Raw genomic sequence first — 144,179 nt, 5'->3', positions numbered from 1 at the left:
TAACAGTGAATCCTATATTAAGTAGTCTGCATCACAAAATGCAATGGTCAAGATGTACAGACACAGAAAAATAGGTATGGTCTATTGTTATATCACTGAATTCTATTCGTCTATGCTGCTTCTTTTTTCTTAATTTACTCCTAGACACTCATCCTTATTCTTTTAACCATCATCTATTATACACTACATTTCCTTAAGGTCTGTACCTGGACCTCTGATATACTTTTGCATAATGCATCATCTGTCATAACAGAAGATTCAGTGTGCACAGCCATCTATTCTTTAAATGCTGCCTTTCATCTCTACCTCCAGGTTTAGCTTTCTCTCTCACTTTGATGACTGCCATTGACCTTTTAATCTGTAATCTGCATGACTTCTAGCGTTTTATACAGGTCATTACCCCCTTTTGACTTTCGGATGGGGCTGTACAATGACTTTTGTCATACAGCAGCTTTAATAGTAACTTTTCTCTAACTGATGTGCAGAAGCTTTTATAGTAACAGTTGTGAGACTTACACATTACTTTTTTATTGATATATATGTCATGCAACTGTCCTACGGAAATCATATAAAACATACTTTTTCTAAGGACAGTATGTCACTCAACAGGTACTATTATGGCTTGTTTGCACTAAAACACTGATCAAAGTTGACTAAAAATCATACTGATTACTTTTCTGAATCAAATGTCATTCATTGTTGGCCTTGGAAAGTTTTGGTCACCGTCTGTCACATTTCCTTGTGTCTAGAATAGGAGCAAGTAATCATCAGAAAATAGTCAGAAATCGACTTTATGATTATTTAAAGTAACTGTTGGCCAGCTTTACCATGTCAACAGGTTGTTGAGCACTGCTTAAAATGTTCTGCGAAATGTAATATATTAGCTTGTTTAGCATTTAAATTCAACCAGACATCATATTAAGTGATAGATTTTCAGGCTCCATGTGCAGTAGTGGTGAAGGTGATAGCCTGCCCCTCTTACCTCTGGGGCTGCAGTTTGGCCTGGGTAGGGTTAACTGTAACAGCCAGCCCACTAGAGGGAGGGGAAACTGAATGTTAGTGTCAAGTGCAGGAAGTGAGACAGTCAGTAGTGTGCAGTACTGCAGAAAACTAACAGGCTCTGTAAGGGCTGCTAGGGTAAACGTGGGCCTAGTATCCTGGACAGTGGATCGCCAGAGAATCCCTCCACAAGAGTCACCTTAGCCGGCCTGGGAACCTCGATAAAGTCCTCGGGGTCCTGGAGGCTCATTCTGCCTGCGAGGCTGTAGAAGAAGTCAGGACTCAAGCTCAAGGAGGTGGAGTGAATTGGGATCCAGATATACTGTCTTTGGTGAGGAAGAGTCTCTAGGGCTAGAGAGGAAAGCAACAGAGATGATTCACCTAGATCAGGAACCAGAGCTGAAGTTGTATCCGGTACCTGTGGGAAAGATGACAGCCCATTGGAACTTATGCTTTATACTAGCCTGTAAATACTTTAAATACTGCCGGTTACCAAGTAAAGTTCTGGTTGTTTTTATGAACTCTATGTCCTCTGAATTGATTGCTGCCCTGGTTCCAGAAGAGGAATTACTGGAGTGAGAAGAGGCCGGTTGGCCAGAAGTAAGTGGGAATCACCACATACACTGCAGCACACGAGAGCGAGGACACACTTTGTCTGTAGAGTGCCAAAGCAAGCATGGGCTACAGCTTGCCCACGACTACCTCGTTTGGGCACATTACACATGCATAAGTGTACTGTTACTGCATGTTCCATTTCCTCCAGATAAATTGTGCAATTATTGTGGTAACAGCTATCAGGGAAATTTGCATAATATCACAATTATCAGTTATTGATATTCAGCCTCAATACCAGTGCTTTTGTCTGGTCCTAGTTTATTTGCACATGTAGGAAAGTTGGAGTGTAAGGTCATCGGAATCTTGCCGAAAATAGCACATTTAGGGTGTAGTCAGACGGCCATATAAAACGGATGACGATCGCATCGCAATCCTCAGACTGACCAGCAGCTCTCCTGTCCCAAGCGTGACAGCATGTATTTCTATGCAGCTGTATCGCTTGGGTCAGGAGAGCCACCAGCAAGTTCGACTATTGCGATTCGATCATCATCCATGTCATACGGCTGTCTGACTGTGTCCTAAATGTGTTATCTGATCACTCTGAACTCAGTGGCCGGGAGTATGCATATCGCATAGTACTTGCGGTCACATGACCATCCACTCCTGGCGCAGAATCAGAGTATCCTTGCGATGTGTGGATTCACAAGTCTGCAGTCACACAGACTGACTGCAGACTTGTAGTTTAAGACCGAACAACCCCTTTAACACAGACAAACTCACTTGTGGTGCAAATAAACTTTACTCTAGATAGGGCACAAAGTCTAAAGGGGTATTCCCATCTCCAAGATCATTTTCGAATATGAATAAGGTGTAATAATATTAGCAAATACCTCCAATTAGAAATATAGTATAGTTCTTCTAATTCGATATGTTGCTTACCCCATGTGCAGGGCATTGCAATAGCTTAGGTATCCATGGTTATGACCACTAACAACTAACTAACTCACTATGAGTGGTTGTAACCATGGAAACCTAAGCTACTGTAATGCCCTGCACAATGGGTAAGCGACATAGCGAATTAGAAGAAGTATACTACATTTCTAATTGGAGGCATTTGCTAATATTATTATTATTAGATCTACTACATATTGGGATAGGATCTTGGAGATGGGAATACCCCTTTAACATTTACAGTTGAAGGCACTTAGCTTGACAGTTACAGTTTGTGGTATACTGCTTGGTGGTTACAGTCTATGGCACCCAGCTTAACAGTTACGATAAATCACGGCAACACAACTTGGTAACTCAGGCACCAGTGTGGAATGGGTACTGACTGACTCGCTAGTAACAAACTCAAGGGTTAAAAGGAAACTGGGAACAAGAACACTGGAAATGGCCTGTAGTTTCACAAATTCTATAGGCTGCTCACACCCAGGAGTTACCAACTTCACTCATATGGCCCAAGATGGTTTCCATAGTCGTCTCATTTACACTACTGAACAATGCACTGTCAGCACACTGCTCGATTGTCACTGACTTGCAGAGGCAGCATAACACAACATAATTTATTATATTTCTCCCTTCAAAATCCCTGCAATTAGCAAGATGGGACAACCCCTTTGAGCTCAAAGTCTCATTTTGCCTGAAAGTTACTTTTTATTCATTTTATTGTATTTTATATCATGTGTGAATTTGTTGATTTGGTTTAGCAATACAAAAAAATTACGGCTCAAAGAAAATAAATGTGATTCTAAAATGATTACTGGAACAGAACAGCAGGATTACATTACATGAAGCATAATTTCTTTTAAGTGATAGACCTAAGAGATGAGCATGCAACACTCTTGCCTGCAGCAAGTTTCTGAATTTTGCCAGAGATATGTTTGGAAACATTCCTATAGTCTGAACTTCACCTGACCTAGAAGACCCCTTTCAACTCCCTTGTTGACCTTTTGCTCTTCGAGACAACAGCTGTATGCAAGTCACACTGTACTTTTTTTAAAGACAAATAGAATAGACCTACAATTTTTCCTATGTGTGGTGACTGTCTGCAATATTATACCAATCTGCACTAATGTATATTAAAGCACTACTTTGGCCGGGGTTTTTTCAATTTCACTACTGGAGTGGTTTCACTAATGTATGTTCCCTGCCCCTAGTAATATACTCACCAGCAGGGCCGGCTCCAGGTTTTTCTGGGCCCCGGGCGAAAGAGTCTCAGTGGGCCCTTTTAACACATACACGATTCATGATGCACAGATACGGCGGAGAAATAAATATATAAATATATATATATATATAGTTATTTATTTATTTATTACACATGGCCCAGCCTGCCCCCTCATCCTTCACATACGCAGACATATGCGCGCGCACACACGGTACGCAGACATATGCACGCACACACGGTACGCAGACATATGCGTGCGCACACACGGTACGCAGACATATGCACGCACACACGGTACGCAGACATATGCACGCACACACGGTACGCAGACATATGCGTGTGCACACACAGTACGCAGACATATGCGTGCGCACACACGGTACGCAGACATATGCGTGCGCACACACGGTACGCAGACATATGCGTGCGCACACACGGTACGCAGACATATGCGCGCACACACACGTACGCAGACATATGTACACATACAGATATACACATAGATAAAACAGACGAATATATATACACAGTCATATACACTGACATTCACATACATGCACTCACACAGACCCATTACTAATATTTTTAATATGGGGATTGGGGAAGCCTCACTCACCTGTCCCCGGTCCAGTGTCCTGTCCAGCAGCTCCTCAGGTATGGGGCAGTGCAGGGCCCCCGGCGTGTCACAGACTTCATGGCCCTGGAACATCAGAGGGGCCCACTTGCGGTCGGGTCCGGGCCCCTCCCGCCCATCTGTGCAGGACCTCCGCTCCGACGGTGCTTGATTGCCGGCACTCCCCCAGACATGGCCGTGCGCTGTGCGGCTGTGTCTGCTAGTAATGACGCGGCAGGAGCGACACACAAGCACAATTAAAGGTGCAGTGCCGTCGACCCTGCCGTGTCATTACTAGCAGACACAGCCGCACAGCGCGCTGCCATGTCTGGGGGAAGTGCCGGCAATCAAGCAGCGCCTGCGTCCCTGAACAGGTGCCGAGGAAGCGGCCAGGGCCCCGACAGTGAGTGGGCGGGTGGGTGTGTGCGCCCGGCCCCGACAGTGAGTGGGCGGGTGGGTGTATGGGCCCGGCCCCGACAGTGAGTGGGCGGGTGGGTGTGTGGGCCCGGCCCCGACAGTGTGTGGGCCCGGCCCCGACAGTGAGTGGGCGGGTGGCTGTGTGGGCCCGGGCTCGACAGTGAGTGGGCGGCTGGGCCCCTCTGATTTTCCAGGGCCCCGGCACTTGCCCGGGTACGCCGGGTGCTGACGCCGGCCCTGCTCACCAGCCATATACCTCTGGTGTTGTCATGGCCGCTCCTCTTCTGCTAGTTGTGACCTGCCGGATCGCTCCAGTGTTTGCTTGGCAGACTGAAAGTCACTTCTCAATGTAAGTCTATGAGAGCCAGAATGAGGTTCTCATAGACTTAGGCCTCATTCACACGTCAGTATTTTTGCATCGGTATTTGTATGCCAAAACTAGAAGTGTCTTCAAAACACAGAACTGTATTGGAGACACATACTGTATGTGCTGCAATAAACATCCCTCTCCCTGTTTTTAAAAGTTAGGAGGTATGAATTTTTTGTGTGTGATGGGTACTGTTGGAGCAAAAGGTGTAGGGAATTTATTTTAGGAATATCATAATTTGTGGAGGGGGGCATTGGGGGCATCATATGTTATAAAGGGGTATTGTAGTAGGTGAAAACCCTAATGGGCTTCATTAGGGGCCCAGCTACTGTGTATGTGCTGTAATACAAGTCTTCTCTTACTCTTCTCTTCCTCTTTCTAAGGGTATGTGCCCACGATCAGGAGCCACTGCGGCCCCGACGCTGCAGAATAGCCGCACCACTTCCGCCCTCATTATACAAATGTGCGCATGTGGACTTTCCTCATTCATGCAAGTCTATGTGGAAAGTCCACATGCGGACCCGCAAGAGATATTGACAACGTGCGGTCCTGAAAGACGCGCCGCATGTCAGTTTCCGCGGGTGATCCGCCTCAGATGCAAGCATAGTGGACATGGGATTTCTAGAAGTCCCATCCACTGTGCTGTAACATCTGGACGCTGCAGGTTTGATGCTGCATAAACATGCAGCATCAAACCCGCAGCATTTCCTGATAGTGGGCACGTACCCTAAAAGTTGAGAGGTATGAGCCGACTCTTGACAAAGAGCGCTTGCCGCTCGAAACGTGTCAAAAGATGCCTGTATTCTCTTTTTTGTGAACACACAATTTTAATCTTCGCTTCATGTACCTTGGAAAATAAAATGCACTTTTTTGGACTCTGAGATGGATTTTTCTGCTTTCTTTATGAGCCGACCTTCTCCACCAAATTTTGGTGGGGAGGGTGGGGCAATTAGGACTTTTGCTATGGGGCTCTGTGATTTCTATGTACGCTCCTGACCACAATATGTGGTTGTTCGTCAGATACTCTTTTTTAATTGATCTATTTTAGATTCTTTGGACGGAAGCTAATGGTATTCTAAAATGTATATTACCAATATGTGACCAACCTTAATTTATTAAAGGAGTACCCAATTTGAAGTCATAATGATTTTCTAGAGAGCAGATATGCCCACTTATATTTTTGAGCTAAGAAGCCTGGGTTGGACTCAATTAAGAGTTTATAAATTACCTCTATTCTAGCTGCATTAAATGGAATCTTTCAGCAAGTTTTGCTATGTAAACTGAGGACAGCATGAGGTAGGGGTTAAAACACCGAATTCAATGATGTGTCACTTATCAGACTGTGTGCTATTGTTTAATTGCATTGAAGGTTTTATCAGTAGGACATTCTCATTGCTGGGACTAGCTGCCTTGTGACAAGTCACCTGACCATGCACCCTCCTCTGATAAGCAGCTCACTGTCAATAGACAATGTACACATAGAGTCTAGTGTGGGCGGGGGAAGCTTTCTGAGCTCGGCTGCATTCTACATCTAAGAATTCTGATTGTGTCAGAACTGCTGCATCCAATAAACTAAGTGATATATTGTTGAAATCAGGGTCTCTTTTCCTAAGTTATGCTGCTCTCAGATGAGGTAGCAAAAACCTGGTGACAGAGTCCCTTTAAATAATGTAAGCAGCAGTGTTCATAACACGTGCTATAGGTTATGTCACCATGTCTGTAGTAACAGCTTTATTTTACTACAAAAGTCACAGGCTTGTAAAGTGTTAAATCTATTGTGCATTCATCTCTGGAAGAGGGACAGTGAAGCATTGTTAATGCAGAACAGGATGTTTCATGGAGTTTGTTCTAGTCAATTGATGCGTTACACACAGAGTGAGAAATGGAGAAGGTCAGGAAGTTGAACACTTTGGCTGGGCTCTGCCTTGATGTGCAGTTAATGTGAGACTTCTAATTCAGGTGTTGTATCTTGTGAGTCATTGAAGTTTGTTCAAATCCCCGTCACATGTACTGTACTTTGTTGTGATATTTCAGTACCAATATAAACATGCAATGTATTAGCCCAGAATACAACAACTCCTATAGATCAGTAGCAGTTAACACAATCCTGTTATCAAAAGTATTAGGGTATATCATAGAATGTTAAAGTTGGAAGCAGGGCCGGCTCCAGGTTTTTCTGGGCCCCGGGCGAAAGAGTCTCAGTGGGCCCCTTTAATACATACCACGATTCATGATGCACAGATACCACAGAGAAATATATATATAGCACAATGCCGAAGATTTCACTTCTTACATTACATGAGCGATATCTATTGTAAGTTCCACAATAGCTCAGAAACCAGCGAATTGCTCCACACAGAATACTGGCCCCCATATAACACTCCATACGGAATACTGGCCCCCATATAACGCTTCATACGGAATACTGGCCCCCATATAAGGCTCCATACGGAATACTGGCCCCCATATAAGTCCCCATACGGAATACTTGCCCCCATATAAGGCCCCATACGGAATACTGGCCCCCATATAAGTCCCCATACGGAATACTTGCCCCCATATAAGGCCCCATACGGAATACTGGCCCCCATATAAGGCCCCATACGGAATACTGGCCCCATATAAGGCCCCATACGGAATACTGGCCCCCATATAAGGCTCCATACGGAATACTTGGCCCCCATATAAGGCTCCATACAGAATACTGGACTCCATATAAGGCTCCATACGGTATACTGGCCCCCATATAAGGCTCCATACAGAATACTGGCCTCCATATAAGGCTCCATACGGAATACTGGCCCCCATATAACGCTCCATACAGAATACTGGCCCCCATATAACTCTCCATACAGGATACTGGTCCCCTTATAAAGCTCCATACAGGATACTGGCCCCCATATAACGCTCCATACAGGATACTGGTCCCCTTATAAAGCTCCATACAGGATACTGGCCCCCATATAACGCTCCATACAGGATACTTGTCCCCTTATAACGCTCCATACAGGATACTGGCCCCCATATAATGCTGCATGCAGGCTGTTACCCCCCACATAATGCCCCATACAGGCTGCCCCCCCCCTTATAATGCTCCATGCAGGCTGTTACCCCCCACATAATGCCCCATACAGGCTCCCCCCCCCTTATAATGCTCTATGCAGGCTGTTCGCCCCACATAATGCACTATGCAGGCTGTCCCCCGCCCTTTATAATGCCCCATGCAGGCTGTCACCCCTCCTCTTTATAATGCCCCATGCAGGATGTACCCCCCCCTCTTTATAAGGCCCCATGCAGGATGTCACCCCCCCCCCTTTATAAGGGCCCATGCAGGATGTCACCCCCTCTCTTTATAATGCCCCATGCAGGATGTCACCCCCCTCTCTTTATAATGCCCCATGCAGGATGTCACCCCCTCTCTTTATAATGCCCCATGCAGGATGTCACCCCCTCTCTTTATAATGCCCCATGCAGGATGTCACCCCCTCTATTTATAATACCCCATGCAGGATGTACCCCCCTCTTTATAAGGCCTGATGCAGGATGTCACCCCCTCTCTCTATAATGCCCCATGCAGGATGTCATCCTCCCCCTCTCTTTATAATGCCCCATGCAGGATGTCACCCCTCCTTTCTTTATAATGCCCCATGCAAGATGTACCCCCCTCTTTATAATGCCCCATGCAGGATGTACCCCCCCTCTTTATAAGGCCCCATGCAGGCTGTCACCCCCTCTCTCTATAATGCCCCATGCAGGATGTCACCCCCTCTCTCTATAATGCCCCATGCAGGATGTCACCCCCTCTCTCTATAGTGCCCCATGCAGGATGTCACCCCCTCTCTCTATAATGCCCCATGCAGGATGTCACCCCCCCTCTCTTTATAATGCCCCATGCAGGATGTCACCCTCCCCCCTCTCTTTATAATGCCCCATGCAGGATGTCACCCCCCCTCTCTTTATAATGCCCCATGCAAGATGTCCCCCCCCCATATTATGCCCCATGCAAGATGTCACCCCCCCATATTATGCCCCATGCCTCCATACCTTAAAAGAAATAAAAAAATCAAATACTCACCTCCCTCCTCCTCACCTGCTGCTTGGGTCCGGACTCCAGCGTTGCCGGCGTCGTCCCGCTCTGCGCTCCCTGTGACGGCTCAGGGGAGCGCGCAGTGGAAAGATGTCACCGCACCCTCTGACCTGAGACGTCACAGGGAGCAAAAAGCAGGAAGACAGCGGATCTGCGGAGGCACGGGGAGAGGTAAGTATCCGGCTGCCGGGGCCCTGAGCAAGCGGCGGAGAAGGGCGGGCGCTGGCACCGCTCTCCTCCGCCCATAGCCCAGCGGGGTGCGCGACCGCCAGTGGGCCCCCCTGCCTGCTCAGGGCCCCGACACTTGCCTGGGTGTGCCGGGTGCTGACTCCGGCCCTGGTTGGAAGGGACCTCCAGGGTCATTGTGTCCAACCCGTTGCTCAATGCAGGATTCACTAAACCATCTCAGACAGATGTCTGTCCAGACTCTGAAGACTTCCATTGAAGAAGAGCTCACCATCTCAAGTGGCAGCCTGTTCCACTCATTGATCACCGTCACTGTCTAAAAGGTTTTCTAATATCTAATCTGTATCTTCTCCCTTTCAGTTTCCTTCCATTGCTTCTTGTGTTCCATGTGCAAATGAGAATAAGGATGATCCCCCTACACTGTAACATCTCTCCAGATATTTGTAGACAGCTATTAAGTCTCCTCTTAGCCTTTTTTTTGCAAGCTAAACATTCCAAGACCCTTTAACCTTTACGCGTAGGACATAGTTTACAGTCCGCTCACCTTCTAGTAGCTCTTCTCTGAACTCCAGTTTTTCAATGTCTTTTTAAAAATGTGATGCCAAGAATTGAACACAATTTTCCAGATGAGGTCAAACCAAGGAAGAGTAGAGGGGGATAATTACATCACGTGATCTAGACCCTATGCTTCTCTTAATACATCCCAGAACTGTGTTTGTCTTTTTTGCTACTGCTTCACACTATTGACTCATGTGCAGTCTGTGAACTATTAGTATATTCAAGTCTTTTTCATACGTGCTGTTGCTTAGTTCTATTCCTCCCATTCTGTAGATGTAATTTTAGTTTTTCTTGCCCATATGTAGAATCTTGCATTTCTCCCTGTTAAATGCTATTCTATTAGTCGCTGCCCATTGTTCAAGTTTATCTAGATCCTTCTGAATCCTTTGTCTATCTTCTCTAGTGTTAGCTATTCCCCCTAGCTTTGCATCGTCTGCAAATTTGATTAGTTTTTCTTCAGTTCCCTTATCTAGATCCTTTCTAAAACTGTTGAGCAACACTGGGGCCAGGACAGAGCCTTGTAGTACCCCACTTAAAACACTCTTCCAATTGGATGTGCAGCTATTTATTACCATTCTTTGACTACGATCACTGAGCCAGTAATGTATCCACCTAAACGTAGCCTTGTCAATCCCATACTTGGTCATTTTTTTCAATAAGGATAGTATGAGATATTTTATCAAATGTTTTGCTGAAGTCGAGATATACTATGTCTACCACATTTCCCTGATCCACCCAGTCAGTGATTCTATCATAGAAGGAAATTAGATTAGTCTGGCTTGACTTGTTTTCTACAAACCCATGCTTGCTCTGGTTAATTACTGTACTTACATACATGCTGTTTAATAATTTGTTCAAAGATATTTCCTGGTATAGAAGTAAGGCTCGCTGGCCTGTAATTTCCTGGCTCCATCTTCTTTTCTTTTTTTAAGATAAAGACAACACTTGCCCTTCTCCAATCTACTGGGACTTCTCCAGGATTTTTTAACCGGTTCAGGACCGCCCACTGTACATAAACGTCGGCGCTGCCCGGGCTCTGTGCAGCGCCGACGTTTAAAAACGGTGGGTGGTCCCGCAGCGCTCAGGACCCCCAGGGTCCTGCTAGCGCTGCGGTACTGGTTCAGAGCGATAGCTCTGACATGTGGCATCATGGGGACCTGAATGGATCAGGTCCCCATGATGTTAACCTGTTCCTATCTTCTAGATGCCGCGATCCATAGCGATCGTGGCATTTAAAAGATAGTGACAGCTGGTGGTCGGCGATCGGGACCCCCCACATACCTCAGGAGCGGCGGGGATCCCGGTGCTGTGACCTCTGACATCATCGAGACCTGATTGGCTCAGGACTCGATGATGTCAGCGTCACACCAGCCAATCAGAGAGATCACCAGGGAAGTTTGTTTTAGCAACAAACTTTCCCGGGCGATCTGCCTGATAAATACACTGTTTCTCCTCCGATCTCAGTGAGAGAGCAGAGGAGAAACAGTGTGACAAGAGCTGTGTCAGCCTTGCCACTGTGAAAGTAAAAAAAATAAATAAAAAGGAAAGTAAGAGTTAGGGTTAGTCAGTCCTGTCAGATCTATCAGTCAGTCAGTCCTGTCAGATCTATCAGTCAGTCAGTCCTGTCAGATCAGTCAGTCAGTCAGTCCTGTCAGGTCAGTCAGTCCTGTCAGATCAGTCCGGTCAGTCCAGTCCGGTCAGTCCAGTCCGGTCAGTACCGTCCGTTCAGTCCGGTCCGTTCAGTCCAGTCAAAAAATATAAAAATAAAATGGCCCGTCAGACTTATACCGCAGAAGAGGTGTATGCCCTGCTGTGTTCTGACACTGATGACAGCGCAATCTCAGATGGAGATATGGATTTTGAGGGCTTTAGTAGCGGCGACACTGAGAGCTCAGAAATGAGCAGTGATTCTGTTCCATCCTCAAGCCCAAGGACCAGTACAGCAATAGGGGCAAATAGCGCTACTGGAGAAACGTCTCCAAATCAGGGAACACTGCCCAGTACAAGCGCTGTCCCTGCTACTAGTGAATTGGCGCACCCCAGTGTACAAGGGGCTTTGCCACATGATCTAGCATTTCCCAGATGGGAGGCTTCGGATTCGGCTGCTCCATTCAGCCCTGATTTCAACGCCACTCCTGGTATAAATGTGGAGGTAGAAGATTTTGGACCAATTCATTTTTTTAATTTGTTTTTTACAGACAGCTTGCTAGAGCATATTGTCGTGCAAACAAATGTATATGCATCCCAATTCATAAGCCAGAATCCCCGATCTTACTATGCTAGGGCAAATTTATGGACACCAACTAATGTCCCGGAAATAAAAAAATTTTTAGGACTTACAATTGCCATGGGGCTTGTTAAAAAACCGAGCATTCGATCCTACTGGTCCAACCACCCTGTTCAAGCCACCCCTATGTTTTCAGTCATTCTGCCTAGGACCCGTTATGAAATGCGGTTTTGGCATTTTAACGACAATAGTCAATGCCTGCCCAGAAATGCCCCAGAACATGACAGGTTATATAAAATTAGACCCATCATTGAAAATTTGTCAGAAAAATTCTTAAGCCTCTACACCCCAACACAAAATATTTCTATAGATGAGTCCCTTGTAAAATTCAAAGGAAGACTGCACCTCAAGCAATTTATCCCATCTAAAAGGGCAAGGTTTGGAATAAAGCTCTATAAAATGTGCGAAAGTTCAACCGGATACACATCCGCTTTTCGCATATATGAGGGGAAAGACAGCCAACTAAACCCACCAGGATGCCCTACTTATCTGGGGACATCTGGAAAAATTGTTTGGGAGCTGATAAGTCCATTTTTTCAAAAAGGCTACAATCTATATGTGGACAATTATTACACCAGCATACCCCTATTTAAAAGTCTGGTTGAACACAACATCGGGGCTTGTGGGACCATCCGTAAAAACCGTCAGGGGTTTCCACAACCATTGGTCAACCAAAAGTTTCAAAAGGGGCAGTCAGGGTCTGTACGCAACGGAGAGCTGCTTGCCCTGAAATATAGGGATAAGAGGGATATTTTTGTCCTCAGCTCGATCCACACAGATGCCACAAGGGCCACTGTAGAACTAGGATCCACCACTCCGAAGCAAAAACCTGTGTCAGTTGCAGACCAGGTTCTACAGCCATACCAGGTATCAAGAAAGTCCTATACCTGGTATAAAAAGTTGGTTATTTATTTGTTTCAGGTGGCCACATACAATTCTTTTGTGTTGTACAAAAAAGCAGGAAATTCAGATCCTTTTCTTGATTATCAAGAAAAGGTAATTGAAAATCTTGTCTTTCAAAGTGTTAGCCCCGCTCATCCATTAGAATCTGAGGATGTGAAAAGACTCACTGAGCGACATTTTATTGCACTTATTCCAGCAACGGAAACAAGAAGGAACCCCCAGAAAAGATGTTGTGTATGTACTAAGAGAGGAATGAGGCGTGATACCCGCTACTATTGCCCACAATGCCCATCATTGCCAGCCTTATGCGTCACTGACTGCTTTAAAATCTACCACACAGAACCACGTTTTTAAACTGTAAAAATGTATCCCAATTTGTCATTCAAACATTTGGTTCATTTAGTGAATGACATATTCGAGTAGAGCTCACTTAATTTCCAGGGGGGGTTCTCCAGAATCTAAACCTTCCATTGCGTGCTTGTTTCTGGAAATCATCCATCGAGTTAAAATGGTCACTAAACCCATAGATGAATTCCCAGAGGGGTGTCATTTCCAAAATGGGGTCACTTCAGGGGGGATTCTTTAGCTCTGGTACTCTGAAAAGTGCCAGAACAGCATAATCCCCCCTGAAGTGACCCCATTATGGAAATGACACCTCTGTGGGAATTCATCTATGGGTTTAGTGACCATTTACCTATCTACTTATTTTCCCACCACTAGATTAATTTATACAGAGGAGTAGATTGTAAAATTCGGTCACTTGTTGTGGGTTTCCTCTGTTTAGGCACCTCAGGGGCTCTCCAAATGCAACATCGCGTCCGCTATCCATTCCAGTCAAATTTCCATTCCAAAAGTCAAATGGCGCTCCTTACCTTCCGAGCCATGCCGTGCGCCCAAACAGTGGCTTTGCACCACATATGGGGTATCAGCGTGCTCAGGAGAAATTGCACAACACATTTTGGGGTCCATTTTTTCTGGCTGCCCTTGTGAAAATTAAAAATTTGAGGCTAAAGTAGCAGTTTTGTGTTAAAAATGTGTTTTTTTATTTTCACCCTTCAACATTATAAAATTCTGTGAAGCCCCTGGGGGTTCAAGGTGCTCACCACACATCTAGATAAGTTCCTTGAGGGGTCTAGTTTCCAAAATGGGGTGACTTGTTGGGGGTTTCCTCTGTTTAGGCACCTCAGGGGCTCTCCAAATGCAACATGGCGTCCGCTATCGATTCCAGTCAAATTTCCATTCCAAAAGTCAAATGGCGCTCCTTACCTTCCGAGCCATGCCGTGCGCCCAAACAGTGGCTTTGCACCACATATGGGGTATCAGCGTGCTCAGGAGAAATTGCACAACACATTTTGGGGTCCATTTTTTCTGGCTGCCCTTGTGAAAATTAAAAATTTGAGGCTAAAGTAGCAGTTTTGTGTAAAAATGTGTTTTTTTATTTTCACCCTTCAACATTATAAAATTCTGTGAAGCCCCTGGGGGTTCAAGGTGCTCACCACACATCTAGATAAGTTCCTTGAGGGGTCTAGTTTCCAAAATGGGGTGACTTGTTGGGGGTTTCCTCTGTTTAGGCACCTCAGGGGCTCTCCAAATGCAATATGGCGTCCGCTATCGATTCCAGTCAAATTTCCATTCCAAAAGTCAAATGGCGCTCCTTACCTTCCGAGCCATGCCGTGCACCCAAACAGTGGCTTTGCACCACATATGGGGTATCAGCGTGCTCAGGAGAAATTGCACAACACATTTTGGGGTCCATTTTTTCTGGCTGCCCTTGTGAAAATTAAAAATTTGAGGCTAAAGTAGCAGTTTTGTGAAAAAAAGTTAAATGTTCATTGTTTTCTTCCACATTCCAAAAATTCCTGTGAAGCACCTGAAGGGTTAATAAACTTCTTGAATGTGGTTTTGAGCACCTTGAGGGGTGCAGTTTTTAGAATGGTATCACTTTTGGGTATTTTCTGTCATAAAGGCTCCTCAAAGTCACTTCAAATAAGATGTGGTCCCTAAAAAAATGTTTTTGTAAATTTTGTTGTAAAAATGAGAAATCGCTGGTCAACTTTTAACCCTTATAGCTTCCTAACAGAAAAAAATTTTGGTTCCAAAATTGTGCTGATGTGAAGTAGACATGTGGGAAATGTTATTCATTAACTATTTTGTGTGATATATCTCTCTGATTAAAGGGCATGAAAATTCAAAGTTTGAAAATTGCAAAATTTTCTACATTTTCGCCAAAGTTCCGATTTTTTCACAAATAAACGCAAGTGATATCGAAGAAATTTTACCACTATCATGAAGTACAATATGTCACAAAAAAACAATCTCAGAATCAGGGGGATCCGTTGAAGCGTTCCAGAGTAATTACCTCATAAAGTGACAGTGGTCAGAATTGAAAAAATTGGCCCGGTCACGAAGGCAAAAACAGGCTCTGGCGCGAAGTGGTTAAAGATTGTGCCTAGTGGTTCTGCAATTTACTCTGCTATCTCTTTCAGTACCCTAGGATGTAATTCATCTGGACCAGGGGATTTAAATTAATTTAAATTAAGACTTCCCTCATCATCTCTCTGTATATAGATAGTGTGGACTCTATTATTCCTTCAATAGTACAGTGAAGATCAGTTGATGTTACATTTGCTTTCTTGGAGAACAGATATGCAAAATAGTAATTTAAAAGTTCGGCCTTCTCAACATCATTTTTGACCACTTATCCTATAGCATCTTTGACTTTCTTTTGCTTTTGACATGCCCTCAAAATCCCTTTTTTATTGCTTTTGTTCACATGGCATAACACATGGCATATTGTTTGCAGAATTTTAGTGACTGTAAATATGTTCCACAAATCTAAGGATCGGTCCACATATGGCTGGTGCTGAGTCGTCATAATCCATATGACGATTAACAGAAACTATGGAAGCTGATGGAGGATCTGGTCTCATTATTTTCTATGGTAACATTCCTACCTGTTTGGCACGTCAGTTTTTGAGCCATAAGCGTTGGTGAGGTGGCCTAATCACAACATTTCATGTAACTTTAGGATCTGAGCTGGATGTAAATTATAAAAAAAGCCATATGGAAATGGATCTAATGGAAATCATTGGCTGCCTGTGACCTATTGTACTTCATCAGGTTAAAAAAAATGAGCCTGATCCAACAGATATATATGAAATCACCTATAATTTCTGCAGCATATACATGTATTTCTACAAGCCACATTCAGATGTATGGACCATTCACAGAAATTTTTATGTGTGACCATACCCTTAAATAAACTTCCATAGCTTATTTAAAAGCATGCCAATACATGCAGAGTTTCAAAAACATCTTCAATAAGCAAGGCTTTAATTTTCTAGGGAATTTACAGCTAAAACAGACATGAGCAAAAATGTAAGATTTTCAGATTATAAGGTAAGATTTACGGTTGTGTGCATTGCACAGAAAATGTATCCTAGGTTCTTCAGGATAATGACTGACAATTCTCAGTAATTTGGCAAACATAGTTACATGCAGTAATCACCTTTTAGCTGACAGTGTAATCATTGCACATTATACAGCAATCAAATAGAAAATCAAATAGAAAATAAGAAACAATAGGAAAATGCTCAAAAGGTGCAATTTCCAGCTATTAAGCTTTTTTAATCTTCAGTTACACTACTAAAAATCAGATAAAATGCTACAAATTTATTTACACTGATTTGAAATTTCTCAAATGCTCATTTATTTTTATGTTTTTTGGGAGGAATGAAATGATCATGGGGGAACAACTAAACCTGAGGGAAATTTGTAAGAATTTAGCACTGATTTCCAAATAGGGTAAATTTGCTAAAAACTTTTCAAAGCACTTAAATAGTGAGTTGTTTTTTTTCTCCGTAAATTTTCATATTTCATACAAGCAGTTTTTCAGTCCTTTGCATGGACCCAATCAGGCGTTCATTCATCGGTTGAAATGATGTTTTGAGCAGTGCAAAAGATCATCGTTTTCGGCAGTGCATCATCTTGGCAGCCTACGTGCACTAACAGATCTACTACAGATCGCACAGTGTGTTGTCTTCGGCTGGTAAACCTTTACTGATCGTCAGTTGTTTAATAGTCTGCTTACACAGGTATACGGAAGTAAACGCAGTGTGCGATCTTTAACAGATCGATCAATGCACACAGGCTACCATGGTTCTGGGTAGTGCGAGTCCTGCTTACAGGACAATGCACAACGCAAAACATCATTTCACCCAATAAATTAACGTTTTGCTCGTTCATTGGGTGATCAGTAGCCTGTTTAGACTGAAATATTATTGTGAAATTCTCCCTGGAAAAATAATGAGGTTCTTGCTGGTAAAGCCCAGTGAAAAATGGAAGTCCATTAGGTAAAAAAGAGCGAATAGATACTGTCCTGCTTCCACAGTTCCCCGCCGGTTGCTAAGGTCTCTTTGGTTCAGACTTTGGTCTGGATCTTCTGGCGCTGACTAGATCTCTTGTTGCTATGTTTAACCTGTCAATGACATGCATCATCGCTCACGTGACCACCAGGTTTTTTACAGCATTTTTCCTGTCTTCTCTTGCTAGCATTTTTATGTGGTAAAAAGACACCGCAACGAAATCTTGTATAGAAATATTAAGCACATTATGAACATTACATTATTGAGTTGTTTTTTTGTTGATGCATTTTATACCATACATTTTGAGTTTTCTTGTGGCATTTGGTGGCATCGTTTGATCAGCAGCTTTTTTGTTACAACGGCAACAAGCTGTATGTTTGATGCTCTTTAGCCAGTTTGTAGAATTTATTTCATATAGACCTGCATTGAATTTTTTCCTTTGGTAAAAAAAACTCGTGTTAATGTGTCTTGCATTTTTGAGTCGCATTTTTCACATTAAAGATCATTTGATTGTAATGGGGATTTTTACCCACTTCCTGATAGAGGGAATTTTCGTTTTCGAGCTTTTGTTTTTCCTACCCTTCTTGTAAGAATTATAACTTTATTATCTTTATGTCTACATTGCAAAATGAGGGATTGTTTTATTGCGACACGGGTTGTAGTTTTGAATTAAACCATTCATTTTTACCATATAATGAACTGAATAATTGGAAAAAAAGTTCCAAGTGCAGTGAAATGGTGAAAAAAAAGAAGTGACGCTATTGTTTTCGTTTATACTGTCGTCATTGTGCAAAAGAAACTGTCAGGTCAGACCTTTATTCAGCTGTTCCACTAATATGTTTATTGTTTTATGGAACTGCAAATATTGGAGCAAAATCAACTTATATTCAGCAGCACTTCACTGTATGCTAATGATCCAGGACTAGTACAGTGAGGTGTTAACACACTAACACTAGTCCAGGTTCAGTAGCTGCAGTCATGCCCCCTGGACATGATTGACACACCCTGCATTGCCCAAGTCTTCACATCTTGTGCTCTCCTATACGCAAATTAATTACTAGTCTCTGTGCTGTGTTGCCATTCACACCCTCCAATTCGTTATAAATCCCTGTCCTGTGACCGCTCTCCTACCCAATCCGTTATTAGTCCCTGTATTGTGTCCTCTCTCCCCTTCTTATTTCATTTTATGTCCCTGCATAGTGTTCTTTCTCCCACCCCTCAATTCATTACAAGTCCCTCCTTTTATGTCTTCTCCAACCCTCCAATTAATTTTAAGTCCCTGTCCTGTGTGATCATGCCCACCCCCCATTGATTATAAGTCCCTATATAGTATCCACACTCCCTCCCCCAATTCATTATAAGTCCCTGTATTGTATCCTGTCTCACATACCTCCATTCATTATAAACTCCTGTACTGTGCTACTCTCCCTCCTCCCCAATTTATTATAAGCCACAGTATTGTGTTGTCACAGACAGTACTGCCAGATAGCAGGCCAGTAGGACAGGCAGGAGAGGGGAGGTCAGAAAAGCCTTGTCAAAAACCAGGAAATCCAGAAATGTAGGCAGACTCGTCAGGCAAGAGGGTAATCAACAGTAAAGCCGAGGTCAGTTACAGGATGTTCACTAATAACAGAAGATACCAAGGAACCAGCAGCAAAGCTGATAAAGGTGGAACTGGCAGCCATGGACTGATTGCTGGAGGTTTAAATGGCAAGAAACCCTGCCCAAGGCTCCAGCAGAAAACTAATCGAAGTTAATTCCTGCAGTATCAGAACAAAAACAGAAAGTAGAAAGAACACCAGTCTGGCAGGGTTAGAATTTGGCTGAACAACGCTTAGAGGCAACTGTGGACTTAAAACGGTGCCGCCTAGTGTTCACACACAGATGTTACAAATGTCCTCTCTCCCACCCCCCAATTCATTATTTGCAGCTCCACTGCTGGCAATAGAAAGTAACAGTGGTCTCTCAGCTTCTGTCGCGACGCTTTTTCTATGACGTCATCATGTACGTCCTTTAGCACGTACCTGGCCAGAAGAGGATGGAAGCAGTACCAAGGAGGATTGTCTGCAGAGGTGATTCTATTTAAACAAAATGGAGGAGAGCACAGTGGGAGGATATGGGACGACACAATATAGGGACTTATAATGAATTGGGGATGGGGAGGCAGAGAGGATACAATTCAGAGATTCAGAGATTTACAATAAATTGAGGGGGGGGGACACCATACAGAGACCTATAATAAATTGTGGAGAGGAACATATTACAGTAATATAATGAATTGGGGGGGGAGAGAGGACACAATACAGTGACTTATAATGAGTTGGTGACTGAGAGAGAGGATGCAATGCAGGGACAAATAATGAATTGGGGAGAGGGGTGGAATTGTGGAAGGGAAGGGAGAGAGGACACAATACAGAGAATGTAATGAATTGGGGAGGTGGGTGGAAGAAATAACATAGGAATGGGCCTTATAATGAATTGGGGGTGGGAGAAAGGACACAAGACAGGGACTTAGAATGAGTTAAAGGGTGGGAGATACACAATACAGAGACTTATAATGAATTGAGAAGGGGGAGAGAGGACACAATTCAGGAGATTATAATAAATTGGTTGGAGAGAGGACACAGTGCAGAGACTTAGGAATTATTTCGGTACGTATCTTCTTTCAGTAGGAAGCTCTTTTTTTTTTGTTGGTAACATCTCTCTCACTCTTGCTGTGAGACAGTGTTCGAAGGGCATGATCACTAATTGGACAGGCTGCAATAGTCTTCTGAAGTCTTTCATACTTTTTGAGCCTTATGCAGATGTGCGCAAGGAGGATATAGGTAGAACACAAGAAGGAGATCCAGTGAGGCTTTGGTATAGGTGACTGTGGTGGAAGGGGAGAGCACAGCAACAAAATGGCTGCTAATTTATGGAGATATGACGCGCCCCCTGGGCCAGTGTTGTTGGGGATACCCGGAGCCGGATCAGATGGGGGTTGTAGTCTCTGAGTGACTGTGACCCGGTCCGTGCCCAGGGTGTCAAGCTCAGTGTGTGGCAGTCCTTATGATGTTACTAGATGTTCTTTTGTGTCGACTACGCCACCCGTTGATTTGCGGTCAATACGGCCGCCGCTGCAGCAGGGTCCACTGAGGCTGATGATGTGAGTGCAGCTTAGGTAGTATAACCCCCAACGGGAGGGGTATAGCCTCAGGGGGTCAGCCGTGGAGGATGGTGGTTGTGAAGGTGCAGCAAGGAGACTCAGAGGCATAAAATGCAGTTCCAGGGTTTTACTTACTGGTGTTGCTCGGGTCACTGTGTACAGCAGTGACCACCCAAGCCGTGCTGCGTCCACCAGGTCCTGGACTCGGTCAACTCCCAGGCAACTCCGGAGTGTGGTCCTGAGCTCCTTTCTGTCTCTCCCTTCTTCTGGCCGTTCCCACCAGGGATCCACCTAAGTCCGGCTCCCTCGGGCCTCTTGTTGGTCAAGCCTCCTCTGGGCTCCCTGACCCTATTCTTGGTCTGCCTTCCGGGTGGATTTATTGGATGATCGTGGCAGATCCTGCCCACGACCTCCGGTTCCTGGCTAAGGTGTGCTGTAGCCTCTGCCAGCTTGGGATCCGGTACCCTGTTGCCGACCCTTCACCCTATTAGCTCTCTTATGGGCTCTTGGGGTCCCCTCTGCGCCTCTGGGTCTCTCTCTCTTCTCCTCTGCTCTGCTTCTCAGGTTACACTCTGACAGACTGACGTCTCACAGACTGACAACTGACTGACTGACTGACCCTGATCTAAGATGGTTCCCACCTTATATACTCCCTCTATGTGTGAGCTCAGGTGACCAGCACCCAATGAGCTCCTAGCTTTACCCAGGCTGCTCCCCCTATCTGCCCCTACACTACTGGGATGTTCCACCCCCCTCCCACTCCAGCCAGGAACAGACACTGTCGTACCTGCACATTTCTCTAGTGGGAGTACCATCGGTCTGTTCCCCGGAAATGGGATGTGTGTAGTGCATGCAGCCTACTAGCTCAGTTCCACACTTCATCCTTACCCGGGAGTGGAATATCACACCTCTGGGTTGAGGTGCAATACCCCTGTAGCAGCCGAATCCTCAGGGTGCTACATTCCCCCCTGGTAAATCACAGCACGTCCTCGGGCTGTAAAATATAAACATCCAAAACATGCAATTTTTTTCATAACATAAACATATAAAACATATAAACATTATCAGCAGCATAAACTTTTTATATAAATAACATTCTTGTTTCTGGTTCCTCCGGTCACTGTGCAACTTGTGACCGGGTAAAGTGCGACAGTCTCTCTTGGAATAAAACAGTTCCCTATAAAACCAGTAGGGGGCGCCTTAGAAAGCGCAACTATATACAGGGGAATATGGCCGCTCTCAGTCCTCGGCCAGGTATTAGGAAAGGAATGACCGCTCTCAGTCCTCGGTCAGTGGGAATAGGGACACACGGGTTTCAGTTCAATCTGCTGGTCCCAACGGGGACTATATTTTAACTAGAACAGTTCTTATACCCTGACGGGTAACTATGTACAGTCTCTCTCTACCGTACTTCAACGACGGCGTCCTCCTGCTCCTTCTTTAGAATCTTCAGACCCGTCCGGGTCCTCTTGCTCCTCCTCACACCGCAGCTCCTCCTCCGTCAGGCGATGCACATGGAGGGCGTAGGGTCCTTTGGCACACTTGTGCCGGGTGAAGGTGACCTCGTCCCCTACATACAGGTCACGACCTCTGTGTCCCTCCGGCAGATGGCTTTCTACGTCTCTGCGGGTTACAAAGACGTCGCCGGGGGTCTGATGGTCTCTAATAAAGCCCCATCCGTGCTGCATATTGAATTTTATCACAGTCCCGGTGGCACGGGGACCATGAGCTGCACGGGGTTTCCTCCTGGTCCGGCTCTTCTGCTCCGCGCTCCTTATCTGTGCTTGCTGTTCCCGGACCCGCCTCTCTCTCCGCTCCCTCTCGAAGACCTCGAGCTGCTGGCGGCAGCACTCTGCACGCTCCGCTGCGGCCGCCCGAGTCTCCTGAGTGAACCCCATGAGGTCTTCTCCGGTGGGGTCCCACTCAAACTGTGCCTCCTCCAGCGGGGGCGAGGTCCTCTTTACAGGCTTCGGAGCCGGAATCAGGGGCTCGTCTAGGGGTCTCTCTTTCCGGAGTCGGGGATGGTGAAACTCCGGTGGCCATATAAAGGGCTGCCCATCCGGGCACGTATGCTGGGCAAATAGATTTTCACCCAGGTGCGGCACTCTAGATGTTGAGGGCGCGTTGATGGTAGTGGCGCCCGGGTCGACCAGGCCTTGCGACCAGGCTTGGGGCACCCTAAAGGCAAAGGGCACCGTAAGAACGGCGGCGCCCGTGGTTACTCGGCCCTGCGGCCAGGCCAGTGGCTCCGCGGAGGTAGGGGGCGCTGTTGGAATAGCGGCGCCCGGGGGTACTAGGCCTTGCGACCAGGCCGGTGGTATTTCCTGCTTTGCACGCTCGAGGTCGAGGCGTGTGACGTCACAGGGGTCGCGGCCGCGGTTTCCGGTTGAGGCCTAGTCGGCGGCGGTGACGATGCAGCGACGGGCACGGCAGGGGGAATTTCGGGCTCTGCGACGGGGAGCTGGGGCAGGCACGCGGTTTCCCGGCTCGGGGTAGAGACGTCCCCTTTACCTGCCTCCGTCCGTTCAGCTCCCTTCTCGGCGCCGTCTCCTGCCTTCATTCCTCCTGCGCCATCCTCAGAGGCGGTCTGTCTCCTCGTCTCAGGTGGCGTGCTCTGCTGACGGATTTCGGTCTGCTGGGCCATCTCTCGGCTCCACTCCGCCAACGTCTCCCGCTGCACCCGGGCCATCCTCCGTGCGAGGCCCTCCAGCGCGGTCTGTGCACACTCCCGGTCTCGGGGGAGCTGTGCTAGGATCTCCAGCAGGCTTTCTGGAGTGGCGACCTGCAACAGGCTCCTGACCACTGGGTCGGTGCTGCCTGACTCTCCCTCCATCTCCGGGTAGGCTCTCTCTGGACTCTCTTCCAGACGTCTTGTCTCCGGGTGCGCTCTCTCCAGACTGCTCCAAGCGACACCCATCTTTGTTCTCTTGTTCTGTCTCCGCCCACATCGAGGGTGGTCCCGGGGCAGCTTCAGTTCCAGGGGCAGTTCTCTTACGCTGATGGACACTTCCAGCATCACAGTCTCTGTTGGTGGGCGCGGTTTCCGCTTTTGGCGCCATTCCTTGACCTGGCCCACGATGGGAGGTGACCTCTTGCCACCCTCTGGCACGCCCATAATGGCGTCCGCTCTTCCAAGGCGGGAAATCTTCGGAAATGGCGGGAATCGTCTCCCAGTGGCGGGAAACTCCATGGATGGCGGGAAAAAGCTGCAAATGGCGGACAACCGGCGGGAAACGACCTGTGATGGGGTCCGTTGGCGGGGACCCTCCGGAACCGGCGGGAGACTTCTTTTTAAGGTAACGATGAACTTTTCTTCAGGCACGCAGTACCCGGTTGTTGCGGGCACGTTATCCTGCCGACTACGCCAAAGTTGACGCGCCCCCTGGGCCAGTGTTGTTGGGGATACCCGGAGCCGGATCAGATGGGGGTTGTAGTCTCCGAGTGGCTGTGACCCGGTCCGTTCCCAGGGTGTCAAGCTCAGTGTGTGGCAGTCCTTATGATGTTACTAGATGTTCTTTTGTGTCGACTACGCCACCCGTTGATTTGCGGTCAATACGGCCGCCGCTGCAGCAGGGTCCACTGAGGCTGATGATGTGAGTGCAGCTTAGGTAGTATAACCCCCAACGGGAGGGGTATAGCCTCAGGGGGTCAGCCGTGGAGGATGGTGGTTGTGAAGGTGCAGCAAGGAGACTCAGAGGCATAAAATGCAGTTCCAGGGTTTTACTTACTGGTGTTGCTCGGGTCACTGTGTACAGCAGTGACCACCCAAGCCGTGCTGCGTCCACCAGGTCCTGGACTCGGTCAACTCCCAGGCAACTCCGGAGTGTGGTCCTGAGCTCCTTTCTGTCTCTCCCTTCTTCTGGCCGTTCCCACCAGGGATCCACCTAAGTCCGGCTCCCTCGGGCCTCTTGTTGGTCAAGCCTCCTCTGGGCTCCCTGACCCTATTCTTGGTCTGCCTTCCGGGTGGATTTAGTGGGTGATCGTGGCAGATCCTGCCCACGACCTCTGGTTCCTGGCTAAGGTGTGCTGTAGCCTCTGCCAGCTTGGGATCCGGTACCCTGTTGCCGACCCTTCACCCTATTAGCTCTCTTATGGGCTCTTGGGGTCCCCTCTGCGCCTCTGGGTCTCTCTCTCTTCTCCTCTGCTCTGCTTCTCAGGTTACACTCTGACAGACTGACGTCTCACAGACTGACAACTGACTGACTGACTGACCCTGATCTAAGATGGTTCCCACCTTATATACTCCCTCTATGTGTGAGCTCAGGTGACCAGCACCCAATGAGCTCCTAGCTTTACCCAGGCTGCTCCCCCTATCTGCCCCTACACTACTGGGATGTTCCACCCCCCTCCCACTCCAGCCAGGAACAGACACTGTCGTACCTGCACATTTCTCTAGTGGGAGTACCATCGGTCTGTTCCCCGGAAATGGGATGTGTGTAGTGCATGCAGCCTACTAGCTCAGTTCCACACTCCATCCTTACCTGGGAGTGGAATATCACACCTCTGGGTTGAGGTGCAATACCCCTGTAGCAGCCGAATCCTCAGGGTGCTACAGATACATAGGCAGCAGCTACACCCGGGCAACACACATAGTCAAAGCTGCATGCCGATTATGTTTTTATATTGAATCTACCAAGTAGACGCAGCCAGGGGTAGCTGGGTCATTGCTTTATGTCAGCAGCTGCTCAAGGACTGAGAAAACTTCCATTGTATATACAGTAGAGGAACTGAAATCTTGTTCTGAATGTAGCTCAGACATTCTACTGTAGCAAGCAGATTGTGATCTGCCAGCATCAGTATACCACCCAATAAATCCTGCTGCTGTACGTACTTGCCCTTCTGAGCCTAAATGTAAAAATGGCCCAGCACACATGCAATATTTGTGACAGCTTTTGATGTAGTTTTTTTGGGCAAGAGCCAGAAGCAGAAGGGAATTTTTAAAAGAAAGACTATATTTCATTGTTATGTATCCATTCTGTTTGATTCAAAAAGTTACATTAACACCTTAACGCATAACCATGTACTGGTACGTCATTGTGGGTGTTACAGCGTGTAGAAAGCATTCTGGAGCTAAGCTCTCTCCATACATGGTAGATGTTGGTTGTGTTACATAGCCGGAACCTGTACCTTAACAGCAACAACCAGGGTTGAGCCTAAAAGTTGAGACATTTCAAGTACTTTGCTTTACTTTTCTTGTAAAAGAACTCTACTTTTCTTGTAAAATAAAGTCTCGTATAGTGCAAGCAAAATCAATATATTTATTTCTAGAGTCAAATAGTTTTTAATTAACAGAGCAGAACTGTACATTACTTATACATGCTTTCTCTTTGTATTGTTTTAGCTATTGACGAAGGCCACTTTAACACAGCAGTAGTTTGGTCAGTATTTGGTCAAAATATAGAATATTTGGATAGTCTAAATTCTGTTTTGGCTTGCGAATAATAAAGTAAAATACTGATTAAAAAAACAGTCCTGTAGTAGAAGTTCAATGGCTTATTCAGATGTCGATGATTTTTTTTTATGCAAAAAAAAGGAATATTTTCCATCAGTGTTTAGGATCTGATTTTCTTCAGTGTTTGGTCAGTGTGCCAGTGTTTGCCATCAGTTTCTTCAATTTTTTTGTGTATGAGAAGTTTTCTTAAGCTTCTCCTATCAAACAAACTGGAAAATCAGACAGTACATGGATGACGCATGGATTGCATCCAAATGTGTACGATTTTTTCACAGGCCACATAGGACTTTATTCATCAATGCTTTTATACCAGAATTCTGTTGTAAAAAGCGTTGATAAGTTGCAGTTCTTATCCATTTTTGCTTAGCTCTGAAAAAGTGGGCATGGCAAATCCCGTTAATCAAATTCATGATGTGCGGCGGCGTTCCTTACTCCACAAATCTTACTCCAGTCTCAGACTGGAATAAGATTTGTGGAGAGTAGCACACGCAGACACGTACCACTTCACATCTCGCCTGAGTCATTAAGAGGCGAATATTCGCCTGTTAATGAATAAGGCTCTTTGCATTCTGCCACATCCCCTGATCAAGACCGGTGTGTAAAACAGATAGAACCCATATGTTGAAAAACTGACATCTGAATGAGCTTATTATAAGCAGCAATTTTCAACATAATGGCTATTCAACAGTGAAATCCAACACACAACTCAAAGTGAAATTACATTGTTAATAATGTACTATTATAGTTAAATACAGGCCAAAAATATGTTCTTTATTACTATGTCACAGTGTGTGTAATATGTAGCAGCTCCCAGCTGATTTATTGCATAGATAGATAAAGCCCCCAGTGCATGTATTCCATTACACCTGGATGAATGAGCTGAAGAGTTTTAAGACTTTACCAGACTCTTCCACAGATGTGTTTTCTAGATCCTGACATTGATGAATTCAAAGGAAAGAATCTGTCTTGAGGCAAGTAGATTAATGGCAAAGCCTACTCTATAATGTACTTTGACATGATGGTCACAAGATAATACAAACTCTAATTCATAAATGCATACCTCCAGTTCTAGATGTAGTGCGCAGGTCGTCCTGCAGTGACCTGACTTTATTTGTTAAATGACAGACTCACAATCAGGAGCAGATGAATTGTTTTGCAATAATAGCCCTGCTTGGCCAAGCCTACTGAACAAACTAAATCTGTCACTCCGATAGAAAGTACTGACAGACAAATTTATCACCTTTCATGCATCCAAACAGCAACTCAATTTCCATTACTCCCACCGGCAGCATTGCTGACAGCCCAATACAATGCCGCGCCTGGAAGGTAAAGCTAATACATTGCTAACGCTTTCATTGCCATTGCTGATCATATGTAGTTTTTCGTTGTAGATTTCAATACAGTCTGGAAATTAAGTCCCATTATAATGTGATTAACATATTCAAGGGTAATAGCACTTTAAAACTTATTTTGTAAGATGCAGCCTTACTTATCATTCAGGTATGACCTAATAAAGATATCTTTAGCGTCTTGACACACAGTTTCAACATTGACAATAGGCATAACTTAAATATGCAAGGAAGTCTACATTTGTGTTCTAAATAATATAAAATTAATATTCATGCCACAGTTATTTTGCTAATGCCTTATAAAGATTTTCTTTGTCTAGGCTTGATTTTAGACACACCAGGGTTAAGAACGCAGCTAGCGTTCGAAACGCATTGATTTTTTATTGGTGTTTTTCCCCCTACCCTATACACATTTACGATTTTATAGTGTGATTACAAATAAAATAATGTTTTTTATTATTACCTCAATTTTGAAGCTGGATTGTTCCTTTCTTCTGACATGTCACATTTTTCTAAGGCTTGGCATATTTCTAAGAGGGATCATTCACAACCTCTTGTAATTAAAGACGAGTGGACCGATCCATGGAGGATTGAGTTCGAGGCAAATTTCCTGAAATCTGCGGTTTAACGCAAATTCAAACACTGAAATTCAATTCATGATTCTCAAAAAAAAATAATGAAACGTGCCAGGCACTATTACCCACATTGCTGCAACATCAGAGAGCTAATGTCTTTTTGCGTGGCTTTACGGGCTTAATGCCCTGCAGCTATGACATCATGTGGATTAATATACCTTGTACAGTGGTGGTCAGTACCTGGGCCACCACAGATCAGTGGTCACCAGTGGAGCAGAGTTTGTATAGCAGAGTCATTTTCCATCTCCAAAGTCACTGGGTTAAGCCTCTCCCTTCTTTAGTGTGAAAGCGCTTATGGTCAGCAGGGTCCTTTTTCTCCTGTAGCATGTAAGTTCTTATGGTCAGCAGGGTCCTTTTTCTCCTGTAGCGTGTAAGTTCTTATGGTCAGCAGGGTCCTTTTTCTCCTGTAGCATGTAAGTTCTTATGGTCAGCAGGGTCCTTTTTCTCCTGTAGCGTGTAAGTTCTTATGGTCAGTAGGGTCCTTTTTCTCCTGTAGCATGTAAGTTCTTATGGTCAGCAGGGTCCTTTTTCTCCTGTAGCATGTAAGTTCTTATGGTCAGCAGGGTCTACGATCTCTCTTGTAAAGTGTAACCTCTTATAGTCAACAGGGTTATCTCTCTCCTGTAGACTATAAACTCTTATGATCAGTGGTGTCCTCTCTGTCCATCTTCTGTAATGTATAAGCTCTTAGAGTAAGTGCGCACAATCACAATTTGTTTGCAGAAATCTCTGCGGCGTTTCTGCAAGGTTCTGCACCTCGACAGCAAAAATGCTGCGGAAAATCCGCAGCGTTTTTGATGCGTTTTCATGCGTTTTTTATGCGTTTTTGCCTGCGGATTTGCCATGCGTTTTTTCCAATACATTGTATAGGAAAAACGCACAAAAATGGACAAAGAAAGGACATGCTGCTTCTTTTAACGCACATGAAATTCTGTAAGGAAAAATCCTGATCATGTGCAGAGATCTTGCAAAATCTCAAAGAAAACGCTGGGATAAGGTTTGGAATGTGTTTTTGGAGCCAATTCTGCAAGGATTTACCTAATTAAAAACGCATAAAAAACGCATCGTGTGCACATACCCTTATAGTCAGCAAGGCCCTCTCGCACTCTCTCTCCTATAGAGTATAAGCTTTTATGGTCAGCGTGGTTTTTTCTCTCTCTCACTCGCCTCTGCCCCACATGTATTTTTTTTGCAATTTTAAGCTTTCCAGTATTGAGATTTATGCAAATTTATCCACCGCAAACCAATTTTTGGGGTGGAAAGTTTAGCAAAGCTGGCAAACTGAAATATCAAAAGTTCCTCTCATCTCTACTTCTCATAGGTTTTATTGATGCTTAGAATTCTTAAAAGTCTTGAGTACTTTTGTGTAAGTTGTGTAAAAGTAAAATTCAGTATTGTTATGCACTGCATTTATGAAGCCAGTAATTTGCACCGAAATTTTGGCACAATTTTGATGCATATTGTTGCATTTATGGTAATACCCTTTTCTCACCAAACCATGTCCCTTTTCTCTAGATTATAACCCTTACCGAGCAAAACCTAAATATATACTAAATATGGTGCACAACATGTAGAATATTTTCGGGGGGGGGGGCAAATTAGATCATAGTTCTTGCATATTTAGCTTAGACAATTGTGTAAGACTTTGAGGGGGGGATTGACCAGTGTGATTACACAGGGATAACAGAATTGTATTGAAGAACAAAGAAGCCAGAATGAAGCCATAGTTATGAATCCACTACTCCTTTTAGAAACACAATTTGTTAAAGGAAACCTGTCAGATGATTCATGCTGCCCAAACCAAGATTGGAAGCAGGTATATTGTTCCCTGAAATGCTCTCTTGTTTCAGAGAAAAATACCAGAGACCAGACTAGTCTGGTTTCACCCATGGCCAGCTCTTACCAGCTTTCTATTTCTCAACAGCATGGACCTTCATATAATTTAACTCTACCCAAAGCAGAATATTTTTCCTTAAATATGGTTCATTTAAGGAAGTCATATGGTATTGTCCTCTAATAATATAGCATGAGGCCTAAGCAATTTTCTTTTTCTGACCATAAAAAGAGGTCTAGAAGACCAGGGTCGATTTTTTTTTTGCTTCAAAACATGAGAGCAGGGATGTCAAACTCAAACACACAGAGGGCCAAAATGAAAAACTTGGACAAAGTCGCAAGCCAAACAGTGTACAGTATAATTGGCCCCACAACATCCTCCATACAGTATAATGGGCCCCACATAGTCCTCCATACAGTATAATGGGCCCCACATAGTACTCCATACAGTATAATGGGCCCCACATAGTCCTCCATACAGAATAATGGCCCCACATAGGGGTGGTGGTTCTGGTGTCGAGGGCCAAATAAAACCACTTTGCGGGGCAGATTTTGCCCACTGGCCGTAGTTTGCTTTAGAGAGACAAATTTCGACTACTTTTTTTGCTCATATAACAAACAGACCCAGATACGTCTGAAACAGTGGTGTACCGCCAATGGCGGCAGACCACGCCACTGCTATGGGGCCCATGGCCGGAGGGGGCCCATGAGCCGGGAGGGCCCCAAGCAGCGTGGGAACGAGGAGGATAGGTGAGTAGGAGGTTGCGGCGGCAGAGGAGCGGGTTGCGGCAGTGGAGGAGCGGGGCACACGCAGTAGCCCCTGCCGCAGCTACTACGTGTGCCCGCTGCTAAAGGGACATGAATATTCCCTCTTCTCCACTCCCATGGGCGTAGAGAAGAGGGAATATTCATTCTCTTCAGCAGTGGGCACAGAGGAGCGCTGAGCCGCGGCTCCTGTCAGTGCCCGCTGCTAAAGAGAAAGCATATTCACGCTTCTTCACGCCCATAGTCTCGGCATGGAGAGGAGTGAAAGTGCCGGCAGCAGCAGCAGCAGCTCACCTCGGCTTCTGAGAGCGCACGCAGCTCAAATGCCGACATGAGCTGCTGCAGACAGGACTCAGCGCTGGAGCAGAGGTGAGGAAGGAAGGTGAGTATAAGTGTTTATTGTTTTGTGTGCAGTGATTGGGGGGTGAGGGGGCCACACATACCAAAATACTTGGATTGAGGAGGCCACACATACCAGGAATGGGGGATTGAGGAGGCCACACATACCAGGATTTGGGGATTGAGGAGGCCACACATACCAGGATTTGGGGATTGAGGAGGCCACACTTACCAGGATTGGGGGATTGAGGAGGCCACACATACCAGGATTAGGGGATTGAGGAGGCCACACATACCAGGATTGGGGGATTGAGGAGGCCACACATACCAGGATTGGGTGATTGAGAAGGCCACACATACCAGGATTGGGGGATTGAGAAGGCCACACATACCAGGATTTGGGGATTGAGGAGGCCACACTTACCAGGATTGGGGGATTGAGGAGGCCACACTTACCAGGAATGGGGGATTAAGGAGGCCACACTTACCAGGGATTAGGGGATTGAGGAGGCCACACTTACCACGATTGGGGGATTGAGGAGGCCACACTTACCAGGGATTGGGGGATTGAGGAGGCCACACTTACCAGGATTTGGGGATTGAGGAGGCCACACATACCAGGATTTGAGGATTGAGGAGGCCACCCATACCAGGATTTGGGGATTGAGGAGGCCACACTTACCAGGATTGGGGGATTGAGGAGGCCACACATACCAGGATTGAGGGGTTGAGGAGGCCACACATACCGGGATTGAGGAGGCCACACATACCAGGATTGAGGGGTTGAGGAGGCCACACGTACCAGGATTGGGGGATTGAGGAGGCCACACATACCAGGATTGGGGGATTGAGGAGGCCACACATACCAGGATTTGGGGATTGAGGAGGCCACACCAGGATTAGGGGATTGAGGAGGCCACATATACCAGGATTGGGGGATTGAGGAGGCCACACATCCCAGGATTGAGGGATTGAGGAGGCTACACATACCAGGATTGGGGGATTAAGGAGGGCACACATACCAGGGATTGTGGGATTGAGGGGGCCACACATACCAGGGATTGGGGGATTGAGGAGGCTACACATACCAGGGATTGTGGGGGGCCACAGATACCAGGGATTGTGGGATTGAGGGGGCCACACATACCAGGATGGGAAATTTAGCTGCTGCTGCATTTCCCACCCTAGGCTTCTACTCAAGTCAATAGGTTTTCCCATTTTTATGTGGTAAAATTAGGGGCCTCGGCTTATATTCGGGTCAGTTTATTTAAAATATACGGTATTTTAAAATCAGTGAGTACGTGGTGCCCATAATACTGCAGGACTGTGGCGTGCATTATACTATATGGGGGCTGCATTTTACCCTATGGGGTGTGTAATATACTGTATGGAGGACTATGGGGAGTGCATTATATTTTATGGAGAACCATGGGAAGTTCATTATACTATATGGAGGATTATGGGGGGCGCATTATACTATATGGAGGATTATGGGGGCGCATTATACTATATGGAGGATTATGGGGGGAGCATTATACTATATGGAGGATTATGGGGGCGCATTATACTATATGGAAGATTATCGGTGGTGTATTATACTATATGGAAAGCTATGTTGGGCCATTATAATATTTGAGGGCTATGTGGGGGGCCATTACACTGTATGAAAGCAATTATACAGTGTGAAGGTTTGTGTGGGGTCCATTATACTGTTTGGAGGGCTGTGTGGGGGCCATTATACTGTTTGGAGGGCTGTGTGGGGGCCATGAGAGTGTATGGAGGGCTCTGTGGGGTTCACAGTTGGGGGATTATACTGCGTTAGGGTCACCATACTTTGCCGTGGGAGTTGAAGTGGGGTACAATAGGGTTATTAGACTGTGCATGTGGAGGAATGCACCATAGGGGTATCATACTGTTTGGGGGGCACTTTTGTTGGCATCATACTTTATGGGGCAATGAAAGAGGAATCTACGACTTCAGAAGGATGAACATTTCTATGTAAAGACTGGAAAGCTATGAGATCTGCTCTTCTGTGACACAGACAAATATTTATTTATTTTTTGTGGGGGGGACCCAATTAGAGCTTCTGCTATGAGGCCCCATGACTTCTATGTACGCCCCTGGTCTGAAACATGTTTTAATGGTCACTGTGACTTTAGACAATTTTATCTCATTTGATAAAGTTATATGTATGTTTATAGAAATATTTATTTCAATATTACATTTGTCTTTCCCTTGAAAAATGACTTCAAAGTGCAAGCCACTCCCTTCTTTCTAACTTACTGTGCACTGCCTATTGTCCTGTCATCCTTTTCTAGCAGCAGAGGAGCGGTGATAATAAATAATAATAGTCTTATTTATATAGCGCCAATATATTTGCAGCAATATACAACTGAGCAGGGACATGTGCAGACAATAAAGACATTACAAAGTAACACATAATTCAACAGTTAGAGTAGAAGTGGGGTACCTTCTCGCGAGTTTACAATCTATAAGGAAATCGGGGGAATAGGTAGAACGTCATTTATCGTCCAGCCTTCATTGTAATAAATAGGAGTTATGATATAAAGCTGCATGAGCCGGTCATCAGCCACTGTCTGTCTAAGTGCAGTTACAAAGTGCTATTGAGTGCAATGAACATGCGGAGACAGATGAATAAGAGGGATCAGATTCTGAGGAAAAAATAAAAGGGGGAGTAGGGTAGAGTTACAAGTTATGGATCACAAGAAGTCAGGAAGGGTGTTTATCTCTCTGCTTCTACTCTCCAGTCTGCCAATCTGAATGTAAGCATAAGGCTGTGTGCCCACTATGCGTTTTTTAAGTGTTTCCGCAGCGGCAATTACGCTGCAGAAATGCTTAAAAAATGCTTGTTCGAAGGCCTGCCATGTTCGCCAATGATAATCCACATGTGCTGTGCACATGCTGCGAAAATTTCCGCTGCGGATTATCGTTGCGGAAAAATCCGCAGCACTACCAATTATTTTGCGGAATCGCGGCGTTTTCGCCGCCATTGACTTGAATTGGAATGCATGTCATCCGCATCACTGCATCTGTACATGCGGATACCATGCGGTTCAATGTGCGGACGGTACCCGGGTTTGGAGAAGAGGAGACTCTCCTCCGGATCGGGATACCATAGAATCTGTAAAAAAAAGAATAAAATAAAAAATATACATTATATTTACCTTCTGATAGCCCCCGGTCTCCATAGCGATCCGTCTTGGCTTGCCAGCAGCTCGCGATGGTCTAAAAAGGACCTGCCATGACGTCATCTAGTCATGTGACGGGACACGCGACCGCTGACGTCGGAGGTCGCGTGACCCGTCACATGACTAAATGACGTCATGGCAGGTCCTTTTACTCCACCGCGAGCTGCCGGCAAGCCAAGACGGATCGCTAAAGATACCGGGGGCCATCAAAAGGTAAGTATAATATTTATTTTTTACTTTTGACCATTCTTTTACGGTCACAATATATAAATCCATGCCGGTTGCATAGATTTATACAGTGTGACCAAGTTGACAAGCACTTTCCAAGTGATGCTAAAATCGCTTGGAAAGCGCTTGTCAACCCACATGCGGAAATGCATGTGAAGAACGCTTCACATCCGCTTGTCCCTGGCAGGAAAAACGCATGTAAAATCCGCATGTACAATCCGCATGCGTTTTTTCTGCCAGGGAGATGCAGAAACGCTCAGGAAAAATCCAGAGCATTTCTGCATCGTGGGCACATAGCCTTACAGAGAGGGGGAATTTCCATTCAGACAGGCAAGCCATTTGACAAAGGAAGGAGTATTGCATTCTAGGAAGTGAGGAAAAGGACCTTACAGCATCTATAGTGTTTGATTAATGATGATAAAGACAAACAGCCCACTGTGGGATGGTTTTTACATTCTTTTGAGCAAAATGGTGTCAACTAAGCACCTTATGTTTTTAACATGTATTACAACTACTTATTTACTTTCTGCTGGGTATCTATTCATTGTTATTATTCTAGGTTTTGTCTGTAATGACTGCAGTGGGAATATGCATCTACACATTGCACTTATACCAACAGGTGTGCTGGCCCATGATTTTGGTCTTGTTTTAGTTTCTTGTACTTGGTTAATTTGGGGAAGGGGCTGTTCCAGTTTGGGCTATGTATCTTGTCTATTTAGCTTTCCACAAGCAGGACTAAAACTCAGCCAGGTCCACATCTTGCTCTGCCGCCCATCTATTTTGACAAATAGTGAGGTGAGTCACGACAGGTAGAGACCATCCTGAATGGGTACACTTGGAATGGCTTTTAAGCTCTTTTGATCAAAATGATGTCTGCTAAGTACTAAGTATGCTTTTTGCATGCATTACTATTACTTACAGTGCTGGCCAAAAGTATTGGCACCCCTGCAATTCTGTCAGATAATACTCAGTTTCTTCCTGAAAATGATTGCAATCACAAATTCTTTGGTATTATTCTCTTCATTTAATTTGTCTTCAATGAAAAAAACACAAAAAGAATTGTCCTAAAGCCAAATTGGATATAATTCTACACCAAACCTAAAAAAGGGGGTGGACAAAAGTATTGGCACCCTTTGAAAAATCATGTATTGCTTCTCTAATTCGTGTAATTAACAACACCTGTAACTTACCTGTGGCACCTAACAGGTGTTGGCAATAACTAAATCACACTTGCAGCCAGTTAACATGGATTAAAGTTGACTCAACCTCTGTCCTGTGTCCTTGTGTGTACCACATTGAGCATGGAGAAAAGAAAGAAGACCAAAGAACTGTCTGAGGACTTGAGAAACCAAATTGTGAGGAAGCATGAGCAATCTCAAGGCTACAAGTACATCTCCAAAGACCTGAATGTTCCTGTGTCTTCCGTGCGCAGTGTCATCAAGAAGTTTAAAGCCCATGGCACTGTGGCTAACCTCCCTAGATGTGGACGGAAAAGAAAAATTGACAAGAGATTTCAACGCAAGATTGTGCGGATGGTGGATAAAGAATCTCGACTAACATCCAAACAAGTTCAAGCTGCCCTGCAGTCCGAGGGTACAACAGTGTCAACCCGTACTATCCGTCGGCGCCTGAATGAAAATGGACTGTATAGTAGGATACCCAGGAAGACCCCACTTCTTACCCCGAGACATAAAAAAGCCAGGCTGTAGTTTGCCAAAACTTACCTGAGAAAGCCTAAAACGTTTTGGAAGAATGTTCTCTGGTAGATGAGACAAAAGTAGAGCTTTTTGGGAAAAAGCATCAACATAGAGTGTACAGGAAAAAAAAAGAGGCATTCAAAGAAAAGAACACGGTCCCTACAGTCAAACATGGCGGAGGTTCCCTGATATTTTGGGGTTGCTTTGCTGCCTCTGGCACTGGACTGCTTGACCGTGTGCATGGCATTATGAAGTCTGAAGACTACCAACAAATTTTGCAGCATAATGTAGGGCCCAGTGTGAGAAAGCTGGGTCTCGCTCAGAGGTCATGGGTCTTCCAGCAGAACAATGATCCAAAACACACTTCCAAAAGCACTATAAAATGGTTTTAGAGAAAGCACTGGAGACTTCTAAGGTGGCCAGCAATGAGTCCAGACCTGAATCCCATAGAACACCTGTGGAGAGATCTCAAAATGGCAGTTTGGAGAAGGCACCCTTCAAATATCAGGGACCTGGAGCAGTTTGCCAAAGAAGAATGGTCTACAATTCCAGCAGAGCATTGTAAGAAACTCATTGATGGTTAGCGGAAGCGGTTGTTCGCAGTTATTTTGGCTAAAGGTTGTGCAACCAAGTATTAGGCTGAGGGTGCCAATACTTTTGTCCGGCCCTTTTTTGGAGTTTTGTGTGAAATGATCAATGATTTGATTTTTGCTTCATTCTCTTTTGTGTTTTTTCCTTGCAAGCAAATTAAATGAAGAGAATAATACCAAAGAATTTGTGATTGCAATCATTTTCAGGAAGAAACGGAATATTATCTGACAGAATAGCAGGGGTGCCAATACTTTTGGCCAGCACTGTATTTACTTACTGCAGGGTATCTATTCATTGTCCTTATTATAGGTTTAAACCATAGACAGAGAGGGGACCTTTCCCTTTATGGCAGGCAAGCCATTTGACAAAGGCAGGAGCAATGTCTTCTAGGAAGTGTTGGATTAATGATGATATAGAGGAACTTCCCACTTAAACACAACATGAAAATCAAAATAGTTCTTGGACTTGTTAGACCGATATGTGCCCAAAAACACATTTTAAGTTATGAAGTGTGAGATGAGCCAGATCATGCATGTTTTTTTTTTAATTAATAAAGGACAAATACAAAAGTATGTGAATAACAGCAACCAATATTCCATATCTCAGCTTTCTGGAGGCTTTTGTGTGTGTGACATTTAATTTTTATGTTTTGAGTGGGGTTAGATTTGAATTGATGCATTGCCTTTCCTCTACAACCCCAGGTGGACTTTGACAGTACTTTTTCCAGTTATAAAGCAGTTTAAATCTACAGTACATAGAATATAATGGATCAGATAACACAAGGATATAAACAAGGTAAAAATAGCATTTTTATAGTCTTTGTGGCATTACCTTAGGGCACAGAACACATCTACAGTAGATTCCTTATAAGAACAGGGTTTGATGTAAATCTGTGCCAATAAAGCAAGTAGCTAGTAAAACATTTTGACGTAATATGGACACTGTAGGATAAGATGGCTTTAAGCATCCAATAAATATGTTTGCCACTTTTGTAAAAATGGATAGTTGATAGGTGTAGGATGTCAATCCAAGTCCCGATTTTATCCACTCTCAGTTAAGTCATAGCTGTCCCAAAAGCATTGCAATAAAAAGCTTCTGTCTAGTAATTCAGCACAACCCATTCCCATGCTGTTCAAAATCTCTTTATGAAAGCAGCTTACATGCCTGTGATTCATCACTGACACAAGGTTGATACGCGGTTCAAAAAGAGTTTACCAAGTTCCAGAACATAAAATAACAGAATCAAGAGCTTTAGAAAGAACAGCTGCCAGGCAGACAAGGTCAGAGTCGTGATGTAAACCTGGAAATGTGATTTTAATTGAGCTGCATATCATATTATGTAATTGTGGGAAGGAAAATGTGCAGTGTGCATGTATTAGATCTGCCAGTATCAGATATTAGTGGCCATTATACACATAGACAGATCTTGTATTCTAACCAGATTGTTACTGAATAGATTAGGCTTCTGATGCTAAAATTATGTAAATTCTTGAAATATCTAAGCACCTAAGTAACTGCAAAGCAATGTTATTCACAACTAGGAAAGATGATTTGCTCAAAAAAAGAAGTAAACTAGATAACGAGACGGCTCATTACTGACATCTCTATGCTGTATTCGAGAGACCAAAAACTGGTTATGCGGTCATGTAACAGAGAATGTAATAGGTAGTCAAAATCTAAGTGACAATTTACAGCATTGTCTGAATGACACATATACACATATTACTTGAACAATGTAAAAAATGTTACAGGGTAGTAAAGTCCTTTGAAGACACAGGCGCACAAAGCATTGATTGACAGACACCCTATAGCTAACTCCTATAAGTGGAAGAAGGGCGATTTATTGTACCTTTAGAACTATTCTCATCGATGGGGGGAGGGTCTTTTTTACGCTGTTTGACTCACAGCTTTAAATAACATATGTTAAGTTTTTTTTTACAGCCAGAGAGACTTTTATATTGCTGCTGAGACTGGAGTGTCCCATTCTGTCTATCAGTGATGGTCCCAGCACTTTGACCTCCAACAATCAATAAATTATAACTTATCCTGTGGAGAGGTAGTAATTTGTTTTCACCAGAAAAATCTTAACTTAAAGTGCATCTCTACCACTGTGTAATAATATGTCACAGGACAGGGAGGGGTTAAAGTAAGTTAATCTTTAACAGAAGTAAAAAAATCTTCTACTTACTGATACCAAAGGAAAGATGTTATCTCCATATACAACACAATCCTCTATACCAAGACCAATATACTAGTAATACCAAATATAAGGACAAATACACCCATAACATGACCAGACCACATATTACCACCACATAAAAGGCAAAAATATAGCCACCCCAAGACCAGACTATATATTACTACCACATAGTTACCAAATAATACCACATACAAGAGACAAATACGCCACACCACACCATGACCAGATCACATAGTGACTAAATAATACCACATTCAAGGGACAAATACTGCCACACCATGACCAGACAACATATTATTAACAATTAGTGGCCAAATAATACCACATAAAAGGGGCAAATACCGCCACACCACGTCCAGACCACATATTACTACCAGATAATGATCAAATAATACCACCATACTGATTCTTAACAAAAAAACACAGTACTAAAGCCCCCGTCACACTAAGCGAGATCGCTAGCGAGATCGCTGCTGAGTCACAAGTTTTGTGACGCAACAGCGACCTCAGCAGCGATCTCGTTACGTTTGACACTTAGCAGCGACCAGGCCCCTGCTGTGAGATCGCTGGTTGTGTCGGAATGGTCTGGACATTTCTTTGATCGTTGAGGTCCCGCTGGGTAGCATGCATCGGTGTGTTTGACACCTTACCAACGACCTTGTTAACGACCCAGACACAGAAACACATAGGCGTGCATCGTTATACAGATCGTTACGGGTCGCCACATCATTGCTGCGTCGTTGGGAAGATCTGACTGTTTGACATCTCACCAGCGACCACATAGCGACGCAGCAACGATCCCTGACAGGTCATATCGTTGTCGGGATCGCTGTAGCATAGCTTAGTGTGACGGGGCCTTAACACTAATCACCAATTATCACCAATAATATTATACACAGGAGCTCTGTAGATAGTGTAAAATGTATCCTGTAAGTGTACAGGTAATACAGTAATAACTAGTGAAATTAGACACAAACTCTGTAGATAATATAAAATGTATAATACAACTGTACAAGTGACACAGTGATCACCAATGACATTATATACCGGAGCTCCATAGAGATTGTATAATGTATAGTGCAAGTGTACAGGTAATACAGTGATCACCAGTGATATTATACACAGAAGCTCTGTAGATAGTATAAAATATATACACCGTGTGCAGAATTATTAGGCAAATGCGTATTTTGATCACATGATACTTTTTATACATGTTGTCCTACTCCAAGCTGCATAGGCTTGATAGCCAACTACCAATTAAGTAAATCTAGTGATGTGCATCTCTGTAATGAGGAGGGGTGTTGTCTAATGACATCAACACCCTATATAAGTTGTGCTTAATTATTAGGCAACTTCCTTTCCTTTGGCAAAATGGGTCAGAAGAGAGATTTGACGGGCTCTGAAATGTCCAAAATTGTGAGATGTCTTGCAGAGGGATGCAGCAGTCTTGAAATTTCCAAACTTTTGAAGCGTGATCACCGAACAATCAAACGTTTCATGGCAAATAGCCAACAGGGTCGCAAGAAGCGTGTTGGTCAAAAAAGGCGCAAAATAACTGCCCATGAATTGAGGAAAATCAAGCGTGAAGCTGCCAAGATGCCATTCGCCACCAGTTTTGCCATATTTCAGAGCTGCAACGTTACTGGAGTATCAAAAAGCACAAAGTGTGCGATACTCAGGGACATGGCCAAGGTAAGGAAGGCTGAAAAATGACCACCTTTGAACAAGAAACATAAGATAAAACATCAAAAATGGGCCAAGAAATATCTTAAGACTGATTTTTCAAAGGTTTTATGGACTGATGAAATGACAGTGACTCTTGATGGGCGAGATGGATGGGCCAGAGGCTGGATCAATAAAGGGCAGAGAGCTCCACTCCGACTCAGATGCCAGCAAGGTGGAGGTGGGGTACTGGTATGGGCTGGTATCATCAAAGATGAACTTGTGGGACCTTTTCGGGTTGAGGATGGAGTGAAGCTCATCTCCCAAACCTACTGCCAGTTTCTGGAAGACAACTTCTTCAAGCAGTGGTACAGGAAGAAGTCGGTATCGTTCAAGAAAAAGATGATTTTCATGCAGGACAATGCTCCATCACATGCATCCAACTACTCCACAGCGTGGCTGGCCAGTAAAGGTCTAAAAGAAGAAAAAATAATGACATGGCCCCCTTGTTCACCTAATCAGAACCCCATAGAGAATCTGTGCTCCATCATAAAATGTGAGATCTACAGGGAGGGAAAACCGTACACCTCGCGGAACAGTGTATGGGAGGATGTGGTGGCTGCTGCACGCAATGTTGATCGAAACAGATCAAGCAACTGACAGAATCTATGGATGGAAGGCTGTTAAGTGTCATCATAAAGAAAGGTGGCTATATTGATCACTAATTTTTTTGTTTTTGTTTTTGCATGTCAGAAATGTTTATTTCTAAATTTTGTGCACTGATATTGGTTTACCTGATGAAAATAAACAAGTGAGATGGGATTATACTTGGTTTTTATTAAGCTGCCTAATAATTCTGCACAGTAATAGTTACCTGCACAAACAGATATCCTCCTAAGATAGCCAAATCTAAAAAAAAAACCACTGCAACTTCCAAAAATATTAAGCTTGGATATTTATGAGTCTTTTGGGTTGATTGAGAACATAGTTGTTGATCAATAATAAAAATAATCCTCTAAAATACAACTTGCCTAATAATTTTGCACACAGTGTAGTGTACGTGTACAGGGAATACAGTGTCAGTGATCACTAGTGAAATTATACGCAATAGTTCTTCAGATAGAATGTAGTGTAAAGTGTAAGTGTACAGGTAATACAGTGATCGCAGGTGATATTACAGTATACACAGGAGCTCTGTATATAGTAGTGTAAATGTAGAGGTAAATTAAGTGATTTATCAGTGATGTCTCCAATTGAAGTAATTCACCTTCAGTTTTCTTCATCTTGCGTAGACGACTATGACTTCCTAAATTTGTCTCTGCAGAATGAAACACACAGACCTCTATGGCTCATACCTTCCTTACTTTCCCCCACTTCTACACTGTGCCAGATGAAGAAAAAAGTCCTATCGTGTCTCCTTAGTACCTTACACAATAAGTGTCTCAAAAATAAGATATTTTACTGTAGTGATGTTCTTTGTGACCCTAGGACAGTAGAAATGTTCCCTCCTATGGCCCCCATACAGTATTAATACATATATCCCCTTTTGTGGGTCGCATAACATTGGCAAAATTCTGATTTGTGCCTTCATACAGTAGTAATGTTCATGTTTATGCTTATTACAGTAGTATTGCCCCCTCTCCAGTAGAACCCCTATAGTAATAGCATCCAACTTTTATGCATTGATAGAGTTTGAATGTTGAAAACTGTGGCCTCATAAATGAATAATGTTTGAGGCCACAAGAGAGGCATTGTTAATGTATGATGGCACTTGGGGGACACTGTTAATGTATGGGGCCATGATGTCAGCATTGTCATTTTATAGGGTTGTTATTGCGCTAGCAGCCAATGTGGAAACGAAGTTCTTTTTTACATTAAATAAAAAGTGCCAATACGTTTTAATACAGTGCTGGCCAAAAGTATTGGCACCCCTGCAATTCTGTCAGATAATTCTCAGTTTCTTCCTGAAAATGATTGCAATCACAAATTCTTTGGTATTATTCTCTTCATTTAATTTGCTTGCAAGGAAAAAAACACAAAAGAGAATGAAGCAAAAATCAAATCATTGATCATTTCACACAAAACTCCAAAAAAGGACCGGACAAAAGTATTGGCACCCTCAGCCTAATACTTGGTTGCACAACCTTTAGCCAAAATAACTGCGAACAACCGCTTCCGCTAACCATCAATGAGTTTCTTACAATGCTCTGCTGGAATTGTAGACCATTCTTCTTTGGCCAACTGCTCCAGGTCCCTGATATTTGAAGGGTGCCTTCTCCAAACTGCCATTTTGAGATCTCTCCACAGGTGTTCTATGGGATTCAGGTCTGGACTCATTGCTGGCCACCTTAGAAGTCTCCAGTGCTTTCTCTAAAACCATTTTATAGTGCTTTTGGAAGTGTGTTTTGGGTCATTGTCCTACTGGAAGACCCATGACCTCTGAGGGAGACCCAGCTTTCTCACACTGGGCCCTACATTATGCTGCAAAATTTGTTGGTAGTCTTCAGACTTCATAATGCCATGCACACGGTCAAGCAGTCCAGTGCCAGAGGCAGCAAAGCAACCCCAAAACATCAGGGAACCTCCGCCATGTTTGACTGTAGGGACCGTGTTCTTTTCTTTGAATGCCTCTTTTTTTTTCCTGTACACTCTATGTTGATGCTTTTTCCCAAAAAGCTCTACTTTTGTCTCATCTGACCAGAGAACATTCTTCCAAAACGTTTTAGGCTTTCTCAGGTAAGTTTTGGCAAACTACAGCCTGGCTTTTTTATGTCTCAGGGTAAGAAGTGGGGTCTTCCTGGGTATCCTACCATACAGTCCCTTTTCATTCAGACGCCGACGGATAGTACGGGTTGACACTGTTGTACCCTCGGACTGCAGGGCAGCTTGAACTTGTTTGGATGTTAGTCGAGGTTCTTTATCCACCATCCGCACAATCTTGCGTTGAAATCTCTTGTCAATTTTTCTTTTCCGTCCACATCTAGGGAGGTTAGCCATAGTGCCATGGGCTTTAAACTTCTCGATGACACTGCGCACGGACGACACAGGAACATTCAAGTCTTTAGAGATGGACTTGTAGCCTTGAGATTGCTCATGCTTCCTCACAATTTGGTTTCTCAAGTCCTCAGACAGTTCTTTGGTCTTCTTTCTTTTCTCCATGCTCAATGTGGTACACACAAGGACACAGGACAGAGGTTGAGTCAACTTTAATCCATGTTAACTGGCTGCAAGTGTGATTTAGTTATTGCCAACACCTGTTAGGTGCCACAGGTAAGTTACAGGTGCTGTTAATTACACAAATTAGAGAAGCATCACATGATTTTTCAAAGGGTGCCAATACTTTTGTCCTCCCCCTTTTTTAGGTTTGGTGTGGAATTATATCCAATTTGGCTTTAGGACAATTCTTTTTGTGTTTTTTTCATTGAAGACAAATTAAATGAAGAGAATAATACCAAAGAATTTGTGATTACAATCATTTTCAGGAAGAAACTGAGTATTATCTGACAGAATTGCAGGGGTGCCAATACTTTTGGCCAGCACTGTATGTTTATATAAGCAAAACTGATTGAAATAATTGATCATGTTTGATGATGCATTCTTTTTAATCATACTGAAGGGAACATTTAAAAATATTGCATTGTAGAATTCATCTCCCCATCAGTGATGTCTAGCCTTTGATCAATGTCTCTGCAGACCCAGAGTTTTAAATGTTCTGTCCTGAAATCTCTCGAATATGATGTAAAGCTGGCTCAGACAATGTAGAAATAGTTAAACAAACATATCTCTATTTAGAACAAATTACAATATGTGTTTGAATCATATGATGACAACCCCCCAATATTAAATTTTGGCATGTTGTGAAAAGGGTGTAACCATATTTAAGATCTTTTAGCTCTATATTTCAATGTGTATTACAGCTTTCTTACCTTTATGCTGCTGAAGATTATTTAATTCCCATTAGATAATGAAGGTTAAATATCTATCAAAGTAAGAGTGATGTATTTGCTGTTCTGGGATCCTGTGTGATCTGCTCTCACGAGCACTTACTCCAATGACATTGATCCCTCTCCTCCTATGGATCTTGCATTTATTAGTTATTGCAGGATTTATATGTGCTTATGACGCGCCCCCTGGGACATATTCCTTTTTGAGGGGAATACCCGGCACCGGATCAGATGGGGGGTTGTAGTCTCCGAGCGGCTGTGACCCGGTCCCGTGCCCAGGGCGTCAAGCTAAGTGTTATGTGGCAGCTTTACAGATGTTACTAAAGTTCTTTTGTGTCGACTACGCCACCCGTTGTGATGCGGTCACTGTGGCCGCCGCTGCAGCAGGGTCCGCTGAGGCTGATGGTGGGTGCACAGCTTGGTGAGATAACCCCCAACGGGAGGGGTATAGCCTCAGAGGGGACAGGCGCAGAGGATGGGGGTTGTGGTGGTGCGATGCAGCCGGCAATGAAGACAGACTCGGGTTGTGCAGTTAAGGGTGTTTACTTACTGCTGATGTTGTACTGGTCACTCCAGCTGCTAGTGACCACCCGAGCCGTGCTGCGTCCACCAGGTCCTGGATCCGGCCAACCCCCAAACAAGTCCAGAGCGTGGCCCTGAGCTCTCCCTCTGTCCTTTCTTCAGCCGTCCCCACCAGTGATTCACCTAGGTCCAGCTCCCTCGGGCCTTCTTTTGGGACACCCTTGGCCTTGGGTTCCCTGACCCTCCACGTGGTGTGCCTTCGGGGTGAATGTGGTGGGTGACCGTGACAGACACTGCCCACGGTCTCCGGTCTCTGGCTGGGGAATGTCTTTGCCCCCACCAGCTTGGGTTCCGGTACCCTCTTGCTGACTCCTCACCCGGTGCTCTAATTTGGGTTCTTGGGTCCCTTCAGTCTTCCCCCTCTGGGTCTTTCTCTGCTCCACTCTCTCTCTCTCCAGGGCTGCTGTTTCCTTCTCTCTCCTCTCCAACTGACTTGTTCTCAGCGTCTGACCCTGATCTAAGTTGATGCCCTCCTTATATATCCCTCTATGTGTGAGCTCAGGTGACCAGCACCCAATGAGCTCCTATCACTACCCAGACTGCTCCCCCTATCTGCCCCTACACTACATGGGATGTACCACCCCCCTCCCACTCCAGCCAGGAACAGGCTCGGTTGTACCTGCACATTTCTAAGTGGGAGTACCGTCGGCCTGCTCCTCTGGAATGGGATGTATGTAGTGCATGCAGTCTATCTGAGCTCAGTTCCACACTCCTTCCTTACCCGGGAGTGGAATATCACACCTCTGGGTTGAGGTGCAATACCCCTGTAGCAGCCGAATCCTCAGGGTGCTACATTCCCCCCTGGTAAATCACAGCACGTCCTCGGGCTGTAAAGACATAAAACACCAAAACATACAATTTTTTTTCATATAAACATAATAAAACATATAAAACATTATATATATAAAACTTTAACATTCTCGTAGACTTCTCTTGTCTCTGGTTCCTCCTCCGGACACTGTGCACCGTGTGTCCGGGAAAAGTGCGACAGTCTCTTAGAAAATCTGGTTTTCTATAAAACCGGTAGGGGGCGCTTTAGGACGCGCAACTATATACAGGGAAAGTTGGAAGTTGGCCGCTCTCAGTCCTCGGCCAGGTAGAGGGAAGGGAATGGCTGCTCACAGTCCTCAGCCTGTAGGATGAAGGGGTTAACGGGTAAAACAGTTCACTGGTCCCAACGGGGACTATTTTAGCAGCAGCAACAGTTCCAGTTTCAGTTCCTTTATACCCCGATTGGGTAACTATTTACAGCTCCTGCTCTGCCGCACTCAACGGCGTCTTCCTCCTGCTCTTTCTTGATATGATGTTTCTTCAGACCCGTCCGGGTCCTCTGGCTCCTCCTCCCCGTACCGCAACTCCTCCTCCGTCAAGCGGTGTACGTGGAGGGCGTATGGTCCTTTGGCACACTTGTGCCGGGTGAAAGTGACTTCGTCTCCGACGTAGAGGTCACGGCCTTTGTGACCTTCCGGCAGGTGGGACTCGACGTCTCTGCGGGTCACAAAAACGTCACCGCGGTTGTTACGGTCCCGAATAAAGCCCCACCCATGCTGCGGGTTGAACTTTATCACTGTCCCGATGGTGCGGGGACAATGCGCTGCACGGGGGTTCCTCCTAGTCCGGCTCTTCTGCTCCGCGCTCTGGATTTGGGCCTGTTGTTCTCTGACCCGCCTCTCCTCCCGTTCTCTCTTAAACTCTGCCAGCTGTTGACGGCAACACTCTGTACGTTCAGCTGCGGCTGCCCGAGTTTCTCCGGTGAACCCCATCAAATCTTCTCCCGTGGGGTCCCACACGAATTGGGCTTCTGCTAGAGGAGGCGAGACCCGAGCCACGGGCTTCGGAGCCGGGATTAGGGGCTCACACAAGGGCCCTAGTCTTTGCTGCCGCTCCAGCTCAGGGTACCCTTCGGGCCAGATGAATGGCCGCCCGTCCGGCCATGTGAGCTGGCCGAAGAGGTCCTCCCCCAGGTGTGGCACCCTAGGCATTGCGGGCGCGGGCGCGGTGGTGGTGGCGCCCGGGTTGCCCAGGCCTTGCGGCCAGGCCTGGGGCACCTGGAAGGTGAAGGGCACCGTTAGGACGGCGGCGCCCTGGGCTACCTGGCCTTGCGGCCAGGCCGGAGGCTCCGCGGAGGTAGGGGGCGCTGTTGGTGATGCGGCTCCCGGGGGTACTAGGCCTTGCGACCAGGCTGGTGGTACTTCCTGCTTTGTCACGCTCCGGGTCGGGGCGCGTGACGTCACAGGGGTCGCTGCGGCGGCTTCCGGTCGGGGCCTAGTCCATGGCGGTGACCTGGCGGCTACGGGCACAGCAGGGGGACTTTCGGGCTCTGCGACGGGGAGCTGGGGCAGGTAAGCGGTGTCACGGCTTGGGGTATAGACGTCCCCTTTACCTGCCTCCATGCGTTCGGCTCCCTCCTCGGCGCCGTCTCCGGCCTTGGGTCCTCCCGCGCCATCCTCAGAGGCGGTCTGCTTCCTCTTCCAGGGTAGCGTGCTCCGTTGACTGGTCTTTGCTTGCTGGGTCATCTCCCGGCCCCACTCCGCCAGTATCTCGCGCTGTACCCGGGCCATCCTCCTTGCGAGGCCCTCCAGGGCAGTTTGTGCACACTCCCGGTCTCGGGGGAGCTGCGCTAGGATCTCCGCTAGACCTAGCGGGGTTGTGGACTCTAGCAGGCTCCTGACCATCGGGTCGGTGCTGCTCTGCTCGGCTTCCGGCAGGCTCCTGGCCAGCGGGCCGGTGCTGCTCTGCCCTCCTTCCTCGGTCTCTAGCAGACTCCTGGCCAGCGGGCCGGTGCTGTTCTGTTTTCTTTCCATCTCCGGGTGAGCTCCTCCGCTACTCCTTGTTAGACCTCTTGCCTCCGGGTGCGCTCGCTCCAGACTGCTCCAAGCGACACCCATCTTTGTTCTTCTCTTTCGTCTCCTCCCACTTAGAGGGCGGTCCCGGGGCAACTCGGTGACTGTCAGCTCCAGGGGGAGTTCTTTCACGCTGACAGACACCTCCAGCATCACAGTCTCTGTTGGTGGGGGCGGTTTCCACTTTTGGCGCCATTTTCTGTCCCGGCCCACGATGGGAGGTGGCCTCTTGCCCTCCTTTGGCACGCCCATAATGGCGTCCGCTGCTCTTCCAAGGCGGGAAATCTGCGGTTTTGGCGGGAATCGCTTCCCAGTGGCGGGAAACTCGGCAGATGGCGGGAACAAGCTGGAAATGGCGGACAATCGGCGGGAAACGACTGGTGATGGAGTCCGATGGCGTGGACCCTCCGGAACCGGCGGGAGACTTCTTTCTGAGGTAAACTTGCACTTTTCTTCAGGCACGCAGTACCCGGTTGTTGTGGGCACGTAATCCTGCCGACTACGCCAAAGTTGACGCGCCCCCTGGGACATATTCCTTTTTGAGGGGAATACCCGGCACCGGATCAGATGGGGGGTTGTAGTCTCCGAGCGGCTGTGACCCGGTCCCGTGCCCAGGGCGTCAAGCTAAGTGTTATGTGGCAGCTTTACAGATGTTACTAAAGTTCTTTTGTGTCGACTACGCCACCCGTTGTGATGCGGTCACTGTGGCCGCCGCTGCAGCAGGGTCCGCTGAGGCTGATGGTGGGTGCACAGCTTGGTGAGATAACCCCCAACGGGAGGGGTATAGCCTCAGAGGGGACAGGCGCAGAGGATGGGGGTTGTGGTGGTGCGATGCAGCCGGCAATGAAGACAGACTCGGGTTGTGCAGTTAAGGGTGTTTACTTACTGCTGATGTTGTACTGGTCACTCCAGCTGCTAGTGACCACCCGAGCCGTGCTGCGTCCACCAGGTCCTGGATCCGGCCAACCCCCAAACAAGTCCAGAGCGTGGCCCTGAGCTCTCCCTCTGTCCTTTCTTCAGCCGTCCCCACCAGTGATTCACCTAGGTCCAGCTCCCTCGGGCCTTCTTTTGGGACACCCTTGGCCTTGGGTTCCCTGACCCTCCACGTGGTGTGCCTTCGGGGTGAATGTGGTGGGTGACCGTGACAGACACTGCCCACGGTCTCCGGTCTCTGGCTGGGGAATGTCTTTGCCCCCACCAGCTTGGGTTCCGGTACCCTCTTGCTGACTCCTCACCCGGTGCTCTAATTTGGGTTCTTGGGTCCCTTCAGTCTTCCCCCTCTGGGTCTTTCTCTGCTCCACTCTCTCTCTCTCCAGGGCTGCTGTTTCCTTCTCTCTCCTCTCCAACTGACTTGTTCTCAGCGTCTGACCCTGATCTAAGTTGATGCCCTCCTTATATATCCCTCTATGTGTGAGCTCAGGTGACCAGCACCCAATGAGCTCCTATCACTACCCAGACTGCTCCCCCTATCTGCCCCTACACTACATGGGATGTACCACCCCCCTCCCACTCCAGCCAGGAACAGGCTCGGTTGTACCTGCACATTTCTAAGTGGGAGTACCGTCGGCCTGCTCCTCTGGAATGGGATGTATGTAGTGCATGCAGTCTATCTGAGCTCAGTTCCACACTCCTTCCTTACCCGGGAGTGGAATATCACACCTCTGGGTTGAGGTGCAATACCCCTGTAGCAGCCGAATCCTCAGGGTGCTACACTTACATAACCATGTTCCCATCATCTGATGACATATTAAAGGCAACTGGAGACTTGTGATTATCTCTTTCCTCACTGATCGAATTAGGAGAGTTGTACAGATAATTCTAGGTCTCCACAGCCTCCTCTGACCAGGTTAGTCTAAAGTCTCATATTGCTCTGTCAGCTTCAACTGCACATGAACTATTTCATAGGAATATTTTAACAATTGCCCTGAAATTGGTCAATTTGCCTTTCTTAATACTTAATCTCCCTTTTATCGAAATAGTGCTGTAAAGGTGCATTTACAATGGCCAATAATTGGGAATGAGTGCTCTTATCAATGTTCGCTTCCCAAATATTGCTCAGTGTAAACAGGCCACTGCTCACTCAACAAATTAGCAAAACGCTCGTTCATCAGGTGAAATAATTGTTAAACTTGCTATGCTATATTCACAAGTAATGATCTATCAGTGATTGCTCTATGCATATGAAAGCGCAGTAGGCCTGTGTAAACAAGCTATTAACATTTAAGGACGTGGTTAGCTAGTATCAATGTATACCTTATTTACACATCTCTGTTTCACAGACCAAGTATAGACTGCGATGCATGGACCTGCCACGGTTAAAGGGAATCTGTCAGCAGGTTTTTGCTATTTAATCTGAGAGCAGCATAAAATAGGGCAAAGGAGCCTGATTCCAAAGATGTATCACTTAGTTTACTGGGTGCAGCGGTTGTGACACAAGCAGAGTTTTTAGATGCAGCATGTAACAGAACTGAGAAAGCTAACCCCCTCCACACCAGGCTCCCTATGTACATTGTCTATTGACAGGGAGCTCCTTATCACAGGAGGGAGTGGAGTCGAACACACTGCTGTAGTCTAGCAGTGATTATTTCGTTCATTGTAAGTAAAAAAATACAGCACACAGCCTAATAAGTGACAAATCGTTTAATTCAGTGTCTGAACTGCTACCTCATGCTATACTCAGATTATATAGCAAAAAAACTGCTGACAGATTCCCTTTAAGGCTATTGAGTTCTGGTCAGGAGACATGCAGCTGATCCGTGCATTGTGATCTGAGCTCGTATATACAGAAATATACAGTATATACACAGTACTATGCAGAAGTTTTAAGCATATGTGGAAAAAATGCTGAAGAGTAAGAGTTTTGTTCTACTGATGCCCCTGCTTAAAATCTATGTTGACTCTCTCCATTAACCACAGCTGGAGTGTAGAGAAGCTGAAAATTGCTATTGCTTTAACAAATGAAAGCTGTATTGTTTCAGTATGAAAAACACTACTTGTTATTATAGTGGTTTCATTAGCAAATCACCTGTTATTTCAGTAAAGAGAAAACCGATGTAATGGAATTGTAATTCAAGTCTTTTAGTTCTCCGCAGTAGATGAGCACTCATGCCTTTGCTATTGGCTATTGTGGAGACCCTGATAAAAAACAATTACACCCAAAATTTTTACAAATATATGCAATCTTCATCCATGTATAAATACAGCATAAAATGCTCCCAAATGTCTTAATTTCACAGTATTGAAATGCAGGCACATGGTTAAGGCAGCATGGTGGCTCAATGGCTAGCACTGTTGCTTTGCAACACTGAGGGCCTTGGTTCAAAGACATAATATCTGAAAGGAATTTATATATGTTTTGTGTGGGTTTCCTTTGGGTACTCCATTTTTCTTCCACACTGCAAAGACATTTAGATTATAACTTAAGCCTCAATGGTAATGGTGTTGATAATGTCTGTAAAATTCTGTGAAATATGATGGTGCTCTATAAGCAAGCAAAATAAAAAATAGTGCTTTGATGCAAGGTGCCCCATTTAAGCTACATAAACACATTAGCATATTGTAAGGATCGGACAAAAAATCCCACTAATGGGGCTGCCCATTGCCAACTGACAAAAAAAACATGGGAGAATTGCATTTTTAGATTTCAACAATGCCTGATTCTTTGTCCTGCAAGTCGTTTCTATTAGCAGCTTGTCTCCCTCACAATGTGTATACTTATGGGAAGGTCAAACAAGATAGTTGTCGGCTGTTCAGCTTAGGAATATGGCCAGCTGTGTACTCTTCATCTTGCCTACAAGATCTCTGTCCTTTTACCTTTTTGAGGATGAAGGAAGCTGCAACAGGTGGTCAACAATATCAAAAGTACAAAGAGAGAAAAAAGTCAAAAACAGATCTGATGGTCAAAACCATGCAGAACAAGCAAGGTGCCAAAGGATTACAAAATAAAATAGTCAGATAGGTTATAAATAACGGTAATACAGTCAAAAAGTTGGAAAAGGAAGACGGAAAATATTTGTATCACCAAGTGGAATCCAGCAGAAGGTTAGTTGTTGGAATTATAGCCTTGTTTCAACTTCTATTGGCGCCAGTTCCCTAGCAACCCAACGTCACTGGAATGGAGAGCTGGGCAAAGCTTTTAGGCAGCAGGAGGGGAGAGAATGCTGCTGGTTGCACAATTACCACCAACATCTGGACCTGTTCTTCAATAAGGCAAAAAGAGGAGCTTGTGGAGGTTTCATCCGATTTGAGTTGTGTAGCAACCGTTGAATTTAGGTGTTTTGGCGTTTTTTGCTTTTTTTTTTAAGTAGTTGAATGAATGAATGAATGAATGAATGAATGAATGAATGACTGAATGAATGAATGAATGAAAGCAACAAATGGGAAAGAAATGAAACTTCCCATGTGAGAAATCTAGAGTGCCTACATAAGTGGGGCCTCTGTCATTGGTTGTGCCAGAAGTTACTTCTGAGTGAGGGAGTTTCTGGTAGCATCTCAGTGGAGAACTAATTGGTTAAGTAAAATTACCTAAGGCCACGGCCCCACTATCAGTATTTGGTCAGTATTTTTCCTCAGGAGTGGGGGCCAAAACTAGGTGAGGAACAATCAGAGAAAAGGTATAATAGAAACAAGTCACCAATTCTGCATTTATCACCCACTCCTGGTTTTGACTCCCACCCCCGAGAAAAAATACTGACCCAATACTGACCAAATACTGATAGTGGGGCCGTGGCCTAAATGAGTGGGTGGCATACAGTGTCCAACTATATATTACAAGTGTAATAGAATACATTTAGGATTGTGTGAATGTTAACATATTAATTATGGACTGTATTGAAGTGGTATTTGGGCATGATTTAACAATATAACTGTTTATGGACACTGCATGGAACAGAAAAAAAAGGGTCCCTTCAAATATTTTGTACAGTTGGTGCCTCAATCTTAAATCTTGAGCTGGTTAAGTAAGAAGAAAGTGGAGCAATTGAGTCTGATTCAGTATCTAAACTGACAAAGCACCTTGGAATAGCATATACAGCAAACATATAGTACTCACAATGTGTGCATCCTATGTCCAATGTCACCATGTAAGCTCAAAGTATAAAAATAAATACTACTTATAAATCCACATTGCATTCAGTATTTCAACTATTTTTTGCAGAAAGCCCTTTAAAATAGATTCTCCACTACAGGACAACCCTTATTAATGACCCAAAGTGCTGCATAAATTAAAAAACATATATTTTTACCTCCCTGACTAACACAGCTCATCTTTTCTCAGCACCGTTTCCCCCGCCAATCTGCTGTCATAAAGAATGCGTCATGATCGATGATCGCACCTTTCCCATTTCCATCCGGAATGAAGAAATACTGTCCAGGAGACTGGCGGGGGGACAGAGTTAACAGGAGTGGAAGATCAGTATCAATTTTTTTAATTAATGCTGCACCCTAGGGCATTTAATATCATTGAAGGTCCATGGTTTTACTGTTTCATTTTTTCTAAACTTCTTGAGATGTACGGTAATCAAAGATGGTATTTATCAAATTAAGGCTCTTTTCACACTTCTGTTAGAGGTGGAGGTGTAAGTAAGGATAATTTCCTTTAACCCGTTCAACACAAGGCTATTTTCCGTTTTATCATTTTCGCATTTTCCTCTCTTTTTTCCAAGAGCCATAACTTTTTTATTTTTCTATCCACATGTGATGCACTGGAAAGCAGGGGAAATAATCTCAGTGCGTGGAAATTGCAAAAAAAGTCCATTGCCACAATAGTTTTTTTTTTTTTTATTTACTATGTTCACTATACAGTAAAACTGACCTGGCAATATGATTCTCCAGGTCAGTAAAATTATGCAGATACCAAACATGTATAGTTTTTTTTATTTAAGTAGTGAAAAAAAAAAACAGAAATTTGTAAAAAAAAAATGTTTGTTTCTTTCGCCATTTTTCGAGACTCGTAACGTTTTCAATTTTCGGGATATGGGGCTGTGTGAGGGCTTATTTTGTTTTACCCTGAGTGGGCGTTTTTACATATACCATTAGGGGATAGATACAATGTTTTGATCGCCTCTTATTACATTTTATTGCAATGTTGGAGTGGCCAAAAACAAGTAAACTAGCATTTTGATTTTTTTCTCGTTATGCCTTTTACCGATCAAGTTAAATAATATTATGTTTGCAAACACAGCGATGCCAAATATGTGTATTTTACATTTTTATTTAATAATTTTATTTTTAGTGGGGAAAAAGGGGGACGATTTGAACTTTTGCATAATTTTTATTTTTTCAGATTTTTAAAAACATTTTTTTACTTTTCACTGTATTTATTAGTCTCCTTAGGGGACCTGAAGCTAAGATCATCTGATTGCTTGTACTGCAGACAGCAGTGCATCAGCTAAATGCTGGCTTTCACAGAAGAATCGTCAGGACAAACAAGGAGGTCTTCAGCAGACCCCCGGCTGTCATTGTAGCTCCCCGAGGGTTCGGTCGTTACAGAGGTATTGCATCTCACCCAGAGGTGTGATATCTCACTTCCAGGTAAGGATGGAGTGTGGCTCAGGACCCTAACACCCACATGCACTACACCACATTTCCGGGGGACAGGGCGACAATGCTCCCAAGGGTGAGCACAACTGTCCCTGTCCCTGGCTGGAGTGGGGGGAGGGAACACCTAGAAAAGGGGAACCTGGTAGTGTGTGGGTGGGGAGAGTAGATCCCGGGTGCACTGTATAGGGGAGTATATATGGTGGGCACCATCTTAGAGTCAGGGAGTAGAAAGTAAGAAGAAGGAGAGAGAAGGAGGCTGGAGCAGGGGCTCTGTACGGGCTCTGCTCCGCAGGCAGGCCCAGCCTCAAGGCCTGAGCCTGGAGAGAAAAAACAGAGAGGAGAGGAACGGAGGAGGCTCCAGGAGTGGAGTGAAGGGACCCCAGGGGTGCGGACCGGCCAGTCGCCACCGTACGCCCACCGCTACCAGAGTAGGGGGGTCAGGCCAAGAAAGGGAACCGGATCCCTCATCTAGTGGAGGAGAGCAACTACCCTCAGCTAGTAACCGGAGGCCGTGGCATTGCACGTGTTGCGGCCCCTCACTACACCCGTTAGGAAGGGACCATATAGGGCCCAGGGAAATGGAACATACGTTTGCCCGCCAAGACCCGAGACAGCTGGACAGAAACGTGGTCAATTGTGGGGTACGACAGGCCAGAGAAAGGACACACGAAGGGGGTCCTGAAAAGCATTCCAAAGGTACCTGGGAGTTGGCCGAGCCCCTCACCTGGTGAGCACAGCACGACGTGGGCAGCCATTACCTGCAGAAGTGGCTTGGAGTGTAAAACTGTGAGTAAAGACCCTGGACTGCATCACTGGACTCTGAGTCATTACTGTTGCTCCCGCGCACCATCACCCCCATCATCTGCACTCACTTCCCTGAGGCTATACTCCTCCCGTGGGGAGTTATACTACCCTCTGCTGCGCACACATCAGCCTCAGCGGTCTGCCCCGCAGCGGCGGTTCTCAGTGATCGCAATCCACGGGTGGCGTAGTCGACATTTAAACATTACAAAACCAAAGAAACAGATCTGCCACTGGTTTGACCACCCTGAGCCACGGGACCGTGTCGCCGCCACGGAGATTACAACCCCTAGCATTACACAGAGACCCGGCTCCGGGTATTCCCCTATACACACGGCCCAGGGGGCGCGTCAACTTTGGTGTAGTCGGCAGGATCGAAACCAACCCGTTATCATCTGGTATTGTGTGCCTAGAGACTGTTTCACTCTATTGAATGTGGCGCCCGCCCCAGAAGAACGGACGCCATTATGTGCGCGCCAAAAGACAACAAGAAGCCACCTCCCATCGTGGGCCAGGTCCCAGAACGGCGCCAAAGACGGAGCCCACCCCCAGCAGCCATGAGTGCGGCTGCAGGGATGTCCATCAACGTGGGGGGGCTGCCCCTGAGAGTGATTGTCAGCAGATTGCCCCGGGACCACCCCCAACAGGGGTGGAAGGGAAAGAAAACCGAAGGGCAGGGTGTGGTTTGGATCAGTCTTGGCAGACCACACCCGGAGATGGCGAGGAGCGCCAGCCCCGGTACCCTCACAAGTGGCCTGCTGCAGGCCCAAGCGGCTCCGTACATCCTCGCGGAGCTGATGGCCCAGCTCCCCGGAGAGGACCCTGAATTCCTCCGGGCTGGACTGGAGGATTTGGACCAGAGGATGGTCCAGGCGCAGCGGGAGGCCTTCGCGGGATGGAAGGAGGAAATAGACCGGCGGGTCGCGACCCGGCAGCGGGTGGCGTTGCCAGCACCCGACAGAGTGCCTGCCCCTGAGGACAGAAGAGGACCACCGGAGGCTGAGAGCAGCGCTGCAAAGGGAGAAGGTAAGGGGGACGCCCCTGCTACAAGCCCGGACGCCACTAGCCTGCCCCTGGACCCCGTCGCAGAGTCGATCGCCCCGGAAGTCGCTGCACCTCCTCCGCTCCCGCCGCCTACACCTAAGCCCCGAGCGCAGCCTCTGGACCACGCCCCACGCCGTGCACCTTGATCCCGGGTGCGGTCGGAGGCGGCCCGCTCCAAGCCTGGCCGCAAGGCCTGATGACCCCAGGCGCCTTCCACCAATGAGCGCCCCCGGCCCCAACACTACCACCCCTGGGCGCGGACTTATGCAGTCAGCTAGCCGGTCCTGATGGAGAGCCGGTCCCCCTGCTACGCGGATGGGTTCACCCTTGCCATCGGAGCGACCTGTCTGCAGGGGCCAAAGCCCCACTTCCTCCGCTCCTGCCCGCTCCGCAGCCAGTCACCATTCCCCAGCTCCCGGATGAAGAGATCCAAATAGAGTGGGACTAGACCGGGGAGGACTTGATGGGGTACTCGCAGGAGACGCGGGCGGACGCAGCTCGCAGGCGAGAATTCTGCCGCCGGGAGATAGCGCAGCTGGAGAAGGAGAAGCAGGCGCGGCGCCAGACACAAGAGCAGCTACAGGCCCGGAGTGCGGAGGAAAAGACCCGAACCCACCGAGACCCCCAGGCTGCACACGGTCCCAAAGTCACCGGGATCGTGGTCAGGTCCCACCAGGAGAAGGGTTGGGGGTTCATTCAGGACCCGACGACCAACACAGACCTCTTCGTCAACTGGAGGGATGTGGAGAGTCGCCTGCCCGAGGGTCACCCGAAACGGGATCTGTTCCCGGGGGATCAGGTGTCGTATACCCGACATCGAGGCCTGCGAGGGTGGTACGCTCTCAACGTCCAGCGGGAGGAAGAGGAGCGCTACCCTGGATCCTGCTACGCGGAGGACCCGGACGGGTCTGAAGAGTACGAGGAGCAGGAACGCCTACAAGGGGGACACCGCTACTAGATAGCAGCAGCAGAAACTGCACATAGTTACCTGTCAGGGTGGAAGAGGAAGAGTCACGCCCATTTGCGGATTATAAAAAGTTCACCCGGTTCGGGATTGTTGACAGTTTATTTGTTTGCTAAAGTTACCCGAAAAGGGTCTGTGCACTATCCGGCTGAGGACTGGTAGCAGCCAATCCTTTCTATCCGGCTGAGGAGTGGGAGCAGCCAACCCTTTCTATCCGGCTGAGGACTGGGAGCAACACTTGTAAATAGTTGCACTTCTTAAAGTGCCCCCTATTGGTTTTATAAACTCCTACCTCAATGATATCTGAAGATGTTTGAAAGTTTGCACTTAGTAAAATTGCACCTTGTTGGGTGACATGGACACCTGGTCGCGGCAAGGACTGTGGCCTGTTAAAGAGACTTCACCGTTGAAATATTGCTGATAATGTTTTACATTTTCTACTCAAAAGAATGTTTTATATGTGACAGATGTGTTTTATGTGAAGAAAGTATTATAATATTTTTGAAAAGAGAAAAGTTTTATGACAAGTAATGTTAAAAAAAAAACACTTTAATTCTGCATGTCTTGAAATCAATTGTCTTTTGCTCTGTTCCAGCCCGTGGACGTGCTGTGATTTACCAGGGGGGAATGTAGCGCCCCGAGGGTTCGGTCGCTACAGAGGTATTGCATCTCACCCAGAGGTGTGATATCTCACTTCCAGGTAAGGATGGAGTGTGGCTCAGGACCCTAACACCCACATGCACTACACCACATTTCCGGGGGACAGGGCGACAATGCTCCCAAGAGTGAGCACAACTGTCCCTGTCCCTGGTTGGAGTGGGGGGAGGGAACACCTAGAAAGGGGGAACCTGGTAGTGTGTGGGTGGGGAGAGTAGATCCCGGGTGCACTGTATAATAGGGGAGTATATATGGTGGGCACCATCTTAGAGTCAGGGAGCAGAAAGTAAGAAGAAAGAGAGAGAGAAGGAGGCTGGAGCAGGGGCCCTGTACGGGCTCTGCTCCGCAGGCAGGCCCAGCCTCAAGGCCTGAGCCTGGAGAGAGAAAACAGAGAGGAGAGGAACGGAGGAGGCTCCAGGAGTGGAGTGAAGGGACCCCAGGGGTGCGGACCGGCCAGTCGCCACCGTACGCCCGCCGCTACCAGAGTAGGGGGGTCAGGCCAAGAAAGGGAGCCGGATCCCTCATCTAGTGGAGGAGAGCAACTACCCTCAGCTAGTAACCGGAGGCCGTGGCATTGCACGTGTTTCGGCCCCTCACTACACCTGTTAGGAAGGCACCATATAGGGCCCAGGGAAACGGAACATACGTTTGCCCGCCAAAACCCGAGGCAGCTGGACAGAAACGTGGTCATTTGTGGGGTACGACAGGCCAGAGAAAGGACACACGAAGGGGGTCCTGAAAAGCATTCCAAAGGTACCTTGGAGTTGGCCATGCCCCTCACCTGGTGAGCACAGCACGACGTGGGCAGCCATTACCTGCAGAAGTGGCTTGGAGTGTAAAACTGTGAGTAAAGACCCTGGACTGCATCACTGGACTCTGAGTCATTACTGTTGCTCCCGCGCACCATCACCCCCATCATCTGCACTCACTGCCCTGAGGCTATACTCCTCCTGTGGGGACTTATACTACCCTCTGCTGCGCACACAACATCAGCCTCAGCGGTCTACCCCGCAGCGGCGGTTTTCAGTGATCGCAATCCACGGGTGGTGTAGTCGGACATTTAAACATTACAAAACCAAAGAAACAGATCCGCCACTGGTTTGACCACCCTGAGCCACGGGACTGGGTCACCGCCACGGAGACTACAACCCCTAGCATTACACAGAGACCCGGCTCCGGGTATTCCCCTATACACACGGCGCAGGGGGCGCGTCATCATGGCAACCCATCGTCACACCTGTGACTTGATCGCGTGGAATGACGCGCCCCTATGCCAGTGTGTGTTAAATAGCGATTAAATCAGCTATCATCTGCCGGGTATGTTAAGTTCTCAGCGTGCGAGCCCACATCAAAGTCAGGCACACGACATATGACATAAATGTACATCATATGTTGTGAAGGAGTCAAAATAGTATATAACAGTTTTAGTGTATGTCGCTGTATGGGCATATATACTCATCATCATTGAATTTGCAACCAAGAAGGAACAGTGGTGGAGTTATGGAAATCACAGAAGTGATAGACTTGTTAATGATCTGAAGATGATGAAATCTTGGAAACAAAGTTTTCAAAACATCTCGATTTATTTAGTATTATGAGCGCCACGCTCAGAAATCTCTGCACTTAAACATCTTGACTTCTATTAATGGGGTATTAATAGTTGTCTGAGCAATGTCTGACAACGCTGATTGCACTTGGGCAGCAAATCATCAAAATCCATTGTATTGTTGACCAATGACGTCTCAGATGTGCTCAATGGGACACAATTCCAGAAACAGTGCAGGTCACGGTAACACGCTTACACCACGCAGGTGTTAGAACCTTGCTGTTAGGTTTTTTTTCCTTTGCTGGTCACATGACCTTGTTGGCCTATTTAATCCTGCTCCGCCCTTCTGGCTTTGCTGGACTTCATTGTATATCTACTTTCTAGCTAGCCTGTGCTCTGTATCTAACTCTGTTAGTTTGCTTGGTCTACGGACCTCTATGTTCTATCTATTTTGTTTGTTCGTCTGTCTGCTACTATTTCTGTTAGGAGGTGTCCCATATTCCTCCCAGTCCTTAGTACTTGTAGGGATTCCCTCCTCACATCTATAGGTCTCCGTACAGACTAGATTAGGACTTTAGCAGGTCTGATCGCAGGATCAGGTTCCCTGTTACATCGTAGGGATTCAGCTGAGTCTTATAGTAGGGACAGATCTCCTCTCTTTCCTTAGCTTTGGTAGCAGAACATAACAGTAAGTCCAGCCTGCAAATTCTCTAAGGAAAGATTTTTTTTTTTTTTTTTTGTTCCATCATGGTGTCGGTTCAGGATTTGGCTAAACACCTGCAGGGACTCTCTCTGGAAGTGGCCGAGCTCCGTCAGCACGTGAGTAACTGTCCTGGAGCATATTTCTTGGAGCCTAAGGTATGTTTGCCGGATTTATTTTTTGGTGAACATCGAGAATTTTTTTCATTTAAAAATGCTTGCTTATTGTATTTTCGTTTGAGACCCAAGTTCTCTGGGGATGAATCCCAGCGCGTAGGGTTCATAATGTCACTTTTGCGCAAAGAGCCTCAGGAGTGGGCCTTTTCTTTGCAACCTAGTGATACATGCTTCAGATCAGTGGATAGTTTTTTTTTCTGCTTTAGGACTATTATATGATGATCCTGACCGTGTGGCATCAGCTGAGACTGAGTTGAGACGTTTAAAACAAGGATCAGGTAATGTCGAAAAATATTGTACTCATTTTCGGCGTTGGTCCACTCAAACAGGGTGGAACGATTCTGCTCTGAAAAGTCTATTTCTTGCTGGGCTCAGTGAAAGGGTTAAAGACCTGCTAATTGCTTATCCTACACCAGAGGATTTGCAACAGGCTATGCAATTAGCTATACGGGTGGATAGAAGACTGCGTGCTAGGGTTAATGAGAGCAAATCCTCTGCTATGTCAGTTTCTGGTTATGATAATGTGTGTACTAACAGTGGTGAACCGATGGAGATTGGATCGGTGGCACCTCGCTCTCAAGAAAAAGACCGTCGTTTTTCAGAAGGCTTGTGTTTCTATTGCGGAAAATCTGGTCATTTGATTAAAGGCTGTGAGCTTCGTATGAAGAAAGAAAAAAAAATGGTCAGTCACGCCCGTATTGCCTGTTTAAATTCCAAGGGTATATTTTTAGCTGCTTCCACGATTGCTCAGGAAAAATTAATGGAATTTCGGGTGTTTGTTGATTGCGGGTCTACACTGAATGTAATTGATGGGGGATTCGTGGAAAAACTCAATTTAAAACCTGAACCTTTATCATCCCCCATTGCTGTGGTTTCTGTGGATGGCTCCCCTTTGAAGAATATTACTCTCAAGGTCAGTGAATTTCCTCTCACTATTAATGGTGTTCACCATGAGAAATTGGATTTGGTAGTGTTGAATAACTTGCCTTCTCCAGTAATATTGGGTTTGCCCTGGTTAAAATTTCACAATCCTGTACTGGATTGGTCTACCAGTGAAATTAAATCCTGGAGCCATAAATGTTATGACAAGTGTTGTAACGGGCGTATTGCAGCTTTGGATAGGGGAGAATTGCCTGTTCCTATTCAGGATTTTTGGAGAGTTTTTTCTGAGAAGGAATCACAGGTTTTGCCTCCCCATAGAGACTATGATTGTTCTATTGAATTTGTCCCTGGAGCGACTCTTCCTAAAAGTCGTTTATTTAACCTTACCATTCCTGAGAGGAAGGCTTTGGAGGAATACATACAGACAAGTTTGGCCGCCGGTCACATTAGGCCCTCTAAGTCTCCTGTGGCGGTTGGATTTTTTTTTGTAAAAAAAAAGGACGGCGGTTTACGTCCTTGTCTGGATTTTCGTGAGATTAACAAAATTACGGTACGCAATCCTTACCCACTGCCATTGATTCCTGATCTGTTTAACCAGTTATTGGGGGCCAAGTGGTTCTCTAAAATTGACCTTAAGGGGGCATACAATCTGTTGCGCATGAAGGAGGGTGATGAATGGAAGACTGCTTTTAACACTCCTGTGGGTCATTTTGAGAATCTGGTTATGCCTTTTGGTCTTACTAATGCTCCTGCATTTTTTCAGAATCTGATTAATGACATCCTTAGACCTTTGATCGGTAAAAATGTGGTTGTGTATTTGGATGACATTTTGATTTATTCGCCAGATCTGGAGTCTCATTGGCGGAGCGTGCGTGAGGTATTACAGTTATTAATGGACAATTCGCTTTTTGCTAAGCTGGAGAAATGTGAGTTCGCTGTACAGAGAATTAGTTTTTTGGGCTACATTATCTCCAGCAAAGGTTTTGAGATGGATCCGGTTAAGGTTCAGGCTGTGCAGGAATGGCCTAGGCCTATTGGTTTGAAATCGATACAGAGGTTTTTGGGTTTCGCCAATTACTACAGAAAATTCATAAAAAATTTTTCTAGTATTGTCAAACCTCTGACTGATCTCACCAGGAAAGGTGCTGATGCGGTTCAGTGGTCTTCTGAGGCCATTGAAGCTTTTGTGTATCTCAAGGAGAGGTTCACCTCTGCTCCCATCCTTATGCAGCCTGATGTTACTAGGCCGTTTTTGGTTGAGGTTGATGCTTCCTCTGTGGGGGTTGGCGCAGTATTGTCTCAGGATAACGGGGATGGATTACATCCCTGTGCCTTTTTTTCAAAAAATTTTTCGGAGACTGAACTGAATTACGATATTGGTAATCGGGAATTATTGGCTATTAAACTCGCATTTGAACACTGGCGCCACTTCTTGGAAGGTGCGGAATTTCCCGTTCAGGTTCTTACGGATCATAAAAATCTGATATATCTTGATGCTGCCAAGCGCCTGAATGCCCGTCAGGCTAGGTGGGCACTGTTTTTCTCGCGGTTTAATTTCTCCGTTACTTACATCCCTGGTACTAAGAATGTTAAGGCGGATGCCTTGTCTCGCAGTTTTTCTCCCATAGTCGGTGCTGAGAAAGAGGAAAACATTTTACAAGAAGGTGTTGTGATAGCTGCTTTAGACTCCGTTTTGGAAGATGAGATTCTTAAAGCTCAGGAGAATGCCCCATCTAACACTCCTCATGGGAGGTTGTTTGTGCCTGGGACCTTTAGGAGAGATTTGTTTGTTGAGTGTCACGAATCTCGGTTGGCAGGTCATCCCGGAATCTCTGAGACCAAGAGACTGGTGGGTCGCAGTTTTTGGTGGCCTGGATGGCAGAAGGAAGTCATTAAGTGGGTGCGCCAATGTACTATATGTGCTAGATCTAAGTCCTCACATACTCCTGCTGCGGGGTTGCTTTGTCCTTTGGAGGTCCCCAGTGCTCCTTGGACACATTTGGCTATGGACTTTATAACTGACCTTCCCTCCTCTGAGGGTTTTACTGTCATCTGGGTGGTCGTGGACCGTTTTAGCAAGATGTGTCACTTGGTTCCCTTCGTCAAACTGCCCTGCGCTAAAACTCTCGCTAAGGCCTTTGTCAAGGAAATTGTCAGACTTCATGGCGTTCCTACTGACATTGTTTCTGATAGGGGTCCTCAGTTCGTGGCTCGTTTTTGGCGTGCCTTTTGTGACAGGTTGGGAATTCATTTGTCGTTTTCGTCCGGATATCATCCTGAATCTAATGGCCAGACAGAAAGGAAAAACCAGGATGTTGAGCAGTTCTTGCGTTGTTTTGTGGCAGACAATCAAGAGGGGTGGTCTGAGTTTCTGCCACTTGCCGAATTTGCTCTGAACAATCATACATCTTCTTCTGCTGGTTGTTCGCCTTTTTTTTGTTGTTCTGGGAGACATCCGTCGTTTGGGTCGTTCTCCAAGTTGGGATCTGCCGTGCCTGAGGAGGAGAATTTTTCCGGTGATTTGGAAAGAGTTTGGACGGATGTGCGTGGTAATCTTCAGGAGGCCAACAGAAAATCTAAAGACTACTTTGATAGGAAACGACAGGAGGTTTTGTTCGCTGTTGGTGACATGGTTTGGTTGTCCTCTAGGAATCTGCGGTTGAGGATTCCTTCTAAGAAATTGGGTCCCAAGTTTGTAGGGCCCTTTAAGGTGCTTCAGGTTGTCAACCAATCTGCTGTTAGGTTGGAGGTTCCTACCTCCTGGAGAATTAATCCGGTCTTTCATGTCTCTCTGTTAAAAAAAGCTGTTGTGTCGGATGGTGACGCCTCTGCCTCTGTTCCTCCGGTGGTGGAGGACGGGGAATATGAAATTTCTCGCATCCTTGACTCTAGACGGTATAGAGGTAGTTTGCAGTATCTTGTGGCCTGGAAAGGTTTCGGACCCGAGGATAACTCTTGGGTGAGGTCAGATGATGTTTCCGCGTCCAGACTTATCAGAGCGTTTCACAGGAGATTTCCTGATAAGCCTGGTCCTAGGGGATCCGGAGGATCCTCTTAGAAGGGGGGGTACTGTTAGAACCTTGCTGTTAGGTTTTTTTTCCTTTGCTGGTCACATGACCTTGTTGGCCTATTTAATCCTGCTCCGCCCTTCTGGCTTTGCTGGACTTCATTGTATATCTACTTTCTAGCTAGCCTGTGCTCTGTATCTAACTCTGTTAGTTTGCTTGGTCTACGGACCTCTATGTTCTATCTATTTTGTTTGTTCGTCTGTCTGCTACTATTTCTGTTAGGAGGTGTCCCATATTCCTCCCAGTCCTTAGTACTTGTAGGGATTCCCTCCTCACATCTATAGGTCTCCGTACAGACTAGATTAGGACTTTAGCAGGTCTGATCGCAGGATCAGGTTCCCTGTTACATCGTAGGGATTCAGCTGAGTCTTATAGTAGGGACAGATCTCCTCTCTTTCCTTAGCTTTGGTAGCAGAACATAACAGCAGGCTGCCCACAGAAGCATGAGCAACATGCGTCCTGGAATTTTTGTGTAGCTTGGTGCTCAGAATTAATACTGAATAAATCGAGTTGTTTTGAAAATTTTGTTTCCATTTTTTCATCATTTTTATATGATTAATATGCCAATCAATCCTGTCATTTTCATAATTCTATAATTTTAATATATATATAAACGGGGCGTAACTACCGCGATCGTAGAGGTCACCACCACGACTGGGCCTGGTGGGTAAGGGGCTCGCCGTTGCCAGCAAATACTCCAGCTGGATGTGTGTCCTTGGACGTACATTCAGCTGGAGTGTATTGTAGCGCACAGACCCATCAGGTCCATGTGCAGCTATACACACTGACGGCCAATCAGAGGCCAGCAACTGACGTCGGCATGCACGTGACTGGGGGTGCATGGCAGTAACGTCAAGTGCTCCTGTCACTTGCATGCTGAAGTCACCTGCCAGCTTTAGAAGAGGACACCTCGCGGTGTGGGAGCAGAGGGATGGTGAGTATAATGGGGTTTTTTGTCTATACATTAAAGAACAGAAGCAGAATGGGGGACATATCCCCGGATGGGGGATATATATATACCAAGATGCGGCCCAGGATGAGGGACATATATACCAGGATGAGGGACATGTATACCAGAATGGGGCCCAGGATAAGGGACATATATACCAGGATGGGTGATATACATACCAGGATGGGGCCAGGATGAGGGACATATATACCAAGATACACTGCTCAAAAAAATAAAGGGAAAACTCAAATAACACATCCTAGATCTGAATGAATGAAATTTTCTCATTGAATACTTTGTTCTGTACAAAGTTGAATGTGCTGACAACAAAATCACACAAAAATCATCAATGGAAATCAAATTTATTAACCAATGGAGGCCTGGATTTGGAGTCACACAAAAAATTAAAGTGGAAAAACACACTACAGGCTGATCCAACTTTGATGTAATGTCCTTAAAACAAGTTAGAATGAGGCTCAGTATTGTGTGTGGCCTCCACGTGCCTGTATGACCTCCCTACAACGCCTGGGCATGCTCCTGATGAGGTTGCGGATGGTCTCCTGTGGGATCTCCTCCCAGACCTGGACTAAAGCATCTGCCAACTCCTGGACAGTCTGTAGTGCAATGTAACATTGGTGGATGGAGCCAGACATGATGTCCCAGATGTGCTCAATCGGATTCAGGTCTGGGGAACGGACGGGCCAGTCCATAGCTTCAATGCCTTCATCTTGCAGGAACTGCTGACACACTCCAGCCACATGAGGTCTGGTATTGTCCTGCATTAGGAGGAACCCAGGGCCAACCGCACCAGCATATGGTCTCACAAGGGGTCTGAGGATCTCCTCTCGGTACCTAATGGCAGTCAGGCTTCCTCTGGTGAGCATATGGAGGGCTGTGCGGCCCTCCAAAGAAATGCCACCCCACACCATTACTGACCCACTACCAAACCGGTCATGCTGAAGGACGTTGCAGGCAGCAGATCAGTCTCCATGGCGTCTCCAGACTCTGTCACGTATGTCACATGTGCTCAGTGTGACCCTGCTTTCAACTGTGAAGAGCACAGGGCGCCAGTGGCGACTTTGCCAATCCTGGTGTTCTGTGGCAAATGCCAAGCGTCCTGCACGGTGTTGGGCTGTGAGCACAAGCCCCATCTGTGGACGTCGGGCCCTCATACCACCCTCATGGAGTTGGTTTCAAACCGTTTGTGCAGACACATGCACATTTGTGGCCTGCTGGAGGTCATTTTGCAGGGCTCTGGCAGTGCTCCTCCTTTTCCTCCTTGCACAAAGGTGGAGGTAGCAGTCCTGCTGCTGGGTTGTTGCCCTCCTATGGCCCCCTCCACATCTCCTGGTGTACTGGCCTGTCTTATGGTAGCGCCTCCAGCGTCTGGACACTACGCTGACAGACACAGCAAACCTTCTTGCCACAGCTCGCATTGATGTGCCATCCTGGATGAGCTGCACTACCTGAGCAACCTCTGTGGGTTGTAGAGTCCGTCTCATGCTACCACGAGTGTGAAAGCACAACCAACATTCAAAAGTGACTAAAACATCAGCCAGAAAGCATTGGTACTGAGATGTGGTCTGTGGTCCCCACCTGCAGAACCACTCCTTTATTGAGGGTGTCTTGATAATTGCCAATAATTTCCATCTATTGTCTATTCCATTTGTACAACATCATGTGAAATTGATTGTCAATCAGTGTTGCTTCCTAAGTGGACAGTTTGATTTCACAGAAGTTTGATTTACTTGGAGTTATATTCTGTTGTTTAAGTGTTCCCTTTATTTTTTTGAGCAGTGTATATATCTGGATGGGGAGGATGTCCAAATCATGTAACGGGACCCATCAGACTCTAGTTACGCCACTGTATATACACATATTACTATCCCATTCCATATATCAGAAAAAGTAAAATCAATTAACAAATAGGTGAATAGACCCATGTGGGTAAACTTATGTTCCTGGTGTTTCTGAGTCATATACCAAAACTATTTTAAATCAGTGAACAAAGTCTAATGTAAGATGCTCTGGTTGCTCTGTCCTCTAAGCAGACGAGTGTTTTCAGAGCAGAGTGAAAAACCTATTTCAGGATTATAATGTTGATAAAACCATGTACAATTAAAAAGAACAAGCATTTAATAAATTAATCCTGCAAAATAAATACGCATTTGACCATTTTATTTTTTACTTTAAAAACTGATGCAAAAAATGAAAGCAGTCATGTAGATTTCTTTTTCCTAGTATTCACACCTCATTACACAACAGTGGAATTTAAACTGCATTCACCCCAATCTAATTCCTAATTAGTATGCAGGACACAGGGAAGAAAATTTCCTATGGGACACTCATTATATAGCGCATATGAATGGGCTTTAATCAGGCATATTTGTTGCTATGGAGCAACACAAGCTCAGTTGCCTCTTGGGTGGCACTTTTTTAAATTATAGCTTCCATAGCAGCTTTCTTTCTTTTGGCACAATAAGATGACAATTTGTGGCTAAGCCTGAAACCTAGGGGGACTGCGATTAATTAAATCGTAACAGAAAAGCCAATGCAAACAGCACAGTACATTTACAAGTCATATACTGTTTGTTTTGACCTGGAGGTGGATTTACAGGGTATATATTTCTGGATTCCTCAATATATACAGTAATTTGGATGTCAGGCTTTCTTGATTTAAAACTGTTTATCATGTAGATTTGAACCGGGTAATGAAGTCATAAAAATAACAGGAACTGTTGTAAATGTAACACCTGCACATGGAACTGTCAGAGCAGCTACTGGCATACTGGGACTTACAGACACTAAGAAGAGCTTTGCAGCTGCTGTTAAAAAGGGACCTACAGACATTAATCGTTTTTTCCCTGAGCTGCAGTGGACTACAATTCCCATGGACCCTTGTTTCAGTCAGATGACACAGCCTGGAAGGATAGGAGGGAGGAGGGACTTGGGGGAGGGACTTGGGGGAGGGACTTGGAGGAGGGACTTGGAGGAGGGACTTGGAGGAGGGACTTGGGGGAGGGAGCTGGGCAGAAAGTGAAAGAAAAACTTGAGAGGGAAAGTAGTGTGGGAGCTTGTTGTTGTGAAAGACGGAGCGCTGTGGATCTGTATTCCTCTACGCTGCCGAGCGTTGCCGTCCCCTCTGATATACCCGCGCTGCTGGAGAGAGCGCGGCCCTGTCACCCGGTGAAGCAAGTGACATCAAGGACTCGGAGAGTTCTGCCGGCACTCCCTCCGTATAAAGGCCTGAATCCCGCCGCCCCCAGCTGGTGTCCAGGGAAACATACGACCGGTTGAGACGCACCGTGAGTGCCCCTTTTGAGACTTGTGGTTCTACCAGCGCCAGTTACAGTGAGTACACTATGCCCCAGACTTTTACGTTAATGTTCATCTAAGTGCACCAACGGTTATAAATTTGCGCGCCAACATCCACGGCAACTGGGCCCCAACGTTTGGACTGAGTTAATACAAGAAAAGGGAAACCCTGCTACGTTATATTTGCAGGGTCGGGGAAGAATTAGATTGTGATGCGTATATGATTTTTATAGAGCAACGTTACCTGTATTGTATGTTAATTCTTTAAATCCACCTCATTTCTGCTGCATAGCAATAAACCTGTTAAACCGTTTTACTCCTGTCCCGGATGAGTGTGTACTGAGCTGTGGCAGGGGCTTCCCGAATCAGCCCCTGGCAGAAGATACCAGTCCTTCTGCAGTCCCAGTGAGAGCTCCAATCAAGATTCGGGTGGAGGCACTGCGCCCTAGAGAGGTGAGACCCCCCATAACACCCAGCGTACCATGGTAGCCCAAAAGGGGTGTTACATAAAGATTGTGTCTCCATAATAAACAATGAGCAATGAATAATCCTGTCGTTCCTGTTACATCCTATTCTGTCACAGATAAGGTAGTGTTTGTCAAATAATAGAGCAACATTGGGCTGATTAAGGGCTTGTTCTGACAAGTGTCTAAATCAGACGTGAGCTATCCGATTTGAAACCGCACACGGACCACAAGCTGACCTTTGTTAGCTAATAGGGCTGTTCAGATAACCAATTCTTCAAAAAAATTAGCAAAAGAGTTTAATGCGTTTTTACAGCGTTTTTTTCACTTTCTCGTTGATTTCTGTGTGTGAAAATATGCTGCAAAAAACACTGAAAGAATTGACAAGCTACAGATTTCAAAACACTGCCGTTGTCAAATTCAGTGAGGAAAAAAAAAACAGCATGTGCATGAGATTTCTGAAATCTTACAGCTGCTGCTGGTACTGTAAAATGCAGCCCTTAATTTGCATAAAGACGCTGCAAAAACGTTGCATGTGAACATAGTGTGGCGCCCCTGTGGGTTCAGTCGCCACAGAGGTACTGCATCTCACCCAGAGGTGTGATACCCCACTCTCAGGTAAGGAGGGAGTACTACCCGGGACCCACACACCCGCATCCAACATGCTCCACCTCAGTAGGGAAGGGCGAGATTGCTCCTTAGCGAGAGCACAGTCCCTGGTCCCTAGCTGGAGGGTGGAACCATGTACTGGGTGTGGGTGGAGGAAACAGTTCCAGGGAGCACCGTCAGGGTAGTAGTATAAAAGAGAGGGTGGAAGGTTCTAGAAAGGGTAGAGTTGAGAGGAGAGAGAGTTAGGAGCAGGAATCTGCTCAGGAGGAGTGGAGAAAGGAGTAGGGCCTGGTAGAAGAGGCCCAGGAGAGAGAGGACGGGAGCAGAGGAAAGGCTCCAGAATCAGAGGGGATCCCAGGGGCATGGGAGTGCATGAAGCCACCCGTGCGCCCGAATCTACTCGGACGTGGAGGGATCAGGCCGCAGAGAAGAATCAGGCTCAGCTAGATAACCAGAGACTGCTGTACTTGCAAGGTACAGTAGCCAACCACCATGATTATATCGCTGAAAAGGTGGCCGCATAGGGTCCAGGGGACTGCACGTCGCCCGACAAGACCCGAGGCTACCGGCTTGGGACTTTGATCGTGAGAGCCAGCGCAGGGAAGATGACCGTGGAAGGAACATAGAACGGGGTCTCGTTTAAGTACTCCTGAGAGACTTGAGAGTTGCTGAACCCCTTCCCTGGTGAACACAGGACGATGTGGGAGGTTACACACTGGCCCTGGTAACCTGGAGTCTTGAACAAACTGTGAGTAAACCTTGAAGACTGCACCCCACTGTGTCCTGGAATTATTGCTGCGCCATCACCAGCCCTGCATTACACAGCACCAACAACATCTATAGAATCATCACTTACTGCCCTGGAGCTAAGCTCTGCCTGTGGAGAGCTGTACCAACTCTGCTGCGTCTCCATCAGCTCCAGAGGATCTGCACCGCAGCGGCGGCTCCATATAGCCACATACCACAGGTGGCGTCACAAACATTATCTATAAAAACTTTATTCCCCTTTTACTTTTCCCCTTTAATTGACCGCCCTGGGTCACAGACCAGGTCACTGCCCGTAACATCCCCCAGCATCGACCGGCCCGGCTACCGAGTACCCCACGGCCCAGGGGGCGCGTCGATAGCATAACATCATTATATCATGGACCGGTTAAATATTGATGTATGCATCTAAAAATGCTATTGGTGAATCTGCAATAGCAGCTTGGTCTAATCACCATGTGCTATGTTCTAATTGTTTAAAGGGGTTGTCCCACGAACAAAAGTTCATTTTAATCAATAGATCTTGGAATAATAATAAATTCCACAATTGGATGTGTTTAAATAAAATGTTCCTGTGCTGAGATAATCTTATAAATGTGCCCCTGCTGTGTACTGTGTAATGGCTGGGCAGGGGAGGAAACAATAGAGTATACAGATAGCACAGCAAGGCATCACAGATAATTCGTTCATTGAGGTAAAATATTGTTCAAAAAAGGCAGGGAAATGTTTTACCTCACAGAAAGAATCAGCTGTGATCCCATGCTGTAATATCTGTGTACTCTTGCTTCATCCCCTGCCCAGGAGCTGTAGTATGATCAGACCATGTCCCTGTAGGGTCAGACACAGCCATTACACAGTACACAGCCGGGGCACATTTATAAGATTATCTCAGCACAGGAACATTTTAGTTAAACACATCCAATTGTGGAAATTATTATTATTCCAAGATCTATTGACTAAAATGAACTTTTGTTCATGGCAAAATCCCTTTTAAGGCTATGTTCCCACAGTGAGTATTGGGTGCATTTTTGGTGTTGAAGCTTTTCTGCACCATTTCTGCACCAATTAGCTAAATTAGGTTACTTGCGTTTTTTCATTGTGTTTTTACTCCTTTTTTTTACATGTGATTTATTGAGCTTTTTTTCAGCTGAGGTATATTTCTCTCCTTTTGATATGTCGTGTTTTAAATGAAACTGCTTTGTTTTGGAAACTTCCTGTTACTTAAACTTTATTGATAAAGTCCTGTGTGGATTACATGAATATTTACTGCTTTGCTGCTGCGGAACCAGAATAAAAACACAGATGCATGTTTTATCCACGGGGTGTGGGCGGGGTGATACATAGCTCAGCATTCTGACCACTGCTACATCTATAACAGAGAAAACAGGAATTCTGTCAAACCTGCATCAAGTATTTCAGTAAGTGACACATCACTGGAATCAGGCTCTCTGCCCTACATCATGCAGCTCTCAGATTACATAGCAAAAACCCACTGACAGAATCCCTTTAATGATTTAATGAGTAACTTTTCTCCCTATGGAAATTGCCAAGCTGGCATAAGGAGACTTAAAGGCCATGCAATGAGAGAATTTGACATTTTACAGATGTCAAAATTCCACCACAGATCAGTTTCCACAGAGTAAAAAAAAAACAGTGGAATGAGATTTACATAAATCCCATACACATTTCTGGAATGTTTGTTGGGCACGAAAATACACAGCAAATAAAACGCACCAAATTCTTATCATGGGAACTAAGCCTAAAAGTTCACAACTAAATACTCTTAAAGCCAGGAATTTACCATACTGATTCTTCTTTAGATTTTGCAGCAGTTTCCACCATTTACATTGCTAACGCCACTGCCCCACTATCAGTATTTGGTCAGTATTCGGTCAGTATTTTTTCTCTGCAGTGGGAGCCAAAACCAGGTGAGGAACAATCAGAGAAAAGGTATAATAGAAACAAGTCACCAATTCTGTATTTATCATCCACTCCTGGTTTTGGCTCCAACTCCTGAGAAAAAATATTGACCAAATACTGATAGTGGGGCCATGTCTGCAACAGTTCTGTAAATAGATCAGCATGTTGCAAATAAATTCACAGCATGCTTTGCATTTTCATAAATTTTTTTCAGATGTATGCAGTGGCGTACTTGCAATGGCAGCATGCCACATGGCTGCTATGGGGCCCGTGACCCCCCACCTGTCATTGCACGTTCAACTGTATCGGCATCCTGGATGCTGATACAGTTTAAAGTAATGATGAAAGAGGGAGCGTCAGCTGACGTCTCTACATGGAGTCCGCTGCGCTGAGATGTGTTTCATTTCAGAACGCTTGCTGCAGAGACCAGAGCAGTGAGAGGAGAGGTGAGTATTGTTGTTGTTTTTTTTAAAACCAATAAGTACATTCTGGTGGCCATAATAATATATGGAGGACATTATACTATATGCTGGACTATGGGTAGTGTTGAGCGAGCATGCTCGACACTGCTCGGTACTCGCCCGAGCATCTCACTACTCGGGATGTTCGGCGAGCACCGAGCATTTCCGGGTTACTCGGGCGGGAGCTCGGGTCTCCGCCCTGCACGTTTGGCGCTCTTTACAGAGCCAATGAACATGCAGGGATTGCCAGCCAGTCACTGTAATGCCGCAGCCATGTTGGTTGTGGGCATTACAGTGATTGGCTGGCCGCACAGCGTCACCTCGAGTATTTAAAACCGGGCGCCGCCATCTTGGACACAGTCGCTCCGGATCAGACAGTGTAGGGACAGCGCTGCTGATTTAGGGAGAGATATATCCTGCGAAATAGTTAGTGTAGGGTCTGTAAAAGCTGCCAGAACAAACAAACAGTCCTTCTCAGGACTAATAACCATCCCAGATATCAGGCAGGCAGGCAGGCTGTATAAGAGACGCAGTGGTTATACCCGCAAACGCTGCATTACAGTCCTGTGTGCTCCTGTTGCTGAAATTGCTGGACTTAGCTCCAGGTCTCGGGGGCCAGGAAAAATCTATTTTTTTCATCTAAATTCCTCCTTCACACTGTACAAATACCCGTCTTATTAACCTTTTGGTGTCCCCCCACCCCAAAAAAAAAAAAAGTGTGTCTCTGATTTTTCAGACACAAATATATCTGTTGAAAATAGTCTGGTGTAGGCCAGAGAAATAGAAGTGTGGTTTTGCAGTTCCATGGGCCATTTGTATCTAAAAAAAACAGTTTGAGTGTGTCGCTCACTGTTCAGCCACAAATATATATATTTAAAAAAGTCTGGTATACACCAGTAAATTATAACTGTGGTTTTGCTGTTCCACGGTAAAAAATCTCTGTTATCCTGTTTTTGGCATTTTTTGCAGTAAAAAAAAAAATAATAGTGTCTCCCTGATTTTTCAGACACAAATATATCTGTTGAAAATAGTCTGGTGTAGGCCAGAGAGACAGAAGTGTGCTTTTGCTGTTCCACGGTAAAAAATCTCTATTATCCTGCTCTTGGCATTTTTTGCCGTAAAAAAATAATAGTGTCTCCCTGATTTTTCAGAGAAATAGAAGTGTGGTTTTGCAGTTCCATGTGCCATTTGTATCTAAAAAAAAACAGTTTGAGTGTGTCGCTCACTGTTCAGCCGCAAATATATATATATATATTTAAAAAAGTCTGGTATACACCAGTAAATTATAACTGTGGGTTTGCTGTTCCACGGTAAAAAATCTCTATTATCCTGCTTTTAGCATTTTTTGCCGTAAAAAATAAATAGTGTCTCCTGATTGTTCAGACACAAATATATCTGTTGAAAATAGTCTGGTGTAGGCCTGAGAAATACAAGTGTGGTTTTGCAGTTCCACGGTTCAAACCTCTGTATTATCCACTTTTGGGCCATTTGTATCTAAAAAAAACAGTTTGAGTGTGTCGCTCACTGTTCAGCCGCAAATATATATATTTAAAAAAGTCTGGTATACATAGACCAGTAAATTATAACTGTGGTTTTGCTGTTCCACGGTAAGAAGTCTCTATTATTCAGCTTTTGGTATTTTTTCCGTAAAGAAAAACAGTAATATTTTCTCCCTGATTGTTCAGATTCTTTAAGAGTCGGGTGTAGGCCAGAGAAATAGAACTGTGGTTTTCCTCTTCCACGGTTCTAATCAACTTTTTATTACCCTTTTTCCATTGATAGTGCGAGTGTAAGCTATTTAACTTACTTTACAATGGGCAAGGCGCGTGGCAAGGGACGTGGAAGTGGACGTTCTGGTGATGGTTCGTGCAGAGGACGGGGCCGTGGCCAAGGTGAAAATGTGCCACAACCAACAGCCACATCTTCTCGCTCCCACTTCTTGACCAAATTACTAGGGAAGCACAGAACAACACCTGTATTGCGAACTGATCAGTGTGAACAGGTTATTAATTGGATAGCAGATAATACTTCCAGTTACCTGGGCACCACCACCTCTGGCCTGTCTTCCACACGGTCGACTCTTAGTAGCCGTGAGTCTCGACCGCATACTCCTCCTCACCCTGATGCTCCTTCCTCCCACCATGCCGAGTGTCGTCAGACAGCAACTGATCCCACACTTGGACACTCTGAAGAGCTGTACACTGGTCCATTTCCAGATTTGTGCCCCTCGCCTGCTCCGCTTGAAGTGGTGGAAGAGGAGATCCCATGTAGCGATGCCCAAATATTTGAACAGCCACGGCCACAGGAAGTTGACGCTGGCAATTTGTCACAAGAGGTGGATGATGACAAGAGACAATTGCCAGGAAGTGAGGAGGAGGATCGTGGTGCGCAAGTGGAAGAGGAGGAGGTGGTGGATGATCTAGTAACTGAGGATATGCAGAGTGAGGTCAGCAGCACACAGGGGGAGGGAGGCAGAGTACCCCAACAGGCAGGAAGAAGCAGTGTGGTGGCCGCAGACAGAAGGCAGGCAACTGTTCCCCGTAACACCAACACGAGGGACGTTGCCAGTACAACCGGTAGGTCTTCCAGAGTCTGGAATTTTTTTAAAGACTCTGCTGATAACCCCAAAAAGGCCATTTGTACCACCTGCCATGCCAGCATCAGCAGGGGTGACAAAACTACCAGCCTGACCACCACCAGCATGATCAGGCACAAGGCAGCAAAGCACCTGACTTTGTGGGGCGAACCCCAGGGTCCACGACCAGTGTCAGCGGGTGTCACCACTGCTTCTTCCGCTGTTGTGCGTGCAATAGAACCCCCTGTTGTGTGTGCAAGGCAATCCCCTGTCCATACTGCATGCAAAGATGTCCCCTCCTCTCAGTCTTCACGACTGCTTGCGTTGGAAATGCTGCCTTTTAGGCTGGTGGAGACGGAATCCTTCCGCAACCGTATGGCGGTGGCCGTCCCTCGGTACTCGGTCCCCAGCCGACACTATCTTGCCCGGTGTGCCATCCCCGCACTACACAAGCACGTGTCCCAAAGCATCTGCCGTGCCCTCAACAACGCAGTTACTGGGAGAGTCCACCTGACAACGGACAAGTGCTTGTGGCCAGGGACGGTACATCTGCCTGACGACACACTGGGTAAACATAGTGGAAGCCAGGACCCAGTCGGACCTTGGGACGGAACACATCCTCCCTACACCGAGGATTGCGGGCCCTATGTCAGTCAGAGTTGCCCCCACAGTGTACAGCTCCTGCGCATCCTCCTCCTCCTCCTCCTCATGTTCAGCCTCCATCTCAGATATCACCACATCAGTTACAAGCTGGAAGCATTGCAGTACTGCCTCCGCCAAGCGGCAACAGGCTGTGCTGAAACTCATAAGCTTAGGTGATAAACCTCACACTGCTTGTGAGTTGTGGACAGCTGTGAAAGAGCAGGCAGATCTGTGGCTGAGACCGCTGAACCTACATCCCGGCATGGTCGTGTGTGACAATGGCCGTAACCTGGTGGCGGCTCTGAGGCGAGGTGAGATCACACACGTACCATGCCTGGCTCATGTGCTTAACCTCGTGGTTCAGTGGTTTCTTAAATCGTACCCCGAGTTGCCAGATCTGCTCGTCAAAGTACGCCGCCTGTCAGCTCATTTTCGGAAGTCGGCTACAGCTTCCGCCGCCCTTGCTGTGTTGCAGCAGCATTTGCAGCTTCCGTCACACCGACTGGTGTGTGATGTCCCCACACGTTGGAACTCTACCCTTCACATGTTGCAAAGGATTTGTGAGCAGAAGAGAGCAGTTGTGGAGTACCAGCTGCAACAAGGATGTCGATATTCAGGTCAGACTCCACACATAAGACCTCAGGAGTGGACCTGGATGTCTGACATCTGTACCATCTTGACAAACTTTGAGGAGTCCACCCAGATGGTGAGTGGCGATGACACCATCATTAGCTCTCTGCAGAGAATTAAAGAGGAGGCATTGCAGCCAGAGTATGATGAGATGGATCAAGAAGCCGTAGCAGTTGGTTACACACAGCCCAGCCTCATCTCATCCCAACGTGCATTGGGGGACAATGAGGGAGAGGAGGAGGAGGAGGAAGAACAGGAGCTTGTATCATGTGATGTAGACGGTAGTACCTGTACAACTGTCATACCGTCGGTTCAGTGTGGGTGGCCTGAGGACAGGGAGGAGGAGGAGAGCATGGTCATCTTGGTGAGGACACGGAAGTCTTGCCCGTTACCAGTCTGACACGCATGGCTGACTTTATGTTACGCTGCCTTAACCGTGACCCTCGCGTTGTCAAAATATTGGGTGACAGTCATTACTGGTTGGTGACACTTTTAGACGCCCGCTACAAGGAGAACTTTCACTCTCTTATTCCTGAGGTGGAGAGGTCTATAAAAATGGGGCAGTACCAGAAGGCCCTTGCTGCAGAACTGTTAAAAAGTTCCCATCTGAACACGCTAGCAGCAGAGGTCACAGTTCGTTGACCAACCAAGGCGTACAAGCGAGAGAGAGGCAACTCCAATCCAGAAGAGGCAGGGGAACACTGTCAACGTTCTGGGACAGTTTTCTGAGACCCGGCCAGCTTACAGGCCCTGAGGCTCGGGGTACTCTCACAAGGAGTGAAAAGTTTCAAAAGATGGTGAGGGAGTACCTTGCCGACTATACCAGAGTCCTCTGTGATTCCTCTGTGCCTTTTAATTATTGGGTATCCAAGCTGGACACTTGGAATGAACTCGCTCTGTACGCCTTGGAGGTCCTGGCCTGTCCTGCCGCTAGCGTGTTATCGGAGCGTGTTTTTAGTGCCGCTGGGGGAATTATAACTGATAAGCGCACTCGCCTGTCAACTGACAATGCTGACAAGCTGACCCTTATCAAAATGAACAAGGGCTGGATTGGGCCAGACTTCTCATCACCACCAAATGACAGCAGAGTAACATAAAGTCAAATCCACTGTGTTTTTTCGGGAGGTGTATTCACATGCACCTTTTCACACCCACACATGGGTATACGCTTCCTCATTTCGGCTGTTTTATGTTCTCCTTATCCTCAGCCTCCACCACCACTATACCACTAGGGTGACCGTGGTCCGTGTTGCCATTATTGAAAGTTCCTCCGTCCTTATTTTTGTCAGCTTTTGCTTGGAAGGCATAAGCAAAGACTATGAGAGACCCACTCCCCAATAATGGGAATAATGTTTGTAATATGCTGTACTGTATGGCTCTTGTAAGGGGCATTGCAAGTTCCTCCATCCTAATTTTTGGCAGCTTTTGCTTGGAAGGCATAAGCATATACTATGGGAGACCCACTCCCCAATCATGGGAATAATGTTTGTAATATGCTGTACTGCATGGCTCTTGTAAGGGGCTTTGCAAGTTCCTCCGTCCAAATTTTTGGCAGCTTTTGCTTGGAAGGCATAAGCAAAGACTATGGGAGACCCACTCCCCAATAATGGGAATAATGTTTGTAATATGCTGTACTGCATGGCTCTTGTAAGGGGCATTGCAAATTCCTCCGTCCTAATTTTTGGCAGCTTTTGCTTGGAAGGCATAAGCAAATATTATGGGAGACACTCCCCAATAATGGGAATAATGTTTTTAAGATGCTGTACTGTATGACTCTTGTAAGGGGCATTAAAAGCGCCTTGTTAAGCTACTGCGACCTCCACCACTTTTCCGAGGGGCATTAAAAGCGTCTTGTTAAGCTACTGCGACCTTCACCACTTTTCCGAGGGGCATTAAAAGCGTCTTGTTAAGCTACTGTGACCTCCACCACTTTTCCGAGGGGCATTAAAAGCGTCTTGTTAAGCTACTGGGACCTCCACGTCTCTTCTGAGGGGCATTAAAAGCGTCTTGTTAAACTACTGGGACCTCCACCACTTTTCCGAGGGGGCATTAAAAGCGTCTTGTTAAGCTACTGTGACCTCCACGTCTCTTCCGAGGGGCATTAAAAGCGTCTTGTTAAGCTACTGTGACCTCCACCACTTTACCGAGGGGCATTAAAATCGTCTTGTTAAGCTGCTGGGACCTCCACGTCTCTTCTGAGGGGCATTAAAAGCATCTTGTTAAGCTACTGCGACCTCCACCACTTTTCCGAGGGGCATTAAAAGCCTCTTGTTAAGCTACTGTGACCTCCACCACTTTTCTGAGGGGCATTAAAAGCGTCTTGTTAAGCTAATGGGACCTCCACGTCTCTTCTGAGGGGCATTAAAAGCATCTTGTTAAGCTACTGTGGCCTCCACCTCTTTTCCGAGGGGCATTAAAAGCATCTTGTTAAGCTACTGGGACCTCCACCACTTTTCTGAGGGGCATTAAAAGCATCTTGTTAAGCTACTGTGACCTCCATGTCTCTTCTGAGGGGCATTAAAAGCGTCTTATTAAGCTACTGTGACCTCCACGTCTCTTCCAAGGGGCATTCAAACCGTCTTGTTAAGCTACTGGGACCTCCACATCTTTTCCAAGGGGCATTAAAACCGTCTTGTTAAGCTACTGTGACCTCCACGTCTCTTCAAAGGGGCATTAAAAGCGTCATCTTAAGCCACTCTGAACTCCACAGCTCTTCCAAGAGGCATTGAAATGTTGTTTTTAATTACCTCTAACCTCCATGACTCTTCCAACGGGCATTGCATTTCCTCCTAATTTTAGTCAGCTTTTGCTTTTCAATGAAAAGGCGAAAACTAAGGGAGCCCCACTCCCCAATAATGGGTAGAAGGTTTTTAGTACGCTGTATTCCACGTCTGTTTCAAGGGGCGTTGCAGTTCCTCATAATTTTTGGAAAGCCTTCCATTCACTGCTTAGGCCAACAGTGTACAGGAGACCCAGTTGCTATAAATGGAAAAAACAGTTTACTTAAGGCCCTCTGACCTCCATGTCATTTCCAAGGGGCATTGGAGTGCCTCAAAATTTTTGGTAGGCATTGCACTCACTGTATGCCCTATAACTGTGTAGCCGAACCACTCATTTTGTTACAGAAACATATCCTACAAGACATATGTGGTTGACTGGCCTGATATTGATGTGAATGGTTCCTGTTCCTCCTGCTCTTTCTCCTTTGCAACTACCTCATCCATCATTTATCACCTGAAGCTTTGTTTTAACGGGAGTCATAGAACTGGGATAGTAGCAGGAAAACATCCAGCAATCCTCGGAGGAGGTAGGATATGCGCCAAAACGCTGACCACCTCAGGCCTAGCCGCTACTACATACATGCGCTTGCATTCCAAGAAAACAAACCAGATGCTAACTTCTATCATCATCATCATCATGGTCCTCACCTTGGGGACTGAGTATGGATTCCAGGTCGCCAGCGCAGCCATGACATGGGGGCCATATTCCGCCTCCACATGCCTAAAAGGCCCAATTTCAAGTGCAAGCAAGCAAGCAGTATGGTATTGCAGCCTGGGGGTGGGTGGGTGGCAGGCTGCACACTTACGCTTGCATTCCAAGAAAACAAAGCAGATGCTAACTTGTATCATCATCATCATGGTCCTCACCTTGGCACTCTCAACTCCCCTGATGGAGAAGCCAGGGCCCACCGGAGGAGTCTGATTCTCTGGTGGGCTCGTCCAATGCTGCCCTAAAGCAGGCCGGACTAAGAAAAGTGTGTGGGGGGATGTTCCAAGGAGAAATAGGGGTGGCTGGGGACCGTTTATGGACACCCGGCTGCCCCAAGGCGGCTGGGGACCGCGTGTGGACACCCGGCCGCGGGGCGGCTGGGGACCGAGTATGAACACCCGGCCGCCGGACGGCTGGGGACTGAGTATGGATTCCAGGCCGCCAACGCAGCCATGACGTGGTGGCAAGATTCCGCCTCCACATGCCTAAAAGGCCCAATTTCAAGTGCCAGCAAGCAAGCAGTGTGGTATTGCAGCCTGGGGGTGGGTGGGTGGCAGGCTGCACACTTACGCTTGCATTCCAAGAAAACAAAGCAGATGCTAACTTGTATCATCATCATCATGGTCCTCACTTTGGCACTCTCAACTCCCCTGATGGAGAAGCCAGGGCCCACCGGAGGAGTCTGATTCTCTGGTGGGCTCGTCCAATGCTGCCCTAAAGCAGGCCGGGCTAAGAAAAGTGTGTGGGGGGGATGTTCCAAGGAGAAATAGGGGCGGCTGGGGACCGTTTAAGGACACCCGGCTGCCCCCAGGCGGCTGTGGACCGAGTGTGGACACCCGGCCGCCAGGCGGCTGGGGACTGAGTATGGATTCCAGGCCGCCAACGCAGCCATGACGTGGTGGCCAGATTCCGCCTTCACATGCCTAAAAAGGCCCAATTTCAAGTGCAAGCAAGCAGTATGGTATTGCAGCCTGGGGGTGGGTGGGTGGTTGGCTGCATATTTGCGCTTGCATTGCAAGGAATGGGGGAGGTACAATTGAACAGTGCCCTGGGACAAGAACTTGCACGGGGATAGTTGCAAGTCTGCATCTTCTGATGCGGCAAGGATGACTTCTGATGGGCACACTTTTAGGCAGTGACCTGGGTGTCAGAGATGCTTCCAGGGGTCTTCCCCATGCTGTTCCCATGTCTTTTCAGCACTGTATGCATGTGTCACACAGCACATGGCCAGATAAGGTTGTAAAATGTTAAAATGACATTTCCCGGTGAATGCATTTGTCACGGTTGAAAGCAATACAAAAGTGCAAAAACGCATAAAAAATGCTACTTGTGAACATAGCCCAAGGTGTGGAGGAGTATTTTTTTTGTGGGGTTATTTATTTTACCTTATACACAAGTCTTTACTCAGGAAAGGAACTTCCTTAACATATTTCACAGGAAAGCAGTTTCAGTTTAGTTTTTGAACATTTTATTGTGAGCCCTTAAAAGTGGCTTAATACCTCTGACCACGTTTTTGACAGTAGTGACCTGGGGGTCAGAAATGCTTCCTGGGGCGATCCCCATGCTGTCCCCATGTCATTTGAGCACTGTCACTATCGTTTTGGGCACTTGTTAGGCTTTTAAAAGACTGCCGGGGGTGCCGCCGCAAAAATGCTCGGGTCTCCCATAGACTAACATTGGACTCGTTGCTCGGGTCGAGCACCCGAGTATCACGGCGAGCTCGGCCCGAGCTTCGAGCACCCGAGCATTTTAGTGCTCACTCAACACTAACTATGGGGTGTATTATAGTATATGGAGGACTATGGATGGTGCATTATACTATATGGGCAACTATGCCGGGTGCATTATACTATATGGACAACTATGGCGGGTGCATTATACTATATGAAGGACTGTTGTTTGCATGATACTATATGGAGGACTATGGAGTGCAATATACTATATGGAGGACTATGGGGTGCATTATGCTACATGGAGAACTATGGGGAGTGCATTATACATTATGGAGTGCATTATACTGTATGGAGGACTATGGGGAGTACATTATACAATATGGAGGACTATGGGGTGCATTACACTATATGGAGGACTATGGGTGCAATATGTACGACTGTGGAGAGTGCATTATACTATATGGAGGATTATGGTGAGTGCATTATACTATTTGTAGGACTATGGGGAGTGCATTATACTATTTGGAGGACTATGGGGTCCATCATACTATATGAAGGACTATGGGAAGTGCATTATGCTATATGGAGGACTATGGGGAGTGCATTATGCTATATGGAGGACTATGTGAAGTGCATTATACTATAGGGATGACTATGGGGTGCATTATACTGTATGGAGGACTGTGGAGTGCATTATACTATATGGAGGACTATGGGGTACATTATACCAAATGGAGTTCTATGGGGAGTGCATTATACAATATGGAGGACTATTCTCACGGGTTTACCGTGATAGACAGGAGTCAGAAGACCACAGCATCCAAGATCACATACTCCTGCATTGATTAGAAGCACTTCTACCTCGTATTAAATGGTGGTAGTTTCTTTCAGCAGTGCAGGAATTAATCTGCTCAGCTTTGAGTCTCTGTAGCTTCTATTTGGAAGTTCTCAGCTGTTCAGCAGCAGCCGTTCCCCTCTCCTATATAGTTTCTGCTCTGGCTATCTGGGATTGCCAGTGTTATGTCATGTACAGTCTGGTGAGGAGTGGAGTGGAGTGAAGGTGTTGGTGTTTGTGCTCGGTAGAGGCATTTAAGGACCGTTTTTCTGAGACGTTGCTTGGAGTTTTGGTTGTGTGCATAGTCCCATCTTCTTCTATTTTTGTTTACCTTCCTAATCCCTTTGGTGTTTCCCGTGGTTGTCTGTGAATGCATATTTTGTGTGTTTGGCATTTTCATTTGTCCCTGTATGTCCTTCCTTGTTTGTCTGGTTTGTGAATATACATACACTATTCCTCCCCACTTCCCTGGTTGGGGGAGATGACAGATAAAGGCTGATCCTGGAGAACAGCGAGGTATGTGAGCTCAGCATCTTCACCATCTGAAGTAACCTGGAGACAGGGATAGATAAGGCGCCCCTAGTGTTAGTGTTAGGGACAGGGTAGGAGCCGCTGGTCCCAGGTTGTCATTCAACAGAATCATGACAACTATTGGGTGCATTATACTATATGGAGTACTATGGGGTACTTTATACTATATGGAGGACTATGGGATGCATTATACAATATGGAGGACTATGGGGAATGAATTACACTATATGGATGACTATGGGGAGTGCATTACACTATATGGATGACTATGGGAAGTGCATTATACAATATGGAGGACTATGGGGTGCATTATGCTATATGGAGAACAATGGGGAGTGCATTAAAATATATGGAGGACTATGGAGTGCATTATACTATATGGAGGACTGTGGGTATGTTATACAATATGGAGGATTATGGGAAGTGCAGTATACTACATGGAGGACTATGGGGAGTGTATTATACAGTATGATATGGAGGACTATAGGTTGCATCATACTATATGGAGGACTATGGGGTTCGTTATACAATATGGAAGGCTATGGGGAGTGCATTATACTATATGGAGGACTATGGGGGTGCATTACACTATATGGAGGACTATGGGAAGTTCATTATACTATATGGAGGATTACCGGGTGCAGTATACTATATGGAGGACTGTGGGTCCCATTATACTAAATGGAGGGCCATGTGGGGGCCATTATAATATTTGAAGGGCAATGTGGGGGCCACTATAATGTTTGGAGGGCTATGTGGGACCCTTTATTCTTTATGGATGGCTATGTGGGGGGCATTATACTGTATGCAAGCAATTATAAAGTGCAAAGGTTTGTGTGGGGTCCATCATACTATGTGAAGGGCTGTGTGGGGGCCATTATGCTGTTTGGAGGGCTAGTCGGGGCCATTATACAGTGTGGTGAGATGTGAGGCCATTGTCCTGTATGTAGGCCTATTATACTGCATGGGGAGCTTGTGTGGGGGTCTCAGTTGGGGGATCATACTGTGTTGGGGTCCCTATTCTTTGCTGGGGGAGTTAAGGTGGGTTACAGTAGGGTCATCATACAGTGCATGTGAATGATACTGAGGAGGAATTCACTGTGGGGGTATCATACAGTGTTTGTTTGGCATTTTTGCTGGCATCATACTGGCAATGAAAGGGGAATATAGGGTTTCAGTAGGAGAAAATTGACTTTGTAAAGGCTTCAAAGTTGTAAGATATGCTCTTCTGTGACCTCGCTGAATATTAATTTTTTGTTGTTATTGAAAGGGGTGCAATTAGAACTTCTACTATGAGGCCCCATGATTTCTTTGTACACCCCTGGATGTATGGATGACATTTTAAAACATACATTTACTGTAATTTACATGTATAGTAATACAAAATACAGCTAATTTAGGACCAAAAATAGTAAAAATTAAGTGACATCAAAATTCCAATAATTCTTAATCACAGCTATAATTATCTGTATATTGTCTTTGTAGTGAATATAGCACAATCTTAATTTTTTGAATGAAACATTACATTTTCCTAACAATTTTAACTAAATAAAGCTAAAAAGCTAAATAAAGCTAAAGATAAAACTAAATCAAAGACAACACTATACAAACATCAATTTACCATAAGCCCACAGAACGTCCAACAGATCTTAGATGGAACAGTTTCATCCAAGACACACAAAAAAATCCATCATATACAGTCAAGCTCTGAGGTACATTCGAATCTGTTCAGACAGCAAGGACAGAAAATTGCAGCTGCTATCACTGAGGAATATATTCCTACAACAAGGATACCGTCCACTGGTAATAGATGAACAGATTCACAGAGCTACAAGAATACCAAGAAATAGCCTCCTGAATTACAGACAAAGGGAGTACAACAGGGTACCTCTTGTGGTCACATACAACCCCCACATGAACATCCTAAGGAAAACTGGTGCTGATCTCCAACCCATATTCCACAGAGACCACAAACTGAAAGAAATATTCCCAGAACTACCACTTCTCTCCTACAAACAGCCCCCTAACTTAAGGAATCTCCTTGCCAGAAGTGTCCTCTCATCACCATCAGTGATGGGCACATTCCTATGTAAAAATAAAAAATGCAAAACTTGTACCCACATATTACCATCAAATACAGTCTGCATACCTAACACAAATCAGGACTACAAAATCATGGATGTCTTTTCATGTACATCCTCAAATGTGGTGTACATGATACAATGTACAAGGTGCCCAGAAGGAGTTTATATTGGAGAGACTATGCAAAAAACTGCAATCGAGAATGAATTTACACAGACACACAATTAAGAATGATAGAATAGAATCATAGAATGGTAGAGTTGGAGGGGACCTCCTGGGTCATCTGGTCCAACCCCCTGCTCAAAGAAGGATTCACTAAATCATCTCTGTCCAGCCTCTGTTTGAAGACGTACATTGAAGGGGAACTCACCACCTCTCGCGGCAGCCTGTTCCACTCATTGATCACCCGAACTGTCAAAAATTTTTTTCTAATATCTAATCTGTGTCTCCTCCCATTCAGTTTCATCCCATTGCTTCTAGTCTTTCCTTGTGCAAATGAGAATAAAGATGATCCTTCTTCAATGTGACAGCCCTTGAGATATTTGTAGACAGCTATTAAGTCTCCTCTCAGTCTTCTTTTTTGCAAGCTAAACATTCCCAAATCCTGCAACCGTTCCTCATAGGACATGGTTTGCAGACCGGTCACTATTCTGGTCGGTCTTCTCTGAACTCGCTCCAGTTTGTCGATGTCTTTTTTAAAATGTGGTGCCCAAAACTGGACGCAGTATTCCAGATGAGGTCTGACCAAAGAGGAGTAAAGTCCGATAATGACTTCACGTGATCTAGACTGTATGCTTCTGTTAATACATCCCAGAATTGTATTTGTCTTTTTTGCTGCTGCATCACACTGTTGACTCATGTTCAGTCTATGATCTATTAGTATACCCAAGTCTTTTTCACATGTACTGTTGCTTAGCTCTATTCCTCCCATTTTGTATATGCTTTTTTCATTTTTATTGCCCAGATGTAGTACTTTGCATTTTTTCCTGTTAAAAACCATTCTGTTAATTACTGCCCACTGCTCCAGTTTATTTAGGTCTTTTTGAATCCTCTCTCTCTCTTCTCTAGTGTTGGCTATCCCTCCTAGCTTTGTGTCATCAGCAAATTTAATCAGTTTACCCTCAATTCCTTAATCTAAATCATTGATAAAGATGTTGAACAATACTGGTCCCAGGACAGAGCCCTGTGGTACCCCACTTGAGACATTCATCCAACTGGATGTGAAGCCATTTACAACCACTCTTTGAGCCCGATCACTAAGCCAGTTATGAATCCACCTAACTGTTGCCTTGTCCATTCCATACTTGGTCATTTTGTCAATAAGGATGGTGTGAGATACTTTGTCAAATGCTTTGCTAAAGTCAAGATATACTATAGCTACAGCATTTCCCTGATCCACCCAGTCAGTGATTCTGTCATAGAAGGAAATTAAGTTAGTCTGACATGACTTGTTAGTTACAAACCCATACTGACTCTGGTTACTAACTTCATTCTTATCCAGGTACTTATGATGCGCCCCCTGGGCCAGTGTTGTTGGGGATACCCGGAGCCGGATCAGATGGGGGTTGTAGTCTCCGAGTGGCTGTGACCCGGTCCGTGCCCAGGGTGTCAAGCTCAGTGTGTGGCAGTCCTACAGATGTTATTAGAGTTCTTTGTGTCGACTACGCCACCCGTTGATTTGCGGTCAAAACGGCCGCCGCTGCAGCAGGGTCCACTGAGGCTGATGATGTGAGTGCAGCTTAGGTAGTATAACCCCCAACGGGAGGGGTATAGCCTCAGGGGGTCAGCCGTGGAGGATGGTGGTTGTGAAGGTGCAGCAAGGAGACTCAGAGGCATAAAATGCAGTTCCAGGGTTTTACTTACTGGTGTTGCTCGGGTCACTGTGTACAGCAGTGACCACCCAAGCCGTGCTGCGTCCACCAGGTCCTGGACTCGGTCAACTCCCAGGCAACTCCGGAGTGTGGTCCTGAGCTCCTTTCTGTCTCTCCCTTCTTCTGGCCGTTCCCACCAGGGATCCACCTAAGTCCGGCTCCCTCGGGCCTCTTGTTGGTCAAGCCTCCTCTGGGCTCCCTGACCCTATTCTTGGTCTGCCTTCCGGGTGGATTTAGTGGGTGATCGTGGCAGATCCTGCCCATGACCTCCGGTTCCTGGCTAAGGTGTGCTGTAGCCTCTGCCAGCTTGGGATCCGGTACCCTGTTGCCGACCCTTCACCCTATTAGCTCTCTTATGGGCTCTTGGGGTCCCCTCTGCGCCTCTGGGTCTCTCTCTCTTCTCCTCTGCTCTGCTTCTCAGGTTACACTCTGACAGACTGACTGACTGACTGACCCTGATCTAAGATGGTGCCCACCTTAAATACTCCCTCTATGTGTGAGCTCAGGTGACCAGCACCCAATGAGCTCCTAGCTTTACCCAGGCTGCTCCCCCTATCTGCCCCTACACTACTGGGATGTTCCACCCCCCCTCCCACTCCAGCCAGGAACAGACACTGTCGTACCTGCACATTTCTCTAGTGGGAGTACCATCGGTCTGTTCCCCGGAAATGGGATGTGTGTAGTGCATGCAGCCTACTAGCTCAGTTCCACACTCCATCCTTACTTCTTCTCCAGTCTTCTGGGACTTCTCCTGTTCTCCAAGAATTTTCAAAGATTATGGAGAGTGGTTCTAAAATTTCTTCTACGATCTCCTTCAGTACTTTGGGGTGTAATTCATCTGGACCTGTAGACTTGAACTCATTTATGTTAGCTAAATATTCCCTCACAATCTCTCTGGTTACAGATAACTTGGATTCTTCTATTCCTTTAATAAGACAGTGAAGATCAGTTGATGTTATATTTTCTTTCTGAGAGAAAACAGATGCAAAATAGGAATTAAAAAGTTCAGCCTTCTCAACATCCTTTCTTACCTTTTCACCATTTTCATCCTGTAAAAATCTTATAGCATCTTTGACTTTTCTTTTACTTTTGACATACCCCCAAAATCCTTTTTTATTGATTTTGACATCTCTTGCAGGCCTTAATTCATTGTCAGCTTTAGCTAACCTGATACGTGCCCTACAGGATCTGCAGACTGCATTATAATCTTCTTTAGATATGCCTCCCTCTTTCCATTTGATAAACATTTCTTTCTTTCTTTTTAGCATGTGTTTAAGTTCTGTTTTCATCCATCCTGGTTTCCTTAAATGCTTCCCATTCTTCCTACTTTTCGGGATTGTTAACGATTGCGCTTTGAGAATCTCATTTTTAAAAATGTCCCATCCTTCCTGGACATTTTTGTCCTTAAGGACATCCAGCCATTGGATCCCTCCTATTCTCTTTCTGAGTCGCTTAAAATCAGCCTTTCTGAAATCTAACCTTGAAGTTTGAGTCTTCACATGTCTTCCTCCTCTAGTTATCCAAAATTCTATAATAGCATGATCGCTGCCTCCTAGGGTCCCAGACACTTTTACCTCCTCAACCATTTCATCCTTGTTTATAAGGATTAGATCCAAAGTAGCAGATCCCCTTGTTTTCTCCCCTACCTTTTGGAAGATAAAGTTGTCAGCAAGAGAGGATGAGAATTTGCTTGACCTGTTAGTTTTACTTGAGAGAGATTCCCAACAAATGTCTGGATAGTTGAAATCTCCCATGACCACTACGTCATATTTTTTGGAGAACTTGGTCATTTGATACATAAAGAGTTCATCCATATCTTCAGCTTGCCCAGGTGGCCTGTAGTAAATGCCTACAATGGTGTCCTTTCCGTTGTTCTCTCCTTGTATTCTTACCTAAACAGTTTCCACAGAACTCCCAGTCTCTGCTTCAATCTCTGTGCAGATATACACTTTTCTAACATACAATGCAACACCTCCTCGTTTATCAAGTCTGTTTCTTGCAAATAAGTTGTATCCTTTTAGCCTTGTATTCCAATCATGTGTATCGTCCCACCAAGTTTCAGTGATTCCAATGACATCATATTCCTTTTCCTGCGTTAGTAGTTCCAATTCTCCTTGTTTGTTGCCCATGCTTTGTGCATTTGTATAAAAACATTTTAGTTTGTGATTGGTTTCTCTTCCTCCCATATTTTTATTATTTAAATTTTTTTGCCTTTGTTTTTCCTTTCCACTTCCAGTAGCAGAGATCTCAATAGTATTTGTCAGCTGTATATCTTTTTCTGGCCTTTTGCTTCCCTTCCCACATTGTTCTAGTTTAAAGCTCTCCTGATGAGTGTAGCAAGGCGACTTCCAAATACATGTTTTCCAGTCTTCGTAAGGTGCACCCCATCTCTAGCAAGTAGTCCATCATATATGTAATTCATTCCGTGATCCAGAAATCCAAATCCTTGTTGACGGCACCATCGATGTAGCCAGTTGTTCACCTGTAGAATCTTATTCCACCTCATTGTTCCATGGCCATCCACTGGGAGGATGAATGAGAAGACTACCTGCGCTCCCAATTCTTTCATTTTCTTGCCTAAGTTTTCAAAGTCACTGCAGATGGTTTCCAGGTCCTTTCTTGCGGTGTCATTTGTCCCCACATGTATTAGCAGGAATGGGTAGTGATCTGTAGGTCTGAAGAGTCTTGATATCCTGTCAGACACATCTTTAATTTTTGCTCCAGGAAGACAGCACATTTCTCTTGAGGTTATGTCTGATCTGCAGATAGCGGCCTCTGTTCCTTTCAACAGGGAATCCCCCATGACCACCACTCTCCGCTTTTTCTTCACAACATCTTTCTTTCTCCATCCAGGAGGATTTTGAGGGCTTACAAGGTTCTTCATTGTGGGCAAAGTCTTATCTTGCTGTATTTCTTCGTGGTTCTCCTGCGTGAGAGCCTGGTACTGGTTCCTGAGCAGTATAGGTGCTGACTGCCTCTCGATCCTCCTGCTTCTCTGGGTCACATGCTTCCATTCCTCTGTTTCGTCAGGTGCAGTTCGAATTTCTTCTCTTTCTGTATCATGAAGAGATAATTCTGCTCTGTCTAAGAACTCTTCACCTTCCTTAATGATTTTCAAGGTAGTTAACCTCTCTTCTAGATTTCGCAATTTTCCTCCAACAGGGACAAAAGCTTGCATTTCTGGCATGTGAAGTTTGGCTTTTCCACTGACAAGTCTGTGAACATGTAGCAGGATATGCTGCTCACCAAATGGCTCCTGGACTCTTCCATGTTCTTATTGTTGATATGTTATGAAAACAGTGAAAAACGCTCCAAAATTCGCGCGGTTCACCGCTCGCGGAGACTCTTCACTTATCCCAAAATGCAGTGAGAATATGCAAATTGACTCCTCAGGACTCCTCCCCTGGTTCACCGTTGTCCTCCTTTCAACTCCAACTTCCAAAATCCAGTGTTCTTTGAGCTCGCGGAGACTCTTCACTTATCCCAAAATGCAGTGAGAATATGCAAATTGTCTCCTCAGGACTCCTCCCCTGATTCACTGATGTCCTCCTTTCAACTCCAACGGCCAAAATCCAGTGTTCTTTGAGCTCGCGGAGACTCTTCACTTATCCCAAAATGCAGTGAGAATATGCAAATTGTCTCCTCAGGACACACCTGTGGGAAAACATTTCTCTGGCCCCGGACACTGTATGAAAGATCTAAAAGATTTAATACTAAAAGGTCACTTCAAGGGCAACAGAGAAAGAAAAATTTGGGAATTCAAATTGATAAGGATGTTCAATTCACTGACAACAGGACTAAATTTAACACCTGGGTATATGACTCACTACATGGACACAATTCACACCTCCAGATAATTAAACATTCCCAAGGCCTCTCATTTTGCAACAAAAAAGCTAATTTGATCTCCCTGACTTATCAGTAGGAGGCATCACAACTTACACCTCATGAACAAATGTCTTGTTGTAACATCTCTCAAATGTTGTACCTTTTGTCTTATGAATTAATTTGTAATCTTGCCTGATGAAGGAGCCTCTGTGCTCTGAAAGCTTAGCTTGCATATATATATATATGTAACGGGTCCGGGAGGTGGAACCTCTGAGCTATTATACAAGGGGGCGGCCCTTGTAAGGGAGCGGGTGGCAGTCTCTGGGTGAACGGACAGGGAGTTACGGCAAGTGATCAGGGCAGTCTCTGGGTAACGGGTAGGTACGACCTGTGATGGCAGAGCCTCCGGGTAGGCTAGCAGGCAGATGGTAGATGTGTGCTCCCAGGTGAGCAAGCGAGAGTCTCTGGAATAGCAGGTGGTCACGGCACGTGACGGCGGGACCTCCGGGCTGGCAAGTAGGCAGGTAACGGAGATGCGCTCCCAGGTGAGCGGGCAAGAGTCTCTGAGATAGCTGGTGGTCACAGCACGTGACAACGGAGCCTCCGGGCTGGCAAGCAGGCAGATAACGGAGAAGCGCTCCCAGGTGAGCGGGCAAGCTGGTCCATAGACAGACTGACCGGAGTAGTAAGGCAGACCGTCGGACCTCAGGCAAGCAGGCAGGTAGCTGATATGCGCTCCCAGGTGAGCGGTCAGGCTGGTCCTTTAGACAGACTGACAGGAGTAGTAAGGCAGACCGTCGGACCTCAGACTAGCAGACAGGTAACAAGTATTCAGGCAGGAATCAGGCAGGTAACTAGCAGGAAACTGGCAGGAAACTGGCAGGTAACTGGCAGGTAACTGGCAACGGGACCTGAGGGCTGAAGCACAGGTGAGACACAGGTGCAAACAACATTGCTCGGGCACCTCCATTTTGGAGGAGGTGCCTTATATATGATGAAGTCCTCCGGCCATTGGCCGGGGACTCCTTAGGACGGCGCGCGCGGTCCCTTTAAGAGGAGGGGAGCGCGCGCGCGCCCTAAGCACAGGGGCCGGGAAGGAGCGCGCGCTGAGAGCAGAGCGGGAGGAGGACGCCGGGAAGGAGCGCGCGCTGACAGCAGAGCGGAGAGAGGACGCCGGGCACGGAGCAGAGCGGTGAGGGGAGCAGCGTCCCTGCCTAGCAGAGGGCAGGGACGCCAGCGCTACAGTACCCCCCCCTTTAGGCCCCCCCTTTTTTAGGCCAGACAGAAATTTAGCTAGGATGAGAGGGGCATGGATGTTCTCCCGGGGCTCCCACGTTCTCTCCTCAGGACCAAACCCCTTCCAATCTACCAGAAAAACGGTCTTTCCTCTTACCCTTTTGGTGGCAAGAATGTTCTCTACCTCAAACTCGTCCTCAGCAGAAACCGGAGCAGGAGGCGTACCTGTAGACTTGGAAAAAGAGTTAAGCACTACAGGTTTGAGGAGAGACACATGGAAGGAGTTAGGGATCCGTAAGTTGGCCGGGAGTTTCAATTTATAGGCCACCGGGTTGATCTGACTGATGACCTCCAGTGGGCCGATGAACCGAGGCCCTAACTTATAGGAAGGGATCTTGAGCCGGACATATTTGGACGAGAGCCAGACTTTATCCCCAGGGCGGAATTGAGGAGGGTCCAGACGTTTTTTGTCAGCGTGTCTTTTCATACGCTCGGATGACAGAAGGAGTGCAGACCGGGTACTCTCCCATATGGAGGAAAATTTGTTAACAAGAGATTCCGCAGCCGGATTGTCCGCCGAGGTGGAGACGGGAAACGGGATCCGAGGATGCTGACCGTAGACTACAAAAAACGGGGATTTGGAGGAAGACTCGCTCTCGTGATTGTTGTACGAGAATTCGGCCCATGGCAGGAGATCCACCCAGTCAGAATGGTGGGCATTAACGAAGTGCCGAAGGTAACTGGTCAGGTTCTGATTGATCCGCTCCACTTGACCATTAGACTGTGGGTGGTAAGCGGAGGAGAAGTCCAGGGTGACGTCCAGCAATTTACAAGTGGCTCTCCAGAAACGGGAAGTGAACTGTACCCCACGATCCGACACGATGTGACGGGGCAGGCCATGAAGACGGAAGATGTGGCGGATAAAGTCTTTAGCCATCTCGGGTGCAGACGGAAGACCTGGCAGTGGAATGAAGTGAGCCATCTTGGAGAAGCGGTCAGCGACCACCCAAATGACCGTACAACCGGCAGAGACGGGTAGATCAGTAATGAAGTCCATCGCTATATGCTGCCAGGGGGCAGCAGGTACTGGCAGAGGTAGGAGGCGGCCGGCCGGCAGGTGTCTCGGAACTTTGTTGCGGGCGCAGGACACACAGGCAGAAACAAAGTCTATTACATCCTTGTGCAGGTTAGGCCACCAGTAGTGCCGGGTAATAAGCTGGAGGGTCTTTTTCTGACCGGCGTGGTCAGCTAGTTTAGACGAATGACCCCAGTGTAGGATCTTCTCCCGATCAGGTACTGGTACGAACGTCTTACCAGGAGGAAGACGATTTAGACTCACGGGAGCCACCTGCATTACTCTGGCGGGATCGATGATATGTTTCGGATCCTCCTCGAGATCAGACACCAGAAAGGACCGAGACAAGGCGTCCGCCTTGACGTTTTTGTCAGCCGGGCGAAAATGAAGGACAAAATCAAAACGAGCAAAAAACAAGGACCACCGGGCTTGGCGCGGGTTAAGTCTCTGGGCATGCTGGAGGTAAGCCAAGTTCTTGTGGTCAGTGTAAATTATTACCGGGTGAAGAGCCCCCTCGAGCAGGTAACGCCACTCCTCCAATGCCAGTTTGATGGCCAATAACTCTCGGTCTCCTATGGAATAGTTGCGCTCAGAGGAGGAGAAGAGTTTAGAGAAGAAGCCACAAGTTACCATCCTCCCGGAAGATGATTTTTGAGTAAGTACCGCTCCGGCTCCAGAGGAGGAGGCGTCAACTTCCAGGAAGAACTGTTTGTTGCCATCTGGGCGATGCAGCACCGGGGCGGAAGAGAAGGCCTGTTTAAGGGAAAGAAAGGCCTCCTCTGCTTCGGGTGGCCACTCTTTGGGATTAGTACCTTTACGGGTGAGCGCAGAAATTGGGGCCGTCCGGGAAGAGAAGTGTGGTATGAAGAGGCGGTAGTAGTTGGCGAAGCCCAGGAATCGCTGAATGGCCTTCAACCCCTCCGGTCGGGGCCATTTCTCGATGGCAGACAGTTTCTCAGGATCCATTTGTAGGCCGGTCTGAGAGATAATGTAGCCCAGAAACGGAAGCGAGGTCTGCTCAAAGAGGCACTTCTCAAATTTAGCGTAGAGATGGTTCTGCCTTAGCCTGAGCAGGACCTGACGAACGTCCCTCCGGTGAGTCTGGAGATCCGGAGAGAAGACCAAGATGTCGTCCAGGTACACCACTACGCAGGAGTAGAGAAGGTCCCGGAAGATGTCATTGACCAACTCTTGAAAGACGGCAGGAGCGTTACAGAGACCAAAGGGCATTACCAGGTATTCATAGTGGCCGTCCCGGGTGTTGAATGCCGTCTTCCATTCATCCCCCTGACGAATACGAACCAGGTTGTACGCCCCACGAAGGTCCAGTTTGGTGAAGATCCTAGCCCCCCTCAGGCGATCAAATAATTCTGGAATGAGCGGAAGGGGGTACTTATTCTTCACCGTGATCAGGTTTAGGCCTCTATAGTCTATACAGGGACGGAGAGAGCCGTCCTTCTTTTTGACAAAAAAGAAGCCTGCTCCCGCCGGGGAGGTAGATTTCCGGATGAATCCTCTGGCCAGATTCTCCTCAATATATTCGGACATTGACCGGGTCTCAGCAGCGGATAAAGGATAGATACGCCCACGGGGAGGAGTAGTACCGGGTAGCAGATCGATGGGACAGTCGTATGGTCTATGTGGTGGTAATGTCTCTGCCTCCTTTTTATTAAAGACATCTGCATAAGACCAATAAGGAATCGGAAGTCCAGGTAGATTAGCTGGGGTAGGAGAGGGACGGACGGGATGGACGGGAACCAGGCAGGTTTTATGACAGTCTTGTCCCCAGCGAAGGACCTCTCCGGTTTGCCAGTCTAGCACGGGTGCATGTCTCTGGAGCCAGGGCAGACCTAGCAAGAGGGCGTGAGAGAGTCCAGGCAGAACATGAAAGGAGATACTTTCAGAATGCAGCATTCCCACCTGCAGGGTAATGGATTCGGTGATGAGTTGAATGGGGCGAGGTAAGAGGCCCCCATCCACGGCAGCGACAGACAAGGGTACAGCCAGAGGTTTGGTAGGGATGCGGTATTTCTCAACCAGGGACTGTGAAATAAAGTTCCCGGCTGCTCCAGAGTCAAGTTGGGCTAGTTCGAAATAACGGTTCTCCCCGTAGATGATCGAAACTGACAACAGCAGGGATGGAGAGGATTTATTCTTGTCTAGGTGGACCTCTCTGAGCGAACCTAGACACAGGCGTTTCCCGACCTCTCCGGGCAGGCACGGATCCGGTGCTCCTTACTGCCACAGTAGAAGCAGCTCCCCTCGGCACGGCGTGAGTCCTGACGGGTTTTGACCATCTTGGTCTGGTCGACCTGCATAGGCTCAGGAGAGTGTACCTGGGGAGAGATGGAGGGAATGACGGGTTTCTGGGAAGTAGGAGCTAAACGTGGAATCCTTCTCTCACGGGTGACCTCTTTGGCACGCTCCTGGAACCGTAGGTCAATCCGGGTGGCAAGGGTTATTAGATCATCGAGAGAGATAGGAATGTCCCGACCAGCAAGTTCATCTTTAATACGACCGGACAGACCCTCCCAGAAGACGGATACCAGAGCGTCGTTATCCCAGGCCAGCTCCGAGGCAAGGGTGCGGAACCGTATGGCATATTGGCCCACGGTGAGACCCTCCTGACGGAGGCGTAGCAGAGAGGATGCGGATGAGGTCTTCCGTCCGGGTTCGTCGAAGACTTTCCGGAAAGCCGAGAGAAAAGCAGGCAAGTTGGACACCAGGGGGTCTCCTCTCTCCCATAGAGGATTTAGCCAGGCCAGGGCCTCCCCGGTGAGATGGGACATGATAAAGGCAATTTTGGCCCGGTCGGAATTAAACTGATGGGACAAAAGTTCAAAGTGCAGGGTGCACTGATTTATGAAGCCCCGAGCCTGGACGGGGTCGCCTCCGAAGCGAGGAGGTGCAGAAAGCCGGGGTCCGGGGTAGGATACCATAGTATTAGTGGGCAGCGGAGCTGCCGGATTGCAAGATATGGCACTGGCGGAGGTTGTTGGTGGATCAGACAGGGTGTTCAGGCGAGTATTAACATTCCGCAGATGACCCAGGATGGCCTCCTGTTGGGACTTCTGACGGGACAGTTCAAGACAGAGGTCCGAGAGCGAGGGAGCTTGGGTGCCACCGGGTTCCATGGCCCGAGCAAACTGTAACGGGTCCGGGAGGCGGAACCTCTGAGCTATTATACAAGGGGGCGGCCCTTGTAAGGGAGCGGGTGGCAGTCTCTGGGTGAACGGACAGGGAGTTACGGCAAGTGATCAGGGCAGTCTCTGGGTAACGGGTAGGTACGACCTGTGATGGCAGAGCCTCCGGGTAGGCTAGCAGGCAGATGGTAGATGTGTGCTCCCAGGTGAGCAAGCGAGAGTCTCTGGAATAGCAGGTGGTCACGGCACGTGACGGCGGGACCTCCGGGCTGGCAAGTAGGCAGGTAACGGAGATGCGCTCCCAGGTGAGCGGGCAAGAGTCTCTGAGATAGCTGGTGGTCACAGCACGTGACAACGGAGCCTCCGGGCTGGCAAGCAGGCAGATAACGGAGAAGCGCTCCCAGGTGAGCGGGCAAGCTGGTCCATAGACAGACTGACCGGAGTAGTAAGGCAGACCGTCGGACCTCAGGCAAGCAGGCAGGTAGCTGATATGCGCTCCCAGGTGAGCGGGCAGGCTGGTCCTTTAGACAGACTGACAGGAGTAGTAAGGCAGACCGTCGGACCTCAGACTAGCAGACAGGTAACAAGTATTCAGGCAGGAATCAGGCAGGTAACTAGCAGGAAACTGGCAGGAAACTGGCAGGAAACTGGCAGGTAACTGGCAACGGGACCTGAGGGCTGAAGCACAGGTGAGACACAGGTGCAAACAACATTGCTCGGGCACCTCCATTTTGGAGGAGGTGCCTTATATATGATGAAGTCCTCCGGCCATTGGCCGGGGACTCCTTAGGACGGCGCGCGCGGTCCCTTTAAGAGGAGGGGAGCGCGCGCGCGCCCTAAGCACAGGGGCCGGGAAGGAGCGCGCGCTGAGAGCAGAGCGGGAGGAGGACGCCGGGAAGGAGCGCGCGCTGACAGCAGAGCGGAGAGAGGACGCCGGGCACGGAGCAGAGCGGTGAGGGGAGCAGCGTCCCTGCCTAGCAGAGGGCAGGGACGCCAGCGCTACAATATATATGTATGTATGTATGTATGTATTTATATTATTTTTTTTTATTTTTTTTTTTCTGGTTAGCCAATAAAGGTATCACTCCGAGAATACTTTTGTTGTTTTTGGCTTAAAAGTATTTAGATCGATTTTTCTGGCTAACACAGTACCACAATATAACTTTGTATTGTACATCAACTAAATAAAGCCAAATACAAAAAACTCTAATCCCTAGAAGTCAGTATTGTGCTCTCCAAAAGTCAGTCTATTGGGTCTAGTGTCCTGCTATCTATGATACAAAATAAGCTTCTGATATTTTGTTTTAGGAAATTCATTCTCAGTGTTTCATTGGGTGAAATTAATGTACTATTTTTGTACAAGAAAAATCCCTTAAATGTGTGATTTTTGCATTTGTAAGAGAGTGATCAGGTTTGTCATGTGCTTCTCCCTTGATTAGAAAAACGGTTCTAACCTGTTATGCACACGCCCGGGCTAAGCGGCGTGTGCGTGATTGGTAGTGATTCCACTGGACCGTGCCGGAGAGTGAATGCCTGGAGGGGCGTGACTAAGTATTCACCCGATCCGACCAGGGTCGCACGACGGCATACGACGCCAGTGCACCAAGGAGGAACCGAGCAAAGGGACCAGGTGCTACTCCAGGACAGACCCCGGACACGGCTGTTGACCCACACAGGGGAATACAGGAACAGGCTGGTAGGCTGGCACACAGACTGGAGGGTATAGGCAGGCACGACTGGTATGCAGGCAGGCGGGTATGCAGGCAGGGGGGTAAAGGCAAGCACAGCTAGAGTGCAGACAGGGAGGCACTAGCAGGTAGGAACACAGGCGGGATAGGGCCCAGTACACACTGGGACTCAGGAACATTACAGGCAGAGGGGTACAGGCAGGGCAGGACAGGACTGCCGGAGCAGCGGGCAGAAGCAGGGCAGGACAGGACTGCCGGAGCAGCGGGCAGAAGCAGGGCAGGACAGGACTGCCGGAGCAGCGGGCAGAAGCAGGGCAGGACAGGACTCTGTTCACACGGAACAGACAGGAAGGGAAAGACAGAGCCAGATACTCACACAGTACTTGCAGGGACAACAAGCAGGAGTTAGGTACGAGTTCAGACTCTGCAGAAAAAGGAAGGGAACGGACATAGAGGCAAAACAGGTAAAGGACAGGAGAAAGTTCAGACTGGAACTGAGTGTACGGAGGAGACCGACACTGCAGAGGGATACAGGAGCGGGTCTGGGAATACAGCCCCCAGAGAGGCAGAACGAACAGGCAAGGAGCGTGTTCAGACAGGACAGACAAGAGAACACAGAAAGGACTCAGTTCAGACACGGGAACTAATACCGCAAAGCAGGAGACATACAGGACTTAGTTCAGACACGGGAACTAATACCGCAAAGCAGGAGACATACAGGACACAGTTCAGACACGGGAGCTGATACCGCAAAGCAGGAGACATACAGGACTCAGTTCAGACACGGGAACTGATACAAAAAGCAGGAGACATACAGGACTCAGTTCAGACACGGGAACTGATACAAAAAGCAGGAGACATACAGGACTTAGTTCAGACACGGGAACTAATACCGCAAAGCAGGAGAAATACAGGACTCAGTTCAGACACGGGAACTGATACAAAAAGCAGGAGACATACAGGACTCAGTTCAGACACGGAAACTGATACAAAAAGCAGGAGACATACAGGACTTAGTTCAGACACGGGAACTAATACCGCAAAGCAGGAGACATACAGGACTAAGTTCAGACAGGCCTGGAAATACAGCCTCCAGGAAAGGCAGACAAGGAAACAAAGACGGGACCTGGCACCTTCAGAGTGCAAGCACACACTGAAGGAAAACACTTATGCTCAGGCAGGGATAGAAGGGAGCTGCTGAGCTATATACCAAGTGACAGACAGCAATAGGCTGAGGACGCACAAGGGGTGTGACCCACAGCAGGTACAAAAGGCAGGAAGTGATCGGGCGCCGCCCTTAAGCAGCAGAAACAGACACAAACAGACAGCATGGAGGGAAGCCAGAGAGACATTCTGGACAGGAGATCAAGTGCGCCCTCTTGCACAGTGGGAGATGGACCACCATGCAAGGACGCCGCCAGGTATGTTACAGTACCTCCCCCCTTACGCCCCCTCTTCTTCAGGCCTGCCAGAATCTTCCGCAGGGAATTCGAGGGCCAGTCGTTCACTGGGTTGGAGGGGGACAGAGACTTAAGGGTAATCTCTGCTTCGAGGTACATCTTGTCAAGCTCACAGGAAGAAATAGACGGGTTATCACGTACATAATGAGGAAAAGTCACTGTCTCTTTGTTATCTGGTGGTATCCCGGAGGATTCAGGAAACAACTGGAGGTCCTCCGCCGGGTCAGAAGAGTGCAGAGGCTCAGAGAAAACAACTGCTTCAGAGTACACTAGGTCGGACTCACTGGAGGAAGCAGGCGAGGTATCGGGTACCGAGTATAGGAAAGTCTCTGTCCATTCACCACCAGGTGGCACCCCGAAGGGTTCTGGAGACAGCTGGCGGTCCTCCGCCTGGTCAGAGGGGTGTAGAGACTCACGGGTAACCTCTGCTTCAGAGTACACTAGGTCGGACTCACTGGAGGAAGCAGGCGAGGTATCGGGTACCGAGTATAGGAAAGTCTCTGTCCATTCACCACCAGGTGGCACCCCGAAGGGTTCTGAACACAACTGGAGGTCCTCCGCCTGGTCGGAGGGGTGTAGAGACTCGGGAGTAACCTCTGCTTCGGAGTACACTAGGTTGGACTCACTGGAGGAAGCAGGCGAGGTATCGGGTACCGAGTATAGGAAAGTCTCTGTCCATTCACCACCAGGTGGCACCCCGAAGGGTTCTGAACACAACTGGAGGTCCTCCGCCTGGTCGGAGGGGTGTAGAGACTCGGGAGTAACTTCTGCTTCGGAGTACACTAGGTTGGACTCACTGGACGAAGCGAGCGAGGTATCAGGTACAGAGTATAGGAGAGTCTCTGTCCTTTCGTTACCAGGTAGCACCCCGAAGGGTTCAGGAGACAACTGGAGATCCTCCGCCTGGTCGGAGGGGTGTAGAGACTCGGAGGTAACTACCACTTTGGGGTACCCATTGTCAGGCTCACAGGACGAAGCGGACAAAGTATTGAGTACCGGGTGTAGAGAAGTCTCTCTCCATTTGTCATCGAGTGGTATCCCGGAGGATTCAGGAGGCAACAGGGGATCCTCCGCCAGGTAGTAGAGGTGCACAGACTCAGAGGTAACCACAGCTTTGGAGCATCCTTGGACATGCACACCGGTTAAAGAGAGAGAAGCATCTGATGCCGGGTGCAGGAAGTTCTCCTGTGTGGAGTCTGGATGGGCAGAAGTCTCTTCGGGCAGGAGAACTGGTGCACTACCCACGCACATTACCCATTGGGGTTTCTCCGGGATACAGGGAGATGAAGCTTCAGTAGGGACTTCAAGGTTGGGGTCAGGAGGTCTCAGGGAGGACAGACCCTGGCGTGACGGCTTGCCTCTACGTCTAGCACGTCTGGACTGCCTCTTGAGGTTGAGAGAAGTATTCCGGAAAGCGTAGTCACCCTGTGAGGATTCTGGGTGGGCAGTAGTCTCATTGGGCTGGAGGACTATTGCGCTACCCACACACATTACCCATCGGGGCTGCTCCGGGATATTGGGAGGTGAAGCTTCAGCAGGAGCCTCCGGGTTAGGATCATCGAAGACCATTAGAAAGGCCACCAGGAAGGCCATTAGGTCCCGGAGGATCGGATCCTGTGTTTCATATAGGGGGTTGATCCATTCCAAGGCATCACCCGCCAGGTAAGACATCATAAAGGCCACTTTAGCCCAATCGGAAGGAAAGTAGAGAGGGTAGGCCTTAAAGTGTAGCATGCATTGCTCCACAAATGCACGACACTGTCTTGGATCCCCATAGTAACGTGGCGGATCCGCAGGAACGAGAGCTGATAGATCCATCTGGACGGTGCGTAATTCGCCTGGAACTCAGCTAAGGGAAAAAAAAATTATTTATTTATTTTAATGCATATATTCGCTGGAAAACTTCTCAGAGGGCGAAGGCCGTGGGGCTCAACGGGAACCATGGCCTGAGCATGCTGTTATGCACACGCCCGGGCTAAGCGGCGTGTGCGTGATTGGTAGTGATTCCACTGGACCGTGCCGGAGAGTGAATGCCTGGAGGGGCGTGACTAAGTATTCACCCGATCCGACCAGGGTCGCACGACGGCATACGACGCCAGTGCACCAAGGAGGAACCGAGCAAAGGGACCAGGTGCTACTCCAGGACAGACCCCGGACACGGCTGTTGACCCACACAGGGGAATACAGGAACAGGCTGGTAGGCTGGCACACAGACTGGAGGGTATAGGCAGGCACGACTGGTATGCAGGCAGGCGGGTATGCAGGCAGGGGGGTAAAGGCAAGCACAGCTAGAGTGCAGACAGGGAGGCACTAGCAGGTAGGAACACAGGCGGGATAGGGCCCAGTACACACTGGGACTCAGGAACATTACAGGCAGAGGGGTACAGGCAGGGCAGGACAGGACTGCCGGAGCAGCGGGCAGAAGCAGGGCAGGACAGGACTGCCGGAGCAGCGGGCAGAAGCAGGGCAGGACAGGACTGCCGGAGCAGCGGGCAGAAGCAGGGCAGGACAGGACTCTGTTCACACGGAACAGACAGGAAGGGAAAGACAGAGCCAGATACTCACACAGTACTTGCAGGGACAACAAGCAGGAGTTAGGTACGAGTTCAGACTCTGCAGAAAAAGGAAGGGAACGGACATAGAGGCAAAACAGGTAAAGGACAGGAGAAAGTTCAGACTGGAACTGAGTGTACGGAGGAGACCGACACTGCAGAGGGATACAGGAGCGGGTCTGGGAATACAGCCCCCAGAGAGGCGGAACGAACAGGCAAGGAGCGTGTTCAGACAGGACAGACAAGAGAACACAGAAAGGACTCAGTTCAGACACGGGAACTAATACCGCAAAGCAGGAGACATACAGGACTTAGTTCAGACACGGGAACTAATACCGCAAAGCAGGAGACATACAGGACACAGTTCAGACACGGGAGCTGATACCGCAAAGCAGGAGACATACAGGACTCAGTTCAGACACGGGAACTGATACAAAAAGCAGGAGACATACAGGACTCAGTTCAGACACGGGAACTGATACAAAAAGCAGGAGACATACAGGACTTAGTTCAGACACGGGAACTAATACCGCAAAGCAGGAGAAATACAGGACTCAGTTCAGACACGGGAACTGATACAAAAAGCAGGAGACATACAGGACTCAGTTCAGACACGGAAACTGATACAAAAAGCAGGAGACATACAGGACTTAGTTCAGACACGGGAACTAATACCGCAAAGCAGGAGACATACAGGACTAAGTTCAGACAGGCCTGGAAATACAGCCTCCAGGAAAGGCAGACAAGGAAACAAAGACGGGACCTGGCACCTTCAGAGTGCAAGCACACACTGAAGGAAAACACTTATGCTCAGGCAGGGATAGAAGGGAGCTGCTGAGCTATATACCAAGTGACAGACAGCAATAGGCTGAGGACGCACAAGGGGTGTGACCCACAGCAGGTACAAAAGGCAGGAAGTGATCGGGCGCCGCCCTTAAGCAGCAGAAACAGACACAAACAGACAGCATGGAGGGAAGCCAGAGAGACATTCTGGACAGGAGATCAAGTGCGCCCTCTTGCACAGTGGGAGATGGACCACCATGCAAGGACGCCGCCAGGTATGTTACATAACCAGTGTATCCGAAAAAGTGTTTTATTATGTACAGAACCTTATAGGCACCAAAGTGCACGGTTAATGTATTGCTATAATATGTGGATGACTCAAGGTGTTCTGATAAATGTATTAGATATAGGGAAAGGATAAGATTAGTATATAGGACATAGTTTAAGATCTCGCTATAATATAGGACTGTAAACGGTGCAGTTGTGGGCACAATAGAATCAGTAAGTGTGTAGTGTCGGGACACAGATAAGTACTCAGGGAGCACACTCCTGATCGGATGGGGGCAGGAGTAGATAATAAGGGAAGTACTTCCTAGTTAGGGCAGTCAGAGTGAGAGATTAGATATAGAGATAGCAGTGGTTGGAGGTCTGGAGAGCATGAGGAGCACTGGCTGTTTAGCACCAAGAGAACCTCAGCCATAAACTCGGAGTGGACATTCCTGGAAAGTTCGGCGCCTACAGTCCAACGGAGGCACTTAGAAGTGTGCCTCAATATCTTCCTAGGAGAGGAAATAGTACGGGGAATCGCATAAGTGAGTTGGGGACGGGACTCATAGAAGCTGCAGAGCTGGATGGAGTATCTCAGGGGCCAGAGTTGTCAGAGAGGAAAGGGATAGCTCAGAGCGAGGGAACAGCGGACATCAGAACATGCTGTGCTATGGACTTTGCAAATGGAAAAGTTTGTGCCCAATACTATGTGTTTCAATATGATGAAACTGGACAGTTAAGTAAACTTCTTTAGGCTATGTTCACACACGTGGGTTAAGAGAAACCAGAATTCTCTGTTCACACATGTTTTTTTTGTTACTTGGTTGTGCTTTTGGAAAATAGAGCATGTCACTTCTTTCAGCGTATTTGCAGCAGAAAACGCACCTGCGTTTTTGCTGCGTATTTGCAGCGTTTTTTCACCCATAGGAAGTAATTGGTGGTCAAAAAACGCATCAAAAATGCAGCAAAAACGCAACAAAAAATGCACCAAAACCTGCGTTTTTAACGCAGCTATTTTCCTGCCAGAGAAAATTTAGCAGCAGATTTGCAGAAGAAAAAACACAAGGTATGTGAACATAGCCTTATTATAAAGTGAATTGGATATTCCTTAATGTGCGTGCGGCAGCTACTGAAGTGAAAGAACCGGAGACAGCAGAAGCTTGCAACCAAAACGTGAGTGCTATGCACCACATGCATAGCGCAGGAGAATCGGGACACCATTTATTTGTAGGGTGTGGGAACACAGCAGCCCCTCGCTCATGACTACTGCCCTGCACACCTTACAAATCGCCAAAATCTGAAGACTATTACCATCAGTCCACATGAAAAATTTAACATGTGAATAGCCCCATAGATAACACTGAAAGCCAAACGACAAACACTGATGTCTAAATTAGGCAATATACACCAAAAAGAGCCTAAATTGGATCCACATACTAATAACAGGGAAAGCACTCTACTGTATATACAGTGGGTACGGAAAGTATTCAGACCCATTTACATTTTTCACTCTTTGTTTCATTGCAGCCATTTGGTAAATTCTAAAGTTCTTTTTTTTCTAATTAAAGTACACTCTGCACCCCATCTTGACTGAAAAAAACAGAAATGAAGAAATTTTTGCAAATTTATTAAAAAAGAAAAACTGAAATATCACATGGTCATAAGTATTCAGACCCTTTGCTCAGTATTGAGTAGAAGCACCCTTTTAAGCTAGTACAGCCATGAGTCTTTTTGGGAATCACACCTGGATTTGGGGATCCTCTGCCATTCTTCCTTGCAGATCCTCTCCAGTTCCGTCAGGTTGGATGGTGAACGTTGGTGGACAGCCATTTTCAGGTCTCTCCAGAGATGCTCAATTAGGTTTAGGTCAGGGTTCTGACTGGGTCAGTCAAGAATGGTCACAGAGTTGTTCTGAAGCCACTCCTTTGTTATTTTAGCTGTGTGTTTAGAGTCATTGTCTTGTTGGAAGGTGAACCTTCGGCCAAGTCTGAGGTCCAGAGCACTCTGGAAGAGGTTTTCATCCAGGATATCTCTGTACTTGGCCGCATTCATGTTTCCTTCAATTGCAACCAGTCATCCTGTCCCTGCAGCTGAAAAATACCCCCATAGTATGATGCTGCCATCACCATGTTTCACTGTTGGAATTGTATTGGGCAGGTGATGAGCAGTGCCTGGTTTTCTCCACACCTACCGCTTAGAATTATCACCAAAAAGTTCTATCTGCATCTCATGAGACCAGAGAATCTTATTTCTCATAGTCTGGGAGTCCTTCATGTATTTTTGAGCAAATTCTACGAGGGCTTTCCTATGTCTTGCACTGAGGAGAGGCATCCCTTGGGCCACTCTGCCATAGAGGCCCGACTGGTGGAGGGCTGCAGTGATAGTTGACTTTGTGGAACTTTCTCCCATCTCCCTACTGCATCTCTGGAGCTCAGCCAAAGTGATCTTGGGGTTCTTCTTTACCTCTCTCACCAAGGCTCTTCTCCTACGATTGCTCAGTTTGGCTGGACGGCAGGTCTAGGAAGACTTCTGGTGGTCCCAAACTTCTTCCATTTAAGTATTATGGAGGCCACTGTGCTCTTAGGAACCTTGAGTAATGCAGAAATTCTTTTGTAACCTTGGCCACATCTGTGCCTTGCCGCAATTCTGTCTCTGTGCTCCTTGGGCAGTTCCTTTGAGCTCATGATTCTCATTTGGTCTGACATGCACTGTGAGCTGTGAGGTCTTATATAGACAGATGTGTGCCTTTCCAAATCAAGTCCTATCAGTTTAATGAAACACAGCTGGACTCCAATAAAGGAGTAAGACCATCTCAAGGAGGATCACAAGGAAATGGACAGCATGTGACTTAAATATGAGTGTCTGAGCAAAGGGTCTGAATACTTATGACCATGTGATATTGCAGTTTTTCTTTTTTAATAAATTTGCAAAAAATTCTACACTTCTGTTTTTTTTCAGTCAAGATGGGGTGCAGTGTACTTTAATGAGAAAAAATGAACTTTTTAGAATTTACCAAATGGCTGCAATGAAACAAAGAGTAAAAAATTGAAAGGGGTCTGAATACTTTCCGTACCGACTGTATGCTCAGGGCAGTCATCAGGGCATTACTGCCCTTACTAGTGTATGCTGGCAGCTCGGGGCCCCCCTCTCTTTGCTTCCGGTCACTGGGTTACCCAGGGGCAACAGTTCAAGGCCACTAGGCCACTGCAGCGCCGCACACCAGGTGCATAACAACACTATATTTAAATCACCTAAGCTGATTTAAAGATACAGCTATAGTATTTTTAATGCACCCGGTGGCAGGAATTGCGTGATGTACCTTTAAGCCACGGCTGAGCCCGGGTGCATCATGGTCCTGACGTAGCATGCTCATGTGACACCCATGCGGCTTCCATCTTGAATCCTGAGCAGCGTGGGAGACAGCCATCAATGGAGGCTGCAGCAGCGGCGGGCAGGCTGACTGAGGTGAGCAGTGTGAGGAAGATGTGGGTGGGCTGGTTGTGTGGGGAGGCTGGTGGACAATGTGAGGAAGCGACGTGTGGGGTGGTTGTGGAGGCTGTGTTAGAACTCTTCTGTTAGGTTTTTTCTATTTTGCTGGTCACATGACCTTTTTGCCAATTTAATCCTGCTCCGCCCTTCTGGCCATTCTGGACTTTATTGTAATTTCTACTCTTAAGCTAGCCAGGTGCTTTGTAACCTTTCTCAGTCAGTTTAGCTAGGTCTTTTGACCTTTATGTTCTATGTTGTGTGTTTGTCTTTTTACTGCTACAATTTCTGCTAGGAGGTGTCCATCTTTCTCCCAGTCCCTAGTTCTTGTAGGGATCCCTCCCTCACATCTATAGGTCTTCGTTCAGACTAGCTGAAGACTTTAGCGGGTCTGATCGCAGGATCAGGTTCCCCGTTACATCGTAGGGATCTAGCTTAGTTCTATTGTAGGGACAGATCTCCTGTCTTTCCTTAGTGCTTGTAGCCTATCATAACAGGCTGCTAGACAGTGTGGGGAGGCTGCTGAGGGCAGGATGAGGACGGGAGGCTGCCGCACAGAGTGGGGAGGCTGCTGACGGCAGGCTGAGGAGGGGAGGCTGCTGAGGGCAGGCTGAGAAGGGGAGGCTGCTGGACAGTGTGGGGAGGCTGTTGAGGGCAGACTGAGGAGGGGAGGCTGCTGGACAGTGTGGGCAGGCTGCTGGACAGTGTGGGGAGGCTGAGGAGGGGAGGCTGCTGGACAGTGTGGGGAGGCTGAGGAGAAGACGCTGCTGGACAGTGTGGGGAGGCTGCTGAGGGCAGGCTGCTGGACAGTGTGGGAAGGCTGATGAGGGCAGGCTGCTGAGGGCAGGCTGAGGGGAGACTGCTGGACAGTGTGGGGAGGCTGCTGAGGGCAGGCTGAGGAGAGGAGGCTGCTGGACAGTGTGAGAAGGCTGCTGAGTCAAGGCTGCTGGACAGTGTGGTGAGGCTGCTGAGGGCAGGCTGAGGAGGGGAGGCTGCTGAAAAGTGTGTGGAGGCTGAGGAGGGGAGGTGCTGGACAGTGTGGGGAGGCTGAGGGGGGAGGCTGCTGGACAGTGTGATGAGGCTGCTGAGGGCAGGCTGAGGAGGGGAAGCTGCTGCACAGTGTGAGGAGGCTGAGGAGTGGAGGCTGCTGTACATTGTGGGGAGGCTGCTGAGTGGAGGCTGCTGGATAGTGTGGGGAGGCTGCTGAGGGCAGGCTGAGGAAGGGAGGCTGCTGGACAGTGTGAGAAGGCTGCTGAGTGGAGGCTGCTGGACAGTGTGGTGAGGCTGCTGAGGGCAGACTGAGGAGGGGAGGCTGCTGGACAGTGTGGGGAAGCTGAGGAGGGGAGGCTGCTGGACAGTGTGCGGAGGCTGAGGAGGAGAGGCTGCTGGACAGTGTGGTGAGGCTGCTGAGGGCAGGCTGAGGAGGGGAGGCTGCTGGACAGTGTGGGTAGGCTGAGGATGGAAGGCTTCTGGACAGTGTAGTGAGGCTGCTGAGGGCAGGCTGAGGAGGGGAGACTGCTGGACAGTGTGGGGAGGCTGCTTAGGGTAGGCTGTTGGACAGTGTGCGGAGGCTGAGGAGGGGAGGCTGCTGAGTTGAGGCTGAGGAGCGGAGGCTGCTGAGGGCAGACTGAGGAGGGGAGGCTGCTGAGGGGAGGCTGAGGAGGGGAGGCTGCTGGACATTGTGGTGAGGCTGAGGAGGGGAGGCTGCTGGACAGTGTGGGAAGGCTGCTGAGGGCAGGCTAAGGAGGGGAGGCTGCTGGACATTGTGGTGAGGCTCCTGAGAGCAAGCTGAGGAGGGGAGTCGGCTGGGCAGTGTGGGGAGGTTGCTGAAGGCAAGCTGATGTGGGGAGGCTGCTGGACAGTTTTGGAGTATATTGAGGGCAGGCTGAGGAGGGGAGGCTGCTGTACAGTGTGGGGAGGCTTAGGAGAGGATGCTGCTGAGTGGAGGCTGAGGAGAAGAGGCTGCTGAGTGCAGGCTGAGGAGGGGAGGCTGCGGGACAGTGTGGGGAGGCTGAGGAGGGGAGACTGCTGGACAGTGTGGGGAGGCTGTGGAGAGGAGGCTGCTGGACAGTGTGGGGAGGCTGCTGAGTGGAGGCTGCTGGATAGTGTGGGGAGGCTGCTGAGGGCAGACTGAGGAGGGGAGGCTGCTGGACAGTGTGAGAAGGCTGCTGAGTGGAGGCTGCTGGACAGTGTGGTGAGGTTGCTGAGGGCAGACTGAGGAGGGGAGGCTGCTGGACAGTGTGGGGAGGCTGTGGAGAGGAGGTTGCTGGACAGTGTGGGAAGGTTGCTGAGTGGAGGCTGCTGAATAGTGTGGGGAGGCTGCTGAGGGCAGACTGAGGAGGGGAGGCTGCTGGACAGTGTGAGAAGGCTGCTGAGTGGAGGCTGCTGGACAGTGTGATGAGGCTGCTGAGGGCAGACTGAGGAGGGGAGGCTGCTGGACAGTGTGTGGAGGCTGAGGAGGGGAGGCTGCTGGACAGTGTGCGGAGGCTGAGGAGGGGAGGCTGCTGAGTTGAAGCTGAGGAGCGGAGGCTGCTGAGGGCAGACTGAGGAGGGGAGGCTGCTGAGGGAAGGCTGAGGAGGGGAGGCTGCTGGACATTGTGGTGAGGCTGAGGAGGGGAGGCTGCTGGACAGTGTGGGAAGGCTGCTGAGGGCAGGCTAAGGAGGGGAGGCTGCTGGACATTGTGGTGAGGCTCCTGAGAGCAAGCTGAGGAGGGGAGTCGGCTGGGCAGTGTGGGGAGGTTGCTGAAGGCAAGCTTATGTGGGGAGGCTGCTGGACAGTTTTGGAGTATGTTGAGGGCAGGCTGAGGAGGGGAGGCTGCTGTACAGTGTGGGGAGGCTTAGGAGAGGATGCTGCTGAGTGCAGGCTGAGGAGGGGAGGCTGCGGGACAGTGTGGGGAGGCTGAGGAGGGGAGACTGCTGGACAGTGTGGGGAGGCTGTGGAGAGGAGGCTGCTGGACAGTGTGGGGAGGCTGCTGAGTGGAGGCTGCTGGATAGTGTGGGGAGGCTGCTGAGGGCAGACTGAGGAGGGGAGGCTGCTGGACAGTGTGAGAAGACTGCTGAGTGGAGGCTGCTGGACAGTGTGGTGAGGCTGCTGAGGGCAGACTGAGGAGGGGAGGCTGCTGGACAGTGTGGGGAGGCTGTGGAGAGGAGGTTGCTGGACAGTGTGGGAAGGTTGCTGAGTGGAGGCTGCTGGATAGTGTGGGGAGGCTGCTGAGGGCAGACTGAGGAGGGGAGGCTGCTGGACAGTGTGAGAAGGCTGCTGAGTGGAGGCTGCTGGACAGTGTGGTGAGGCTGCTGAGGGCAGACTGAGGAGGGGAGGCTGCTGGACAGTGTGTGGAGGCTGAGGAGGGGAGGCTGCTGGACAGTGTGGGGAAGTTGAGGAGGGGAGGCTGCTGGACAGTGTGATGAGGCTGCTGAGGGCAGGCTGAGGAGGGGAGGCTGCTGTACAGTGTGGGTAGGCTGAGGATGGGAGGCTGCTGGACAGTGTGGTGAGGCTGCTGAGGGCAGGCTGAGGAGGGGAGGCTGCTGGACAGTGTGGGGAGGCTGCTGAGGGCAGACTGCTGGACAGTGTGGTGAGGCTGAAGATGGGAGGCTGCTGAGTGGAGGCTGAGGAGGGGAGGCTGCTGAGGGCAGGCTGAGGAGGGGAGGCTGCTGGACAGTGTGGGAAGGCTGCTGAGTAGAGGCTGCTGGGCAGTGTGGGAAGGCTGCTTAGGGCAAGCTGAGGAGGGGAGGCTGCTGGACAGTGTGGACATGCTGCTGAATGGAGGCTGCTGGACAATATTTGTTCCTTGTATGTGGTATTATTAGGTCACTATGTGGTTGTAATATGTGGTCCGGCCATGGTGTGAAGGTATTTCTCTCTTGTATGTGGTATTATTGGTCATTTTAAAAAATGTATGTGACACATTCCCTTAAAGAGACAAAAATAAAAATATACCTAAAGAATATTGGGTATTATAAGAAATGTTTAATAAGTTAGAGTAGAGTAGTGCCCGGCCAGAAGAGTCTCCTTGTCCTGTGGCAGCTGAAAAAATCTTTTGGCCAAAACAAAAGCTGATGGCTGTGTATATGATATGGTGTTCATTGGGAACTGTTAGGTCACATTCATACGTTCAGTATTTGGTCAGAATTTTACATCAGTATTTGTAAGCTAATACCAGGAGTGGGTGAAAAATGCAGAAGTGGTGACGTGTTTCTATTATACTTTTTCTTTGATTGTTCCACTCCTGATTTTGACTTATAAATACGTGGCCTTAATGTGTGATTGGTGAGGACGTGGTGAAGAAGTGGAGTTTTTCCAAGAGTGGGTGGTGGGACTGTGGAAGATTTGAGGGGGAGGTTGGGTGGAGCCTGGGCGGAGTCTCAAGGGGGCCCCAAAATTTTGCCAGTATGGGGCCCTGAAATTCCTGGTGGCAACCCTGTATATCCTATACAAAATTCAAAGCCCCTCAAGCTAAGAATGAGTGTAAGAAATTCAAAAATAATTAACAGAAAGTTTTATTTAGTCATGATTAGAAAATACATGAAACATAATAAATAAAACAAGGTAGCTCAAGGAATGAGGATAGATATCGAAAAACAGAACAGTTAACCGACAACCTGTTTGCCACTATGCACGATATTACCTCTTTATCTACGCATGCACCTTAACAATCTGGGTTATCATATGACATGCTAAACAATTTATTATATCTATTTCTTGGACATATGTTTGTTGGGTGTACATACAGCCATGGGCGAGATTGTTGGCACCATTGAAATTGTTCCAGAAAAGAAGTATCTCTCCAGGAAGATTTTTGCAATTACACACGTTTTGTTATACTCATGTTTATTTTTTTGTGTGTATTGGAACAACACAAAAAAACTGTGAAAAAAAGACAAATTGGACATAATTTTGCACAACACCCATAGAATGGGCAGGGCAAAATTGTTGCCATCTTTCCAAAATTATGGATAAACAACTTTGTTTCAAGCATGTGATGCTTGTTCAAACTCACCTGTGGCATGTAACAGGTGTGGGCAATATTAAAATCACACCTGAAACCAGATAAAAAGGGGAGAAGTTGACTCAATCTTTGCATTGTGTGTCTGTGTATGCCACACTAAGCATGAAGAACAAAAAGAGGAGAAGAAGAGAACTGTCTGAGAACTTGAAAACCAAAATTGTTGAAAAATATCAACAATCTCAAGGTTATAAGTCAATCTCCAGAGATCTTGATGTTCCTTTGTCCACGGCGGCTCAACATAATCAAGACGTTTACAACCCATGGCTCTGTAGATAATCTCTCTAGACATGGACGGCAGAGAAAAATTGATGAAAGATTGCAACGCAGGATAGTCTGAATGGTGGATAAGCAGCCCCAGTCAAGTACCAAAGAAATTCAAGCTGTCCTGCAGGGTCAGGGTGCATTAGTGTCGGCATGTACTATCCATCGACATGAGAATGAAATGAAATGCTAAGGCAGGAGACCCAGGAGGACCCCACTGCTGACACAGAGACATAAAAAAGCTAGGCTGCAGTTTTCCAAAATGTACGTAAGCCAAAATCCTTCTGGGAAAGCGCCTTGAGGACAGATGAGACTAAGATAGAGCTTTGCGGTAAAGCACATCATTCTACTGTTTACAAAAAAGGAATGAGGCCTACATAGAAAAGAACAGAGGACCTACAGTCAAATATGGTGAGGTTCAAAGACATTTTTTGCTGCCTCTGACGCTGGGTGCCTTGACTGTGTGTAATGCATAATGAAATCTGAAGATTACCAATGGCATTTGGGTTGCAATGAAGTGCCCAATGTCAGAAATCTGAGTTTGCATTCTAGGTCAAAGGTCTTCCAGCAGGACAATGAACCCCAAACATACTTCAAGAAATGGATGGAAACAAAGCGCTGGAGAGTTCTGAAATGACCAGCAATGAGTCTGGATCTAAATCCCATTGAACACCTGTGGAGACATCTTAAAATTACTCTTGGGTGAAAGCACCCTTTAAATATGAGAGACCTTGAACTGATTTGAAAACAAGAATAGTCCAAAATTCCAGTTGAGAGATGTAAGAAGCTTGCTGATGGGTATAGGAAGCAATAGTTATTTATTCCAAAGGGTGTGCAACCAAACATTAAGTGAGGGTGCCAACAATTTTGTCCTGCCCATTTTTGGGGTTTTGTGTGAAATTATGTCCAATTTGCCTTTTTTTCTCTTTTTTTTGTGTTGTTCCAATACACACAAAAGAAATAAACATGAGTATAACAAAACATGTGGAATTGCAATAATTTTCTGAGAGAAATACTTAATTTTCTGGAACAATTTCAAGGATGCCAACACTTTCAGTCATGACTTTGTTTGTTTGAAATTGGCGATGCTGTTACCATATTTCCTGCTGCCTCTATAATTTTAATTTATTTGTACAAACAACTATTCATAGGATTTATACTTACCTTATTCTCATTCCTTGAGCTACCTTGTTTGTTTTATTAATTGTTTTTTATGTATTTTTTAATCATGTCTAAATAAAAATGTATTTTAATAATTTTGGGATTTCTTACACTCATTCATAGCCGGAAGTAGCTCTCAGTGCTTTTAGTTTTGTATTTCTAATCTGAGAGTAACATGATCTTGAGACAGATACCCTGACTCAATGTGTCACTTACTGGGCTGCTTGCTGTAGATTTGATAAAATCACACTTTATCAGCAGTAGATTATCATTAGATGACTAGTAGACCTCTGTATAATTCCGCCCCCACCACTGATTGACAGCTTTCTGCCTATGCACAGTGTACACATAAATCTGACAATCAGTGGTGTGGGCGGGGTTATATAGAGCTGAGTATTCAGAGAACTTGTAGATCTGCAGCAGATAAAATAGTGATTTTATCAAAATGACAGCAAGTAACTCACTAAGTGACACATTGCTGGAATCAGGCTCTCAACACCTACATTATGCTGGTTTCAGATTCCATAGCAAAAAAATGGTGACTGATTCCCTTTTATTAAAGATACACTTGGGATGGAGTTAGACTGCACTAGAGAACAATTTAAGTATTAAAGGGTTATATCATCCCCCCATCCCATAACGTGATGGCATATTATAAAGTTATTTAGTTTGAGAGTGGTGGGATCAAACGTCTCAGACCTCAACATACCTTGAGAAATCCAGAACTAAATCAGAGACATCCCCTCTTTAATCTAAGTATTAGTACTAATCCCAAAAGACCGCCCTCAAATTACAGTATTTAAACCATATGGCAGGTGTTGTAACTGCAACACTTTCCATTTCAGCACATCTTGAGACCTTATTAGTCATGAAACTGAAGCTACTGACAACTCAGGTCAGCATTGAATCCCCTGTTGGCTCAAGCCTCCTCTGACATTATTATAATATAATTAGCATAATTAAATCATGCTGAGTATCTGTGGATAGGTGCAGCCCAATTTCAGACTTGGAAAAATAAGTAAAACTTACGATGAATGGAATTTTCAAGATTTTTTTTTTAAGTTGACAAAGAGTAGAGAATGTTAAAAAAATCATTATTTACCTCTTGAGTCCCCTACCACTCCTGCACCGAATATCTCAAAAAGTTGAATCCATCAATCATGTGACTACTACAGTCAATCACTTGCCTTAGTGGTCACGTGACGTATATTTAAATGTTACCACTGGAGGCAGTGATTTACTGCAGCGGTCATGTTAATGATAGAAGGGCCATCAACACTACAGGACTAGTGGGTACCATTGAAGCATCTGCACTAAAGCTGCAGAGGATTTTTTTTTTATTCCACCTTTTGTAATATTACTTTTAAAAAATATATATACAGTATATTGTCATGCCCCTGGATTCAATCCTTTGATTTTGTGTTTTGTGATCGGCTTCTCTTGCTGCCGAGTCACGTGAGACACACCTTTTCTCTGGGTGTTTGGGTTCTGCTTTTCTGGCTGCAGTCTGTTTAGTTTAACACCGATGTTTTAATTTTTCATCTTATCACCTTTTGGGTGCAGCTTTATATTCTGTCCCCTTGCTGGCGTTTCCTGATGGTAACAGATTCATTTGGATGTTGTCATATTCTGTTGATGTTTGGAGCCAATCTGTGACACTCTAACTAAGAATGTTCGCTTTGCTGTTTCTTTGCTATACTTCACACCTATCTTCAGTTTATCATTAGGAAGTAGGTAGTATATTTGTTAACAGTACTTGCTTTATTCTTTGGTATTTTGCTATTTACTTTACTCACTCTGGGATCTTTCCTTTGTTCAGCACACTTCATTTCTTGTAAGTAATTCACACTCTGCTCTGCCCTTCAGTTCTTATCGAGGAACGTGAAGCAACTCGTGCGACTTTTAAGGCAGTTTAGACCAAAGTTGCCATCTCCTAGTCTGTGGTTAGGTTTATCTCTGAACCCGCAGGCTCCACTAGGGACTTTGGAGTCAGGGTAGCTAGTCTGTACTGGAACCAGCAGAGTCAGTTGCAGTTTTTAGTATATAACCTATTTTCACTAGTGAGTTGCTAAACAGGCATAGATATGTTAGGAGCTGTTAGGGGCATTCTGGGTGAGCCGCTGTCGAGTGGGGGCACCATTGCGTTATCTTAGGGTGACAACCTCCGCGGTCAGGTACGGACAAACCAGGAACAGAGTAGAGCTTTTACCGGTCTGAACAGGGATCTGTCAGGTTCAGGTTTTTAGTCACCCTGGTTTGTTCACTACCCGTGTGCTTGTGCAGTGATAACATATATATATATATATATATATCTTCACTGCATAAGTGGGTTAATAGACCTCCAGGGGCTGGAATGCCTTAAGTTTCACTATTGTGCTGAAGTCTCCCATTGTCCTTAACCACTTGACACTAGAACAAAAGCTCAGCAACACAGAGCAATCTACAAGGACTATAATAATGGAGTACGTTACACCCACGCTTGCTGAATTTAAGATTCTGTTAAGATGGAGTTCAGTTCATAAGATCATAAACCCATGCTCAATAACAATTGCCTTCACTTTCTATATGATACTAATATAAAAATACACTATTTAAATAAAGAGATGGGGTGAAAATATTTATTCAATAACATAGCATTAAACGCTACAAAAAAGCAGCCACATATGAACTTTAAACATATACAGAATCTAATCTTTGTTACAATATTTCATAATGTACAAAAAAAATAACCCAATCATGCAGAGAGATCCGACACAGAGGAGATGATCCAAGGATATTAAAATACCTCATATCCAATACTCTTTCATTCATAATAAACAATGTATTAGCAAAATCCTTTCTATACGAAATAACTGAATTACCAAAGAATGGAGTCACGCTAAAGCCACCAAAGAGTATGATATAAAAAGAGAAATTTATTGAGAACAATTAAAAACATTATATAAATACATCTGCCATATATACAGTAGCATTTTAGGTTATGTATAAGGAGGAAACATCGAAGTCGAAGCAAAGAGCATCACAATCTAATGTGGGGTGGGAAATAACACCATAAGACCAAAGATGGAGGTGTAAAGAGACCGTCAGTTAGTCATATAATATCCATGAAATATGGATAGAAAAACCCCCATTTATAGATCAAAAATAGAGAATCCACCAGAAATCAAAAATATACTGGTGCTTACCAATGTTTAACCCAGATTGTGGATGTCCTCCTTGCGGCCCCTGATGCGCGTTTCGCATATATCATTTTCTCAAAGGGATGTGGTTAAAAATGTCCTGTAATGTGGTGTGATATATACTGTGATATATACTGCGGCCAGCTGGTATTGATTATGCCGGCGCATGCGCTCCGATCTCCCGACCTGTGTGTTCACTTCCTGGTCAGTTTTCACCCTGTTGGCTCATGTCGGGTGAACTTCCACCCCCTGACATCATTAGACATGCGCACAGCATCCCGTAGACAGACACCAGAAGCGTGAAAGGCACAAGGTCATGGTGCGCACGCGTATGATCAACACACCGTTTTCCAGTGGACTACAGGGGCAGCCATATTTGGAAAGACCAATGGCATCTCAAGGCTGGAACGTAAGTGCAATGTAGGATAATATAACGACATATAATGAAGTGGAATATGCCAACAAAGGTATGTACCTCCAAATATCAATTAATAGGGACATAGAAATGTCAATCTTAAAGTGACAGTGTGCACTAAGGAAGTAAGGAAGTATCAGGTAACAGTGCAAAAGATAAGATATTAGACAATGTCAATATCCCAGAGACAATGTACTGATAACCAAGTTAGAATATATAACTATACACCTATGTACACCTAAAGCTACTAAAGTGACAAAGTGTACCATATGCAAATAAAGTGACAGTGCAAAAATACAATACGTATATGGCATGATACAAAAAAACAGAACAACCATAGAATTCAATACAAAGCAGTGGGTATAGCAAGAGAAAGTACACAAATATGAGGCACATGCCACCAGAACATTAGAAGCCATACTAATAAATCCAAGCATAAATCATAGTCTTGCCAATGTCTATAATATATTGCTCAAAATAATTGGTAGCTATTTAGTCCACGAAAAGCATACATATGAAGATCCCGTTATAGAATATACAAAGAACAGCAGTGTGCCATGGAACCAATATCTATATATATATTTGTGTACCATATTTGTTAAAACCATGTGGCACAGATAATTAAGTTGAGAAAAAATATATTCTGTGCCAGGTCTTGGTCCATCTCGACATGACATCTAGTTTCACATCTTTTCTATTTGCGGGATCCGGTCAGATGAGGAAGGAGACTTCCCGGCACACATGCAAAAACAACCGGACCTCATATAGACTGATAAATAAAATGTAAAAACAAAGACCAGCAGAACAAAAACAATTAAAATCACCAAGGTTGAGTCACAGTATAGAGAAGAGGGTGAACCAGATAATGATATAATCATAAGAACAGAACAAAGCTCAACTTCTCATTGAGCCCTTTGGGTGACATCATGTTGATGGTCACTATCCATTGGCACTCATGTTGGGCAAGAATTTGTTTAATGTTGCGGCCTCATGGGTCGGAGCCGTGGAACACTTTAAAATGCCATGGCAAAGTTTTAAGTGTCTGCAGATCAGATACATCATTGGACGCCAGAATATCTCGCACATGCTCGAGGGTCCTAACCTTCAACTCTCTAGATGTGAGTCCAATATAAATCAGGGAGCAAGGACAGGTGGCGTAATACACCACATGGGTAGTATTACAATTGATGAAGTTACGGATTGTGTATTCCCTGCCCCATCAGATGAGGCAAATTTACTGCATCTCAAAATGTTGGGGCAGGCCACACAATTGACGCAGGAAAAAAAAACTTTCTTTGGACCCCCTGATTTAAATGGATACCTAGTTTTGGTCACATAGTGGCTGCTCACGAGGAAGTCCTTCAGGTTCCTACTTCTCCGAGGTTTCAAAAGTGGGGTAGGTGCTAGATGGGCCACAAGCATGCTATCTGTCTGCAATATGGACCAATGCTTATTCAGTATTCCACAAATCCAATCCCATTGACAATTTGATGTAGAGACAAAATTCATATCAGAATACAGTTGTTTTTTAGATTTTTTAGGTTGCAGCAAAAGGTCGTAGACTTAGCTCGTTTATAACCTCCCTTGATGCATCTAGCACTGTAGTCCCTGGCCCTGAACCTCTCCTTAAGAGTCGTAGATTGTTCTTCGAAAAATTATTCAGTGGAACAGACCTGCCTGTTCCTAAGAAATTGAACAACTGGGATGACTCTAATCGCCGGATAGATGTGTGCCAAGTATGCGTGAAGCAGTGAATTTACTGCAATTTCTTTTCTATACAGGTCAGCCTGTATTAAACCATCATCCCCGACACACAAATATATATAGAATAAATCAATCTGGGTACGATGCCATTTATAAGTAAATTTCAGGTTGAAAGAATTATTGTTAAGGTCCCGCATAAATGTCAAATCGACTTCGTTCCCTTGCCAAATGATCAGGATGTCGTCGATATAGCGGTACCAACCTTGTAATGGGTCGGAGGCGTGTGCTCCATCACCCTGGAAAATCTGTCTCTCCCAGAGGCTGAGAAACAGATTTGCGTATGACGAAGCACATGCCGAGCCCATGGCTGTACCCTGGGTTTGCAAAAAGAATCTTTCTTTAAATACAAAAAAGTTGTGCGTCAGTACAGATTCAAGTAATTCCAAGATAAACTCAATGAAATGGTCATCCCGGTTGGTCGTTTCCAGGAAAAAGATGGTAGCCCTGAGACCGTCAGCGTGTCGGATAGAAGTTTATAATGATTCTATGTCAATGGTGACAAGTAACATGTCCACCTCGAGATAGATGCCATCAATTTTTGTCAATACATCAGTTGTGTCCCTGACAGGGAGTGTTTCAACCACCGGTTGTAGGTAAAAGTTGATAAATTTACATACATTGTCACATACCTCTCCTATGCCAGAGACAATTGGATGACCAGGAGGGTTCAGGGTACCCTTATGCACCTTAGAGAGAAGATAAAAGGTAGCAACCCTTGGAAATTTTGGAAGTAATCCATCAATTATCTTTTTTAAGAATAATACCGGACTCAAAGGCACTTTGTAACATTCTTTCCAATTTTTGAGAAAAAATAGAAATGGGATTCTGGGGGAGTAGCAGATATGTGTCCCTATTCTTAGGTTGACAGAAGGCCTCCCTTTCATATTTCTCAATCGGCCAGATCACCACATCCTCCCCCTTGTCTACCCACTTAATGACCACATCATCTAAAGATTGAAGTTATTTATACCAAATGACTAACTATAAAGTGCAGAGCACATCACCTAGAGAACATTTTGCCAAAAATAAATAATACGATAAACTTGTTGAAATGGTTAAAGAAGCACTCCTATCAAAGTTTTTATCCTCTTAATATATCGCAATCATTATAATATAAATCACTGTACGTACAATTGCTCATTTTGCTTTTCTACCCAGCTAATTCTTCTCTTTTGTCTGCTGTATGTAGAAACAGAAAGTCTCTTTTCCCTGCATTTATCATCCCCCTCTTCAACTCCTGACCCAGCTGTTCTACTATTCCCCCTGCTATAGACTTTTCCTGTGACTCATGACTTGTACAGTACCATGCAAAACCAGGATAGGGATGAGGGGTGCCATGCATACCAGGATAGGGATAAGGGGTTCCAAGCATACCAGGATAAGGATGAAGGGTACCGTGCATACCAGGATAAGGATGAGGGGTGCCATGCATACCAGGATAAGGATGAGGGACGCCATGCATACCAGGATAAGGATGAGGGGTGCCATGCATACCAGGATAAGAATGAGGGATGCCATGCATAGCAGGATGAGGGAAGCACTCCGATTAGGAAAATAGAGCACTCTCACAGCAAACTATGTCTTCCAAAATAAACATTGACAGACATCCAAACTCTGTTTTTTATTAGATCAAAGTTACACCCTCATACCTCCCCTTGTTGAACTCATGTGGGGGCTGGTTGTGGGATGTGCTAGGTCTGTTAGAATTTTATGACATGCCTAACTTTTAGGATATCTTTGCCCCTGGAGGTCCCAGGCGGTAGATATTGTCACCATGTTTCCTATTGCGATTTTACCTTTTTATAGAGATGAAACATGGCATGGATAGCATCATTCATCATCCCAAAATGAAGTTGGAAGGGTTTGAATGGCCTTACAGTGATGTGAGTGAATGCACTATGTTCGTCCCATTGCTACAATGCTGAAAATATATCTCCTATAAATATCGGATCTATGCAAACTCCAATATTCATTACCAACTATTGGTTCCAAAAAGTCTGAGAACCAGTACTTTGATCAGAGTAAGCTCATGCCCTGGATAAACGAATCCCAGACTTAGTGTCTGTCTCTCAGAGCAGATCTCCGTTGTCATTACCTGGTCACTTCAGGAGGTCCCTACTTTAATGGAGGTTGAAGTGTCAGCTCATTCTCACTTCCCTAGTTATAATTAGTTTCTTACTTCCCTAGTTAAAATGAGTTCCTCACTTCCCCAGTTATAATTATTTTCATATGTCCAATGTGAGGGTGATATGTCCCCTCTCTGGAGATTTCTTTATGGATTTTAAGTCTCCTCTATGACACCTCCCCCTTTTAGCAGTGGCATAGAAGACTGATTTACAGATTCTCCCAAGCACATCTCACGGCACAAGCTCCCTGGATCCCACAATACCCTCTCCTTTTTGGATGGGCTTCTCCATTAGGTCACTCAGTGCCTCAAGACTGGCATCCAAAAGCATTGCAGTCTGGAACTCCTGGCAGGAACCCTCTGGAACCTGCTCTTTGTCAGTAACTGGTCCTATTATCCACTGGATAATGTGGGTCCAGAAGACAGCACGTTACCAGTGTTCTGGGCACTGTGACTGTGGGGGACAGCAGCTATGTAGGCTCTCTCCCTAGAGGACAACAATTACTTCCCATCAGCCTGACAGGCTGTGAGTAACCCTTTCCCTTCACCCTGATAGACTAGAGTGGGGTTACCACTTTCCCACCATCCTGACAGGCTATGGGTACCCCTTTCCCACCATCCTGACAGGCTGTGGGTAACACTTTTCTCTCACCCTAACAGGCTGAAGGACACACTTTCCCATGATTCTGACACACTGTGGATAACACTTTCCCATCACTCTGACAGGCTATGGGTACTGCTTTCCCATCACCCTGACTTGCTTTGGTTGACAATTTCCCATCACCCTGACAGGCTATGTGTACTACTTTCCCATCATTCTGACAGGCTGTGGATAACACTTTCCCATCACCCTGACAGGCTATGGGTACCGCTTTTCCATCACCCTAACAGGCTGTGGATAACACTTTCCCATCACCCTGACAGGCTATGGGTACCGCTTTTCCATCACCCTAACAGGCTGTGGATAACACTTTCCCATCACCCTGACAGGCTATGGGTACCGCTTTCCCATCACCCTGACATGCTTTGGTTGACAATTTCCCATCACCCTGACAGGCTATGTGTACCACTTTCCCATCACCCTAACAGGCTATGGGTACCGCTTTTCCATCACCCTAACAGGCTATGGATAACACTTTCCCATCACAGCGACATGCTGTGGCAACTCTTTTGCTCACCCTGACAGGCTATGGGTACTGCATTCCCATCAGGGCCGCCATCAGGGCATTACTGCCCTTACTTGCGGATGGGGCCCGGTGAGCAGAGGGCTCCAGGGAACTGAACTTGCGTCCTCGCTCGGACACAGGTTCACTTTAAAGCTATTGCGGTGCGGGAGTATTACCGCCCAGCTATAGTTAACGGCCACCAGCCAATCACAGGCCGGAAGCTGACGTCCGTGCCGGCCTGTGACTGACTTGCGTCCGCGCTTCAAATCAAGGAAGGAGTGTCACCACTGGAGCAGCAGCAAGGTAAGAAGGAATTTTTTTTTTTGAGACGTGGAGTGCAGAGCTGAGACATGGGGGAGCAGAGCTGAGACATGGGGGAGCAGAGCTGAGACATGGGGGAGCAGAGCTGAGACATGGGGGAGCAGAGCTGAGGCATGGGGTGCAGAGCTGAGACATCTGGGAGCAGAGCTGAGACATGGGGGGCAGAGCTGAGACATGGGGGCAGAGCTGAGACATGGGGTGCAGAGCTGAGACATGGGGTGCAGAGCTGAGACATGGGGGGCAGAGCTGAGACATGGGGTGCAGAGCTGAGACATGGGGTGCAGAGCTGAGACATGGGGTGCAGAGCTGAGACATGGAGGGGAGAGCTGAGACATGGAGAGCAGAGCTGAGACATGGAAGGCAGAGCTGAGACATGGGGGTGAGCTGAGACATGGGGGGCAGGGATGAGACATGGAGGGCAGAGCTGAGACATGGAAGGCAGAGCTGAGACATGGAGGGCAGAGCTGAGGCATGGAAGGCAGAGCTGAGACATGGGGGTGAGCTGAGACATGGGGGGCAGGGATGAGACATGGAGGGCAGAGCTGAGACATGGGGTGCAGAGCTGAGACATGGAGGGGAGAGCTGAGACATGGAGAGCAGAGCTGAGACATGGAAGGCAGAGCTGAGACATGGGGGTGAGCTGAGACATGGGGGCAGGGATGAGACATGGAGGGCAGAGCTGAGACATGGAGGGCAGAGCTGAGACATGGAGGGCAGAGCTGAGACATGGAGGGCAGAGCTGAGACATGGAGGGCAGAGCTGAGACATGGAGGGCAGAGCTGAGACATGGAGGGCAGAGCTGAGACATGGAGGGCAGAGCTGAGACATGAGGGGGGGAGCTGAGACATGGGGGGAGAGATGAGACATGGGGGGAGATTGCTGAGACATGGTGGGGAGAGCGGAGACATGGTGGGAGAGCTGAGACATGGGGGGGGAGCTGGGACATGGTGGGGAGCTGAGACATTGCATGCTGTCATATGTCCACATATCAATACTATTATCTTGTATACTATGCTTTATACTTTATTGCAATTATTAGTGCGGACATAGACTGGCATGATTTTTACCTATCTTTATTCTATTACTTATCGTTATCCTATTATTCTTTAAATAGCAGTCAGTTTGTGTACCTGGTTTACTTTCCTTGCTGGGTCAGGGATGTTAGTCTCCTGGCAGGATTTGATTCTTTTAAACCTGCCCCTATAGTTGACCTACCATCTCTTTCTCTTCCCTTCTTTTATACTGTGAATTGTGATGTAATTTTTACATTTTCTAATAAAATTGATACTTTTTGAACAAAATCCCTTTTTTGTCCTTTTGGGGTCTACTAACACGTGGATTGAGACATAGATTACTAGGGTGATTATTCCCTCCCATACAATATCTCCTCTCCCCAAAATAGGCTTTTTATCAGTTTTTCTAGTTTTCTAGGGATCATTGACCATATCTATATTTCTTATGGCCAGCTTGAAGGTTTTCATAAATGTGCATGTGTCTGCACAAACGGTTACAAACCGACTCCATGAGGGTGGTATGAGGGCCCGACATCCACAGATGGGGTTTGTGCTCACAGTCCAACACCATGCAGGACGCTTGGCATTTTCCACAGAACACCAGGATTGGCAAAGTGGCCACTGGCGACCTGTGCTCTTCACAGATGAAAGCAGGTTCACACTGAGCACATGTGACAGACGTGACAGAGTCTGGAGACGCCGTGGAGAGCGATCTGCTGCCTGCAACATCCTTCAGCATGACCAGTTTGGCAGAGGGTCAGTAATGGTGTGGGGTGGCATTTCTTTGGAGGGCCGCACAGCCCTCCATGGACTCGCCAGAGGTAGCCTGACTGCCATTAGATACCGAGATGAGATCCTCAGACCCCTTGTGAGACCATATGCTGGTGCAGTTGGCCCTGGGTTCCTCCTAATGCAGGACAATGCCAGATCTCATGTGGCTGGAGTGTGTCAGCAGTTCCTGCAAGATGACGGCATTGAAGCTATGGACTGGCCCGCCCATTCCCCAGACTTGAATCCGATTGAGCACATCTGGGACATCATGTCTCGCTCCATCCACCAACGTCACGTTGCACTACAGACTGTCCAGGAGTTGGCGGATGCTTTAGTTCAGGTCTGGGAGAAGATCTCATCAGGAGCATGCCCAGGCGTTGTAGGGAGGTCATACAGGCACGTGGAGGTCACACACAATACTGAGCCTCATTTTGACTTGTTTTAAGGACATTACATTAAAGTTGGATCAGCCTGTAGTGTGTTTTTCCACTTTAATTTTGGGTGTGACTCCAAATCCAGGCCTCCATTAGTTAATAAATTTGATTTCCATTGATGATTTTTGTGTGATTTTGTTGTCAGCACATTCAACTTTGTACAGAACAAAGTATTCAATGGGAATATTTCATTCATTCAGATCTAGGATGTGTTATTTGAGTGTTCCCTTTATTTTTTTCAGCAGTGTATATGGTCTGGTTATGGTGTGGCGGTATTCCTTGTATGTGGTATTATTCGGTCACTATGTGGTGGTAATATGTGGTCTGGTAATGGTGGCACAGTATTTGTCCCTTGTACGTGGTATTGGTCATTTTTAAAAAATGTATGTGACACATTCACTTAAAGAAAAATATACTTAAATGGGTATCATAAGAAATGTTTAATAGGTTAGAGTAGAGTAGGGCCCTGCCAGAAGAGTTTACCTTGTCCTGGTAGCGGCTTAAGAAACAAAAGCTGCTGGCTATGTGTGTGATCTGGTGTTCAATGGGAACTGTTAATGTGTGATTGGTGAGGATGTGGTGCAGAAGTGGAGTTTTTCCAAGAGTGGGCGGTGGGACTGTGGAAGGTTTGAGGGATGGAGGCGGAGCTGGGGTGGAGTCTTGGGTGGAGTTTCTGGGGGGCCCGAAAATTTTGCCAGTATGGGGCCCGGAAATTCCTAGTGGCAGCTCTGATTCCCATCATATTGGCAGGCTGTGGGTAAAGCTTTTCCCTCACCCTGACAGGCTATGGGACACATTTTCCCACCACCTTGACAGGCTGTGGTTATCACTTTCCCATCACCCTGACAGGCTATGAATACATGCTTCATGATCCCTGTGCTTGTTCCCATTGCCCTTAGCACTGATGCCCGCTCTTTTTCTGGGATCCTCAGCAACATCACCTCGCAGTGTGACATGGCTGAGTTCTCCTGTGCTTTGAAACACATTATCATCATGCATAACATTGACATTCAAGTAATTAACATTTGAATCACACAAAGTACAAGATCTGGGAGGATTGTCAGGAACATATTGAGTAACCAACCATCCCAGATCTGTCCCCAATAAAACATTTGTGGGGAGGTTCTCGGACACCCCCACTTCCCGTAACCGCCTCCAGGCACCCCAGTCTAGGAAATTCCAGGCAATCAGTAAAGGTCGACGAACACCCCCAATCCCAGTGACAGTCAGCGTCGTCCCGGAAATAATTTCTTCAAGGAAAACAAATTCAGGGCAGATGAGAGTTCATTCTGCACCAGTGTTCTTGAGCACCACAGTGACGATGTTGCCCACAGTAACTGGTTGCAACTTTTAACCCACAAAAAGGACTGCCACAGTAGACCCCTAGGCTTCGGATGTGTGGTTCCTCTTCTGTCTCACCGGGCAGGTGAGAACGATGTGGCCAGTTCAGTCACAAGTATAGCGCCAGTGGGAGTCAGATGCAGTACATGTGCTAGAAAGTGGGACGAGATCCCCCAGCACCAGCTGGCAGAGGCATTAGGTGTCACCTTACCCCCTTTCCAGCTGGTGACGGCTAACTTGCACACTTCAGGTGTATGGTTGGCCTTATAGGTATCAGCAATATCTGCCGCCTTGGCAGCCTCCTTTGGCTCCCGGTCCATCATGAACTGTTGCACTTTCACAGGGCAAAAATGAAGAAATTGGTCCTTCACCATAAGGTCCTTCATCCCCTCGAAGGTGGTAACCGATAATCCCTGGACCCACTGCTCACAGTTGGTTGTGAGCCCGTCCACCACATCACTGTAGCTGTCATGAGGTCCACATTGGAGGGTCCAGAACTTTTTTCGATACATTTCAGGAGTCAGCTGATATTTCCTTATCAGTGCCTGATTGATGACTGCATAGTTTCCATCATGTTCTTGAGAGGAAGTGGCAAACACCTCCAGAGCTTTGCCTCGTAGCCCTTTGGTTAAATATCGAGCCCACTGGTCATCAGGCAACTGGTACTGTATGCAGGCCTTTTCAAACCTCCTAAAAAAATGTGTCCAGGTCAGCGTCCTTGCCCATGACAGGAAAATGCTTGGGACAAGGTTTAAAGGTGTTGATATTACTGGACTCACTATTCAGTATATGGCTTCTTCTGGAGTCGGAATAACGCCAGCTGGTACTCTCATTCGGCGTGTCGTTCTGCAGCCTCTTGCTTGGCTTGTCACTCCTTTTGCTCGTTATGTCTTTGCTTGACACTCGACTTGGGCCTGCCGCTCTGCAAACTCATGCTCTGCTCTGCATTCTTGTAGCACAAGCTGCATCCGCATTTGAGAGTCACATGCTCCCATTTGCTGCAGAATGAGTGGCAAGCAAAAGTCCATTCCACTCTTGGAGCTATGGTTGCTGAAGGCCCCTTCTATAGTCGGACAGTTCTGGAACCGGATCCACAATTGGGCATCCGGGTGCTCCACTGGTCCACTGGTCTCGGGCTCTGGTCATTATGTTGGTGCCTAGCATCATCCTCCACCAAGGCACAGATCAACATCTTTTTGGTCTTGTGGGACCCATCGACACCTCTCATCTCATACAAACGGATCAGCACAGCTTTCTCATGCTAATTATAAGCAGCTGCCATCTTAGCAGTCACTCGCCAAATAAAAGATAGAACAGAAAAACAAGAGATGGAGGCGTGGTATAATTACTGCACGTACAGTATTGGCCCAGGTATAAATAAATACAGTCCGATCCTCAACTCTGCACAGAATCCTATTGGGGACCGTAGAACTTTTTAGTGAAAGGAATGTTTGCGCAAATCAGATCACTAATGATCTGTGATATCCCACCACTTGCCACCAATTTATCAAAGAGAGGACGCCAGGGGGGTCGTGCAGATCCCACCGCTGTCACTAGTTTATCAAGGAGAGGACACCGGGGGGGGGGGGGGGGGGTCACACTGATCTCACCACTGTCACCAGTCTGTCAGGGGATGTAACTCTGTTGCCTCCAATCATCAGGACAATTATGCAATTGACTGATGAGTGATGGATGAGACCGTGGCTGCTTCCACTAATAAGCTGGTTATTGGGGAACTAACGGTGAGCGTATAGTATATACAATTCCAAGTCCTGGAATATATATATAACCCGGTACGGTCACTGACAACTACACAATAACAAAAAGAACTGCTATCTGCCACCACCAATCGTTTATACAGGCTGATTGTACACCGTTACAGGTAGTGTATGGCTTAAGGGGTGCGGTTTACAGAGCAAGAGGAACAGAGCTATTACATTTTATAAATTTAATCCGGAAAGGTAGGCAGCGTTTATAAAAAAAATATACAAAGATGATACAAAATGAGAACAAAACAATACAGGTGTATGCAATTAAATGGAATAAAAGGAATAACGAAAGAGAAGTACTAAACCTGATGTTGCAGAAACGGTTCTTATCTTTATGGAGGGAAGCGCTTCAAATAGGAAAATGGAACACTCTCACAGCGAACTATTTCTTCCTTACCTTAGCATGCCAGAGCCAGTATGTCCCTATCCACAAGAAGAAACGTTACCCCTTGGACCTCAGTCCAGAGCCTCTCACCTAGCCAAATCAGTTCTCATACTTTGCACTGACGAGGGCCAACAGCCCGAAACACTGTGCCTGCAAACTGAGATTCTGATTTGGCTATTATCCTAAGTCATATCGCACGACTTGTTAAGGGGTCGATTGCGACTTGTAGGATTGCTGCTTCCAATAGGTCTCGCTATAGAGTTCAAGTCCTCTTATTCTCTGAAGAGGCAATTTGCATATTAAACTTCCCAGAGGAGCATTGTACAGCGAATAAGCCTCCTTACCTTGGCATGCCAGAGCCAGTATGTTGCTCTCCACAAGGAGAAACGTTACCCCTTCCAGAATGAACAATGACAGACACCCAAACTCTGGTTTTTATTAGATCAAGGTTACGCTCTTTTGGATTTACAAGTAAGTGGTATTCTCCATGATACCATTTACACTTCCACCTTTTCCAAACCTATGGCAGGAAATACCATCCTTCATGCCCTCAGTAGTCACCCTAAACACATTTGACTGATATTCTTTGTTCCACAAGTTCACTCCATAGGTTTTCTCATGCTGATTTCTCATGTGTCCAGGCATTTTGTGACTCACCATCAAGGACATACAAATTTCTTCTGTGCATTCGGCATTGAAAGGGTTGTTAACCCTATGAGGGGAGGAGATGTCAGGAGAAGTCTCTTAACATGAGAGGTGTTTTAGATTTATAACCTAAGCACATGCTATCTGGAAGGCTTAAATGTATGTAAGTTGACCATGTTTCACTATTGATAGTATGGAATGTTTTTTCAAACTGTTTTTGTTGAGGTTTACCATGCGTCTTTTACCTTGCTGGTTTGAACTTTTTTTTTTTAATCAGGTCTAGAAGTAATTTTCACATATCTATTAGACATGTCAGGTCTGTTAGAATTTTATGAGATCGCTAACTTTCAGGATATCTTCGGCCCTATTGGTCCTAGGCGGTAGATATTTTCGTCATGTTTCCTATTGTGATTTTACCTTTCTATAGAGATGAAGCAAGGCATGGATAGCATCATCTATTGGCCCAAAATTAAGTTGAAGGGGTTAGAATGGCCTTACAGTTATGTGATTGAATGTGTTATGTTCGTCCCTTTGCTATGATGCTGAAAATATATCTTCCATATACAGTTATATGAAAAAGTTTGGGCACGCCTATTAATCTTTAAGCTTAATGTTTTATAAAAATTGGTGTTTTTGCAACAGCTATTTCAGTTTGATATATGTAATAACTGTTGGACACAGTAATGTTTCTGCCTTGAAATGAGGTTTATTGTACTAACAGAAAATGTGCAATCTGCATTCAAACAAAATTTGACAGGTGCATAAGTATGGGCACCTCACCAGAAAAGTGACATTAATATTTAGTAGATCCTCCTTTTGCAAAAATAACAGCCTCTAGTCGCTTCCTGTAGCTTTTAATGAGTTCCTGGATCCTGGATGAAGGTATTTTTGACCATTCCTCTTTACAAAACAATTCCAGTTCAGTTAAGTTTGATGGTTGCCGAGCATGGACAGCCCTCTTCAAATGATCCCACAGATGTTCAATGATATTCAGGTCTGGGGACTGGGATGGCCATTCCAGAACATTGTAATTGTTCCTCTGCATGAATGCCTGAGTAGATTTGGAGCGGTGTTTTGGATCATTGTCTTGCTGAAAGATCCATCCCCTGCGTAACTTCAACTTTATCACTGATTCTTGAACATTATTGTCAAGAATCTGCTGATACTGAGTGGAATCCATGCGTCCCTCAACTTTAACAAGATTCCCGGTGCCGGCATTGGCCACACAGCCCCAAAACATGATGGAACCTCCACCAAATTTTACTGTGGGTAGCAAGTGTTTTTCTTGGAATGCTGTGTTTTTTTGGCGCCATGCATAACGCCTTTTTGTATGACCAAACAACTCAATCTTGGTTTCATCAGTCCACAGGACCTTCTTCCAAAAAGAAATTGGCTTCTCCAAATGTGCTTTTGCATACCTCAGCCGACTCTGTTTGTGGCGTGCTTGCAGAAACGGTTTCTTTCGCATCACTCTCCCATACAGCTTCTCCTTGTGCAAAGTGCGTTGTATAGTTGACTGATGCACAGTGACACCATCTGCAGCAAGTTGATGCTGCAGCTCTCTGGAGGTGGTCTGAGGATTGTCCTTGACTGATCTCACCATTCTTCTTCTCTGTCTTTCTGATGTTTTTCTTGGCCTGCCACTTCTGGCCTTAACAAGAACTGTCCCTGTGTTCTTCCATTTCCTTACTATGTTCCTCACAGAGGAAACTGGCAGGTTAAATCTCTGAGACAGCTTTTTGTATCCTTCCCCTGAACAACTATGTTGAATAATCTTTGTTTTCAGATCATTTGACAGTTGTTTTGAGGAGCCCATGATGCCACTCTTCAGAGGAGATTCAAACAGGAGAACAACTTGCAAGTGGCCACTTTAAGTAGCTTTTCTCATGATTGCATACACCTGGCTATGAAGTTCAAAGCTCAATGAGGTTACTAAACCAAAAAAAAGTGCTTTAGTACATCAGTAAAAAGTAGGTAGGAGTATTTAAAACAAGAAAATGATAAGGGTGCCCATACTTATGCACCTGTCAAATTTATTTTGAATGCAGATTGCACATTTTCTGTTAGTACAATAAACCTCATTTCAAGGCAGAAACATTACTGTGTCCAACAGTTATTACATATATCAAACTGAAATAGCTGTTGCAAAAACACCAATTTTTATAAAACATTAAGCTTAAGATTAATAGGAGTGCCCAAACTTTTTCATATAACTGCATATCGGATTGCAAACCCAAATGTAAACCATTGGCTCCAAAAAATCTGGAGACCACAAGTGTATGGAGCAAGGCCGCGCCCACTAGAGGGGCTCTGGCCGGAAGTATGTACAACTCATACATATCCTCCGGTCCCAGCTCAGAAACCAGCAAATCCTTGCAGCACACAGTGCGTGCACCAGGGGATTCATAAGTCTACAGTCACACAGAGTGACTGCAGACTTAACAATTTGGACCGGGCAACCCCTTTAAATAACTGTTTATATAAATTATGAAATTATTTGGAAAGTGTCACAGACAAGTATTATTATGAGACATTAGTGCTATGTAAAAACTATTCAGTGTAGTTTTATAATCTTTTCTTAGATAAAAATTACAATTCTTAAATGTACAGGCCTATTTAGTTGGGCTTTACATGACCGCCGAATGATCGCAGATGGGCCACATATAAGATGATCATTATTTGTTTAAAGGCGGCAGTGATGACGTTCTAGAGAAATCATGTCACTCATGCCAACAGTTATGGGCTTCTGTAATGCACACGCCCGGGCTGAGTGGCGTGTGCGTGTATATGTAGTGATTCCACTGGACCGTGCCAGAGAGTGAATGCCTGGAGGGGCGTAACTAAGTATCCACCCGATCCGACCAGGGTCGCACGACGGCATACGAAGCCAGTGCACCAAGGAGGAACCGAGCAGAGGGACCAGGTGCTACTCCAGGACAGACCCCGGACACGGCTGTTGACCCACACAGGGGAATACAGGAACAGGCAGGTTAGGCTGGCACACAGACTGCTGGGTATAGGCAGACACGGCTGGTATGCAGACTGGCGGATGCTGGTAAGCACGACTGGTATGCAGGCAGGGAGGTACTGGCAGGTACGACAGGTTGGAGCACCGAGTGGATAGGACCCAGTACAGACTGGGACTCAGGAACAGAACCGCAGATGCGGTGGACAAACACAGCAGAGTGAGGCCGCCCAGAGCGGCGAGCAAGAGCAGAACAAGACGAGACCACCTGGAGCGGTGAGCGAGAGAAGAGCAGGACAAGGCTGCCTGGAGCGGTGAGAGAGGAGCAGGACGAGACTGCCGAAGCAGCGGGCAAAGGGTCAGAGCAGAGCGAGACGGCCAGAGCAGCGAGCAAAGGGTCAGAGCAGAGCGAGACTGCCAGAGCAGTGAGCAAAGGGTCAGAGCAGAGCGAGACTGCCGGAGCAGTGAGCAAAGGGTCAGAGCAGAGCGAGACTGCCGGAGCAGCGAGCAAAGGGTCAGAGCAGAGCGAGACTGCCGGAGCAGCGAGCAAAGGGTCAGAGCAGAGCGAGACTGCCGGAGCAGCGAGCAAAGGGTCAGAGCAGAGCGAGACTGCCGGAGCAGCGAGCAAAGGGTCAGAGCAGAGCGAGACTGCCGGAGCAGCGAGCAAAGGGTCAGAGCAGAGCGAGACTGCCGGAGCAGCGAGCAAAGGGTCAGAGCAGAGCGAGACTGCCGGAGCAGCGAGCAAAGGGTCAGAGCAGAGCGGAAACCGCAAGAGCGGTGAGCAAGGCAGAGCAGAGCGGAAACCTCAAGAGCGGTGAGCAAGGCAGAGCAGAGTGGAAACCGCAAGAGCGGTGAGTAAAGCAGCACAGGCTAGAACCGCCGGAGCGGTGAGCAAGGCAGAGCAGACTAGAACCGCCGGAGCGGTGAACAAGGCAGAGCAGGCTAGAACCGCCGGAGCGGTGAACAAGGCAGAACAGGCTAGAACCGCCGGAGCGGTGAACAAGGCAGAGCAGGCTGGAACCGCCGGAGCGGTGAGCAAGGCAGAGCAGGCTGGAACCGCCGGAGCCGTGAGCAAGGTACAGCTGAAGGGACAGGGCTCTGTTCACACGGAACAGACAGGAAGGGAAAGGCAGAACCAGATACACAATCGATACTTGCAATGAAGTAGCGAGTGAACTCTAAACTCACAAACAGAAGTACAGCGACAACGAGAAGGAGTTAAGTGAAGGTTCAGACTGCAGAAAAAGGGAAGGTACGGACATAGAGAAAAACAGGAGACAGGTTAGGAGACAGTTCAGACAGGAACTGTTACTACGACAAATACAGGAACGAGCCAAGGTAAAGCCAAGTGCTGGTCCAGACAAAGCAGAAGAAAGGGAAGGTACGGACACAGAGAAATACAGAAAGCAGGTTAGGAGACAGTTCAGACAGGAACTGTTACTGAAGTGAGATACAGGAGCGAGTCTGGGTATGCGGCCCCCAGAGGGTGAGATGAACAGGCAAAGAGCGTGTTCACACGGGCCTGGAAATACAGCCTCCAGGAAAGGCAGCAGGCAAGAGAACACAGACAGGACTCAGTTCAGACATGGGAACTGATACCGCAAGGCAGGAAACATAGACAGGACTTGGCACGTCAGCGCCCAGAAGCCAACTGACAGAACACAATGCTCAGGCAAGGATTCCAGGAAAGAGCTGGGTTAAATACCAGGTGACAGACAGCAATAGGCTGAGGACGCACAAGGGGTGTGCCCGCAGCAGCTACAAGAAGCAGGAAGTGATCGGGCGCTGCCCTTAAGCAGAAGAAACAGAGGCAAGCAGACAGCATGGAGGAAAGCCAGAGTGATAGTCTGGACTGGAAATCAAGTGCGCGCTCTTGCACAGTGGGAGATGGACCACTATGCAAGGACGCCGCCAGGTATGTTACAGCTTCCATGATGAGAGAGAGGATTAGTCCGGAAAACTCAATGTCACCAACCCCCAGCAACTAGTTACCCATTGATTTACATAGCGCAAGTACAGGGTTTAAAGTTAAATTTACATTTATTCTGCAATCATTAAGCAGCAAAAAGGGGCTTGTTAGAGTGAAGGAAAAGGGTACAATAAAAGACATGGTAGCAGTTTAGGGGGGCGGCTGGGGTAGCTGCCAGGTTCTCCTTAGTGGCCTATTTAGATAGACTGACGACACTTCTATTTGCATAAAAGAGTTGTTAAATAGATCGTTTTGAGAGTAGATAACCTCATGTCATTGGCAACAAATATTCTATTAACACATGACGATGTGCTGCTGTGAAAGACGAGTAAGATTGAACAAAAATCAACTAGCCCAACGAACAAATGTTTTGGTCATTCATCAGGTGACTGTCGGTCTGTTTACACAGGCCAATAAGGAAATGAGCGTTCCCAAGAATGCTTGTTCCTTATTATCAGCCTGTCTAAATCGGCCTTAAGATAGAAATTCGCTGATCTTTACAAAGGAAAGACTAAGTTAAAGATGTTCTGCGGCTTGTTATTGATTTCCCTCACTGTGGAGGTAAAGAGACATAACCATTTTTTGGCTTTATTGAAACCATATGGGCTTCAGTTTAATCATTTATTCATTAAGACATCCCACTTTTTACTTAAAATATGTCTTTCCTCTGTTCTGAATTATAGGGACAGAATTTCACTACAGAATGGATGTAATTATACAATAGCCAAAGACTCCATCTCTTTTGGGAGTGTATGATGGGGTTGGGACATAATTTAAAACTCTCCTTTCATGCAAAGTGTTCTTAGTAAATCATTACTCATTCACAGCGGACCATCATTTCTACTCTTCTGGCACTGCGCTTGACAGAAGCTTCTTTTAAAAGGCAAAAGGGCAAAAGTAGAATATACCTCAAACAGCTTGCATGTATTTCCAGTAGTATTTCATCCATGTGGCTCTTATTAAAATGCTTTTCATTCTCCGGTGTATAAAAAGCCATCCTGTGCTGTAGAAACATTTTACCACCAAAGGGGCTTCAAACATACAGTTAAAATAGAAGCTCAATCCCCTTTATCCTTTTATTAAGCCTCAGGCAATACTCAGAGCTAATACAGCTATATCTCAATCACATTTGATCAGTAAACAACTAACCCCACCTGCTCTCACGAATACAGTTCATTAGAATAATAAGTAAAAATCAGACTCCAGGAACTTTTCTGGTAAAAAATAAAATGTTCAACGAGCCTTCTGTGACTTTAATGCTGGTGAACTATCTTTCGGATAGATCATTAGTATCAGATCGGTGGTGGGCTGACTCCTGTTCCCGCTACCGTTGATCAACAAATTAAAGAGGTCAAGGTACACTGGAAGTAGCCCGGATCCATACATTGTGTAGCGACCATAAATTGTTCTGCAAGCTTACTCCCATACAAGTGAATTTGAAAGAGCTTGCAATATCATTCATGGCTACTACGTAATGTATGGATCTTTGTAAATACCACTGTCCCTTCAATTAGCTGATTGGTGGGGTTGTCGGAAACTGGTCACCTACTGATCTGATACTGGTGACCTATTGGAAGGGTTAAAATTTCAGAAAACCCCTTAAAGTTGATATTCTGCTTACACAGAAGGACTTCCTAAGATGGTTTGTAAAGATACTGTACCAAATAAGTCTAGTAAATGGTGTATGGATATCAGCTAGTCATACCTTTTTTTTTATAGTCATCTAGTAATTTAGTCTCGATCATGCAATATAATTTTTACTGTATAAAAATTGGGTTTAAGAGCGATATACAACATCATTAAATAAAGGGACACTGCTACAAACCGGACACATTCTGTTATAAATAGTTCTGGATACACAGTCCTTAGTGTTCTTTGAGTTTTTTGTGACATTCACTTCACCTCAAGCCCTTCCCTATGCATTAGACAGTGTATCAGTGTTGCCCACACTGGACATCTTCCTCTCTGAAGAGACAATTAGAAAATGTGTAGGAATTTGTAGAATTAAGTCAATAATACTGTGTATTATTTGTGTCATTTTAATGTCATCTCTTGTTACCTGGCTTTCAGTAGAGTCACCCACCATTTAAGTATTAAAAAGAACGCTTTCTATAGAATAATCCATACTATGCAGTAACGTCTTCCAAGCCGCAAAGCAGTTTGACTACCATGAAGGTTTAATACAGATCATCTTAAATGCTTCGGAAATGATTAGTCAAGAGTGTATGAAATGTGAATAAGTATTTTAATTTGACATTATATATTATGAATTTATATGTTGCATTAAAGGGCAACAATTTCTAAGTTTTTATTCTAAATCAATTTTAAAGTATTGCATTCAAAGAATATAAGTGACAAGAGCTACATCGTTTAAAAAAATATATATATAAAATGAAAAGGTCAAGAGACTTTTCACATACAGAACAGACTACATTGTTTATAGCCAGACACGTGACTATATTATTTTGTTTTGAACAGTTTTAATCTGATGTTCTGGTATGGTAAGAAAAATATGTACGTAATACCAAGAGAAAATTGAAGAAGATATTAGATGGGATTAAATCAAAAGATGTCAGTCTTGCATTTGAAAAGGAAATTTGGCAATAGTTGTTGCCATGATTTACAAATTATTTATGGTTAGCAGTCCAAAATTACAACTCCAGACATTCAAACTTCCTCTATGTCTGTTTTATTTTCATTATGTCCTCACTTTCTTCAATTTCTTGTGACATAATGTTTAGCATCTTCTCTGAGAATTGCTTAAGCATCTTATATAGCTAAGTAAAGTATGTAGTAGGTTACAAGTATGTAACCAGCCTGTTTTTTATCATACCTTTTGTTAACTTTAAAGTTAGGCTATTGATAGTGATTCACTCATAATAAATATTTGTAACACCCTATTTTCATATTTTCAATCATTTAGATTTTTTGTAATTACTTTGTGAACAAAAAATAACAATTGCAAAAGAAGCTGAGTATACCAATATTATGGCTTAAAGGGCTTTTCCATTTTGGTAAAAATATGTAAAAATGTAAAATAAATGTTACCCATGTTGCATACTGCTTACATACCATAAACTGTGATTTTTTTTTATTATTTCCATGTAGTCCCTTTCAACCTGCAAATCTGCTTGTTTATATTCTAATGCAGCACAGAAGGACATGGCATGTCACTAGCTAAGCACTCCACACACACATACACCTCCAGACACCTTCTTCCTACATTGCTATCTGGTTTCCCATCTTACTCTTTCTTGCCTGTGTTGCTTCATCTGCAAAATAATGCAAATTATGTGGACTATGACTATTTTTATTTCATCCCACCCTTTTATCCAAGTTGAATTCTCCATTCTCATCTGTAGGGGTTTGTTCTTCCTCCACACAGCTTGAATGATCACTCTGCCTATGATTACTGTGCGGTGACAGCTCTACTGTCACGGGTGTGTCAGGAATGACAGACAGTCGTTCTGGATTCAACTGTAAAAGGTCATTGCACTTGGCTCTGCAGACATCTTCTTGATCTTTTCATCTGTGTAGTGTAGTGATATCCTTCTCCTTATAGGACCTAGCATTGACCTCCACCTTCAGCTGCTAATTGACACACCTTTGCTGGATGATTAAATACCTTCAGTCTCTCCAGAGAGTCGCCGGTGATAGCTCTATTTTCCTCTGTCCAGGCTTAAAGTACTAGTAGTCGCAGGGCCGGCTCCAGGTTTTTGTGGGCCTTGGGCGAAAGAGTCTCAGTGGGCCCCTTTAACACATACCACGATTTATGATGCACAGATACCGCAGAGAAATATATACAGTACAGACCAAAAGTTTGGACACACCTTCTCATTTAAAGATTTTTCTGTAAATGGTCTTCCAACAATCTTGAAGGAGTTCCCAGAGATGCTTAGCACTTGTTGGCCCTTTTGCCTTCACTCTGCGGTCCAGCTCACCCCAAACCATCTCGATTGGGTTCAGGTCTGGTGACTGTGGAGACCAGGTCATCTGGTGTTGCACCCCAAGACTCTCCATCTTGGTCAAATAGCCCTTACACAGCCTGGAGGTGTGTTTGGGGTCATTGTCCTGTTGAAAAATAAATGATGGTCCAACTAAACGCAAACCGGATGGAATAGCATGCCGCTGCAAGATGCTGTGGTAGCCATGCTGGTTCAGTATGCCTTCAATTTTGAATAAATCCCCAACAGTTTCACCAGCAAAGCCCCCCCCCCCCCCACACCATCACACCTCCTCCTCCAAGTTTCACGGTGGGAACCAGGCATGTAGAGTCCATCCGTTCACCTTTTCTGCGTCGCACAAAGACACGGTGGTTGGAACCAAAGATCTCAAATTTGGACTCGTCAGACTAAAGCACAGATTTCCACTCGTCTAATGTCCATTCTTTGTTTTCTTCAGCCCAAACTTGTCTCTTCTGTTTGTTGCCTGTCCTTAGCAGTGGTTTCCTAGCGGCTATTTTACCATGAAGGCCTGCTGCACAAAGTCTCCTCTTAACAGTTGTTGTAGAGATGTGTCTGCTGCTAGAACTCTGTGTGGCATTGACCTGGTCTCTAATCTGAGCTGCTGTTAACCTGCGATTTCTGAGGCTGGTGACTCGGATAAACTTATCCTCAAAAGCAGAGGTGACTCTTGGTCTTCCTTTCCTGGGGCAGTCCTCATGTGAGCCAGTTTCTTTGTAGCGCTTGATGGTTTTTGCAACTGCACTAGGGGACACTTTCCAAGTTTTCCCAATTTTTCAGACTGACTGACCTTCATTTCTTAAAGTAATGATGGCCACTCGTTTTTCTTTACTTAGTTGCTACCTTCTTGCCATAATACAAATTCTAACAGTATATTCAGTAGGACTATCAGCTGTGTATCCACCTGACTTCTGCACAACACAACTGATGGTCCCAATCCCATTTATAAAGCAAGAAATCCCACTTATTAAACCTGACAGGGCACACCTGTGAAGTGAAAACCATTTCCGGTGACTACCTCTTGAAGCTCATCAAGAGAATGCCAAGAGTGTGCAAAGCAGTCATCAAAGCAAAAGGTGGCTACTTTGAAGAACCTAGAATATAAGACATGTTTTCAGTTGTTTCACACTTTTTTGTTAAGTATATAATTCCAGATGTGTTAATTCATAGTTTTGATGCCTTCAGTGTGAATGTACAATTTTCAAAGTCATGAAAATACAGAAAAATCTTCAAATGAGAAGGTGTGTCCAAACTTTTGGTCTGTACTGTATATAGTACAAGGCCAAAGATTTCACTTCTTACATTACATGAGTGATATCTATTGTAAATTCTACAATAGCTCAGAAACCGGCGAATCGCTCCACACAGTATACTGGCCCCCATATAACGCTCCATGCAGGCTGTGCCCCCCACATAATGCCTCATGCAGGCTGTTCCCCCCCACATAATGCCTCATGCCGGCTGTTCCCCCCACATAATTCCCCACGCAGGCTGTTCCCCCCACATAATGCCCCACGTATGCTGTTCCCCCCACATAATGCCCCATGCAGGCTGTTCCCCCCACAGTCAACTCTACTACACAAGATACAACACAGTCAGCTCTACTACACCAGACACAGCACAGTCAGTTCTACTACACCAGATACAACACAGTCAGGCTCTACTACACCAGATACAACACAGTCAGGCTCTACTACACCAGATACAACACAGTCATCTCTACTACACCAGACACAGCACAGTCAGTTCTACTACACCAGACACAACACAGTCAGGCTCTACTACACCAGATACAACACAGTCAGGCTCTACTACACCAGATACAACACAGTCAGCTCTACTACACCAGATACAACACAGTCATCACTACTACACCAGACACAGCACAGTCAGTTCTACTACACCAGACACAGCACAGGCAGCTCTACTACACCAGATACAACACAGTCAGCTCTACTATACCAGACACAGCACAGTCAGTTCTACTACACCAGACACAACACAGTCATCTCTACTACATCAGATACAACAGAGTCGGCTCTACTACATCAGATACAACAGAGTCGGCTCTACTACACCAGATACAACATAGTTGGCTCTACTACACCAGACAAAACACAACACAGTCAGCTCTGATATACCAGGCACAACACATTCCACTTTTCTACACCAGGCACAACAAAGTCAGCTGTGCTACACCAGACACATCACATCATAGGCAGATGTTTTACACCAGACACAGCACAACACATTTAGCTCTGCTATGCCACACATAACACAACACAGTCAGCTTTCTTAAACCAGACAAAAAAACAGCACAGTCAGCTCACCTTGAATTGGAGAACACCATTTTGACTGCAGGTTGATTCACTATTAGATAAAAAATGGAAGTGGGGAGGTACTGATTGAAGTATTGAGCTGTCCTCCCATCTCTTTTCTAGCCCGTAAAACTGCACAGAAGGTAGTATAAGGTATGTGATTTAGACATTGGGATGTTTGCCTGCCCTGAAACTGATGACATTGGACAACCCATTTTAATACACTATTACCATAGGAATTTTATGTCAAATACAATAGTCAGTACATGCGAAGATAAAAGAAAATCTTACTACAGAAAAACTCTTCTTTCCTAACCTTTCAGACTGCTCCCTCCTCTGCCTCCTGCACAAATCATTTACTCAGTAGTGAAGCCAGGTAAGCAGCTTATTGATTGATTAGTAGAGATGAGCGGATCAATCAGGAAGATCAAATTTGAGTTGAATTTCCGATAATTCGAAGTTTTATGCAAATTTGAGCACTTTAAGATTAGATTCGCGGTTTGTATAATAAAATAAAAAATTTCCTGACACCACTTCCCATACTGCTGAAGCAGTGGAAAGCAGGTTAATGTCTTTTTGCATTGCATTGCTGCGCAGGCCTCTCCATAACACCCTGCAGGTATGAAATCTAGCAGATTATCATTTCTTGTACAGTGGTGGTCAGAACCTGGGCCATCACAGATCAGCTGTTCCCAGTGGAGCACAGTTTGTACAGCAGAGTCATTTTTCATCTCCGTCACTGGGTAAGTCTCTCTCTCTTATGGTCAGCTGGGTCCTCTCTGTTGCTCTCTTGTTGAGTATAAGCTCTTACACCAGTGGGGTCCTCTATCCAACTCTCTTTACTATAGAGTGTAAGCTCTTATGATCAGCCAGGTTCTCTCTTTCTCACTCTCCGGTTGAGTGTAAGCTCTTATGATCAGCTGGATCCTCCACCTTTTTTGTAGTATGCAAGCTCTTATGTTAAATGAGGTTCTCTCTTTCCTGTAGAGTGTAAGACGTTATCATCAACGGGGTTTTCTCGCTCTCTCCTGTAGAGTGTAAGCTCTTATGAATTGCAGAGTTCTCTTAAGCTGTGGTTAGCCGGGTTTTCCCCACATGCATTTTCCGAACAATTACAAGATTTTCAGTATTGAGATATGCACAAATTTATTTGCTACCAAACAAATTTTTCTGGGAAAACTAAGCGAAGCCAGCTGACTCGAATTTCAAAATATCCGCTCAGCTCTAGTTATTAGGTTACAGTTGCTGCCTAATAAAGTCTGCAGACAGCGCCAGCAACTGCATATAGAAAGAAGCAGAAACACACACAGAGACATTACTACTTCTAAAACGTGTTCCACTATTGAGCCAGTGCTGGATTAATAGCAACATTGCAATTAGTGTGTTATAATAACCTCCTTTCTGTTGCTGCTATTTCTAAGGCTACGTTCACACGTTGCGTTTTTGCAGCATTTTTTAATGCAAATTTTCAGCTGCATTTTTACAGTACCAGCAAAGTCTATGAGATTTCAGAAATCTCATGCACACACCTTGGCTTTTTTTCCTGACTGTTTTGTCAAAGAGCTGCGTTTTTGCAAAATGCAGCATGTCACTTCTTTCAGCGTTTTTTTGCAGCGTTTTTCACCCATTGAAAGCAATGGGTAGTGCAAAAATGCAGCAAAAACGCAAGTATCAAGTTTTGCTGCACTTTTGGTGCCAAAACCTGATGAAGTTGAATTGGGTTATTTTTTTGTACACTAAGATAGGGAAGCAAAGGTCCCTGCAATAATGTCCCCCTCTCCTCTTTTCTTTGTATGGAGCGTAAGGGGAACATTATAGCAAGTCTCGACCTATTTAAATGAAAAGTCAACAAATAAAAATTCAGGAAAATCTGTTAAAATGCAGTATATATCTCATGTTGGTCAGAAATTGTCTTTGTGTGTTCAGGAGTAAAAATATAACGGTTTAAAGCTCATTTAGACAAGCTGATAATAGGGTACAATTATTGGCTTGTGTAAACATGCCAGCAATCACCCGACGGAACGAACAAAACATTCGTACTTCAGGTGATTAACAATCATTCTGTGTGCATAGAATTCTGGTCGGCCTGTCTGAACAAGCTATTAAATGACTAATCATTTAACAGCTGCAGATGACAGGTGTAAATGCACTTTTACTGTAAAAAAGCAATAAAACTGGAAAAAAGCTCAGCAAACACTGCTGATTATAAACAATCTGGTCAGAAAATGTTGTTATTTTGAATGATAATGCCATACATTCCATTGTAAGATTGCGATTGCCGCACAGATCAATTTCTGGTTTGATCTGAGACCTGAATAGAAGCCGTGAATTTTGATGAGGACACCACTGAGGATGCAGACAGGTAGTGTAGGCCCACTGGATCAGGTCTATTGAATGTGATATAGAAGGGTTAATGTTTTTCCTTTCTGCTCTACATTTTTACTTTTCTCTACATGTCTACATTTCTCTGTTCTGCTCTCTGTTTTATATTTTGTTTAGCATTATCCAGCCTCATAGTCTCACAGTCAAGGATTTTATGCTACTTATTTCATATGCAATATTCTTGAGGTTTCTGCAAAAACTGTCGCAGAATGCATCTTCTTACAGTCACCGCTGTACTTACGAGAGCTTCAATCAGCAAGATATCTTGAGTAAACAATATTTACGTCATACTGGTTAAACATGAGATACAATTCAGTGTCACACAGTCCGTGTGCTGCTGACATAACACATTCAGGAAAGAAAGAAAACACAGGAAGTAAAAACAACCAACAATTGAGAGCTTTCCTCCCACACATTACAGCAAGCATATAACTATACACACTATCGCCATCTGCTGTCTGGTTAGTATAAAGTCCTCCTTTCACTTATAATAAGTCCTAATCTGTTGTATATGCCAACAAAAACATGTTATGGGTACAGGGTGAATAAAGTCATCATGACCTGGGTAACGAGGGGCGGCTACATGGGCTACATTGAGTTGCATTGCTTGTAATTGGTATAAGAGATAGTATTCTTTGTGTGAATAAACAGAGATTGATTTGCTCACGACAAGTGTGCAGTCCTTTCTCCAAGCACTTGTCATTTGAGGGCCTAATCTCATAATTAAACCTCACTGGTAATCTGGCATATCTGACTTTTGGTCAGAACAAATACAGCTACAACAGTTTTGGCGCCTGCCTATTCGGAAGCCGTATGTGGGAGTTTCCTGAGAGATTGAAAATTCAAATTCCAGCTGCAGCAAGGTCTTTGTGCTTTCAATCTCTTTGGGCTCTTGCGATATCTCTGAGTAGAGGCTGTAAAAAACCGAGGTTCAAGCATTGACATCACCAGTGAGTTTTGTAATTTCATGTCTGCATGAGAGTTGAATAATAGAGTAATAAGATTATAAGGATTATCTGTATTATTTGTCTGTCTACTAACTGGTTTCGTAGTGCAGAGCTGCAGAGTTGAGACAGTCTCTGTGTGACTCTATTGCTGTGGCCATCTCGGATTGGTAGTAGATTGTTTAAGGCTGTGTTTATGTTTATGTAAGTGACTTTGGGTGTCAGTAAGCACTAAGCACTACAGTCCTTATAAATTTGTACTTATTCCTAGGTTCAATAGGCAGGCTGTGAGTTTTTTGGTGAATTTTTGTATATATGTTATGAGAACCTCTGAATGATATGAATGATGAGTAACTAAGTATAAGGGAAAAATAAATAAGCCCTTGATTGATGAGAGGTTCCATTACTCATGGTTCACTGTATGTGACAGAGGACATTCAACTCACTTTGAGTTGAATCAGGCAGAGTGATTGAGATAAGGGACTTTACGTTAAAAAAAAAGGGTCGCTGAAAAGTAGATCCCTGAATGAGCAGGCATGAATGAATCATCACTTGCCATTCTGTGAAAGGTGCACAGAAGTGTCCTGAGTGTAGTATGCCAGGCTAAGTCCTACAGGAGTTTCATGTGGAATTTTTGAAGTTTCTGTGTTATGCTGAACAAATATAATAAGGCTGTTAAGAAACTGCCATATCTGCTACATTCTTTCTAGTTCTGTGTGAGAGAAGTTCTTATCTCCTTGATGTGCTGTTGCGGAACTGGAGCTGCATGCAAGGGTGAAGCTGCTGCTGCTGCTTGCAAGTTATCTGTGCTGAGAAGTGTGTGCTTTTAAAGACAGTACTATACAGAAGATGAAAGTTGAAAGTAAATATCGTGCCTATTTTAAGAAGATTTGGAAGTGATTGTTTGGTCATCAGTGTGTTTGTACCTGCTTCCAGTTGTGTGTTGTGTGGTTGCTGTACAGCTGGTTAAGGATCAGCAGAGGGGGGTAGCCAACTGCACAGCTGGTCTAGTATGCGAGTGGCCTATCACACAAGGGCCTTCCTACTTTAGTCAGCAGGCTTTAGTGGGTCAGAGAGTCGCGTGAGCCTTCCCATTGTCCATGGAGCTGGTCTCGTAGGTGAGAGGTCTATCACATCTGGGCCATCCTACTTCAGTCAGCAGGCTTTAGTGGGTCAGAGAGTCGCGTGAGCCTTCC

Source organism: Phyllobates terribilis, unplaced genomic scaffold, assembly GCF_046119375.1.
Source record: "Phyllobates terribilis strain yellow unplaced genomic scaffold, ASM4611937v1 Scaffold_1__5_contigs__length_1240528914, whole genome shotgun sequence".
Lineage (NCBI taxonomy): Eukaryota > Metazoa > Chordata > Amphibia > Anura > Dendrobatidae > Phyllobates > Phyllobates terribilis.
This window is presented reverse-complemented; position numbering follows the sequence as displayed.